Source organism: Lynx rufus, unplaced genomic scaffold (genome assembly GCF_022079265.1).
Source record: "Lynx rufus isolate CCGP_SWC_20201006 ecotype Redwood Valley unplaced genomic scaffold, mLynRuf1.p SCAF_7, whole genome shotgun sequence".
Taxonomy (NCBI): domain Eukaryota; kingdom Metazoa; phylum Chordata; class Mammalia; order Carnivora; family Felidae; genus Lynx; species Lynx rufus.
This window is the reverse complement of record NW_025814889.1, coordinates 58,600,411-58,744,589: the sequence shown is the minus strand read 5'-3', so window position 1 is coordinate 58,744,589 and position 144,179 is coordinate 58,600,411.

The window sequence follows — 144,179 nt, the reverse complement described above, 5'->3', positions numbered from 1 at the left end:
ATTAGACTATAAATCTAAGAACAGAAGTTCAAGCCCTCTTTTTACCAAGCTCTGCAGTGAAATATCATATTGAATTGCAAATTCAAAGAAGCAGCTTCAAACGCTGCCAGGGCTTCTCCCGCCTTTTTTTCCCCTAGACTGGCGGCTGGAGAAGTAGATTGAAGCTAGTTGATTAGGGTATTTAACTGTTACCTAAAATTTCGTGAGATGGAGGCCCACCAATCTAGTAAGGGCTTAGCTTAATTAAAGTGTTTGATTTGCAATCATTTGATGAAGATACATTCTTGCAGTACTTACGGTTGGGTGTGCAGGAGTTAAATAGATGTGATTTACTTAGGACTTTGAAGGCTCTTGGTCTGTTGTAACCTAAACTCCTAGTCCAAGATGAATAATATTGGTGTGAGTAGAAGTAATATGGTCAGGGCCGCCTGGGTGGCGCAGTTGGTTGAGCGTCCAACTTCAGCCAGGTCGCGATCTCGCGGTCCGTGAGTTCGAGCCCCGCGTCAGGCTCTGGGCTGATAGCTCGGAGCCTGGACCCTGTTTCCGATTCTGTGTTTCCCCTTCTCTCTGCCCCTCCCCGTTCATGCTCTGTCTCTCTCTGTCCCAAAATAAATAAAAAACGTTGAAAAAAAAAATTAAAAAAAAAAAAGAAGTAATATGGTTGAAGTTATGATGAAAGGGAGCAAGAGAATTTTTTTTTTGTATCTTCAAATTGTCATTTTATTTTTATGCTGTTTGTTGAAGAAAATATAGTTAGTACTGTGTCATATGTCAGTCATATATAAAAGCATAGGTTGAGGAGTGCTATAATGGCTAGTAGCATGGGTATATTGATTATTTAATTTTTTTGTTAGTTCTTGAATGATTATTCATTTTGGGGTAAATCCTGAGAGTGGTGGAAGGCCTCCTAGGGACAGTATTAATACTAGGATAAGTGAGGTGGTTAAGGGTGTTTTGTTTCATGTTTGTGACAGGAATAGTGTTGTTGTAGCCGAGCTGTGTATAAATAATATGAAGGTGGTGAGTGTTATGAAGATTATAAATTGTTAGGTTTAGGATTGTTATTGTAGGGTTATAGAGTATGATAGCTGTTACTCAACCTATGTTGGCGATTGAGGAGTATGCTAAGATTTTTCGCAGCTGTGTTTGGTTAAATCCTCCTCATCCTCCAATTAGGACTGATATGATAGCTATTGTTAGGAGTAAATTGGGGTTGATGGTAGATGAAATTTGGTAGAGGATAGACCGTAGTACGATTTTTTGTCATGTTAATAGGATTAGGCCTGAGAATAGGGAGATTTCCTTGTGTGACCTCAGGAACTCAAAAATGAAATGGAGCCAAGCCCAGTTTTATTGTCAGAGCAGTGGTTATTATGATAGATGCAGTGGGGTCAAGATTTTTTGATACTGTTCATTGTCCTAAATATAATAGGTTAATAGTGATTTCTATTATTAGGAGCATGGACGCAGTTGCTTGTGTTAGGAAATATTTTGTGGATGCTTCCATAACTCTTGGGTTAAATTTTTTCATGAGAATAGGAATAATAGCCAGTATGTTTATTTCGAAGCCAATTCAGATTATCAGGCAGTGAGAGCTTGCTGTCACGATTATGCTTCCCGAAATGACTGTTGATATAATATTAATGAGAATAGGGGATTTAATTAGTACAGGAAGGATATAAACCAACATTTTTGGGGTATGGGCCCGATAGCTTACTTAGCTGGCCTTACTGTAGAATATGGTGTAATATGGTAGCACAAAGATTTTTGAATTCTTAGTATTAGGTTCGAGTCCTATAATTCTAAAAATAAGAGGATTTACACCTCTGTTATTTACTCTATCAAAGTAACTCTTTTATCAGACATATTTCTTATGTTTGGGTTGGAATACTTGCTGTGATAATGGGTAAAGATACATGTCATGTGCATAGGGCTAGAGTGAGAAGACGTTTTTTCATAGGAGATGTATGAGTTGGTCATATTGGAATCACGGGTAGGATGCTCAAATTCATAGGAAGGTGACTGTTAGAAGTAAGGTTTTGATGGTGAAGTTAACAGTATATAGTTCTGGTATATATGGCTTATGGAATGCTCCAAAGAATAAGGTTGTTATGAGGATACTTATGATAATAATGTTGGCATATTCTGCTAGGAAGAATAGGGCAAAAAGGACCTGAAGCGTATTCAATGTTGAATCCAGAAACAAGTTCTGATTCTCCTTTTGTCAGATCAAATGGAGCTTGATCAGTTTCTGCTAATGTTGAAATGAATCATATTATGGCTAGGGGTCATGTGGGAAGAACTAATTATATGTGTTCTTGGGTGATAATTAATGCCATTAGTATGAAGGACCCATTCATTAGTAATACTGATAGGAGAATAATGGCTAGTGTGACTTCGTATAAGATTGTTTAGGCAACAGTTCATAGGGCTCCAATTAAAGAGTATTTTGAATTCGAGGCCCATCCTGATCATAGGATTGAGTAAACGGAGAGGCTTGATATAGCTAGTATAAATAGTACTTCTAAGTTTATGTAAGTGAGTATGGTATAGGTAGGGGGATTCATATGGTTAGGCCTAGTGAGAGGACTAGAATGGGTGCTATAATGAATATAGATATAGAGGATGTGAGGGGTCGAAGGGGTTCTTTACTGAAGAGTTTTATCGCGTCTGCAATGGGTTGAAACAGATCATATGGTCCTACAATGTTTGGTCCTTTACAAAGTTGTATATATCCTAGTACTTTACGTTCAACTAATGTTACGAAAGCTGCGGCAAGGAGGATTGAAATGATTAATGAAAGAATATTAATTGTAAACATGTTGTTAGGGAGAGGAGTTGAACCTCTGATAAGGATTTACATTTTATGCAATTACGGGTCTCTGCCACCCTAATGAACCCAAACTCTCGGGCAATGTAAATTGGTAAACTGTTTAGATTGAGATTATATCATCTATTGTGTTGAAAGCGCTTTACTAAAATAGGCCTCATTTTTCTTGCCCTTTTGTACTGGGAGAAATTATTTAATAGATAGTAACCAGCCTGGATTGTTCCAATCTGAACTCAGATCACGTAGGACTTGAATTGTTGAACAAACGAAACTTTGATAGCTGCTGCACCATCAGGATATCCTGATCAAACATGGAAGTTGTAAACCCTATTGTCAACATGGACTCTAAAATAGGATTGCGTTGTTATCCCTAGGGTAACTTGTTCCGTTGATCAAGTTTTTGGATCAATATGTGATGTCGTACTTTTGACTAGTAAGTCTAGATCTAAATCACTTGGAGCTTATTTTATTCTCTGAAGTCACCCCAACCTAAATTGTTGGCCCATGTGGAGATTTGTTTGCCCTGTTGGTTGTGTTGGTATAGTCTCTTAATTAAAGCTCCACAGGGTCTTCTCTTCTTATTGCCATATTCCCAACTCTTCACGGAAGGTCAGTTTCACGGATGGGAAGTAAGAGACAGTAAAACCCTCTTGTGGCTGTTCATACAGGTCCCTATTTAGGGAACAAGTGATTATGCTACCTTTGCACCTTCAGGGTACCGTGGCCATTTAACGTATGTCACTGGGCAGGCAGTGCCTCTAATACTAGAAATGCTAGAGGTGATGTTTTTGGTAAACAGGCAGGGTTTCTGTTTGTGGAGTTCCTTTTACTTCTTTTAATCTTTCCTTGATTGCATACCTGTGTTGGGTCAACAATTGGTTTGATATTTAGTTTATAGTTAGGTTGTTTATATCTTATTGTTAACCATCAGTGGTTATCCGCTCTGATATAAGCTTATGCAAGGAGAAATATTTCTTGTTACTCATGCTAGCATTATAGCTTCTACTATTAAATAGATTAACTCAGTATTAAGTATTAAGAGTTGGTTGCATATTTTTGGTATTAAGGTGTTTTAATTGTTGAGCTTGAATGCTTTCTTAATTGATAGCTACTTTTAGGCCAACTATGGTTATGTTTATGCTTACTCTCTAAAAAAGGTTGTAGCCTAGTTCTAAAGAGCTGTACCTTCTTATATTTTAAACTTACATTAGAATTTTTGGGTTTTTAGGTAGGTTTAAAGTTGAACTAAAATTCTATTCTGGGTAACCAGCTATCACCAGGCTCGTTAGGCTTTTCACCTCTACCTATAAATCTTCTCACTATTTTGCAACATAGGTGAGTTCATCCTGTAAAGATTGTTCATAGGTAGCTCATCTGGTTTCGGGGGCGTATCTTAAGTTCTGTTAGGTTATTCTAGCTAATTCACTATGCAAAAGATACAAGGGGTAATCTTTACTGTTAGGGCTTTTAATTTTTCTTTCATCTTTCCCTTATGGTACTTTCTCTATAGTGCCAAATTAAATTTCTATCTCCTATACTTTTAAGAATTAACTAAATGTTTTGATTTATTGTTTTATGTTAATTGAATTTATGTTGGTTTGGGCTAGTTTTGGCTCAATATGGTCAGTTTGATATGAAATCTTCTGGGTATAAGCCAGATGCTTTGTTTAAGCTACATCTTGTTTTATCCAAGCACATTTTCCAGTATGCCTACCTTGTTACAACTTGTCTCCTCTTGTGTTTTTTATAGTCTGAATAGGTTATCTTTGGATTTTTGTCACTTGAGGAGGGTGACAGGCAGTGTGTGTGTGCTTCATGGTCCAATTCAATTGCTCTCTATTCTCAATTTACTACTAAATCCTCCTTGGGTTCTTAATTTCATAAGGGCTTTCATGGAAATATGTTCTAATATAGAAAATGTAGCCCATTACTTTCCACCTCATAGGTTACACCTTGACCTAACTTTTTTATGTTAAGATACTTGTGCTTACTTTTCTTCCTTTTTGGGGTTTGCTGAAGATGGCAGTATATAGACTGGATTAGCAAGGGGTGGTGAGGTATATCAGGGTTTATTGATTATAGAACAGTCTCCTCTAGAGGATATAAAGCACCGCCAAGTCCTTTGAGTTTTAAGCTGTTGCTAGTAGATCTCTGGAGGATAGATTTGTTTAGCTAGCTAAGTTTAGGGCTGAGCATAGTGGGATAGCTAATCCCCGTTTGGGTCTTAGCTATCATGTGGTCAGAGGTGTTAAAGTTACTTTGGTGTTATATTTTTATGTTAACTGTAGCTTTTTACAGCCTAGTTAAAATTTAATTTTAGCATGAGGCTCCTCTTTAACATACTTTACACCATAGGTCTATTAGGTCGGGTTAATTGTATGACCGTTGTGGCTGGCACGAAATTTACCAACCCTAATTTAATATGGTTTAGTCGAACTGTTATTCATGGCTTAATTTTTATCACTGCTGTCCTGTGGGAGTGTGGATAAGCAAGGTGTCATGTGTTGTTGTGTGCTTGATATCAGCTCCTTTAATTCATTAATGACCTAGAGGGCATTTTCACCATGGTGCAGAGGCTTGCAGGTGTAATCCTATTAATAACTAATGGAAAGGCTAGGACCAAACCTTTGTGTTTATGGAGTCTGGTGACTCATGTAGGCATTTTCAGTGCCTTGCTTTCTTATTTAAACTACATTGACAGAGGTATGTTGAATTAGTTGATTGATTTATAGTATTAGTTGTGAGAGAATATTGCTCAATAGGGACGAATTAGAGCTCAGGACTGCATATCCATAAATAGCTGTGAATCGAGGTGTCACACTGATATTTATGGCTAATGTTTAATTGGGATTTTTTGGTGTATCTATAAGGATTTGTACTCAGGCCTTATGTTTAGATGTGAATTTAGTCTTGTTTTTGGAGTTTGGTATATAATAATAAATACATATATCTATCATGAGGTTACGGGGGTAAGAGGGGTTGGTTAAGCTGTTTATCTGTTGGATAAAGACATGTGTATATGTATATATGTACGTGTGCATGTATGTGTACCTGTGAATGTGCATGTATGTGTGTGATCCCTCTTGAAGCATTGAGTTAAAGTATATGTCCTGTAACCATTGGCTGAATTGCACCTTATCTGTGTGATGTGGAGACATAGCATAGTAAATAAGCCCAGTCACAAGTTATTTGACTGCGTCAAGACCTTTACGGTCATAGCTAAGTCATAGCAAGTTCCCCCCCTAAAATTTAAAAAATACCAAATGCATGACACCACAGTTATGTGTGATCATGGGCTGATTAGTCATTAGTCCATCAAGATGTCCTATCTGAGGTAGTTGTAGGATTGGAGTAAAGAATTGAAATGACCCCGAAGTAAGAACCAGTTGCCAGGTTTAGTTCCAGTATAGAAACCCCCATGTTGGAATGGCCCCGGGACGAGAAGAGGTACACGTTCAAGCAAGGGTTGCTGGTTTCTTGAGACCAAGTGATTAAACTCTTTCAGTCAGTTGAGGTCCATAGAAGACCATCCATGAAATCAATTAATGCACGATTATACACAATATGTCTTATGTAATATTCATAGATTTATTGTATATGTTTAATATCCATGGGGAATATCAGTTAATGCACGATTATGCATAGTATATCTTATATACTATAATAGATTTATTGTACATGCTTAAGTCCACATGGCCATAAGGTTTGTTTGCAGACCATGGCGAAATGAGGACATACTGGGCAAGCACAGTAAAAAAGTATGCAATATATGAATTATGAAAGTTCTGGTGTCAATTTCTGGTATTGCAAGGAATAACTTAAATAGAATTTTAGCTTTGGGTGCTGATGGTGGGGCTGCTGCTTCTTCCTTGAAGTCTTAGGGAGGGCAGATATTCTCCTTTTTTGGTTTACAAGACCAAGGTCTTTTATATACTACAAAGACTCTTCATTTTAAAAGATGGTTTTCAATAACACCAGAAACAGGTATGAAGATTAGGAGGTTAGAGAAGTATACGATGGAGGCTAATTGACCAATGGTGATGAAAGGATATTCTACTGTTTGACATCCAATTCATGTTAGGGTTAGTAGGTCTGCTACTAAAAATCAGAATAGGCATTTGCTAAGTGGTCAGAATATTGTTTCTTGTTGTTGTGAAGTGTGGAGTAGGGGGATGATTGCTAGGATTAGGATAGAGAGAATTAGGGTTAAGACCCCTCCCAGTTTATTGGGCATGGATGGGAGGATTGCATATATTAATAGGAAATACCATTCAGGCTTAATGGGTGGTGGTGTGTTTATGGGGTCGGCAGGGGTGTAGTTGTCTGGGTCTCCTAAAGGTCAGGTGAAAATAGGACAAGTAATATTAGTATTAGAATGAGGAATAAAAGGCCTAGGATGTCTTTGATTGTGTAGTATGGGTGGAATGGGATTTTATCTGAATCAGATATTATTCCTGAGGGGTTGTTGGATTCTGCTTCGTGTAAGAATAAAAGGTTGATTGCTGCTAAGGCTGAGATGATAAATGGGACAATAAAGTGGAAAGCAAAGAATTGTGTTAAGGTGGCTTTGTCTACTGAGAATCCCCCTCAGATTCATTCTACTAAGTTAGTTCCAATATAGGGGATTGCTGATAGGAGGTTCGTGATGACATTAGCCCCCCAGAAGGATATTTGGTCTCATGGTAAATGTAACCTATGAAGGCCATAGCCATGATTGTAAATAGTAGTACAATTCTGATGTTTCATGTTTCTGAGAAGGTATAAGAGTATATGCCTCGACCTATATGCATAAATAAGCAGATGAAAAATGTAGAAGTTCTGTTAGCATGTGTATATCAGATAATCCAGCCATAGTTGGCGTCATGGCAAATGTGAGTTACTGATGAGAAGGGGGTTGCTGTGTCTGTTGTATAGTGCATGGCTAGGAATAGGCCTGTTAGCATTTGTAGAATTAGGCAGACTCCTAGTAAGGAGCTGAAGTTTCACCATGCTGAAATGTTGGATGGAGCTGGAAGGCTGATGAATGATAAGTTGATGATTTTGATGAGTGGGTGAGATTTTCGGATGTTGGTCATTAAATGCTTACAGTTGAAATTCAACAGTGGTTTTTCATATTATTGGTCATGGATAGATTCCATGTGGGAATAATGATGATGTACACTGTATTTATTCTAAGTGCTATTTTTGTGATTAGCTTTGTTAGTTTTTCTTCAAAGCCTTCTCCAATTTTTATGGTGGGTTTGGATTGATTGTGGCTGGTGGTGTTGGTTGTGGAATTGTATTGAATTTTGGGGGTTCTTTCTTAGGTTTAATGGTCTTTTAATTTACTTGGGGGGAATGCTTCTGGTGTTTGGTTATACTATGGCTATGGCTACTGAATAGTATCCTGAAGTTTGAGCATCTAATAAGACTGTGTTAGGAATATTTGTTATGGAGGTGTTACAGAATTATTAACAGCTTGTTATATTCTGAAAGAGGATAAGATTGAGGTGGTGTTTAAGTTTAATGGTGCAGGTGATTGAGTTATTTATGATACAGATGATTCAGGATTTTTTAGTGAAGAAACCTAGGAATTGCAGCTTTATATAGCTATGGAACTTGATTAGTTACTGTCACTGGTTCGTCCTTCCTTACTGGTATTCTAGTAATTGTGGAGGTTACTTGTGGAAATTAAGTAAGAATAGGCCGAGAGTTAGGGTGTTCATGAGGGAGAGGAAATATAATTTAATTAATCCTTTGTGGTTAGACATAGTAGTTGATGTTTTTATCTGAAAATAGGAGATGGATTTTGGTAATATATTTTCTAATCAGATTATTTCTAGTAGCATTGAATCAGATTCTATTGGTAGGATGTGGTACATAATGATTGGGAAGTATCCTACAAATTAGAGAATTTGAAGAGGCTTGAAGTATGTTTAAATTTTAGGTTTTTAGTTGCTAAGTTCTAATGCCATAATGAAACCTATAATAGTCATAGCAAGGGCAGTTAATTTCAGATAATGAGGCATAGTTATCTGTGGAATTGTTGTCGGGGGATATTATAAGAAATTAGATACCCCACAAAAGTACTTCGGATTAAAAGATGTTTGATAGAGTTTATTGGAGGAGATTATTTTTGTTGATTAAAATTAAGGAGTTGAAACAAGACTGTCCTAGAAGTGCGAAGAATATGATTTGGGAACTGTAGGTGGCTGTTAGGGATGTGGCGATGAGAGTTATTATTAAGGCTCAGGCTTTGGCATTTGATGTGTTGGTGGCCTCAATGATTAAGTCTTTAGAGTAAAATCCTGTTAGGAAGGGTATTCCTGTAAGTGTGAGGCTTCTGACAATGAGGGATGTAGTGGTGAATGGTATTGTTTTATATAAGCCGCCTATTTTTTGAATGTCTTGTTCATCGTTTAGGCTGTGAATAATTGATCCAGAGCATATGGACAGCATAGCTTTGAAAAATGCATGTGTGCAAATGTGTAGGAATGCAAGGTAGGGTTGGTTAATGCCAATTGTTACTATCATGAGTCCAAGTTGACTTCCGGTGGAGAAGGCAACGATTTTTTTGATATCATTTTGTGTAAGGGCAATGATAGCTGTGATAGGGTTGTGATAGCTTCACAGTGGTGAAGTTCCCCTTTGGAGTCTTTGTGTTTGAGGTTAAAGTAGTGCAAAGACTTTGTCTAGGTATAAGTTAGTGGGCCTCAGCAGGAATGCTACTGTTAGGTGGGAGATAAACATGAAAATTCTGGCACCCTAGTGTTTCTGGCATATGTGGCTTCTGGAAGAAAGTGCATGGGAAAACCACGTTTTAGAGTTCGTACACAAAAGGCCTGAAATCAGACACATACAGAACCGCATGTGACTGTCACAGTCATTCCATTACTGATTTGAGACTTGGATATCCTGCTGTCTGTAGTCAACGTAAGGATCTGTTTTACTTTGCAAGAGCAGCTTTTATCACCTTGCTTTGGGGCAGAGGAGTGAGGACACATTTTGAGATGGAGAGGGGGAGTGGAATAGGAATAATAGGGATTACTGAGTGTCTTCTTAATATCCTTAACTGGTCCTGTGGCTCCCTGGCTCTTCTAGATGCTTCTTATTTAACCGCCCTTAAGTGATGCCTCCTTGTCTGTACAGTTGTGCTGTGACACTTCTGTTGATATTGTGAATATCCTTAAAACCTTCGGTTAACTACTTGATATCCAGTATGTTTCAATGACTGTAGCTGATTTTATGCCTTTAAATGATCACTCTCTTTGTTTTCATACACATCGGTTTCAATTTTTTCACCTTTGGGGCAAATTAAAAACTTGGCTCTTTTCTTTTTTTTTAAATTTTTTTTTCAACGTTTATTTATTTTTGGGACAGAGAGAGACAGAGCATGAACGGGGGAGGAGCAGAGAGAGAGGGAGACACAGAATCGGAAACAGGCTCCAGGCTCTGAGCCATCAGCCCAGAGCCTGACGCGGGGCTCAAACTCCCAGACCGCGAGATCGTGACCTGGCTGAAGTCGGACGCTTAACCGACTGCGCCACCCAGGCGCCCCATAAAACTTGGCTCTTTTCATTTGAAAATGCATACTGGCCTGCAGGCTGCACGGAGCAGCCAGTGCTGTCCAAGACACTTTAAGTTAATAGCATAAGGACAAGATGCATTTATAAATGAAATAATAATGGGCAAAAGTTCAATGTTAAGGTCCCATTTTAAAATTTGACTTTAATAGTATTAAATAGCATATACACATTTTCATGGTCATTTCTTTCTTCCAAGACTTCATTTCTAGATTTTCACAGATTCCCCCTTAGAGTCTATTTTTCACACTACCCTATGGGAGAAAGCATGCTCTTCACACTAAGATCTTGTACCTTTGGATGTGAACAAAGGTGCATATCCAGTGGGCATCCCTTCCCAAGTTCTCAGGGATGCTGTAACTTCTACACTCGGTGTCTTTATTGTAGTTTGAAAATAGTACTGGTCTTACTTCACTCTTCTGTGCTTCCTGAGTGGCACCCCATGTGTTCTGCGCCTGTCCTGCTCCTTGTGAGCACAAATGGACTAGTCCTTTATACACAGCTGGTACTGCACCTCATTCATGATCCTTTCTCTGCTCAGATTTTTACTTAGCTCTTGATAACATTTCAGGGCTGATAAATCTCTGTAAGCATGTTATACACATATACATACTCCTGTTACTAATACTAGGGGGTTTAGGCTGAGCCGCTGCCTTCTCTGGTAACGCTCTCTGTGAGTACTCTTGGAGATCCCTCAGGTTGAGGGTCACAGGCTGCTTCGCCTTGCATGTGTCGGAGCTGAAGGCCATCATGATTAAGAAATTTATAGGTGGGGGGCGCCTGGGTGGCTCAGTCAGTTGAGCATCCGACCTCGGCTCAGGTTACGATCTTGTGGTTTGTGGGTTTGAGCCCCGCAACAGGCTCTATACTGACAGCTCAGAACCTGAAGCCTGCTTCAGATTCTGTCTCCCTCTGTCTCTGCCCTCCCCCCACACTCTGTCTCTCTCTCCTCCAAAAATAAATAAACATTAAAAAAAATTTTTTTTAAGAAATTTATAGGTGGTGCCTGAAATGTTCCATTTATTCCTTGCTCTTTGATTGAAGTCGGTTGCCTAATTTGGAGAATAGTTACAATGTCACATGTTAAAACCATTTTAAAAGCCTCCAGAAGTGACTTTGGCTGTTTACATTTTTGCCTCAGGTTGATGGTTTATGTTAACCACTATTCTTGCAATGGGATCGGAGCACCTGATGAACGGCATAGGTTCACTACAGAACATAAGCACAATTTGAATTCTGTGATTTCTGATACACATCTCCAACACAGCCTCCTTTTGTAAATGCTGCAGACAGGAGTGTGGCCATTTTCATGCAGACAGTGCTGGCAAGTGGGAGTTATGACCTCCTCTGGCTGGTCAGGTCCAAGCCACCAAGTGTCCTGCTAGTCTGGGGACATGAGTCATTCATTCAGTGTTCAGGGAAGTGCCTCTCATTTCTGGGGAATTATTTACATCCACATTGTGTTTAAACCAATTAAAATAATCCAAGGTAAAAAAAAATAGTGTAGATAATGTAAGAAGAATTACTTCAGGCTTAGAATCAGCGGAAAACAAAAACATACAAAAACAAACTGCAAAAATATATCAGTATTAGCTACACTTATTTAGATTGAGACTATTTCTCAAATCTTTAATGGCTAGACTGGCCAGAGGTTCATAAGTGACTTGTAGAGCTGGGTGGGTACCCATGTCAACAAAGATCGGGGGACATAGTTGATCTTAAGGCAGCTACGGGCTAAAGGGAGGAAGGCTTGGAGAGGCTCTTAAGCTATTAGGTTAGTTTCCAGAGAGATGAAAGAATATTTACCTTTCATGATTTAGATATTGCCTAAGTCCTCCTTATGCTCACTTACTTGAGTAGTTAAAAATATAAAACTGTAGGTGATACCAGATTTCAAAGTAACAGAGAAGCAGTATTTATTATGTATTTACATGCAGGTACAGAGCTCCTTTTCAAATGGCCTGACTCTGTTGGGCATGTTTGTTATTTGCTGTTATGATTATTGTATGCTTGGTTTTGTACATAATAAAACAGAACACGTGTAAAAAATGTATATATATTTCATATATATATATTTCATATGAATTTCATATTTCACATGCTCAGTGGGACTCTTGACCAAAGAAGTTATTTAACAGGCAAATCTTCCTCTTCCTAATACAGATTGCTCACAGCATAATTTGGATATGTCGTCAGGTTAAAAGACTCCTTCCCCATCATGGGTGATGATGAAGGGAGGACAAGAGTACACAGAAAGAACACCCTGTCCTGCCACACTCCATGTCATCCTCTGCCAGAGTGTGGGAGAGCTGGCACTGAGAGCCAGAGCTGGAGAAGCTGGGTCTGCCTCCTTATCCCCTCTCCCCCAACCTCTTCTGGGAACCAGTGTCTGTAAACTCCCAGAGCTTGGAAAGGATTAGCAAGCATCCTAGTACGTGCCTTCTTTCTCCCTGCCCTTTCCTCCTCCTCTCAGACCCTGATCTCTTTATTCGGTGGAGTGAAACTGGAGGCACTGCCTCCACACATCCCTAATAGTGCTGAGAGGTGAGGAGAGCAGGTGCAGTGGGTGACAGGGATGGTGTTTTAGTCACTTTCTATTCACCCCACTGTCAAGGGAGAGATTCCCATCCTAGGGTTCTGAGGATGGTCAAATATCTGATACCCAGAATTGGGCAGATGAAATCAACAGCAGTTTCTGAGTCATGCACCCTCATAGCCAAGGGAAGGAGGACACAGAGCCCCACGCAGGGCCACATGGAGGGTGCATGCAGATGTAGCATGAACAACCAGGGAGGATGGGAAGTAGGTTTTGTAGTGTCAAGAGGGTAAGGTGCCCTCTGGTTCCCACAGTGGGATATGATTGGCTTGTTTGAATAATTCCACAGGCTGGCAAGAAACTAAAACCCATTAGTGAGAGACAAGCAGAGACTGTGTCTGGTCCCCTTGATAAGGAGGGTTGTTTGGCTGGGGGGCCTTATCCGTGAGAGCAGAGTGGGGAGGGGAACTTGCAGTCCAGCCATTCAAGACCTTCCCAATTGTACCAGCTGTCAGTTTTAGGCTGTATATCACAGAAGGTGAGTACAAAGGGAAGTCTGTGGAAAACAGCTTTTGGCATACACAAGTAGATGAAGAATGAGTTAAACACTTGAGAAACAAAGTCTATCACGCAAGCCAGATGTTGTTCTTCAAAGCCAGAAGTAGAGCATGATGTTCAAGAGGCTTCTATAAAGCAATGCTCTGCTCCCACGTCTCCAAATACTGAAATATTAGCTTGTTTTGTTTTTTTTCTTCTTTCATAAGAACCTTGAGAATTTTGTTTGCTTTTTATTAAACCTAGGTAACTATTTGGGAGAAAATATATTGCTAGGGTTATATAAGATATATATATGGAAAGCACATGAATCATAAAGTCTTGCATCAATGCAAGGTCACCCTTTCAGCACACTAAAAATAACAAGAACTCCACTTTAACTCAGAACTTATTGTGCACTTTACCCACATCACCTCTTGGTTCATTCTCCTGCCTGCCCTATAAGCCACATGTTATCCTCAGAAGGGAATAAGTCATAAGATCAGTAACTACTAAATGCCAGAGCAGGGATTTTGTTTCAAGTATGCATAGATCTAAATATAAATATTTGAAGCTTTACTAATATGTGTCTAGTCTGGCAAATGAAGAATCATACTGTATCTTTAACTCTATAGTAAAGTTAAGGAGACCAGTCATTCAGTCCTCTAGTCATTCAGCAGGTAATGTGTGCCAGGCATTGTCCCCAGAGAAGTTAAGGCCCATAGCTTCATAATTCAAAGGTAGTGTGGAAATATGGATGTCCACTTCTGACCCTGAAGAAGTAACAGGCTAGATCTAGCATCACACACACACCTTAAAAACTAAAAAGTGAAGGGGTACCTGGGTGGCTCAGTCGGTTAAGCGTCTGACTTTGGCTCGGGTCATGATATCGGTCTGTGAGTTTGAGCCCCGCATCGGGCTGTGTGCTGACAACTCAGAGTCTGGAGCCTGCTTCAGATTCTGTCTCCCTCTCTCATTGACCCTCCCCCGTTCATGCTCTATCTCTCTGTCTCAAAAATAAATAAACATTAAAAAAAATTTTAACTAAAAAGGGATGAACAAAATATGCAAAACAGTGGTCTTTAGACACTAGACAACAAGTGGTGGAGAGCAGCGATCCTGTAGAAAAGGAAAACAAACAAGGGAGCCCCATGATAGCCCTAACTCACTGCCTGGTTTCCAGGCCTCAGCACCCAAAGAGGGAACCCAAACAAAGCCCAGAAGTCTCCCTGAGTTGAGGAGAGAGAGTTGAGAATTTGGAGAGGCCATGGCAGCTACAAGTCACAGGGCACTAGAGCACTAGAGAGGAGAGAGCCGAGTGGAGAGGAGGGAGCCACAAAAAGAGAAATTTCTAGAGATTTCTTGAGGGTTCCTCTTGCATCTTAAATTAAATGCTGATCAGTGTGTGCTGTGGAGAAACTACTAAGGCCAGAAAAGGACCACCTCAAGGAGCAGACGGGGTGATTCGTGGGGCTCACAAATGACTGGGAGGAATTTGTGTTCCCACCAGGCAGAGTGGAAAAACCCTGTAATATGCAGAGCATCAGATAGGGAACACAGAAGAGCACTGCCTTGGCTGTGAGCCTACAGGCTGCTCTGGTCCCACCTAGCAAGGCTCAAAAGAAAGCCTCCAAGGATCAAACTATGTTCCAGTAACTTAACTGCAGAAAAAAGCACAAGAACATTTAAAGGAATATTACAATATCCAATAAGCAAAAAGGCAAAATTCATATCAGGCATCCAATAAAAAAATTACTAAGTATGCCAAAAGGGGGGTAAAACAACCCCTTATGAGAAGAACAAAATAATTATCCAAGGGCAACAGTCCCAGAAATGGCACAGATGATAGAATTAATAGACACAGACATTAAAACAATTATAAGAAATATATTCCATATGTTCAAGAAGGTAGAGAAAAGATTGAGCTTGTTAAGAGGAGACATGGATGATATGAAAATGATTCAAATTAAACTTTTAAGGCATGAAAAATACAGAGGATTGTTTTTTGGGTGTCCCGGGCCCACCCACATATTGGATCACTCACTAGAATGGCTCAGAAGGCTCATTACCACAGTGGGAGTGTAATCAGACCTATGCTTTGTTACAGCACAGCCATACTCAGCAGGACCCACAAAGGAAGAAGACATATAGGTGGAGTCTGCAGGAATTCAGGCATAGGCTTCCAAAGCTCTCCCTCTGGGGCCGGAGGGGGTAAAGAATGGAGGAATAGCCACACAGAACATGCTCCTTCCTCCCAACAAAATTCAGTATTTCTTCCCAGGGAAGCCTGCTTAAGATTCAAAGTCCAAGGTTTTCACTGGGGGATGGTCATGTTGGCACCCTCTACAACTACCGAAACTCCAGACTCCCAGTAGGAAAGCTGGTGTTCACTATAAATATGTCATCTGTACAATTAATCTATGTCTAGGCAAGCTGGTACAGCAGGGAGTTCGCCAGTGGGCAAAAGAGCCTTATCAATGTAGGGAATATTCCAAAGCCAGGTTCCAAGGTGGCACCCAAGGGCCAGCCCTCCTAAGTAGGTCCTTCTAAAAGGTATGCAAAGTTTCCTACACAGATGAGATTGACGTCAGAGTGGACACTGCTGAAGAAAAGATTAGTGTACAATAGAAGTTATGCAAAACTAAAGTGAGTGAATATGATGACCCCTGAGTTTCTGCCTTGGACCATTTAGAAAATGGTGGCACGGAGGCACAGGGTGGCTTAGGCTGTTAAGCGTCCAACTCTTCATTTTGATTCAGGTCATGATCCTGTGGTTCATGAGTTCAAGCCCCACCTCAGGCTCTGTCCTGACAGCGTGGGGCCTGCTTGGGATTCTCTCTGTTTCCCTCTCTCTGCCTCTCCCACCCCCTCTCAAAATAAATAAACTTACAAAAAAAAAAAAAAAAGAAATGGTTGCACTATGAACATAGGAGAGAGTTACTGGCTTTCTATAAGACTTCTTTTTTTTTTTTAATTTTTTTTTAACGTTTATTTATGTTTGAGACAGAGAGAGACAGAGCATGAACAGGGGAGGGTCAGAGACAGAGGGAGACACAGAATCTGAAACAGGCTCCAGGCTCTGAGCGGTCAGCACAGAGCCCGACGCGGGGCTCGAACTCACGGATCGTGAGATCATGACCTGAGCCGAAGTCGGAGGCTCAACTGACTGAGCCACCCAGGCGCCCCTCTATAATACTTTTTAAAATACAATTTGTGAACAAGCAAGCACTAAATTAACCCTCTGCACAGTTGTGTGTAGTCACCAAGCACTAGCCAGATCTTTATTTGAGTGTTGATTTCTGAACTAGCCATAATTAAAAGCGTGATAAGGATATTTCCATATAACCAAAAACCAAGCTATTAAATAGAGTAAATGGCCTCCATCAGAAGTAATCAAAGGAAAAAAAGAATATGAAAGGATACAATGTATGAGTTAATAAGAATGAGGGAAGAAACATTCATCTTCAGCATATAAGGCATTTCCAATACAATTATCTGATTTAATCTCCATGACAATTTAAAACATAAGAATTGTTTTCCAGATGAGAGAATTGGGGTTAGGGGAGGCTTAGTAAGTGCTACACAAGAAAAGAGTGGATTCAATGGAGCCAAAAATACAAGGCCATATCCCTGTCTCCAAGCCTTTGTTCCTTCCGTTGCCCTCTGTTTTTATTTCAACTGAGGACGAACAGAGTGAAAGAGGCAGAGTTTTCTAACAAATATGAAAATAGCAGTCTTGAAATGCATATGGAGTCATCGGCACTGAAGGAGGTAGCATGCCAGTTGACAGGAAGGGAGTAGAACAAAAGTGATTTCCAAGGCCTGTAATAGCCCTAACCTCTGCCCTGTCATGTCCCTCCTGCAGAAACAGTAAATTAGTTAACTCTATTCCTCCTACAGAATTTTTTTTTATCTCTAGAGCTTTATCCCTGTATCCCTAATTCTAGCATAACGAAAACCATAAGGCAAAGATGGGAAATATGCAACAGCTCCACCCTTTCACATAAGGGAGATATTGTTTGTACATCACGGTTCTTTTCTTTTCTAAACCCAGATGCGGCCTCCGAATCCTCAATACACCATTCCAGGCAGTCATTCCCAGCAATTGCAAGTAGAGCTCAGAATAAAACTTCCTTGCCATCTTTACCCTGGGGAACCTCTGTTACAACATAGTGGTTAGAGCTCAGTCTCTAGAACTTGGCAGCCCAGGCTCAGATGCTGGGTCCACCACTTACTAAGTCTGTGTGAATGTGAATAATGAACTTAACCACTCTCTGATTCCATCTCTGTAACTGGGGGATAGTAAGGGTATCCACCTACCTCAGAAGGTTCTGTAAGAATTAAATAAGTTGAAGTAAATGTAATATTTAGACTAGAACCTGGTACAGGGTAAGCCCTGTATGCCTTACTTGTTGTTGTTGTTGTTGTTACTGCTATCATTATTAAAACCAGAGATGAGGCTTCGATAATTTGGGCAACATGCAGAGAGAGAGAAGGGGGCTGAAGGCATTGGACACCTAAGCAAGAAGAGGAATAAAAGAAAAGCAAATGGAATAAATCCCTTGTACAGTTTTACTTATTCTCAGTCCTGCTTATAAGGATAATTAAAGGATTAAGGAGGTGTGAACTAGACCATCCCTCAAAGACTTTCCTATCCCTCTAAATTCTATAACATTTTTGAAACGGGAAAGGGAAACTTATACAAAAATTCTTATCTGAAACATCCTAGATGTCCAACAACAAAGTATTAGGTTCGGTAAAAACTCTGACCTATCCAGGCAATGAAAGACTGAATGTCTCCATAAAAAGGCATGTTTCATAATACTTGATAACTTAGGAAATATCTCATAATATATTAAGTTAAACAATAACACTCCAAATCATATATAAGATATGTTTGAGTTTTATAAAGTGTATACAAGTATTAATACAGTATATTTGAAAAACATTCTACATGTATACATAGTATATATATATGTATATATATATAACTATATTATGCACACAAATGTATAATATATAAATAAAACTATATGTGAAATATGTACATATCCTATCCATAGAAAACATGAGCAGACATACAACAAAATGTTATTTGTATGGTAGGATTATTGCCAATTCTTAATTTTCATTCATGACTATATTCATCACATTACCAGATAAGCATATATTACTTTTATTTAGATTTTTTAAATGTTTATTTATTTTGAGACACACACACACACACACACACACACAGAATCCCAAGCAGGCTTCGTACTGTCAGCGCAGAGCCCAGCACAGGGCTCGACTCACAAATCATGAGACCATGACCTGAGCAGAAATCAAGAGCTGGATGCTTAACCAACTGAGTCTCCCAGGCATCCTTAGATTTTTTTTTTTTTGCTTTAACTATATATTTACAGTTGGTCAAAATGCCAAACGTTTGTTAGATAAAGCTGGTATTTTTTACTTGGCCTTAACAAGTTGCTAATTCAAAAGATATATCCTATTAGTGAAGACAGACAAGAAAATAATGTCATTCACATAATTCTGCTCCACAAAAATCCCAAGTTAATTCTTTTCTATATAATCTAGAGAAAATTTATTTTTTCTGAATAATTATGTCTAGCCTACATTTTCTTGTATCAGACCAAAGACATTTTTTCCCCAAAGCCCACAGGTCCCATGCTCAAACTTGAAACAGCATTTCCCAACTTTTGGTCTAAATGACTATTTATAACATCAGGTGCCAGCATTTCTAAACCTGAATATCCCACCACAACTTGGCCCCAGTCCCCTGGAAAACAGAGTGTGATGTAAAGTTTAGATGCTACCACTCTTGCTCCCAGGGCAGCAGGAATGAGGGCAAAGGGGGAGGGAGACAGGGAAGGAGAGAAATTGAGCACAAGGCAGTGGTCATGGCTCCACAAGAAGACTTAATCCATTGCTTGACCATACAGATGTCTCTGGAAAGGCCATCTGGAACCACTGAGCCTCAGAAGAGTTGATCCGTGGGAGGATGAGAGAGGGATTTATGTTCTGGCTGTCTTCAGTTTTATGTTCAAATGTACTGCACAGAGCAGCTCCTCCCCCATTCTCCCAGGCTGCATTTTTCCAGCCCCTTGGGGCAGCTGCTGGGGAAGCCAAATCTCCTGTCCCATAACATGTACCTTCCTCTGAACCCAGAAGTGGCAGCAGGAGCCAGCACCTTTGTGAGAGACTTGGTCAGACAGGGATGCATGAGGAGCCCTCCTAGGAAAGGCTGAGATAGCAGGTAGTGACATGTGGCCAAGGACCCTCACTGAGCAAAGTTGCCAAGGCCTGAGGGGCAATGCGTGGAGTGAGTTGAGAGATGCATGAATGAGTATGGTGCAGCCACTAGGCCTGTTCCATCAGCCTCAGGTCACAATTTCCTCATTTCTTACAGTCTTAAGAATGGAACTGCCACGTCTAATATGAGGGCTTCACGAGGACTGCTTTGAATTAACTCAACTTTGCCTACCAGGTGTGCCTTGGCAAGTCACCTCCTTGAAATTTCTTACTAGAATCTTTATTGATCTTCAATATTTTTTTCTTTAAATTCCTCTTAAAATATTAAATAGTGACATGTTTCCAGTGAAATAACACAGTGAAATAATTCAAAAAAAGGGGGGAAATTAATAAGCTCACCTCCCTGCTTTAGTCTCCTTCTGTATCATAACATTTTCAGCCTGGCCTGCATGTATGTTTTGTGAAAGGAAGAGTTTCAGGCTGCGTGAGCCTTCTATTATTTTCTCCTTATTTACAAGGAATCACAGTACATAGTTTCTCTACAGTTTGGTTTCCTACTTACCTACACAGTAAATCAGAGACTCCCTCAGGGACAATAGGAATAGCTCTAACTCAAATAAATACAGCCTTCAACTTAATTCCGAGACATTCTCTTGGTGACTTCTATTTTTATTTTTTTTTTTACATTAAATTGTATTCTGTCCCTTTAAAATTATCTTTAGATTCTCTTCCTAGGGTAAAATACAGGCAATATAGCATAGTACTTACACATGTGGTCTGTGATGTCAGAATGCTTAAGTGTAATTCCTTACACCACCTTTAGTAGCTGTGTGACTTAGGACAAGTTACATAACCTCTCTGTGCTTTGGGCATCCTTATCTATAAAAGGGATTATAGTACTTACTTTCTGGATGGTGTTAGGAGATTAAATGAAATAATACAACAAAAACACTCAATACAGTGCCCAACAAGTTAGAAACAGTAAGTGTTAACTATTACTGTTATCATTGTTAGCATCTCATAGTGTCTATATGAACAGAAACATGCCCATTTAACAAAGAAACAAAAGTGAGTTGAACTCTGCCTGTGTCACAAGTGCTAAATACAAAAGAGCAACCAAGACAGGGTCTCTGCTCCAGAAGAATGGTGAAGAAGATAAATTTAGGAAAGGTAAATTACAATATGACATGACAGATTGTCTAATAACAGTAGAAACCAACAGCTGTGGGGCTTAGTGATGACAGTGAGTAACGGTGCCTCAGGAAAACGTCAGGTCTGAAACGGATCTTTAAAAATGAGTAATAAGCATTTGCGAGTCAGAGTGGTAGCGTTAGAGTGGGTGTCCCAAGTCAAGGGAGCAGTATGTGCAAAAATGAAAATAATACTCCACCCAGCTGACAAACATGTTCCATGGGGAGATAGTAGGATATCACAATTTTCTTCCCATTTTCCAAAATGTCATATCTGAGTAGTTCAAGCCAGAGCGTTTGGTCATCAGCCAAGCACTTTGCAAACTGTTTTGGTTCTAGTGACTCATCACCATCATAGACTAATCAACTACTATGACTCATTTCAACCCTCTTGGAACTTTATCTCTTAAAAGCATATCTCTCTGCACGAAACACAGCTTTCAAGTGAGAGACTAAATACTCTTGTTAAGTACTACACTGGACAGTCACTAAGGATTCCTGTCACACTACACTTTGCGCTCTGACATTGATTTCTGTACTGCCAGGGGATTTGTCAAGGAGCAAGAAATTGACATTGAGCCTAAACAAAAGTTAAGGATGAAAAAAGTCCAAATGAGGCAAGGAGTTTCATATTGCTACCCTTTGATGGGGACCCAACATGGTACTTTAAAGAAAATACTGCGATGGCACAGTTTAAAAGTCAAAAGACTCACAAATAATTAACACAGTTCTGTCTCTATGATTTCATGGAGTCAGAATGGATAGAGAATTTGAGGAAAGCCTGTTCCTCTAAACTATCTCTTTTGTTTGATCGTTTAAAATCAGACTTGGGGCACTTGGGTGGCTCAGTCAGTTAAGCATCCGACTCTTGGTTTTGGTTCAGGTCATGATCTCACGGTTCTTGAGTTCGATCCCTGCATCAGACTCTGCTGACAGAGCAAGGCCTGCTTGGAATTCTCTCTTTCCCTTTCTCTCTGTCCCTCCCCTGCTTGGTCTCTCTATCTCCCCCCCCCTCAAAATAAAAATAAACTTTAAAAAAATAAATAAAATAAAACCAGACTTCACTCAGTTTTTAGAATGTATGGACCATATCACTATTAAGTAGGTATCTTATAAGAGAATACCAAGGAGTAAGAAAATATTTTTTAAACATATATGTTGTCTTAGCTTCCCTAAAATCTAAGACTCAGAAAGCATTCAAAATAAGAACAGCTTCTTATATCTTTGTTTTAATAATAGCATAATAACTGGGAACAATCTTAAAAGGGCACATAGTAATACAATGTGGAATCATCAATTATCAGGAAAAACTATGAAGCAGTTGAAGCAATTGAACTAGACCTACATATGCTTACATGGATCAACCTTAGCAGTGTGATTTGAGGCAAATATGCAAGATGGAGAATATGTACATATGATGCTATTCTTTAAATGCATAAAATATTCCTACATATTTATATTTAAAATATCAATTGGAAGTATATAAAGAGGCCTGTGTGGTTGCTCTGACAAAGGGAGAAAGGAAGGGGAAATGATGTCAGTGGGAGAGGTGATGAAGATTAAAGCACACTTACCTTTATCTTCAAGGTTAAAAAAAGACAAAGCAAAATGTTGATAGTTATGACTTTTCTGTTCGTTTTTCATTTTTAAATAAAAACATGTAATTTTTTTTCCTGTTATATAACTTAGTCTGGATCTTCCCATTGTCTTTGCTATCAGAGACAGAAATTGGTCCTACCATTTGTACTTCAGACATAGACACTCTGATTACAACTATTTTTTAAGTTTTTATTTTAATTCTAGTTAGTTAACATATGGTGTTATGTTATATATATGTTGTATATATCATTATATATATGATGTAGTTCCATACATCACCCTGTGTTCATCACAAGTGCACTCCTTCATCCCCATCATCTATTTCACCCATCTCCCCGCTTAAGTCCTCTCTGGTAACCATCAGATTGTTCTCTATAGTTAAGAGTCTGTTTTTTGGTTTGCCTCCCTCTGTCTCTCTTTTGCCCTTTGATCTTTTGTTTCTTAAATTCCACATATGAGTGAAATCATATGGTATTAGTCTTTCTCTGACTGATATATTTCACTTAGCAGTATACTCTGTAGCTCCATCCATGTTGTTGCAAATGGCAAGATTTAATTCCTTTTGATGACTGAGTAATATTCCATTGTGTATATATACCACACCTTCTTTATCCATTCATCTATCAGTGGACACAGGCTATTTCTGTAGTTTGGCTGTTGTAGATAATGCTGCTATAAACATCGGGATATAAGTATCTCTTTGAATTTGTATTTTTGTATCCTTTGAGTAAATACCTACAAGTGCAATTGCTGGATCATAGGGTTACAACTTTATAAATCAGAGGTCAATCAGAAAAACAGAATCTATTCAATGTTTTTGAAGCAAAAAGGATTAGTACATAGAATTAGATGTTTCCAAAGCCACTGAAAGATCTAAGGTAAAAAATTATAGGGAGTGAGGGCCTTTAGTATTTAGCTGTAGTTTCAGTCCAGAGAATCAGGAAGCTTGTGCTGCTGCCCCATGGTCCAGAGACTGAAGGAAACCACTGCTAAAGTCAGATCTTCCCTGCAACCCTGAGGAGGGTAATTGGCAGGGATGTGCAATAACTGCAAAAACCCACGTCTACTGAAGAACCCACTGATGCCTGAAGAACTTTCCTTTACATCCTAAATCTCACATGAATGCATCTGGCTCTCATTACTTAAGTTGAGTCCCAGACTGTGCTGGAAAAATCAGTTCTTCAACTCCAGGTACCAGGCCTGGCATAGAAAGGGATGAGAATAATATGAAGTGCTGAGACAACATCTGGAACACTTGTATTTTATAAAGGCCAGACATGCAGTTCTTTTACTTCAGTCACCATTTTTTTCTTAGCCAGATTCAAAAGCCAGATGACTCTTCAAGCCAATTCAGATACTAAATAAGTCCTTTACTGGTGCACATGGGTGGCTCAGTCGATTAAGTGTCCAACTTCGGCTCGGGTCATGATCTCACAGTTTGTAGGTTTGAGCCCCGCATTAGGCTCTGCTGACAGCTCAGAGCCTCAGCCTGGAGCCTGCTTCAGATTCTCTCTCTCTCTCTCTCTCTCTCTCTTTCAAAAATAAACATTTAAAAAATTAAAAAAAATAAGTCCTTTACTGGCCCATTCATCACATAGGACTGAATCAGCCCAGGGACCCCCAGGGATAGAAACTTTCTTAGCAAGGGGCATGGGCCACCTCTTCTCTCTATGAAACAAAACTGGTTGTTAACAAAGTAAACTTCCCTCTCTCTTAAGTAAGTATATCCCACATCTTTCTAAATTGCCAAATAAATGTTATGGTTTCTGCTGACCTAATGCTGAAGGGCACAAAGAGCAGGGTGACATCAGGGTTTGGTGGAAAAGACTAAATCCACAGTCCACAAACCTATTTTCAGTCTCCAGCCTTACCACTTACTACCTAAGTGACATCAGAAAAACAACTTAGTCTTCTTAGAAAGAGGAAGTGTATCATTAATCAGTGCGTCCCAGCATTCAAATCCAGCTCCCAAGTTATAGCAATGCAGTAAGACTAAATGTCATGCTTAAGAGCCATCATTCTCATCTGATAACTAATGCAAGATTCTAGCGTCAGATTTTTCTTGTGGAGTAAGAGCAAATGTTAATTCCCTTTGGCATTTATAAACTGGGTATGTCAAATGTGCCTTCCTCCACTCAGAGCCTTCTACACATACTGAGATGGACGTATAAACAAAGTTTCCCATGTTCCTAAACTTCAGATCCTAACTGCTTTCTTTTTTTTGGTGGGGGAGGGGAGGCTCTAATTTTACTTATTTATTTATTTAATTTATTTTTTAAATTTACACCCAAATTAGCATATAGTGAAACAATGGTTTCAGGAGTAGATTCCTTAATGCCCCTTACCCATTTAGCGCACGCCCCTCCACAACCCCTCCAGTAACCCTCTGTTCTCCATATTTAAGAGTCTCCTATGTTTTGTTCCCCCCCCCGTTTTTATATTATTTTTTGCTTCTCCTCCCTTCTGTTCATCTGTTCTGTGTCTTAAAGGCCTCATATGAGTGAAGTCAAATGATATTTGTCTTTCTCTGATTGACTTCTTTCTCTCAGCCTAATACCCTCTAGTTCCATCCATGTAGTTGCAAATGCCAAGATTTCATTCTTTTTGATTTCCAAGTAATACTCCATTGTGTGTATGTGTATATATATATATATATACCACATCTTCTTTATCCATTCATCCATCGATGGACATTTGGGCTCTTTCCATACTTTGGCTATTGTTGATAGTGCTGCTTTAAACATGGGGGTGCATGTGCCCCTTCAAAACAGCATACCTGTATCCCTTGGATAAATACCTAGTAGTATAATTACATGGTCATAGGGTAGTTTTATTCTTAATTTTTTGAGGAAACTCCATACTGTTTTCCAGAGTGGCTGTACCAGTTTTCATTCCCACCAGCAGTACAAAAAGAAATTCTTTCTCTGCATCCTCACCAACATCTGTTGTTGACTGACTTGTTAATGTTAGTCATTCTGACAGGTGTGAGGTGGCATATCATTGTGGTTTTGATTTGTGTTTCCCGGATGATGAGTGATGTGGAGCATTTTTTCATGTGTTGGTTGGCCACCTGGATGTCTTCTTTGGGGAAGTGTCTATTCATGTCTTTTGCCCATTTCTTCACTGGATTATTTGTTGTTGGGTGTTGAGTTTGATAAGTTCTTTATAGATTTTGGATGCTAACCCTTTATCTGATATGTAATTTGCAAATGTCTTCACCCATTCCATCGGTTGCCTTTTAGTTTTGATGATTGTTTCCTTTGCTCTGCAGAAGTTTTTATTCTGATGAGGTCCCAATAGTTCATTTTTGCTTTTGTTTCCCTTGCCTCTGGAGACATCTTGAGTAAGGAGTTGCTGCGGCCAAGGTCAAAGAGGTTTTTGCCAGCTTTCTCCTTGAGGATTTTGATGGCTTCCTGTCTTACATTGAGGTCTTTCATCCATTTTGAGTTTATTTTTGTGAATGGTGTAAGAAAGTGGTCCAGGTGGTGTAAGAAAGTGGTCCAGGTTCATTCTTCTGCATGTCGCTGTCCAGTTTTCCTAGCACCACTTGATGAAGAGACTGTCTTTATTCCGTTGGATATTCTTCCCTGCTTTGTCAAAGATTAGTTGACCATACTTTTGTAAGTCCATTTGTGGGTTCTTTATTCTGTTACGTTGATCTGAGTGTTTGTTTTTGTGCCAGTACCATACTCTCTTGATGACTACAGCTTTGTAATACAGCTTGGAGTCCGGGATTGTGATGTTGCCTGCTTTCGTTTTCTTTTTCAAGATTGCTTTGGCTATTCGGGGTATTTTCTGGTTCCATAAAAATTTTAGGATTGTTTGTTCTAGCTCTGTGCAGAATTCTGGTGTTATTTTGATAGGGATTGCTTTGGGTAGTATTGACATTTTAACAATATTTTCTCTTCCTATCCAGGAGCATGGAATCTTTCTCCACTTTTGTGTGTGTCTTCTTCAATTTCTTTCAGAAGCTTTCTATAGTTTTCAGTGTATAGATTTTTCACTTCTTTGGTTAGATTTATTCCTAGGTATTTTATGGTTTTTAGTGCCAGTGTAAATGGGATCGATTCCTTGATTTCTGTTTCTGTTGCTTCATTGTTGATGTATACGAATGTAACCAATTTCTGTGCATTGATTTTGTACCCTACAACTTTGCTGAATTCATGGATCAGTTCTAGCAGTTTTTTAGTGGAATCTTTTAGGTTTTCCATATAGAGTATCATGTCATCTGCGAACAGTGAAAGTTTGACCTCCTCCTGGCTGATTTGGAAGCCTTTTATTTCTTTGTGTTGTCTGATTGCTGAGGCTAAGACTTCTAATACTATGTTGAATAACACTGGTGAGAGTGGACATCCCTGTCTTGTTCCTGAACTTAGGGAGAAAGCTCTCAGTTTTTCCCCATTGAGAATAATATTAGCGTTGGGTCTTTTATAAATGGCTTTTATGATCTCGAGGTATGCTCCTATCCCTACTTTCTTGAGGGTTTTTATCAATAAAGGATGCTATATTTTGTCAAATGCTTTCTCTGCATCTATTGAGAGTATCATGTGGTTGTGGCCTTTCTTTTATTGATGTGATAAATCATAATTGATTGTTTTGAGGATATTCAACCAGCCCTGCATCCTAGGTATAAATCCCACTTGGTCGTGGTGAATAATTTTTTAATGTATTGTTGGATCCAGTTGACTAATATCTCATTGAGGATTTTTGCATCCATGTTCATCAGGGAAATTGGTCTATAGTTCTCCTTTTTAGTGGGGTCTTTGGTTTTGGAATCAAGGTAATGTTGGGTTCATAGAATGAGCTTAAAAGTTTTCCTTCCATTTCTATTTTTTAGAACAGCTTCAAGAGAATAGGTGTTAACTCTTCCTTAAATGTTTGGTAGAATTCCCCTGGAAAGCCATCTGGCCCTGGACTCTAGTTTTTTGGGAGATTTTTGATTACTAATTCAATTTCTTTACTGGTTATGGGTCTCTTCAAATTTTCTATTTATTCCTGTTTCAGTTTTGGTAGTTTATATGTTTCTAGGAATTTGTCCATTTCTTCCGGATTGCCCATTTTATTGGCGTATAATTGCTCATAATATTCTCTTATTATTGTTTTTATTTCTGCTGTGTGGGTTGTGATCTCTAGTCTTTCATTCTTGATTTTATTTATTTGGGTCCTTTCCTTTTTTTTTTTTTTTTGATCAAACTGGCTAGTGGTTTATCAATTTTGTTAATTCTTTCAAAGAACCAGCTTTTGGTTTCATTTATCTATTCTACTGTTTTTTTGTTTTTTGTTTTTTGTTTTTTGGTTTGTTTGTTTGTTCCAATAGCATTGATTTCTGCTCTAATTTTTATTATTTCCTGTATTCTGCTGGCTTTGGGTTTTATTTGCTGTTCTTTTTCCAGTTCTTTAAGGTGTAAGGTTAGGTTGTGTATCTGAGATCTTTCTTCCTTCTTTAGGAAGGCCTGGATTGCTATATACTTTCCTCTTATGACTGCTTTTGCTGCATCCCAGAGGTTTTGGGCTGTGGTGTTACCATTTTCATTGGCTCCCATCTACTTTTTAATCTCCTTATTGACTTCTTGGTTAGTCTTTAATAGGATGTTCTTTAGTCTCCAAGTATTTGTTATCTTTCCAAATTTTTTCTTGTGGTTGATTTCAAATTTCCTACATTGTGGTCTGAAGATATGCACAGTATGATCTCGATCTTTTTGTACTTGTTGAGGGCTGATTTGTGTCCCAGAATGTGATCTATTCTGGACAATGTTCCATGTGCACTGGAGAAGAGTATATATTCTGCTGCTTTAGGATAAAATGTTCTGAATATATCTGTTAAGTCCATCTGGTCCAGTGTATCATTCAAAGCCATTGTTTCCTTGTTGATGTTCTGTTTAGATGATCTGGCCATTGCTGTAAGTGGGGTTTTGAATTCCCCTACTATTATGGTATTATTATCAATGAGTTTCTTTATGTTTGTGATTAATTTATTTATATATTTGTGTTCTCTCACATTTGGAGCATAAATGCTTACAATTGTTAGGTCTTCTTGGTGGATACACCCCTGTAATCTTATTACAGTCTTTATTTCAAAATCTAGATTGTCTGATATAAGTATGGTTACTCCAGCTTCCTTTTGTTGACCATTAGCATGGCAGATGGTTCTCCACCCCCTTACTTTCAATCTGAAGGTGCCTTTAGGTCTAAAGTGGGTCTCGTGTAAACAGCATATAGATGGATCTTGTTTTCATATCCATTCTGTTACCCTGTGTCTTTTGATCGGAGCATTGAATCCATTGACATTTAGAGTGAGTACTGAAAGATGGGAATTTATTGCCATTATGTTTCTTGTATACTTGAAGTCTCTGGTCCTTTCAAGTCTTTGTTGCTTTTGCTCTTTTTTTTTTTTTTTTTTTTTTTTGGTCTCTTCTACCCTCAGAGAGTCTCCCTTAAAATTTCTTGCAGGTCTGGTTCGGTAGTCATGAACTTGTTTAATTTTTGTTTGTCTCGGAAACTTTTAATCTCTCCTTCTATTTTCAATGACAGGTTTGCTGGATAAAGAATTCTTGGCTGCATATTTTTCCAATTCAGCACATTGAATATACCCTGCCACTCCTTTCTGGCCTGCTAAGTTTCTGTGAATAGGTCTGCTGTGAACCTGATCTGTCTTCCCTTGTAGGTTAAGGACTTTTTTTCCCTTTCTGCTTTCGTGATTCTTTCCTTGCCTGAGTGTTTTAGGAATTTGACTATGAAATATCTTGTTGATGGTCAGTTTTTGTTGAATCTAATGGGAGTCCTCTGTGCTTCCTGGATTTTGATGTCTGTGTCTTTCCCCAGGTTAGGAAAGTTTTCCTCTATGATTTGCTCATATAACTCTTCTACCCCTTTTTCTCTCTCTTCCTCTTCTGGGACCCTTATGATTCTGATGTTGTTCTTTTTTAATGAGTCACTGAATTCTCTAATTCTTGAATTGTGCTCTTTCGCCTTAGTCTCCCTCTTTTTTTCAGCTTCATTTTTCTCCATAAGTTTGTCCTCTATATAGCTGATGCTCTGTTCTGCCTCATCCATCCTTGCCACCGTGGCAGCCATCCGAGATTGCAGCTCAATTATAACATTTTTTTACTTCATCCTGACTAGCTTTTACTTCTTTTATCTCAGCCGAAAGGGCTTCTAATCTATTTTTAACCCCAGCTAGTATTCTTATCATCGTGATTCTAAATTCTGGTTCAGACATCTTGCTTGTATCTGTGTTAATTAAGTTCCTGGCCATTGTTTATTCCTGCTCTTTCTTTTGGGGTGAATTCCTTTATTTTGTCATCTTGAAGGAAGAAAAGGAATTAATAAGGTTAAAAAAATTAAAATTAAAAAATTAAAAACAACAATACACACACACACACACACAAATCGAATAAATGATGCTAGATCCTAGGTGTGTTTTGGTCAGGTTGTTGAAAGGAGCTTGAGAGATTAGAGAAAAAATGGAGGGGAAAGAGAAAAAAAAGGAAAATGTTTGAAAATTTGAAATGAATACACTGAACTACAATAAAATGAAATGATGGAAGCAAAATAGAATTTTAAAAATTTACAAAGAGGTAAAAAATATAGTAGAAAAAACTAAAGAAAAATATTTTTAGTAAAAAGTAAAAATAAAAATAAATTTTTTCTCTTTCTGTATTCAAGAAAAAGAAAAAAAAAGAAAATTGAATCAATGGACCAGCGAACAGACTAAAATATGATTGAAATTACACCATTTTCCCCAAAAATAAAACTATGAAGCACTTTATAGTCCATAAACAAAGCAGGCAGAGAGACTTGTGGTGTTCCTGAAGAGTGAGGTTGGCCCAGTTGGGAGAGGTTTAGTGCAATGACTCTGTTCTCCACAAGATGGCGTTGCCTAGCTTACTGGTGGATTGTTGTGGCACTTGTAGGTGTGTATACACATGTGCGGGAGGGGTAAAAATGGCATCACCCAGCTACCCAGTCTCTAGTATTGGAACTCTGTCTTCCCCAACCAGCAATGGCACACCCGTCCTTGGTTTCTGGCTTCCATCCATTCCCTGCTTTTACACTGGCCGTGACCAAGCCATCAGGTTGCCAGATGGCACCTCCCTCCTGAGTTTTATCTCAGATGTGGCTATGTTTCCCAACCCCTCACTTCTGAGGGACTGTGGCTTTTACCTACTCAGAACTTCTGCGGCCCAAGTAATGGGCCGGGTGCCAGCCGCACCCAGGAACATTCGCAGGACTGTGCTGCTGCCAATGCCAGAGACTGTGGCTTGGTGCCAGCCCGCCCCAGAAAAAGTTCATTCGATCGTGTAGCAGTAGCGTTTCAGGGATTATGGAAAATCACAACATACATCTGGCACCAGGCTTCACCCTTAATGATGTTGTTCCAGCACGAGCGAATGTGGCCATTCTCCGGAGTTTGCTGGGACCTTTGCCTATGGGGTGGCCTCACAGCCTCTACCAAATGTCTTCCCAGCAGGGGAATCACCTCTCCCCATGTGGCCCAAGGACCCTCTGGACCTCACTCTGCTTCTGAGGATTTGCCCTTCCCACCAGAGCACCACCAGGTATTGAGCTGTGCAGTTTCAGGCTCTACGCTCCCCCTGTTTATAGAGTCTTATGGAACTTAAACCCTCTCCTTTCTCCTTTCTCCTTTCTCCTTTTTTAGTTCAGTCCCTGAAGCTGTTTCCACTCTTCCACTTTCTCTCCAGCTGCTTTGTGGGGGTGGAAGGGTGCTTTTCCCATACTCTCCCCCGTCTCTGTCCTCTCTCTGCAAGCAAAAACAGCTCCTTGCCCTTTGCGTCTTCTCTCGCCCCCAGTTCACCTCTCCATGTGAGGAGTTCTGTGAGTTCTGTGGTTCAGGTTGCGCAGATTGTTGTGTTCATCCTCAAATCAGTTTTCTAGGTGTTCAGGATGATTTAGTGTTGATCTGGCTGTATTTCATGGATGCAAGACACAAAAAAACTTCCATGCTCTTTCACCATCTTGGCTCCTCCCTCTCTAACACTTTCTTTTAAGGTTCAAGGATTAGTGGGAAACAGATTTTGAATATCAATAGTCCTTCTATGAAAACATCTTGAGTCCTTTAAATTACAAAGGTTTTTATGGATTCTTTTTTTTTTTTCAACGTTTTTTATTTATTTTTGGGACAGAGAGACAGAGCATGAACGGGGGAGGGGCAGAGAGAGAGGGAGACACAGAATCGGAAACAGGCTCCAGGCTCCGAGCCATCAGCCCAGAGCCTGACGCGGGGCTCGAACTCACGGAGCGCGAGATCGTGACCTGGCTGAAGTCGGACGCTTAACCGACTGCGCCATCCAGGCGCCCCAGGATTCTTAATTTCCTGTATAATATTTCCTTCTGGTTAAAAAAAAACCTGCTAGATTGAGCCCTGCACTGGGCTCTACGCTGAATGTGAGGAGCATGCTTGGGATTCTCTCTCCCTCTCTCTGCCCCTCCCCACCATGTGCACACCCACTCCTCCCTGTCTCAAAATAAGTAAACATTAAAAAAAAGATAGAGTGATTGTTATCTTTACCTGAATCATTACCCATTTCCCTGACTTTGTGCTATAAAGACATTTGTCATAGAATCCACATTTTATTGTACTGATTTATTTAGATGAGTATTACCAGCCCCAGCCCCTTCTCAGAACAAACACCCTATTTTATTCATCTAAATACTCCTTGTGCCTACACCAGTGCCCACCACATAGGAAGAACTCAATGAAAGTTTATTGATGAATTAATAAATGAATGGATTATGATTCTTAGGCTTCAGTAGGTACTTTCTCTTCAATGATTACTGTTACCACCTTTCAATTCAATTCTGCTGTGGGCTCATGGCAGTTCTCCTTCTCAGAGTCAGACACAGATTACATATAACTGTGTATTCTCATAACAAATCAGGACCATGATTTTGTCAATCTGTCCATTTTTAATTTTTTGTTTTGTGCCGTCACTATTTTTTGTTTGTTTATTTTGAGAAAGAGAGAACACATGTGGGGGAGAGGTGCAGAGAGAGAGGGAGAGAGAGAATCCTAAGCAGGCTTTATGCTGTCAGCATGGAGCCCCATGCAGGGCTCAGTCCCACAACCCTGAGATCATGACCTAAGCTGAAACCAAGAGTCAGACCCTTAACTAATGGAGCCACCCAGGTGCTGCTGTGTTGTCACTTTACAGAGAAGGTGGGGGGAGATAAATATAACAGAGAGAAAAAAAATCATAAAGCACCTATGGTCAATTTAAGAACTGTTTTAAAATGGACACCCCTGTAATCACTACCCAAGTCAAGAAGAAAACATTGCCTGAAGCCAAAAACTCAAGTGCTTCCCCCAACTGCAACTCCCTCTCTTCTTCTAAAATTAGCTACCATCCTGACTCTTTGGTAATCACTTCTTTGCTTTTCTCTATAGTCTTCCCTCCTAAGCATTAATTTCTGAATACTATACACTACTGTTCCCTGTTCTTTGAACTTGGTGTAAATGAAATCACAAAGTATATTTTCTTTTGTGTCTGTCTCCTTTAAAATAATAAATTACAGGGGCGCCTGGGTGGCGCAGTCGGTTTAGCGTCCGACTTCAGCCAGGTCACGATCTCGCGCTCCGTGAGTTCGAGCCCCGCGTCGGGCTCTGGGCTGATGGCTCAGAGCCTGGAGCCTGTTTCCGATTCTGTGTCTCCCTCTCTCTCTGCCCCTCCCCCGTTCATGCTCTGTCTCTCTCTGTCCCAAAAATAAATAAACGTTGAAAAAAAAAAATTAAAAAAAAAATAATAATAATAAATTACATTATTTTCACTTGGAATCAAGGTCTTTAGCATAATAAATGCAATTATAAAATAAAGGAAGCTGAGTAAAAACCATGTGATGCTAAATTCAAATCAGAAACATCAATATGAACTCATGATGTATTTTTTCTTTGGAGAGTATACATCTCCTAGCTATGCCCATTGAAAAAGGCCTATAAATAATGATCAACCTAGAAGCAGTATATCATCCTTGAACCCATATCTCTAAGTACTATTTCCTGTTAAAAGGAACCAGGGATCATTGAAAAATGACTTATTCCAGATCTGAGGCAGGAAATGTACAAGATGAGCTTGATATCAAAGCAAAGAAACTGTCAACATCAGATTCAAGTAAAAAGGACACAGCCAATTTGAGAGTCTTCCATGGGTCAATAAAGAGGAAATTTGAGGATCAAAATTAATTTTGATAATTAATAACAATAGATTGAAACATAAAATTTTGTGAAAAATCATGAATCATGAATCTTGAAGGGTTGCTAGAGGGTCAGTTTATTATGCTGAAAACTAAAAAAATAAGAGAAAGAATCAGGCATTCCTGTATAAACTGTGTTTCCTGGAAACCAATGGTTGAATAAAGTTCTTTACAACTACCAAATGCATTAAAATGACACAATTAGAATATCACTATTTTCTGAGCCCTGTTGAAAAATGAATCTGAGCAATAAATATCAACTGTTGCTAAAAAGATTAGGTAAAAGGCTAATGGTGAACTTTATAATAGATAGTTAAGGTGACAATATCTTAACACATTGATCAGTCTTAGCATCACATAAAGAGAGATATGTAGATAGTATGTGGTTCTTGATGGAATGGCCTACATACTCAACACTGTGTGTGAAATATTAGCATCCTTCTTACATTAAATCTGCTCAGACTTCTGGATATAAATAAAAGACTACAAGAAATACAAATAACAGGAATATTGGATTATAGAAAATACAGAGAAAGGATGATATTAAATATTAGCAAAATCAAAATATGGAAAATTCTATAGAACAAATTTTTTTTTTCAAAAAATAAATGACAACATAAAAATGAGGGCACAAAACCTGTAGATCAAAAGAATCTTAAGAGGTACATCAGTCAGATCCAATGGGTGAGACCTGTTTATATCGTGACTCAAATAAAGCAGCAGTAAAATAAAACATTTATTGGATAATAAAAGACAATGTGAATTCTGCTTAAATATTTGATGGTATTTTGGAATTATTAATTTTAAGGGGGTGAGAATGGTTTTATGGGTTGCTTTATTTTATTATAGTTTTTGTCCTATTTTCGATTTTAGAAATTCTTTAGATGGGTGGAAGAATGAGGTGCTGACCTAAATAACTTTGTAAATGAGTGGAGTATGTAAAACTAAAAACAAAAGAAATTGCCCATGAGAACTATGTTTTAATTGATGAAGTTATTTCCCATGGAAGTTGGGTTAACAATTTGGAAACCACCATACGAATATACTGCAATTAAATCAGTAACGTAAAATGGGTGGCAGATGGTGGGAGACAGGATTCTCACTGTTGGAGGAGAGGCTACAAAGGGGAAAAGATAAGAATGATCTATGTGGTAATGAATTTGAGTTTGAGACATCAGTATGAATTCATTTTAGCTTAATATACAAATAGTTACTACAGAAATACAGATATACATTTTGTTGTTCTGTCAGCTGAGAGAACCCTGAAACAGTGATACTCTAGTAGTAATAAACACATCTAGAGCCTAGATCTAAATTTCTAGTACCATTCTCCAAAAATAAATAAATAAATAAATAAATCCAAAAGTGATGATTCTAAGACTGGGGCAGGAAATATATAAGAGAAGACTGAAGCATAGTAAGGAAGTGTTTAAACAAATGAACAAAAAGCCCCACTATGATGGCAATATGCCAAAGGGACACAGAAGTCAACTGAAAGAACTCTCAATGGCTGAAGCTGGAATAATTTGACCAACAAAATAAAAAAGTTAGTATTGGATTATAACTCAAGATATAAATATCTATACTTACATACTGATATAAATAAAATATTGAATAAATAAATATGAAAGAATAGACAAATCTCCTCAGAGGAGAATTTCAAATAACTTATGTAGATATTTCACTTCAAGAAGGTGGAGCATAATTCCCCACTCATTAAATGTGGGTTGCATACAACGTACTCTTTTCAAAGAGTATGAAAACTGGGGAAAGGAGTGACTTCACGGCAAAGAAACCCGACAACACTACCTCAGTCAGGTGATGAAGGTTAAGAGCAATGATATGTTGATAGTACATACCATTGATCCACTCATATGATAAGAATGGCACTTTACCTCTGTAGCCTCCCCCTCCAAATCCCATAGTCCCAGTCTAATTTTGAAAAAACACCAGAAATTAAGAAATCAATTAAGAAATTAAGAAATATTCTAGGGGCGCCTGGGTCACTCAGTCAGTTGAGCATCCAACTCTTGATTTTGACTCAGGTCATGATCTCAGGGTCTTGAGATTGAGCCCCACGTGGGGCTTTCAGAGCCTGCTTGGGATTCTCTCTCTCCCTCTGTCTCTTCCCCTCCCTCTTTCTCTTTCAAAATAAATAAGTAAACATTTTTTTAAGAAAAAGAAATATTCTCTCTCCCTCTGTCTCTGCCCCTCCCTCTCTCTTTTTCAAAATAAATAAATAAACATTTTTTTAAAAGAAATATTCTGCAGAACACCTGACCAATATTTCTCAAAACTGTCAAGCTTTTCAAAAACCAGAGAGTGTTTGAGAAACTGTCACAGTCACGAGGAGACTGTAAGGAGACATGGTAAGTAAGGAGACATGGTAGCTAAATTTAATGCTCTGTGTAGGATCCTAGAACAAAAAATATACATAAGGCAAAAACTAGGAAATCTGAATAAACCATGGACTCTAATTAATAAAAATGTATCAGTATTAAAATTCAAATTTCATATGAATATAAAATGTTACTAATAGAAAAAACTGAATATAGAGTATATGGAAACTCTCTGCACTAAATTTGCAAATTTTCTGTAAACCAAAATGCTTCCAAAATTAAATATTTATTAAGACAAAAAGAAACATGCAGGAAACAAATAAAAAATCCTTAGAGAATTATTCTGAAATGAAATATCTAGGATTTGCCTTAAAATAATCCAGTTGGGGGAGGAAGGACTGGGAGTGATAGGAAGTGGGAAGAGGTATAGATAAACAAGATTGGCCAAGAGTTGATAATTAAGCTGGGATTATGAGTATATGAGAGGTCACCATATTTTTCTAAGGTAAATGTTGTTTTTGTATTCCCATAAAGGGAACCACTATTCATCATTTATTTGAGCAATATTGGGAGATAAATGTATGATTTTTTGGTCAAGTAAGTAGTCACATGTTTCTCAGTAAACATGTGGTATTCAGAATCAGGAGCATACCCTCCTGTCCTGAGACATAGCGACTGCCTAGTATGTCTGAGTCTAACGCCCTGAATTTCCCACTCAGCAGATCATGGTCATGATGCTTTCAAACCACACAGAGCACTCCTGCCTAAAAAAAAAAAAATGGACATTCATTTACTCTTGAATTGGTAGATATTCCAGAAGATCCAATAGAGGCCATTTTGATTTTCAGTTTGTAAGAAATTTTGTATCATGAGTCTTAACCAGATTAACACACTCTAACACATTTCCTGCAACATGTATGTTTTATAGGTTTTACTTTAACCTTTACAGTTAAATCCATATAAAAATTTTATAAGACAAGAGAGTGATATCCCATAAATCTACCCTATGGAGAAAATACTTCTGTTTTTATGACTTCTGTCTAGACAGCTATATGTTTCTCAGTTGCTGAACTTCCTTGTTCTTTTAATATAAAATAATTCTTTTTTTAATATAATTTATTGTCAAATTGGCTTCCATACAATACCCAGTGCTCATCCCAACAAGTGCCCTCCTCAATGCCCATCACCCACTTTCCCCTCTCCCCCACCCCCTATCAACCCTCAGTTTGTTCTTTGTATTTAAGAGTCTCTTATGGTTTGCCTCCCTCACTCTCTATAACTATTTTTTCTCCCTTCCCTTCCCCTATGGTCTTCTGTTAAGTTTCTCAAGATCCACATATGAGTGAAAACATATGATATCTGTCTTTCTCTGACTGACTTATTTCATTTAGCATAATACCTTTCAGTTCCATCCATGTTGCTGCAAATGGCGGGATTTCATTCTTTCTCATTGCCAAGTACTATTCCATTGTATATATAAACCACATCTTCTTTGTCCATTCATCAGTTGATGGACATTTAGGCTCTTTCCATAATTTGGTTATTGTTGAAAGTGCTGCTATAAACATTGGGGTGCATGTGCCCCCATGCATCAGCACTCCTGTATCCCTTGGGTAAATTCCTAGCAGTACTATTGCTGGGTCATGGGGTAATTCTATTTTTAACTTTTTGAGGAATCTCCATACTGTTTTCCAGAGCGGTTGCACCAGTTTGCATTCCCGCCAACAGTGCAAGAGGGTTCCCATTTGTCCACATCCTCTCCAGCATCTATAGTCTCCTGATTTGTTCATTTTAGCCACTCTGACCAACGTGAGGTGGTATCTCAGTGTGGCTTTGATTTGTATTTCTGTGATGATGAGGGACGTTGGCCACTGTTTCATGTGTCTGTTGGCCATCTGGATGTCTTCTTTGGAAAACTGTTTATTCATGTTTTCTGCCCATTTCTCCACTGGATTATTTGTTTTTTGGGTGTGGAGTTTGGTGAGTTCTTTATAGATTTTGGATACTAGCTCTTTGTCCAATATGTCATTTGCAAATATCTTTTCCCATTCTGTAGGTTGCCTTTTAGTTTTGTTGATTGTTTCCTTTGCAGTGCAGAAGCTTTTTTATATTGGTGAGGTTTCAATAGTTCATTTTTGCTTTTAATTTCCTTGCCTTTGGAGATATGTCAAGTAAGAAATTGTTGAGGCTGAGGTTGTTGCCTGCTTTTTCCTCTAGGCTTTTGATCGTTTCCTGTCTCACATTCAGGTCCTTCATCCAATTTGAGTTTATTTTTGTGAATGGTGTAGGAAATTGGTCTAGTTTCATTCTTCTGCATTTTGCTGTCCAGTTCTCTCAGCACCATTTGTTAAAGAGACTGTCTTTTTTCCATCGGATATTCTTTACTGCTTTGTCAAAGATTAGGTGGCCATACATTTTTAGGTCCAATTCTGGGTTCTCTATTCTATCCCATTGGTCTATGTGTCTGTGTTTTTGTGCCAATACCATACTGTCTTGATGATTACCGCTTTGTAGTAGAGGCTAAAGTGTGAGATTGTGATGCCTCCCACTTTGGTTTTCTTCTTCAGTATTACTTTGGCTATTCAGGGTCTTTTGTCGTTCCATATAAGTTTTAGGAGTGTTTGTTCTAGCTTTGAGAAGAATCGCCGATGCAATTTTGATTGGGATTACACTGAATGTGTAGATTACTTCCGGCAGTATTGACATTTTAACAATATTTATTCTTCCAATCCATGAGCATGGGATGTTTTTCCATTGCTTTGTGTCTTCTTCAATTTCCTTCATAAGATTTCTATAGTTTTCAGCATACAAATCTTTTACATCTTTAGTTAGATTGATTACTAGGTATTTTATGGTCCTTGGTGAAATTGTAAATAAGATCAGTTTCTTTATTTCTCTTTCTGTTGCCTCATTATTTGTGTATAAACATGCAACCAATTTCTCTACATTCATTTTGTACCCTGCAATTTTGCTGAATTCATGTGTCAGTTCTAGCAGACTTTTGGTGGAGTCTTTTGGGTTTCCATGTAGAGTATCATGTCATCTGCAAAAAGTGAAAGTTTGACTTCTTTGCCAATTTTGATGCCTTTTTTTTTTCTTTGTTGTTTGATTGCTGATGCTAGGACTCTCAACACTATATTAAACAACAGCAGTGAGAGTGGACATCCCTGTTGTGTTCTTGATCTCAGGGGGAAAGCTCTCAGTTTTCCCCCATTAAGGATGATATTAGCTGTGGGCTTTTCATATATGGCTTTTATGATATTTAAGTATGTTCCTTCTATCCCAACTTTCTTGAGGGTTTTTATTAAGAAAGGATGCTGTATTTTGTCAAATGCTTTTTCTGCATCGATTGACAGAATCATATGATTCTTATCCTTCCTTTTATTAATGTGATGTACCATACTGATTGATTCTCAAATATTGAACCAGCCCTGCAGTCCACCTGATCATGGTGAATAATTCTTTTCATATGCTGTTGAATTCGACTTTCTAGTGTTTTGTTGAGAAATTTTACATTCATGTTCTTCAGGGATATTGGCCTGTAGTTCTCCTTTTTTGTTGGGTCTCTGTCTGGTTTGTGAATCAAAGTAATGCTGGCTTCATAGAATGAGTTTGGAAGGTTTCCTTCCATTTCTATCTTTTGGAACAGCTTGAGAAGGATAGGTATTAACTCTGCTTTAAATGTCTGTTAGAATTTCTCAGGGAAGCCATCTGGTCCTGGACTCTTATTTGTTGGGAGATTTTTGATAACTGATTCAATTTCTTCACTAGTTATGGTCTGCTCAAATTTTCTATTTCTTCCTGTTTGAGTTTTGGTAGTGTGTGGATGTTTAGGAATTTGCCCATTTTTCCAGGTTGTTCAGTTTGTTGGCATATCATTTTTCATAGTATTCCCTGATAATTGCTTGTATTTCTGAGGGATTGGTGGTAATAGTTCCATTTTAATTCATGATTTTATCTATTTGGGTCATCTCCCTTTTAATTTTGAGAAGCCTGGCTAGAGGTTTATCAATTTTGTTTATTTTTTCAAAAAACTAACTCTTGGTTTCATTGATCTGCTCTACTGTTTTTTTTAGATTCTATATTGTTTATTTCTGCTCTGATCTTTATTATTTCTCTTCTTCTGCTGGGTTTGGGCTGTCTTTGCTGTTCTGCTTCCAGTTCATTTAGGTGTGCTGTTCAATTTTGTATTTGGGATTTTTCTTGTTTCTTGAGATAGGCCTGGATTACAATGTATTTTCCTCTTAGGACTGCCTTTGCTGCATCCCAAAAGATTTGGATTGTTGTGTTTTCATATTCATTTGTTTTCATATATCTTGTAATTTGTTCTTTAATTGCCCGGTTGACCTATTTGTTCTTTAGTAGGATGTTCTTCAACCTCCATGCTTTTGGAGGTTTTCCAAACTTTTCCTGTGGTTGATTTCAAGTTTCATAGCATTGTGATCTGAAAGTGTGCATGGTAATATCTCAATTCTTTTATATTCATTGAGGGCTGTTTTGTGACCCAGTATGTGATCTACCTTGGAGAATGTTCCATGTGCACTCGAGAAGAAAGTATATTCTGCCTTAGGATGAAAAGTTCTAAATATATCTGTCAAGTCCATCCAGTCCAGTGTATCATTCAGAACCATTGTTTCTTTATTGATTTTCTGTCTAGATGATCTGTCCATTGTTGTAAGTGGAGTATTAAAGTCCCCTGCAGTTACCACATTCTTATCAATAAGATTGCTTATGTTCGTGACTGTTCTATATATTTGGGTGCTTCTGAATTTGGTGCATAGACATTTATAATTGTTAGCTCTTCCTAATGGATAGACACCATAATTATTATATAATGTCATTCTTCATCTCTTGTTACAACCTTTAGTTTAAAATCTAGTTTGTCTGATATAAGTATGGCTACTCCAGCTTTGTTTTGACTTCCAGTAGCATGATAGATGGTTTTCCATCACCTCACTTTTAATCTGAAGGTGTCCTCAGGTCTAAAATGGGTCTCTTGTAGACCGAAAGTAGATGGGTCTTGTTTTTTATCCATTCTTATACTCTATGTCTTTTGGTTGGAGCATTTAGTCCATTTACATTCAGTGTTATTATTGAAAGATATGGGTTTAGAGTCATTGGGTTATCTGTAGGTTTCATGCTTGTAGTGATGTCTCTGGTACTTTGTGGTCCTTGTAACATTCCACTCACAGAGTCCTCCTTAGGGTCTCTTGTAGGGCTGGCTTAGTGGTGATGAATTCCTTCAGTTTTTGTTTGTTTGGGAAAACCTTTATCTCTCCTTCTATTCTGAGTAACAGGCTTGCTGAATAAAAGATTCTTGGCTGCATATTTTTTCTGTTCATCACATTGATGATTTCCTGCCATTCCTTTCTGGCCTGCTAAGTTTCAGTAGATAGGTCTGCTACTACCCTTATGTGTCTACCTTTGTATGTTAAGGCCTGCTTATCCCCAGATGCTTTCAGAATTCTCTCTTTATCCTTGTATTTTGCCAGTTTCACTATGATATGTCATGCAGAAGATTGATTCATGTTACATCTGAAGGGAGCTCTCTGTGCCTCCTGGATTTCAATGTCTGTTTCCTTCCCCATATTGGGGAAGTTCTCAGCGATGATTTGTTCAAGTACACCTTCAGCCCCTTTCTCTCTCTCTTCTTCTTCTGAAATGCCTATGATACGGATATTGTTCCATTTCACTAATCACTTAATTCTCTAATTCTCCCCTCCTGATCCAGAATTTTTTATCTCTTTTTCTCAGCTTCCTCTTTTTCCAGAATTTTATCTTCTATTTCACCTATTCTCCCCTCTGCCTCTTCAATACACACTGTGACTGCCTCTATTTTATTTTGCACCTAATTTATAGCGTTTTTAAATTAATCATTACTATTTTTTAGTTCCTTGATCTCTGCAGCAACAGATTCTCTCCTGTCTCCGATGCTTTTTTCAAGCCCAGCCATTAATCTTATAACTATTATTCTAAATTCTTGTTCAGTTATATTGATTATATCTGTTTTGATCAATTCTTTAGCTGTCGTATCTTCCTGGAATTTCTTTTGAGGAGAATTCTTCCATTTCATCATTTTGGCTACTTTTCTGTCCCTTATGTGTTTTAAAAGCTTGTTATGTGCTCTGCACCTGCGAGCACTGCTATATTAAAGGGGGATCATACACTGTCCAGGGCTTAGTCCTTCAGGAGGTGTTTTTTGGAGTGTTACTTGCTCTCTGTTGTTGTGACTTTGGTTATTTTATTTCCCTACTCGTAGTGATGTTTTGGACCCTCCACCAAGTGTGCTTTGATTTGTTCCTTGAAGTAGCCCTGGAAAGGAAAACAAACAGACAAACAAACAGAAAACAAAAACATGAAAACACACAAAGAAAAAAAAAAGAAAGAAGGAAAGAAAAAGAAAAGAAAAAAAAGCAAAAACCCAGAAACATCATCTACAAGTAAAGAACAGGGTAGAGGCAGTGCTAATGGAAGAGCACATACAAAGAGAGAAATACAGGGGTGGGGAAAAATTAAAAATAAACATTGACCAGTCAGAGACTAAAGGGCTTAATCCAGAGAGAAAGTAAAGAAGGAAGTGTAGAAGACATATCAAGAGAATGGATTAAATATGTCTGCTTAAACCAACAACCAGAGTAACCAGACTTGAAGATGGAAGAGATAAGAAGGAGAAATAGAAGGAAGAATATCTATGTAATAAGAATTGCCTGAGAATTAAACCAGGCAATGCAGCAGCACTGGTCTGGAGGAGGGACCATCTGGTTCCTCAGCGACTATCCCACTCTAGTAGATAAGCAGTTACTAGGCACAGAGGGGAGTGGTTTGGTGTAGGCGGGTCCTGCCTCCACTGTGGGCCTCAGGGACCCATCCCTGAGGCCCCGCCTTGGTGGTGGTAGGGAGAAAAATGGCGACCCCCCAGTCTCTCCTCCACTGACCTGGTGTCCCAAACCACTCTGAGCCGTCCTCACTGTGCTGTGGGTGCAAACGAGGCAGTTTATCTGGCTCCACCAACTCCCATTCCCTGACACATGGCTGGTATTCAGACTCCTGCTTTGTGTGCCCCAGTACTGGGGAAGTACAGTTCCCTGATATGTGGTCCCCAGACAGGCTTTGTCCTGTCCCGCAGCACTCCAGGGAGGGGATGGCTTTCTCCTACTGTGTACTGTGCCCCTGACCTAGCCACTGAGCCCAGGCTGGCTCCCCTCCTCCCCAGGTGAGTGAACAGGGCAGCCAGCCCCAATCCGGAGAAAGCCCCTCAGTTAGAGGCTGGCTCTTTCTCCATCCCAGTCTGACGTTTTTCTCTTGTCCAGATACAGTCCTATGCTTCCTCAGCTGCTCTTTCTCCTCCCCCTCTCTCTTCCCTTTGTCTCTCTGCAGGAGGGAATCCCTCCCCTCTGTTCATTTTATCTCTCACAGTTTACAGTCATGTATCTATGGCCTGTCAGGTTGTCCCGGTGTATCCCTGGTAGGGACTCAGTCTCTTTTCCTCCCAGACTCTTGGGGTTCAAAGTCCTTTGACTTCAACATTTCTGTTTGAAAGAGTCAGGAAGTTCGTATCCCCCTACTTCTCCACCATGTTGGCCCCTTCTTTGATATAAAATACTTCTAAAGGAGCATTTTTATATGCTACAAAATGACTCATTACTGGTGTTGGAGCAACTTACTTCATAATTCAGCTAAGACTATATCCTAAATAAAACAATATATTTTATTATGCTGTTTTTTCTCTCATATTTACCATTTTTCTTTTTTAAAATGCATGACTTAAAGTAGATTTATTCTAAATATTCAGTTAAATGTGTGTTTCTTCTATAGGGACTAATAAAATTAATAAAATTTAACACTGTAGACTTTTGTCAAATGCTTTGGTGAATTATTATGAAATAATGCATAAATGACCTTTTAGGATGACATAATCAGCAGAATCTGGGAGTCAGAATAATGTATATTTTGTGCAGAATGTACTTCACATAACTCTAGTTCTGTGGAGTATTAACAAATATTATTTGCTGAGGTGGAGGGAAGTCCTGAGGTCAAATAAGTGTAGAAAACATTGTGTAAACCAGTTTTTTACTGTAGGACCTTTAACATACTGATGGAGATCATGACTCTTAAAGCAAGGGAGATGGCCTACTGCATTTCTTAGATTGATTTGACCATAGAACATTTTTTTTCCCAAGTCACCTTAAAGTACTGCCATAATAATGGAAACAGAAGAGGGACAGGTTGGGGAAGGGAGGTGGGCACATGTTCTTCTGGCATTGAAAGTTCAGACTGCACTGAAATTCTAATTCTGTTGCTTCTAAATAGGATAATGTTAGGCAATTGGTCCATTCTAAGCTTCATCTTAATCTTTAAATAAATATGAAAATATCTAATTTGCCTGGTTTTCATAAGGATTACAAATAATTTAGATGAGTTTTCTTTTAGGTTGTAATGTAAAAGGCTGTAGCCAAGCATAATTTTTGCTATACCAAGTACAGGAAATTGAAAAGCTAAAAATAAATAAATAAATAAATACATAAATGGATGCAAAGAGGTCTAAAGGAATTAAATTCCAGATAGGGAAGAATCATTTCCTCCCTGGTAGCATTTGCTGAGTTTGGGATAGATGGGTAGATGATTGAGCTCACCATAAGAAAAGGAATTATTTTGAGGGAAAGGTTATTCTAAGAGAATCTAAAATAGACACATGAGTTTGAGTGGTATCTTAGCATCTAGAGGATCCCCTCAAAAGAATAAGCAGTACTCCCCACCAATCGGTCTTTACCTCAAAGTTTTTTATAAATGATGGGCAGTTTGAGAAGCTAGGGCACTGGTGAAAAAGGTAAAGAAAGATCTCCATCGTCCCATAGTGATTAAATCCCAAAGTCAGAGACAGGGAACACATGTATTGAACACAGAACAGATCTCATTCTCAATACATTTGAAACCAGATGGGAACTAAAGCAACCTAAAACTAGAATATTCCCCTCCCAATTCAATTACTGATGGAAGTGAAGTGAATAGCCCCTCAACCTTGCTGCCTGATAGAGGAAAAAGTGTGCCCTACCTGGACAGAAATATCTTTCTGTCAATATCTAAGACCTTTTTATATAATGTCCAGCATAAAATTTTTAAAATTAAAAATTAAAAAAAGACATGCAAAGGAGCAAGAAAATGTGACTTGCAATCAAGAAAATAATAGAAGCAGAGGCACCTGGGTGGTCAGTCGGTTAAGCATCTGACTTCCACTCAAGTCATGATCTGCTAGTAAATGAGTTAGAGCCCCACGTAAGGCTCTGTGCTGACAGCTCAGAGCCTGGAGCCTACTTTGGATTCTGTTCCCCTCTTTCTCTGCCCCTTCCCCACTTGCACATGCATGCACATGCTCTCTCTAGCTCACTCTCTCTCAAAAATAAACATTTTTAAAAAATTTTTTAAAAAGAAAATAATAGAAGCAAATCTATAGATTTTCAGAAGTTGAAATTAACTGACATATCAAGATAACTATTATAAATATTGTAAATAAAATAGAGGAAAGGATGGACAAAATGGATAAAAATATGAAGAATTTAAGAAGAGAAATGAAATCTCTGAAAAGAGCCAAATGAACTTTCTAGAACTATGCCATATAGGAAATTATGATTCTATGGAATGATTCAGTGAATTCAAAGGCAGCTCAAAATAAATTATTCACACTGAATCACAAGTAGGAAAAGATTTTTTTAAAAAAAGAAAAGACACGGTCAAATGGTCTACCATATGTGTGATTAGAATTCTAGAAGAAGAGGAGAGAAGGAATGGGGAAAAGAAATATTTGAGGAGATAATGTCTATGAATTTTCCCAAGCTGATGAAGGACACCACCACAGATGCAAGAAGCTCAATGAATTCCAAATAAAATGAATACAAAGGAAAAATTCTAAGAACATTATACTTAACTGTTAAAAACTAAAAATAAAAGAAACTTTTTAAAGTAGCCAAAGTAAAAGGATACATCTTCAAGGAAAAAATTATATGAATGATGGAGGCCAAAAGACAATTAAATGACATCTTTAAAGCACTGGAAGAAAAGTAAAAGAAAACTGCCAACCTAGAATTCTTTACCCAGTAAAAATATGTTTCAGAAGTAAAGGTGAAATAAAGACATTTTCAAACAGACCAAAACTGAGGGAATTTTTCACCAGAATACCTATAATATAAAAAAAAATTCTAGGGGCACCTGGGTGGCTCAGTCAGTTAAACATCTGACTTCAGCTCAGGTCATGATCTCATGGTTTGTGAGTTTGAGCCCCGCATCGGGCTCTGTGCTGACAGTGCATAGCCTGCTTGGGATTTTTATCTCTCCCTCTCCCTCTGCCCCTCCCCTGTTTGTGTTCTCTCTCTCTCTCTCTCTTAAATAAATAAACTTATTTTTAAAAATTCTAAAATAAGTTCTTCAGCTTGAAAGTAAATTATTCCAAATAGAAGTGTGGAATTGTTTTAAAAAAGAATAAAGACTTCCAGATATGGATAAAGGTAAAAGGCTAATTCTTTTAAAACTTTTTAGAAGACTAGTGACTACTGAAAACAACAAAATGATAGGGGCTCCTGGATATCTCAGTCTGTTAAGCGTCTGGCTTCAGCTCGGGTCATTATCTCTCAGTTCATGAACTTGAGCCCCGCATTGGGCTCTGTGCTGACAGCTCAGAGTCTGGAGCCTGCTTGGGATTCTGTGTCTCCCTCTCTTTCTCTGCCCCCTCTCCCTAGCGTGCGCGCGCTCTCTCTCTCTCTCTCTCTCTCAAGAATAAATAAACATTAAAAAAAAATTTTAATGATAGAAACAATACATGAGGTGGAGTTTATAATACAGGTAGAAGTAAAATACAAGATAAAAATAGCCCCCAAAAAAGGCCATTATAAAATAAGGGAAATTTTAGAGATTTTTACATTGTTCATTAAGTGGTAAAATAGTCCTCAAAGACTCTAATAAATTAAGGATGCATATTATAATCTCTAGAGCAGTGATTTCCAGAGTATAGCCCCAGACCAGTTATATCCACATCACCTAGAAACTTGTTAGAAATGAAGTCTTGATTCCTATCCCAGATTTACAAATCAGAAACTCTTGAGGTTGATCCCAGCAGTGTTTTAAAAAGGCTTCCAGATGTTTCTAAAGCAAACTAAAGCTTAAGCATCTCTGTGCTAGACGTGGTAAGACAGCTGAGAGGGAAATCTTCCCAATGGTAGAGCTGTGAGCAGCTGGTCATTCACTTTGGGTGGAAGGAGAAGTGCCCCAAGGTGAGAATATATAGAGATGCCACAGCAGTGGCCAATAGCCTGATTATCTACTTAGGAAACTGGAAGGAAAAAACTGGAAGATCAGAGACAAGGAGGTCTGTGGGTAGACATACAAAGATAATAGCATAAAGTGTCAAGACTTGTGTATTACATGTGGGTACTGGTTAGAAAGTATCTACCATGGAAAAAGCCCTGAATAGCCAAGAAAACAAATGACTAGCCACTTGATCTTCTAGCCAGTCATGTCATCAGTCACCCAGAGTAGGTATGATGGACACATGAACAGAGTGGACATGGTGGCAGAAACAGAAGCTATGTGTGATCCCAAGAGCATGGACCCTGCTTACCAATGCCAAATAGCTACTGCTGACTTTGAATATTTAACTTGTCAGCAATAGAACAACAGTGAAGCCCCAGTATGGCATCATTCCTTGGAGAAATCAACCAGCCACTTAGTAACAAGTTAGCTACATGGATCTTCTCCATGTTGAAAAGACCAGCCATTCACCTTCACAGGAATAGATACATTATTTCAGGTATATGTTTCCCTTTCCTCCTGCAGAGTTTCAGCCAGGACCACTATCAGGGGTTTATGGAGCACCTCAACCCTAGGCCTGGAAACCCACACAACAAGGCATCCAACCGGAAGACCTACTTCACCATGAAAGTAATGTGGAAGGGAGCCCACAACCACGGGAACCGCTGATCACTTCACATATTACACCATTCAGAGGTAGTTGGCTTCATAGAATGCTGGGATGGCCTACTCTTAGGTAACAAAAGATCTTTCGTCATTTTTACTCATTCAAATGGCATATTTTGCCATGAGAATTCAAGAAGCAGAGAGTACCGAAATACAGAGAGAACAGAATGAGGTAACGACAGAGAAGCAGACACAAGACAATGAGTGTGTCCTGACAAGTCTATAGTTTCCAGATTTTATGTTAGCCACAGCCCATGAGCCATCTCTGTTTCTTGACAATAAATCCCCCTACCCCATCCACTTTTTTTACATAAGCATTCCTGACTTGGTTTCTATTACTTGCAAGTTAAGGATATTGTCCAATACAATAAACCCCAAAGAGGCAAACTTTTCTCTTCACATGAAGAACATCTAATAAATAATATAGCTGTCCCCAAAATGGAAAGAACTTCTCTTATCATTTTTAGATTTAGACCGCCCCTCAGTATATAAAAGAGATATTATCTATTATAATAAATGGGTCCCTTCCCACTCCAAGATCCTCTGACAAATATCAGAAAATGTTTGATTTGGAAAATAGAGTTGTTTCATGATTTAGGAAATAAAAAATAATGAGTCCCCAAGTGCTCGATAACATTCCACATGAGGATGTGCAAGAATGTATAACATTACATGGGGAAAGGTAGGTTCTAAATTTAGAGTTTGTGAGAAATCCAGAACAAAACTGTGCAAGGATTTATCTTTTATTAAATTAATGCACCCCCCAAAAAAAGTCTAGAAGTTAAGTATCTGGGGTGTGAAATATAATAGCAAAACAGCAAATAAAGCAGCCTTTGAATGCACATTATTATTTACTGGCTGAAATGAAAATTTAAAAAAAGATCTCAGAATACATTTAGGCAAAATTCTTTGTTTTGCTTTCCCTTGATATCACTGTCAACAATGCCCTCTAGTGGTAAATTAAGTAGGCACTGAAGAATGGAAAAAATGAAACCTAATTAAGCAGGCCTGTTAAACTCATTGGTAAGATTTTCATGAAAATATGAACTTTTACACTTCCAGTTGGTAACTGAATGTTATATTTGGCAAGAAAATGAATCTTTACAAAGTATCGCAGCGTATACCTTAAAGCACAAGCATCTCAGAGCCAATTTTCCCCTGTGGTTTTCCTGAACATGTGCCAAACAGCACATGAAAATAGCCATCTGTAATGTCTTATAGGGGCATTTCTGGGTCACGACTTCCACTGTGCACCTTAAAAGAAAGTAAAATGTACTTTTATTGAGGATGAAATCAATCTCCCAAATACTTCTGCTTCTAAACCCAATTACCTTCAAGAATTATAGCTTCAGACAAAAATAGTGGCTTGTTACCACTTTCAAGATTGTATCTGAATTTTGAACTCATCAACCAGACAAAGTTCCTTTGCTTGAAAAATCTTCAAACCACAGCTCTCAACCACTGGGGTAAGCCAGTTAAAACAACACTTACAGTTACAGGAATGAAATTTCTCCAACGTGGCTCAGCAAAGAGTTTCCCAAAGGAACTTCCACTGAAGAAAAAGAATGAAGACAATGTATACTGCTCGCTCCTCTCTAATTCAAACCAGCCAATTGCTGCTTCTAGTCTCTGGCTCAAGATTTCTTTTTCTCTGCGTATTGTTCTCTTTTCGCGCCTCTCCAAGCCTCCTTCCCTCATGCTTTCTAACCATCCTACATTTCCTTCAGTAACTGATTCTGTATGTGATTTTGAGAGACACTTAGACCCTTTTGTGATAACTATATTTGCATGAGAATATTTGCTCTGAATGACTTTGACTAAGGCATTAACCTACTACTCTGTTCTGGGATTTTGTCTATTTAAATAGAAAGAAACACCTCCTCAAATAGCTATGCTGTGGCTAGACAGGGGCCATTAATATTAATATTAATTCCCTAAAAAAGACTACGATGACCACATTCTGTGAATGCTAAACATTTCCTGTTTTTGCATTGCTAACATGGAATCCAAATACTATGTAACATGCCTTTGAGGAATTCTTGCCTTCATCAACCTTAGACAAAATTTTATGAGGCAATCTGAACTTCAATACCATTTTCTCCATTACTATTTCTGGTGTGCCAGAAATACTTCAGCTTTTCGAGTCAGATAAGGGCCTGGATATAAATCCCACCATTGCCGCTGACTTGGCTATGTTGTTCAGCAAGTCATTAACACAAACCAGTTAAGAAGTTGTGCGGGGACTCACAGAGTAATTATCTGACAATTTTACCTACTAAATTTAGCACTAGGCCAAATGAAAAACAATGTATAGATTTCTAGATGGCAGCATATAGTATTTGTGTTTCTCTAAGTATGCCCTCTAGAATGATCCCTAACTTATTTGATCATGGTACTCTTTTTTTTTTTCTCAGAGCATTTCAGAAAACCAAAGTATTAAAAAAAAAATCTCTTTAGAATATGGTAGTGTAGGGGTGCCTGAGTGGCTCAGTCAGTTAAGCTTCTGACTCTTGATTTCAGCCCAGGTCATGATCTCATGGGAGATCGAGCCCCGTGTGAGAGTCTGTGCTGACAGTGTGGAACCTACTTGGGACTCTTTCTCTCTCTTCCTCCCTCTGCCCCTCCCCTGCTCGCATGTGTATGCTCTCTCTCTCTCTCTCTCTCTCTCTTTCTCAAAAATAAACTTAAAAAAAAGAAAGAATATGGTAGGCTAGGGTGCTCTGTGGAATTTTTGAAATTCAAATTAATATACTTTAAATTTTCTTGGTTGTGCTAGCCACTTTTAGTGCTAGCCTCAAGAACTTTTGAATAGCATTGCCATGTGGCAATGGCTACCATATTGCACAGTGCAGAATTGACCATTCCATTATTGCAAAGCATTCTCTTTTTTTAATGTTTATTTATTTTCAGAGTGAGAGAGAGAGCATGCACATGTGTGAGCAGGGGAAGGACAGAGAGAGGGGGAGAGAGAATCTCAAGCAGTCTCCACACCTAGCATGGAGCCTGACATGGGGCTCGATCTCACCACTGGGAGATCATTACCTTAGCTGAAATAAAGAGTCTGTCACTCAACTAACTAAGCCACCCAAGAGCCCTATTGCAAAGCATTTTATTCAACAACACTGGAGTTTTCCTTATAATCTTATGATCATATTCAAACTCCAGCCTTTAAAAACCCTCACAAAAAATAGTAACTTTACAATAGAAAAAACTGTTAACCAACACCTTAACCAAGGGATCAAAGATAACAACCCTGTAATGGTGCAAATAGACATTATCTACCTCCGATGGTGTACATTAAAAAAACACAAAAACAAAAACACAGAATCTCACGTGTGGCATTGCTGCCAATAATAGTTAGCCTGAACCTAAACATTGGGAAACATCAAACACAAATTTAAGGATATCCTACAAAATAATTGCCCTGTGCTCTTTAAAATGCCATGGTCATAAAAGACAAAGAAAGGCAAAAGAACTGTACAAGATTAAAGGAGAAAAAGGAGTCAAGACAACTAAATTCAATGCATGATCTTTAAAGAGACCCTTGATCAAGGAAAACAATGACTATAAAGGAAATTATTGGGGCAACTGATAGAATTTAATATTGACTGTGGGTTAGAAAATGATTTTATAAGAATATTAAGTTTCTTGATTTTGATTACATTATAGTCCTATAAGAGAAAGTCCTTCATCTTAAGGAACCCTACATTAAAACACTTTAGAACAAAGAAGCACTCTCTGCTTTCCAAATAAGATGGAGAAAGCATACCTCACCCTGCCTCTCCTTCTGAATGCAACTAAAACCCTTGGAGAAGATATCTGGAGCAGCTACCTGAGGACTTTGAAAAAGAAATGGTAGCAAGTTCATTGGGCGAGACAAACAGATCTCTGAGAACCACTAAACTGGGGGTGAGTTTCTCTTTTCTTTAAATCTACTTTTTTTCCAGTGTAGACTCAAAGGCAACATGAAATCCAGAAATATAACAGGTGCATACAGAAAGTGTTCCAGGAGAAGCCCTGTCTTTCTTGTCTGATGAGTAGAAAATGGCCTATTATAGGTCAGAAAAAATTGGGGAAATCCTTTGGGTTTTTTTCCCTCTCTTGTCCCAAGCCCTGGCACAGAAGTAACAATAGCTCAGAAAATGCCTACAACTCAGAAGGAAGGAACGCTCCTCTCTGGCCAGAGGAACCATAGATCCAAGAGTGTGAGAGAAATCCCTGTCATTCTTTTCTCTGTGACCTCTCACTACTTGGTCCCAGTAGCAGACACAGTTGCAGAAAGTGCATAACCAGGAAAACTAAAGCTGTGGCTATCCATCAGAAGACCAAGAAGAGGGTGACTAGGAGCAGGAAAGATTCTCATGAAGAGAAGCAAGTTCAAGAAAGTGATCATAATACTATGTACGAACTCCTGTGTCCATCCCTGAGCTGCACATGAGTGGATCTGACCCTAAACCACATACGGAAGGCACTCAGAATTGATCTACAGGGTGGACTGCTGCCCAAGTCTCAGACTGCTCTCTGGGTGTTAACATGAATGGGACTGACCCAAGTAGTCCAGGAAAAGCTTTGAAAACAACTCATTTTGGAATCACCACCAACAAAGGCAGAGTAGGAAATTGCAACCAAACCTCAATTTGCCTGCTTGATTGCCTGCTAAAACAAGTAAACAAACAAACATCCTCCATAGGATTTAAACAAGACCTAGAGTCGTAAAACAAACATTCAAAACGTCCAGGATTAAATCCAAAATTATTCAACATATGAAGAACCAGGAGAATCTTGACATTTCTCAAGAGAAAAGAACAATCAATCAATAGCCATAAATACAGATGTTGAAATTAGACAGACTTTTATTTTTTTTTTTAATTTTTTTTTTCAACGTTTATTTATTTTTGGGACAGAGAGATACAGAGCATGAACGGGGGAGGGGCAGAGAGAGAGGGAGACACAGCATCGGAAACAGGCTCCAGGCTCTGAGCCATCAGCCCAGAGCCCGACGCGGGGCTCGAACTCACGGACCGTGAGATCGTGACCTGGCTGAAGTCGGACGCTTAACCGACTGCGCCACCCAGGCGCCCCTAGACAGACTTTTAAATAGCTGTTAAAATCATTTACTTATTAGAAAATGCAACTTGTATTATCCTCATACTGTTTATCCTATTTCTTCTTCAAATCACTACTCAAAGCTCTAATATCCAATGATATTTTTTATTAATTGATGTACAGATTCTTACTACTTTTAAAATATTTAATCACTTAACTATTTATCATTTCATTTCCCCTTACATTTCTTTTTCTACATACGTTATCCAAATATACATTATTTGATTTTGCCTAAACAATTGAAAAAGTCTCAGCTCTTTCTCTTGCTCATCTTTCTGCACTTCTGTTCATCCTACACACAGTGGTTTCCTGAAGCACAGGTTAGATCATATTTATTGACTACCTATGAACCAGAGTCTTTGCTGGCCGTGGCAGATGCCGTAAGAGTTCAGTGCCTACCCTTTATAAATGCAGGTCCAGAGGAAAAGACCAACATGTAAACATGATTATAATACACTGAAAAATTCCTACCACTGTTTTCTGATCTGTAAAATAGAAACAATAATTGTACACCCTTCCCAGAGTATGGAGAGGATTAAATGAGTGATACCTACAACGTGTTTAGCATGTGGTCTGGCACATAGTAATCATACAATAAACACCAGCCATTAATATAATTAACTCCCAAATGCCAAGTACAGTGTTACAAGCTATGATTATTCAAATTTTCAAGGACAGTGAGTTCAAGGGAATTAAATCAATTTCTCAAGCCACCCAATGAGTCAAGGAATCTTGAACAAAGCCAAAACTATAAAGTCTTTTTACCCAGATCTCTCATAAGGGATTATGATTTTCCAAATAAAATAAACTATGTCCTTTTAATTTTATCATCCGTTTCCAACATGCTTTTGAAGACGTTTCCAAGATGAATTTCAGCAGAAGATGATTCCCATTTTCTTCTCAATCGTGCAGTTTATACAGAGGAGCACAATGACATAATCCCCATGTTCTATTTTACTATACTATGCCTTATAATTCTTGCCAGCACTCACAGCTCAGACACTTCTCTCTCTTCCAATAGTCAGACATATTTATTGGCATAAAATGAAATCCCTTCTTCAACAAAATGAGTTATGAATATTATATATGAAAAATAATAGCTATAATGAAATGGCAGACAGGAAAATAAAACCCAAAACTTCTAACACCCTGAAGATTTGATAAATAAAATGACATTAGGCTTTTCTGAATCCCAAAGATAATCTCTGAAGTGTCCCAAAGAAAGCCTGGAGGATATGGATAAGAATCAAAAACTATCATCCATTTCCAAACATGCCCAGAAAAAGATGTTCTCTCCAAGCTGCCAAGATAAATGCAAAACAGAGGTTTTATTTTTTTTTTAATCTCACATTATGGCTTTTCAGATGTGTTCCAGAATAATTTTTAAAATAGACGGGCTGCCCTTATAAACAGGAATGTATAAGATCTTGCGGTACAAGAGGGGGTGAATGCAGGGACCTCTGTTCCGAAATGAGCACCCCACAAAACCAGCTGTGTGATTCTGCACAAGGTACTGAATCATTTTGGACATTGGTTTCCAAAGCTATTAAAGTTAGAGGTAATGACATCGATTCTTGCCTATCTCAGTACATTGTTATTAAGAACAATAGCTTGCAGGGGCTTCTGGGTGGCTCAATCGGTTAAGCGTCCAACTGTTGGTTTCAGCTCTGGTCATGATCTCACTGTTTCATGGGTTTAAGCCCCACATGGGGCTCTGTGCCCGATGGCAGGCACCAGGCCTGCTTGGGATTCTGTCTCCCTCTCTCTCTGCCCCTCCCCCACTCACACTGTCTCTGTCTCTCTCAAAAATAAATAAATAAACTTAAAAAAAAAAAGAATAACTAGCATCTGTGCCGCAATATAACAACTACCTTTTTCCTCACAAATATTATTTTATTTAGTTACTAAAACATTCCTGTGAACTGACCATTATTATTACTGTTATTATTATTACTACTATTACTACTGTCATTACAGTCTTTTGACATATGAGGAAGCTGAAGTTCAAAGAATTTTTAGTCAAGTCACCTAAGTTCAGAGTGGTAAAGCCTGAATCAACCCACATCTCCTAACTCTATATCTTTGCTTGATCCACTGGATTATAATTCTTGGAATTCAAGGACTTCTTATTATCATGTTCTCAGGGCTGAGCATCATCCCTGGTTCATAGTAGACACTAAGCAAATATATGATGAACTGAGGGGAACCAATATATCATTGTGGGAGGTTTAGTCCACCAAAAGTCAGTCAGATAGACATGTGAGTAGTGAGTAGGCATAACTCTATAAAAGGAATTAAATTTTGTTTTAAAATTTTTTTAACATTTATTTTTTTGAGAGACAGAGAGGGACAGAGTGAGAGCAGGGGAGGGGCAGAGAGAAAGGCAGACACAGAATCCGAAACAGGCTCCAGGCTCTGAGCTGTCCACACAGAGCCCAACACGGGGCTCAAACCCGTGAACCACGAGATCATGACCTGAGCCAAAGTCAGATGCTTAACCAACTGAGCCACCCAGGCGCCCCTAATTTCTTTATTGAAGTCGGAATCTGCACTGACAGCATGGAACCTGCTTAGGATTCTCCTCTCTCTCTCCCTCTCTCTCTCTCTCTCTCTCCCCCCATCCCCTTGCTCATTCTCTCTCTCTCTCAAAAGAAAAGAAAAGAAAAGAAAAGAAAAGAAAAAAGAAAAAACTACATGAGTATGAGAAGAAAAACAGAATATTATTTGACCTTGGGTTAAACAAATGTTTCTTGAATATGACACAAAAAAAGCATGAAAAAGAGAATTTTAAAATTGGTAAATTGGACTTTATCAAAATTAATAACCTTGCTATTTAAAACATGTTAAGAAAGTAACTATGCAAACCACAAACTGGGACAAGTGCTTGGAAAACATTTATTTCATAAAAGACATGTATTGGGATGTATAAAGAACCATTGTAAGTCAATAATAAGACAATCCAATTAAAAACATGGGCAATGGGGCACCTGGGTGGCTCAGTCGGTTAAGCATCCAACTTCAGCTCAGGTCATGATCTCATGGTTCAGTTTGTGAGTTCGAGCGCCACGTCAAGTGACAGCTCAGAGCCTGGAGCCTACTTCAAATTCTGTGTCTCCCTCTCTCTCTGCTCCTCTCCTGTTCATGCTCTGTCTCTCTCTCAAAAATAAACATTTACAGAAAATTTTAAAATATGGGCAATATCACTACCCATTAGTAAACCAGCTAAAAAAAATTCTTTTAAAGGTGATGATACCAAATGCTGGCAAGGATGCAGAGAAACTGTATTTTTTATAGATTGCTGGTGGGACTGTAAAATGGTACAGCCATTCAGGAAAAGTTTGGTAGTTTCTTGTGAAATTAACATGCACTTACCATAAACCCAAGAAATCACACTCTAGAGCATTTATCCAAAAGGAAAGCTATGTGTTTTTTTTTGTTTTATTTTGTTTTGTTTTTTAGTTTTTTTTGTAATGTTTATTATTTTTGAGAGAGAGAGACAGAGAGCAAGTGGGGAGGGGCAGAGAGAGAGGGAGACACAGAATCAGAAGCAGGCTCCAAGCTCTGAGCTGTTAGCACAGAGCCCAACTGGTGCTAGAACTCACAGACTGAAAGATAATGACCTGAACCGAAGTTGGCTGCCCAACCAACTGAGCCACCCAGGAGCCCCAAAAACATATGTTTACATGAAAACTTGTATATGAACGTTCACAGCAGCTTTATAAGAATCCAAACACTGGAACAAACAAATGTCTTTTCAATGAGTGAGTATTGAAACTGTGGTAAGTCCATCATACTAGGTAATACTACACAGCAATCAAAAAGAACCGCCTATTGGGGCGCCTGGGTGGCGCAGTCGGTTAAGCGTCCGACTTCAGCCAGGTCACGATCTCGCGGCCCGTGAGTTCGAGCCCCGCGTCGGGCTCTGGGCTGATGGCTCAGAGCCTGGAGCCTGTTTCCGATTCTGTGTCTCCCTCTCTCTCTGCCCCTCCCCCGTTCATGCTCTGTCTCTCTCTGTCCCAAAAATAAATAAACATTGAAAAAAAAATTAAAAAAAAAAAAAGAACCACCTATTGATAGACGCAACTTGAATGAATCTCAGGGGAATTATACTGAGTGAAAAAGCCAATGTCAAAAGGTTGCATACCGTATGATTCTACTTATATAATATTCTCAGAATGATAAAATTATGGAGATACAGAGCAGACTTATTGCTAGAAGACAGGGACAAAGGATGGAAGGGTGTGTAAATGCAAAGTACATGAGGAAGTTCTTTTGTAGTGATAGATTCTGCACCTTGATTGTAGTGGCGATTACATAAATCTATGCATGAGATTAAATTACATAGAACTTCACACTCGTGCACATACACACATACACATACAAAAAAAATGAATGCAGGTTTTATGAAAAGCAAAAACTGAATAAAGTATGTGAACAGTAATATCAATATAAATGTTCTGGTTTTGATACTATATAAACCACATGAGATGTCACTGCTAGAAAGCTAGGTGAGGGATACATGGGACTATTACTCCTTTTGCAACTTCCTGTGAGCCTATAATTATTTCAAAATAAAAAGATTTTTTTTAACAATGAGCAAAGCATCTGAACACTTCCCAAAGAAAACATATAAATAGTAAATAAGCACCTCACAAAATGCTCAACATCATTAGTTATCAGGAAAATGCAAATTTAAGCACAATGAGATAACCACTATAAATGCAATAGGGTAGCTAAAATTAGAAAGAATAACAATACCAAGTATTGACAAGAATGTGGAAGTAACTGGATCTCTCACACACTGGGGAAGTATAGCCATTTGGAAAACAGTTTGTCAATTTCCTATAAAGGCAGAAGAAAAAAGGTAAGAACCATATGACCCAGCAATCTAACTCCTAGGTATTTACTCAAGAAAAGTAAGAACACATATTCACACAAAGACCTATACGTGACAAGCTCACAACAGCTTTATTTCTAAAGCCAAAATCTAGAAACAATTCAAATATTTATTAACAGAGTACAAACAAATCATAGTATATCTGTAGAATGGAATAATTCAGCAATAAAATGGGTGAATCTCAAAAAACAGTGCACTAAATAAAAGAATCCAGACACAAAAGGGTACATACTATATAATTCCATCTATATGAAAGGCTAGGAAAGGCAAATTTAATCTGTAGTAATGAAAAGAAGATGGGTGTTTGCCTGGAACCAAGGTTTGGAGAGGCAGGAAATAGCTGGGGAATGAGCACAAAGGAAACTTTTGGGTGATGGAAATGTTCTGTGTCTTGATTGTGTTTATGGTTACATGAGTGTGAACATGTGTCACAACTTGTACCATACATGTAAAATGTATGCAATTTGGGAGAGCTAAAGTATGCTTCAATAAAATGATTTTTTAAAAATAGAGACCTTAAAATCTTCCTGGGTTTGCAAGAATAATAATGAAAGGTAAGTCAAAGGTAATAGTGTTAAGTCAAAGTGGTTAATAGAATAATACTGCCATTAACAAGCATGCATATTTCAGGAAGCCCAAACTCAACAAGACCAAAACTGAACTAAAGGCCTCCTTTCACCACTGTTCCCAAACTACTCTTCCTTAGATGTCTCTTATCTCAGCAAATGGCATCTTCAGATATGCAAGACAGAAAAATAGCAAATAATTTTTACATTTCTCTTTTCCCTTCACCCTCAAATTCTCAAATCTGATCAATTACTCAATACTGCCAATTGTGTCTCCTAAATAGATTTTAAATGTGTTGGCTTCTGTCCATCTGCATTATGACCACATTAGTCCAAGCCTTCATCATCTCTCATGTGTACCACTACCAAATCGATCTCCCTGCATTTACTCTTACCTCTGGAATTGGTCTGTACTCTTTGCAAATGACAGAAATCCTGTCCAAACTAGGTTATTAAAAAAAAAAAAAGGAAATATATTCACTGGATCATATAACAAAAGAGGAAGTGAACTAGACATGACTAGACCTATGGATTTGCCCACTTTGTTCAGGAATTCGTCTTTCTCCATCTCTTGTGCTTCCCTTTGTGTTGGTTTTTTTAATGTTTATTTTATTTTTAGGGAGATTGAGAGGCATGCGAGTGGGGTAGGAGCAGAGAGAGGAGACAGAGAATCTGAAGCAGGCTCTTCACTGTCAGTGCAGAGCCCGACATGGGGCTCAAACCCATGAACCGTGAGATCATGACCTGATCTGAAGTCAGACACTCAACTAACTGAGCCACCCAGGCACCCCACCCCATCTTTCTTCTCAGATGCCTCTCCTCAAATGACAGAAAGGTTGCTGATCTTTTCCTTGATGATCTGAGGTGGTCCTTATAGATAGTAACTCCAGAGAGACAGGGATTATCTCTTTCCTGAGAGTTTGAGCAGAAGTCCTACAGAGAGTATTGATTAGTCTAACGAGTTATGTGCCCACCCCTGAACCAAACACTGAGGCCAGGAGAACAAGGAACTCTGATTGGTTATAAATTAAATGGGTTCTGTTCCCATCCCTGTGATGGGGAATGAGGGATAGTCAATTCTACTCAAATCACATGGAAGGGGATCCCTACAAACAGAGGGGTTCTGTTACTGGAAGTGGAGGGAAAGGGATACTGTGCTAGATGAACAAAAATCCTAACTATCAGAGTTCACTTACTTTCTCCTCATAGCAGTCAATTCTTTTATTTTAAGTAATCCCTATACCCAACACGGAGCTTGAATTCATGACCCTGAAAGCAAGAGTCAGTTGCTCTACAAACTAAGCCAGCCAGGTGCTCCTATTTTATTCTTTTTAAGCAAATCTCATGTTATATCGTTCTCCGGCTTCAAATCTTTCTATGTCTTTTATTACTCTTAGAATAAAATTTAAAATCTTCCATAAGGCTCAAAGATATTCATGCTCTAAGTCTACCTAATTAGACTAAATTTTATACCACTCTCCCTTCATTCTCTATTCCAGAAACCCTAGTTTTTTTGCCTTTTTAAAAAAAGTTTCTTTAACACATCATGCTTCCTCACAATTCAGGTCCTTTCCACTGGTCATTGACTCCCCTGAATACATCCTTAGTATCTCCATCAAGGAGCATCTAGTCAGTTTTAGAGTTCAGCTCAGACATTGCTACCTTATTGACGTTTTCCTGACTCCCCAGATTAGGACAGATTCCCCTAGTTGAACTTGCCCATGCCACCTGTGCATCTCATTTATAGCATGTGCCTCAACTGTAATTACATAGCCATTAAGATAATTATTGCCTACTCTCTGATCTCTCCTGTCAGAATGTAAGCTCCATCAGAGCTGAGACTTATCAAGTCATTCACCAGTATAGTCCTAGGCTAGGTGCTAGGACAGTGCCCAGTGCTAGCCCAGTGCCTAGAAGAAAGAAAGCACTCCATTTTTTTCCCTCAGTAAATGAAGAAATTTGGTGAGGAACCAGAGGAAGCTGATAAATTTGGTTTTAGACAGATTGAATCTGAAATCATGACAAGACAAGAAGTTACAAAATTTGTAAAAGATAGTTGTAAATATAAAAATTCCATGGTAAATAGAGTCCTGTATTCCATGGGAATAATGTCTTTCCAAAAAAGAACAAATATCAAAATATCAAAAATACATGTTGCTTCACCAAATGAAGGTTTCTTGTGAACTAATGAACCTGGGACTATAAAAGCCCTGGTCTATTCTGGAAGTATTTACTGTCTATACAACTAGTGCTTTACTTACAAACTCATCCCAAACTGGAGTGCCAACCACAGGCAGAAAAGGAAGGAAAAATATTGCACACAGAAATGTGAGGTAATTTTAGTTTTATTTGCACAAGCCATTCACCTTAGAAACTGAAGTCAGACTTAGAGAATCAAACAACCCCTGTAATGAGTACATGTTCTACCATCCTTTCCCTTGGTAAACAGCTTTTGAAGACACTAAAAGCACAGAATTTCTTTCTTAGAAGAGCCCAATGTTCTGCATCTTTTTCAACATCCTCTTCTCCTCCAGACCCACTCTCTGCTAAACACAAAGGTTTTGCTTGTTTGGGGTTATTCTGAGCCTAAAGAGTACTTCTCAAGAGAGTAGTCTAAAGGGTGTTTCTGTATTTTCTTTCCTGAGGTGTGTGCAAGAAGAAGAAAAAAAAACCTGCCACAGCAACACTTCCATTCAAAACAGCCCAACAATCATTTTTCTTCATATTTTACAGTGAGTAGCTAGAGTTCTAGAACATTCAGGTATGCCAGTGCTTATAAGGAAAAATATGACTGATTTTTTCAAACACCAATTCTGGTTACAAAATATAGATATTCGGCTAATTTTTAAAAACATTAAATGTCCAAACTTAAAGGAAAAAATGATGGGGAGGAGAAAAAAAAGCACAAGAGAAAGGAAACAGCTGTGCTTCAGTTTTATGCCAAAGTTCAACCAAACCCTTACTAAATTTATAGTTTATGTTGTCAGCAGCAAATGAAAAAGCCTTAAAACAAGGAAACAAAAGCAGATGAGAGACCCTTAGAAGAGAGGGGTTGCAGTGGGAGGAAAGGAAACATGCAAGGCCTTCTTTGAAGGTGAGTTTGGACTTCAACATCTTTTCGTAGCTTATCCTCTAAGAATTTTCTCCATACGCAAGCCACATGTGTTGCCTACTACATTTCCAAAGAGCAACAGGGGAATAAAGAGTTAGCATGAGCTGAGAAATAGATGAGGTTCTCAGGCACTTGTCCACTCACCTTCTCCATATTGAACTATCCTCTTCCTCTTTTTTTGGCTTTTGCTGAACAGAGACAGTGAGGAGCTCACAGATACCTAAACATAGGACAATCACCATAAACACATTGTATTACATATGGCCTAAAGTTTCAGAAATGGAGGGAACATAGGAAATACCATGCTAATCAGGCCTGCACAGGACTAGAGGTTCTGAATATCTATTTTGTTTGAGTTTATTTATTTTGAGAGGGAGAGAGAAAGCATGCATGTGAACTGGGGAGGGTCAGAGAGAGAGGGAGAGAGAGGATCCCAAGCAGGCTCCATGCGGACAGATCAATCCCACAAACCATGAGTGTGGCTCTATCCCACACATCATGAGATCATGAGCTGAGCCAAAATCAAGAGTTGGATGTTTGGGGTGCCTGGCTAGCTCAGTTGGTTAAGCGTCAGACTTCAGCTCAGGTCATGATCACTTGGTCCATGGGTTTGAGCCCCACGTCAGGCTCTGTGCTGACAGCTTAGAGCCTGGAGCCTGCCTTAGATTCTGTGTCTCCCTCTTTCTCTGCTCTCCCCCACTTTCATTCTCCCTCTCTCTCTCTCTCTCTCTCTCTCTCTCTCTCTCTCAAAAATAAATATTTAAAAATTTTTAATAAAAGTTAAAAAAAAAAAAGAGTTGAACATTTAACCAACTGAGCCATCCTGGTGCCCCAACTGTATCTAATTTTTAAGTGTACTTGGGCTGATCCTCCATTTTCCAAACCCTCCTTTTTTCTGCTTATTAACATTTAAAATCCCAGACCTAAAAAGCAAATCTTGTGAAAGAAAAAGCACATTTGGTTAAATCATTAAAATAGTGTAAATCATTGATACTACAGTTCAAAAAACAAGTTTTGACATCTGTGTGAGGATAGGGAAGAAAGGAGTGAGGAGGGAGTACTTGTGAAGAACCAAGAATAAGGGTATAGCATATCCAGCTAGGAGAAGTTGTCCAAGGGCTGAGTACTGCAAAGGTGTGGCTATTCTCTAAGATGCCAATGTTACAGATAAACAATAACAGCCCATTCACACATAATTGAGATTAAAACATCCAGTGGTATAATAATTACTATAGAGGGAAATGGCTTCCTATGGAACCTGCAATTACAGGCCCAATCCCCAAAAAGATGACATTTCTTCTGACAATAATGTCAATGGGGTATTTTGGAAGCTTATCACATATTATATAGGTACTCTGCTATGGCTGAATTGTATGCCTCCAAAATACACATGTTGAAGCCCTAACCCCAGTGTGATGATGATATTTGGAGATAGAACTTTTGGAGGTAATTAGCGTTAGATGAGGTTGTGAAGGTAGGGCCTGAATCTACTAGGATTAGTGTTCTTCAAGAAGAGATACAAGAGAGTTTGCTGCACCTCTTTCTACCAGGACATAGCAAGAAGGCAGCCATATGCAAGCCAGGAAGAGGACCCTCTCCAAGAACTAAATTGGCTGCCACCTCAACCTTGGATTTCCCAGTTTCCAGGACTGTGAGAATTAGATTTCTATGGCTTAAGTCTCCCATTCTATGGTATTTTGTTATGGTAGCCCAAGGTGATGAATACAGATTTTGGTACCAAGAAGTGGGATGCTACTATGACACCTAAAAATTTGGAAGCAGCTTTGGAAGTGCATAATAAGTAGAGGCTGGAAGAGTTTTGGAGTAAGTACATTCTAAAAATATGGACATTAAAGGCAATTCCTTTTTTTCTTTTTTTTTTCTTTTTTTTTTTTTTTAAGAGAAAGAGAGAGAGAGCATGAGCAGGGGAGGGGTGGACGGAGAAGGAGAGAGAATCTCACAACCATGAGATCATGACCTGAGCCAAAATCAAGAATCAGACACTTAACTGACTGAGCCACCCAGGCACCCCTAAAGGGAATTCTGATGACAACTCAGAAAGAAAAGAGGAGAGTGGGAGAGAAAGCTTCTATCTCCTTAGAGAATACATAAATAACAATGAACAGAATGTTGATAGAAATGTGGATGTTAAAGGCCATTCTGGTAAGGTCTCAGATGGAATGACTAACAGCTTATTGGAAACTGTAGGAAAGGAGACCCTTGTTAAAATGGGGGAAAAATGTGGCTGAATCATGCTTTATGTTTTGTAGGAGAAAGAACTTATAAGCAATGAAACTGGATATTTAGCCAAGGAGGTTTCTAAACAAAGTGTTGAAGGAGCAGCTTGGTTTCCCTGACTCCTTATAGTATAATGCAAAAGGAAGGAGACAAATTAAAGAAGTAGTTATTGAGCAAACAGGAAGCTGGGCTTTAGAAAATTCAATTTATACATATTGCAAAAAAAAAAAAAAAAGAACAGTTGTTCTGAACAGAATGTAAAGGTGTGGCTGAACAACCATTAGATGAAAAGACCATAGGTGTGACTCACGGATTTAATCAGTCATCTCAGCAGAAGCCAGGAATAGAAATGAGATTTTATTGGCAGAAACATTGGCAGTAGGATCTAATGGGGACAGAAAAAAAAAAAAAAAAAAAAAAAAAAAAACAAGACACAATGAAGGAAGAATGTCAGAACTCCCAGATCCTATAGGACCAGACCATAGAGCTATTCAGCTAAGAATGTGCACTGGTCAGGGCACCTGGGTGGCTTAGTCAGTTGAGCATCTGACTCTTGATGTCAGCTCAGGTCATGATCTCCTGGTTCGTTGGATTGAGGCCCCTGTATTGGGCACTGTGCTGACAGCATGGTGCCTGCTTGGGATTCTCTCCCCTCTCTCTCCCTCTGTGCCCCTTTCCTCTGTACTCTCTCACTCTTGCTCTCTCTCTCAAAATAAACAAATAAATGTTAAGGAAAAAAACAAAAACAAAGAATGTCCACTTGTCTGGTCTTTAAGAAAAGGGAAGAATGACCCCAAAGGCAATTCAAAGATCAGAGCTGCCTCCTGTCTTCCAAAGGGCGAGTCCACCACTTTGGTTACAAGAGGCCAGATGGGTTCTGCCCGAGGTATTAGGAGTGGGGCTACCCTGCAGAGCCATGGGGTCAGGGCTCCCTGGAGTCTTAAGAACCAGCTTTGCACAGCAGAGTTTTGGGATGGGAACACCATGTCAATGGGTCCAAAAGGTAGGATCATGCCCCTGTGGGTCTGGGAGGTGGGAATTCAGCAAAAGAGATTAAGATTTTATGGAATTTGCCATACTAGGCCTTTGACTTGTTTGGCATGCCTCACCTCTTCTTTTCTATTTCTCTTTTGGAATGGGAATGTCTATCTTATGCCTCTCCCACCATTGTATTTTGGAAGTACATAATTTGTCTGATTTCACAGGTTTACAGCCAGAGAGGGATTTTAAATTATACTTAAATAACTTTGGACCTTAGACTTTAGAGTGGATGCTGGAATGAGTTAAGACTTGGGGTTAACTGGACACAATTACTGTATTTTGCATGAAATAAAGACATGAATTTTGGGAGACCAGAAGCAGAATGCTATGGATTAAATCGTATTCCTCCAAAATTCATATGTTGAAACCCTAACCCCCAGTGTGATAATATTTAGAGATGGAACTTTTGGGAGGTAATTAGGGTTAGATGAGGTTGTGAGTGTAGTGACCTAATTTCATAGAATTAATGTCCTTATAAGAAGAGACACCAGAGAGCTCCCTGCCTCTCTCTCTCGGCCATGATGACACAACAAGAAGGCAGCCCTCTGTAGACCTGTAGGACTCTCATCAGAAACTGAATCTGATGCACCTTGATTTTGGACTTCCCAGCCTCCAGAATTGTGAAAATTAGAATCATATTGTTTAAACTACCCAGTCTATGATATGTTTGTTTTGTCAGCCCAAGAAGAATAATACACATACTTATATGTATTATATACATATACTATGATTCATAAATTGCATCCATTCTACAGAAATAATAATAAGAATGTGTATAAGAATGTTCATTACAGAAGTTTCTAATAGAAAAAAAAAGGGGAACAACATTGTGTTAGTTTCATAGAGCTGCTATCACAAAGTACCACACACTAGATGGGTTGAAGAACAGAAATATATTGTCTCACAGTTCTGGAAGCTAGAAGTCTGATATCAAGGCTTAAGTAAGATCATGCTTTCCTCTAAAACCTGTAAGGGAATCCTTCTTTGACTCTTCCTAAATTCTGGTAGTTTGCTGCCAATCATTGGTATTCCTTAGCCAGAGTTCCAATTCTCCATCTTCACATGGCATTCTCCCTGTGTTTTCATACCATCTTCCCTCTGTACATGTCTGTCTCTGGATCCAAATTTCCTCTTTTTATAAGGACACTAGAGATGTTGGATTAGGACCCATCCCAATAACCCCATTTTAACTTGATTACCTGTGTAAAGACCTTATTTCCAAATAAGTCACATTCTGAGGTACTGGTGGTTAGGATTTCCACATATCTTTTGATTAGGGGTGGACACCATTCAACCCATAACAAACTTAAAAGTCCATCAACAGTGGAAATGGAATTCTGCATCCTTATAAATGGACCACTCTATGGTCATGAAGAAAGAGAGAGAGAGAGAGATCTAATGACCTAGAAATATATACTGTCTGGAATATATTACTAAATGGAAATGGTGAGCATTTCAGACCAATATGTATTACATGGTCTAAAAGGCCATAGAATACTTACCTGAAATCTGGATTTTGTCCTAACACACCATTTGGAACAAAGGTCACCAAAATGTTTAAGTGGTTAAATTGGGGAAAGAGATTGGAGCTCAAAGGAGTTGATTTCACTTTTTTATATGAGATATGTGCAGATTCACATGCATTTGCAACAAATAATACACAGATGTCATATACTCTTTACCTTGGTTTCCCCACTGGTAACATCTCACAAAAATACTGTACAATATACAACCACAATATTGACTCAGTGGAGATACAAATTATTTCCTTTACCTCAAGGATCCCTCAAGCTGTCCTTTTACAGCCACACCTATTTCTCTCACACTCCCATATCCCCCTTAACCACTGGTAAATACTAATCTTTTCTCCATTTCTGTAATTTGTTATTACAAAAATTCATATAAATAGAATCCAACAGTAAATAACCTTTGGGTTTGGCTTTGTTTCACTCATGTAATTCTCTGGATTTTCATCCAAGCTGTTGCATGTATTAATAGTTCATTGCTTTTCATTTCTGACTAGTATTCCATGGTATGGCAGTACCACAATTTTTTTAACCATTCACCTGTGGAAAAAACATCTTTAAATATTTTCCAATTTTGGACTGTTACAAATAAAGCTACTATAAACATTTGTCTACAGGTTTCTGTGTTAACATAACATCTTGCTTCTCTGGAATAAATGCCCACAACTACAATATGTGGGTCATATTGTCATTGCATGTTTAGTTTTTTATAACACTGCCATATTATTTTCCAGAGTAACTATACCATTTTAAATTTCCAACAACAATGTATGAGTGATCCAGTTACTTGGCATTTTCTTAAGTATTTGGCATTTTCTATGTTTTTATTTCAGTCTTTCTGATAGGTGTATAATTAAATACCGTTGTGACTTTAATTTGCATTTTCATAATGGCAAAAAAATGTTGACCATTTTTTACTGTGCTTATTTATCATCTGTGTATTCTCTGTATATATCTAGATATTTCTCTTCCTGTCTCTTTGGAGTGTTTGCTTTTTTACTGTAAAGCTTTTAGGGTTCTCTATATATTCTAATACTAATCCTTTTTTAAAATATGTGTTTTGCAAATATTGTCTCACACCCCACAACTTGTTTTTTCACTCTCTTAACAAAGTGTTTTGCAGAGCAAAAGTTTTTAATTTTAATGAGGTACACTTTATCAATTTTTATTTTTATAAATTTTCCTTTTGGTTTCAAGTCTAAGAACTCTTTGCTAAGAGTTAAGAGCTAAGAACTCTTTGATCACAAAGATGTTCTATTTTTTCCTGAAAAGTGTTATAGTTTTACATTTGCTTTGTGGTCCATTTTGAGTTAATTTATGGACAAGGTGTGGGATTTATCAAGGCTCATCTTTTGCCTACAGATGTCCAATTGTCCAGCACCATTTGTTGAGAGAGTTATTTTTCCTTAATTCAATTACATTTTCACCTTTATCAAAAATCAGTGAGGCAAAATTTCTAGCTTTATTTTTTTGTTTTCTTTTTCATCTGATCTATGTTTCTATTCCTTCACAGAGTCTTGACTACTGTAAGTATATAATAAGTTTTGAAGTCAGGTGGACTTATTTCTCCCACTTTGTTCTTTTTAAAAACTGTTTCAGGTACTATTATTGCTTTGCCTTTCCATATAAGCTTTAGAATAATTTTGTACAAATCTTCAAGAATTTATGTACAAATTTTTATATGAATTGTTTTAAGTCTACATATGAATTTAGGGACAATTGATATCTTCACTATGTTAAATCTTCCAATCCAGGATCACAGTATTTCTCTCCATTTGGATCTTTGATTTCTTTCATAAGTTTCATGTAGGATATAATATAAACTTTAAAAATCAATTGTATTTTTATATACTAGCAATTTTTGTATGTTTTCCTTATATCCTGTGACCCTGCTAAACTCACTTATTATTTCTAGGAGTTATTTTGTAGAGCCCTTGGGATTTATATGTAGGTAGTCATGTCATATACTTTTATTTCTTCTCATCCAATCTGTATACCTTTTCTTGCCTTATTTCACTGGTTATAACTTCTAGCACTATGTTGGGTAAGAGTGGTAACACTAGATATCTTTGTCTTTTTCCCCATCTTGGGGAGAGAAAGCAGCCAGTCTTCCACTATTAAATATAATGTTAGCTGTAGGCTTTGTGTAGATGTTTGTAATCAAATTGTGTATGTCATGAATGGGTTTTGAATTTTACAAAACACTTTTCAGCACTGATTGATATAATGATGTGATTTTCTTTTTTACCATGTTAAAATTATGAACTGTATTGATTGACTTTTCAGTATTGAACCAGCCTTACTTCCCTGGAATAAACCCTGGTTGTGGTATATAATTGCTTTTATATATTGCTGAATTCTATTGGCTAATATTTTAAGGATTTTACTTTTATATTCATGAGGGACACTTGTTTGTAGTTTTCATTTTGGTGTGTGTCACTTTGTCCAGTTTTGGTTTTAAGTTCATACTAGCTTTATAAAATGAATTGGGAGGTATTCTTTCCTGTTTTTCTGGATGAAGTATATAACTTGTGTTAATTTTTCCTTTTTAAACATTCGATAGAATTCTCCAGTCAAACTATATGAGCCTGGACATTTCTTTGTTGGGAGTTTTTCGATTATGATTGCAATTTTCTTAAAATTTTAGAGCTATTCAAGTTATTTCATTTTAGGTGAGTTGTATATTTGTGTATTTTGAAAAATTGGTCCATTTCTTTTAAGTTATCAAATTTATGTCTGTGGAGCTGTTTGTATTATTTCCTTATCCTTGTACTGTCTGCAGGGTCTGTAATTATATTCCCTATTTTATTCCTGATATTGGTAATTTGTATCTTTTCTCTTTTTTTCTTTCTCAGTCTTACTGGAAGTTTATCAATTCAAATGACCTTTGCATTGATTTTCTCTCTCTCTATCTCTCTCTCTGTTTGTTTCCAATTTCATGGATTTCCTCTCTTTATTATTTCTTTCCTTCTAATTACATTGGCTGTCTTTTGCTCTTCTTTTTATAGACTCTTGAGGTGAAGGCTCAAATTATTCATTTGATATTTTTTCTATTTTTCTAATGTATGCATTGGTCCTATCAGTTTCCCTCTCAGCTTTGCTTTAGCTGTTCCCTACAAATTTTGATAGGTTTTATTTTCAACAATGGCAGTCCCTCTGTTACTTCTGAGCATGGGTGAGAGTTCCAACCCCCCACGTGATCTCCAATAGCATCACAGTTTGTGGTCTTATTATTTCTGGGTGATGCTGAAAGTCCTGACTCTGTACTAGGTCTTCCTGACACCAAGTCAGGGGAAAGTGGTAGAGGAGCCCCTTTACTTCCAGGAGGGAGCTGAATTCCGGTATCCTTTGATACTGTAAGGGGTAGGGAAGGTAACTTATGACCAACAAGCAGGGATAAAAGTCATAGCATTGTGAGTTTAGAAAGCCTTTGCTGGCATGAGTAAGGTAGTGTTTGCCTACCTTAGAGTGGTTATTGTCTAAAAGTTTGTATTGCTAGGCTGTCCCTTTCCTGATGCTTTGGCTAGAGAAAACAGGCTTTTGTCAAAGCTATTTTGTTGTTTGAGTTTTTGTTGATAGTCAATGTTTCTGGGTTTTCCATTCCAAGTCTAACATATGTGAAGCAAACAAAAAACAAAACAAAAACAAAAACAAAAACCAAAGAACAACAACAACAACAAAAAAGAATACTTACCACTATGTTGTTCCTTGGGCTCTAAGGCCCCTAGTAAGTCAGCCTTCTTATCTCTACCTTTCAGATCCTTCTTATGTTTGTTTTATATATAATATCCAAGGATTTTAATTGTATATAGTGGGAAAATAGGGAAAAATATGTCAAAACCATCTTTCTAAAAATAGAAGTTGCCTTTCACTTTTTACCTTATATAATAATTATTCTTTTGCACAAGAACAAATGGTTTTTGACAAGATGCCAAACTACACAATGGGGAAAGGACAGTCTCTTTAACAAATGGTGCTGGGAAAACTGGATATCCATATGCAAAAGAATGAAGTTGGATGCTTGCCTTACATCATATTGAATAATGAACTCAAAATGGAATAAAGGCCTAAATGTAAGATTTAAAACAATAAAATTCTTAGAAAAGATAGAAGAAAATCTTCAGCGTATTAAAAGTGACAACAATTTTTTTTTTTTTTGGTATGATACCAAAAGCATAGACAACAAATGAAAAACTAGATAAATAGGACTATAGGACACTTAAAAACTTCTTTACTTGAAGCCACGGTAACCTGTTTACCCTCACCCTCAGCTTTCCTGAGGCCTAAGATGCCAGTAGCATGGGGGGCCATTCTGGTATCTGACCATCCCACCCTCTATAACAACATTACAAGGAATGCAGGAGCTATGGGGACTGTAAAACAGAGCTTCTGTTTTCGTGTCTGGTACTGAAGATTCTGGTCTGGGGGTGAATGGAAGGAGGAGGAGGGTATGGAGGCAGTTAAGGATAAAGGCGGGTTCCATTTGGCCTGGCTTGCCCTGTGGAGGTCAGGAGTCCTGAGTGGTGGTGGAATAGTCCCCTGGGATGGTGCCCCAGGCACAAGAATAAGGCAGGAGGCTTGATGTAGGAGGGGCACCCTCTGATCTTTAGCCATTTTGGGAAGTGTTACACAATTATCTGCCAATAAAAATATAATTTAGATAATGTGCCATTTTCCACCTTCACTCAAATTTAACATCTATTCAGAAGGTATTCACAATGATTTAATTGACAAATTCTTATCCTAGATAGCCTAAAAATTACTGTCATCATTATAGTTATTCATTTCATCATTACTTATATGTAGTAAATGATCTCTGATTGCATCCAAAAATCATGATACGACATTTTCAAAGGATCTTTCTCTACCATTTTTGCCTAAACCACAACACAATTATTAAAAAGCACTTAAATAATCTGAAGATTCAATTAAGCACTTGGTTTCTTAAATGAGTTTTGGAAATGGGCCATGGTTTTAAATTAACACTTCAGATTGAGCTATCATTTCCTTTTAAAAACTGTATAAATTCTAGCACATTGCAGGCACTTGAAAACCAGTGAAACAATTTATGTTCTGTCATTAGATAAATTTGAATTGTGGATTCTTGTCACAAATTGTGTGATTATATTTATAAGTTCTTCTAAAAATCTAATAGTTATTCAAAATGAGCAAACACAGGCTTAGTTCTGTAACCTTGGACAAGTCACTTAAACTAAAAAAGACATAGTTTCCTCCTTAAAATAGGAATAATAGGGGAGCCTGGCTGGCTCAGTCAGTAAAGCATACAAATCTTGATCTCAGGGTTATTGGGTTCAAGCCCCACATTGGGTGTAAAGCTTACTAAATAAATAAATAAATAAATAAGGAATAATAACCTCATATTACTCTGTCTCACACTCTGTGTGTCCAAAAGAGTGAAAGTACATACAATATTGTGGGCAGAAAGTTTCCTCCCTTCCCTCCTTCTGTTTTAAGGTATCACTGAAGAATCAAGAATCAGAGAATGATTTCCCCTCAGGATATTTATCTACAAAGGTAAAACTAGTAATATTTCCTAGAGAAATCCAGGAAATCCACCTTGGCCAAGTGATTAAGGGTAAGATTACCAGTTAGAAGACATATTGATATTATGTGTCCCCTGAAATGATACACAGAAAAGGATACAAGATCACTTCTGAAATATTTATGACAAAAATGCAGACCCTCAATCTAATCTTGAGAAAATGTGAAACAAACCCTATAAAATAAGAGATATTCTCCAAAATAACTGACTAGTGTTTATCAGCAGTGTCAAGGTCATTAAAGACAAGGAAAGAATGAAGAATTGTCACAGATTAGAGAGACAACTTAATTTGGTATGGGATCCTGGAATTTAAAAAAGCTTTTAGGGGAAGAGCTGGTACAGTTTGAATAAGTTTAATTAATAGTATGAGAGTAATGGTAGTTTCCTAGTTTTGATGATTATACAATGGTTATATGAACTATTAACATTAGGAGAAGCCAGGTCAAAGGTACATAGGAACTCCCTATCTTCTATTTGCAACTTTTTTTAAGTTTAAAATGATTTCCAATAAAAATTTTAAAAGGAAGTATCAGAAAACAAATTCTTAACTTTTTTTTTTAATAGAAAAGGAAGGAATGCGATCCCAATTGCTATGGATTAAACTGTATTCTCCCAAAATTCATATATTGAAGCCATAACCCCCCATAAGAGGATATTTGGAGATGGGGTTTTTGAGGAGTAATTAGAGATTGATGAGGTCATGAGGGTGAGACCCTAATCTGATAGGATTAGTACTTACAAGAAGAAGAAAACTCTCTCTCCCATTTTCCTCCACTCTTTCCTCACTGCCCCAACCAGAAGCATGCACAAAAAAGAAGTTATGTGAGCACACAACAAGATGGCAGCCTTCTACAAGCCAGGAGAAGAGCTTTCACCAGAGCCCGACCATCCTGGCACCCTGATCATGAACTTCTAGCCTCCAGAACTTTGAGAAAATAAATCCCTATTGTTTAAGCCACCCAGTCCAAGGTATGTTGTTATGGCAGGTCAACCTAATTGGTGATTAATATACCATTTTATTCAGATATATACCCAGAAGTGGAATTACTGGACCATATGATAGTTCTATTTTTATATAATATTTTTCATAAGACTAAGTTCTGGGGATGTATTGTATAACATGGTGACTTAGTTAAAAGCACTTGAAAGTTGCTAGGACAGTAGATCTTTAGTGTTCTCAGCACATACATACACAAATGACAACTATGTGAGGTAATAGATGTGTTAACACACCTTAATGTAGTAATCATTTCACAACACACACACACACACACACACACATCAAAACATCACATTGTACATCTTAAATATGTAAGATGTACACTTCCTTAATGGGTAAACATTCACTGAAGCTTGGATATGATATGAAAAGTCTTTAGAGCTCCTTGTTCTGCAAAGAGAAAGGGAGCAGCTATTCAGTTGTTTGGAGAAAATCCAACCCCAATTCCTGTTTGGGTAGGGAAATGGAGATGGCAGAGCAATCTAAAAAAACTTATTGGTTACTTTTTTTTTCTGAAATTATCTGGGCCCAGGAATGGAAGGGAAGTTGTTCAAGATATCCATTTTCATTTTTGATGTCCTGATCTTTATATATTTATGGTAAAGACATACTTTTTCTTTACCTTCATATTATTATAAAAGGAGTATGTACTCGTAATAAATTTTAAAATACTAAAGTGCATGAAGTAAAATACGATAGTTGCCCTCTCAACACACACCTTTAAATTCAGAAATCTCTCTTCTACTTCCATCTTTTATCCTTAGGAGTATATTGAAACACAAATGAAAATATGAACAAGGGGAATTGACATGCATTCCTTTAAATGTAAATTAACTTAAAAGGCTAAATTAAAAATGATTCAAAATAATGCTGTCGATATGAAGATCCAATATTTATTCATTCAACAAATACATGTTTCCATCACAGTCTTGGCCTAAATGAAATCTGGCTGCTCCTGGGAACGCATCTACTCCACTGTTCTCTCACTTTCTTTTACCTTTGACCTGAATTTATATAAATAGCCATTTTCAAGTCATTTCTCTTCCTTCGTCCCTCAAAAACTCTGGCTTTTATGAAGTTATTCCATCCAACTGAGCCAGTGCCTGCTCCTCTTGATGCTGTCATCTGCGATCTCTTAAGTTGCTTCATGGGAGATTCACTGTCTTCCTCTCCTCTCCTGCCACTGTCAACAACTGCAACGTCCATGTGCCGTCCCATCCAACATCAAGCCTGTTTACAAACCAGAACTCCTCTCCAATGACCCTTTATGTCTTCCATTTAATCCTCTCAGTTCTAAAGTTGTGACTTCACCTTGTTACCAGTCATTACACCACCTCCCAAAAAATGATCCCTCCCAGTGCCTTTACTTATACCTCATTTCAAAAATTCTTTGGCCTCACTGAAAACTTTGATCTATTGACCCTACAGCTTTTTCACTGTGAAGACCCACTTCATGGTTTCACTCCCCCCTCTCCACTTCCTGTGTATTTCTCTCCTACAAAATATAAGCTCCCTGAGGACCAAAATCTACTTTTTCACTCTTATCTCTAGCGTCCAGGACAGAACCATGCCTGGCACAAAGAAAGTACTCAATAAACATTTAATAAATACATGAAAGCCCACTACGGTCCAGGTATTTGGCAAGGACAAGGAAACAAAAATAGCCTCTCCCTTCAAGAAGTTTAAACTAATTTATTTTATGCATATGTATTAGCACATTCATTACAAATTTCAACTATTTTTACTTGAACCAACTACCTGTTCTTAGCTCATTTCAAAAATAATTTTATATGCCATTATTCCAATGTTCTTATAACACATTTACAAGTCTCTTACTAGCAAGAAAATCCTTTAGCTTTCCAAATATATCTTTTAGGTATAATAAGTAAGAGTGTAAGGCCTTTAAAACCCTAAAAATAATTAGCCCTTTTTTTAAATCTATCTGATACAAATAATCTATCAACTCACACTAGAAAGTGAGGATGTTGGCAATGCATAAAATGGACAGTATCCAGGTGTTAGTCTTTTCATACTATTCCCGCCTCTAGCCCCAGTGAGCGTCCAAATGGCACCATTGTGCAAAACAGAAAATCCCCCTACTCAAGACACATTTTTGCCATCTCCTGGAAAATTGTTGTAATAACTATATAAATCCACAATGACTACAATGTGAATAGCTCCCACTAATGTTGTACAGTTCTACGGTTAAAAAAAATATCCATTCAAATCATTACTTCCAAAACTTATTGGATCATGGATCTCTCTTTTATCTTTGTATGTGTGTACGTGTGTGTGCCTGTGTGTGTGTTTTAAAATTTTTATTATTTATTTTGAAGGGTGGCTCAGTTGGTTGAGCATCTGACTTCAGCTCAGGTCATGATCTCACAGCTCATGAGTTCAAGCCCCACATCGGGCTCTGTGTTGGCAGTTCAGAGCCTGGAACCTCCTTCAGATTCTGTGTCTCCCTCTCTCTCTGCCATTCCCCCACTCATACTCTCTTTCTCAAAACTAAATACACACTTAACTTTTTAAAAAAATTTTTTAATGTATTGTTTATTTTGAGAGAGAGAGAGAGCACATGAGCAGGGGAAGGACACAGAGAGAGAGGGAGAAAGAGAATCCCAAGCAGGCTCCGCTGACAGCACAGAACCTTATGTGGGGCTCGAACTCACAAATGCGAGATCATGACCTGAGCCAAAATCAAGGGTAAGACGCTTAACTGACAGAGCCACCCAGGTGCCCCTTTTTTCTTTATGTCATTCATACATATCATATGGAGCTAACATTTTTGGATACATAACTTGGAAGTACTACTCTATCATACTGTAAAAAGTGGTTAGTATTAGGCCTACGGCTTTTATTTTTAATTTTATATATTTGCAATATTCCCTAAGGGTTTGACCCAGAATAGATAGACTTCAGTTTGAAGCTCACCTCTGACATTAACTCTGAGCAAGTTATATAACCTCCCTAAATATCTGTTACCTCATTTATAAAATGGAAATAGCAACAGTACTACTCTTTTAAAATAAGGGTTATAAGAAACCTTGGTGTGGTCCTTGGTATATACTAAATTCTAATTAAATGGTAATTCTACTAATAATATTCTTCAGGCCATCTGATGTATGGAACACAATTATTTAAAGGAAGCTGCGTTTGAATGAGGAAGCATAGTTTTTGAAGGAGTAACTTTAAAAAATAAAAGTCAACTGGATTTTGTCACAAATTCATATTTATAGAACAAATAGTAATGCACATACCCCCATATTCATGTCGTATGGGTCATATAATCTCCCTGTCAGTAAGCAACAGCACTGGTGATACAATTTAGAGACCATCCCTCAGTCCATGGACCAGAGAAGCCAGCAATACACTCTACTGCAAATCAACTTATTAATCACCCCCAGAATCTCGGGGATGTGCTGACCTAACTGCAGTGAAGCTGAGTCAGTTCATAAATCTTTTGTCCAATATCCAATCTCTCCTTAAGCCTTGACATCTTTCCCAGCTACGTGTGCATGGCAGAAGTGTGAACTTTCATGGAGAGGACAATTTGTATTTACCACTAAATAAATGGGGAATATTTATTATATATAAATGGGGTACAAACATATTGCTAGGCATATTGTCATGATACCAACATCCAGCAATCAATTTTAACCTTTAGAACTGGCTTGAGGTGTGGTGACCATAGGGCCTTCCATATGAAAAAAATACACCTGCACCATTAACTAGGAAGAGGGACTCCAAGTCACAGAGCAGCCAAAACACTCGGCACTTCTGTAAGAGCCCTGGATTGTTTGCCTCGGGCTTACACAAGGACAGAGTCTCTCTCCAGCCCTGGAGAGTACTTGAGCCTTTTCTAAATACATTTTTCAGCATAATAATAAACTCTATTTTCCATTTTTGCCTCTGCAACTGAGAGAGAATTGAGAACCACAGAATAATCTGTGATCATTATCTGTATGTTTCTATAAAAGGTGGTAAAGTGCTTATTGTGAAGAACACAGCTGAAATGCCCATATTAGCATTTACAGCAGGAGACATACACCTCCCTTATCTCTTCATTTGTGGTTTACCAGTTATCCTCTTACCTCCTAGTGACTCAAAGCTGTACCAGCAGCTAACCCCTGAATGTAGTTCTTACCTCAAGATGAGCAGCTCTAAAAAATGAGAGCCAATAGAAGTGGCAGCCGAGATGTGCCATTTTCCACTTACACAGTTACTTGGGACATTTAAAATATCTTTTTCATTTGGGCACATTAATAAGGAAACCAATAAATGAATTAGCAAAAAAAAAAAAAGTAACTTAAAAACTTAAGGGAAAGGGAAAATACTGTATAAATGCAATAAAATACAGATATTACAATAAAATGACAGTCTTTATATTAAAGAGATGATTACCAAGAAGGCAGCGATTATAAATGCACTTATACCTGGCGTGGGAAATTAAAAACACTAATTAAGATGGATGGAAACAGGGGCATCTGGGTGGCTTAGTAGGTTGAGCACGGACTTGGGCTCAGGTCAGGTCATGATCTCCTGGTTCATGAGTTTGAGGCCGGAGTTGGGCTCTGTACTGACAGCTCAGAGCCTGGAGCCTGCTTCAGATTCTGCATCTCCCTCTCTCTCTGCCCCTCCCCCATTCACACTCTGTCTTTCTGTCTCTCTCAAAAATAAATAAACATTAAAAAAAAAAAAAGACGGATGGAAACAAGTTGAGAAGAGAAAGGCTGATGTTAACGATTGCAAGTAGACTATTCAAATCAACTTTGATGATTCATACCACACAGTACTAAAATTACTGGAAAAAGTATTTCTAAAATTAAGACACTTTTTTCTTACATTATTACCTGTGAATGCAGAGAATATTGATTGTAAAACAATTCCATATTTTGTTTTAATAAGGATTTTAAAGCATAAACTGACCTGCATTACTATGGGCATACCCCGTGTTTTACTTTTCAGGCGCGTTGCCCATAAACCATTTGGCAGCAGGGGGCGCTCTTCTGTTAAAATCCGAAAATCTTTTTAAAAAACTTTTAGGGGCGGCATGTTCGGTAGCATACAAAGAACAGTGGTTAAGTATTTTCAAATAACGTAAGACCGTTTGAGCTTTGAGTTTTATCTAGGGGAGAAGGATGTCAAAGTGGAACGTTTGTTAAATATAATTTAATGAGATCTTTGATTTTAGCGCATGCTTGATCTCTTCTGAATAAATGTATGTCTGATTCATTCCACTAATATTTACTGAGGACCAACTAGGTGGAAGACCCCAACGTATACTTCTAGCAGTCATCACCGGATATTGTTACAGGAGGGCTTGGAACTTTAAAATATGCTGTGTGTGCTTTAAGGATTGAACATTTTAAAGCAAAATCAAGAAATTAAAAGTCACCATATTTAGCCCATTCAAACGTAAAGAATTCACTGTATAATAGATTCTACCTAAAATGTTTGGGGAAAAAACGGCAGAAACAGTCTCTATTCTCAGGTTACATCCTGAAGAGGTAAACGATTTTGTAACATGCAACTATTAATATATAATAATATCTGCGTATTTCTCTCGCGTAATCTATGGCTTTTTCAGGACAGAATCCTCTGTGCCTCTCCACACTCCACAACATCGGATCGCTTCAAGGATTTCAAACCCTGGTCTATTCCTCCCTCTCTGACCTGGGTCGTCACCACCTCTCTCCCCGAAGCAAATCAACTCCGGGCAGGGTCAAGTTGCTGCACATTTTCAATTGCTACAAGAGATTCTCTTCGGCAAGTACGGCAGTGGGGAAAATTTCCGCATCCCCGCTTCGTATTAGCTAATTGGCGCATTTTTTTTTTTAACTTAAACTACAAGGAATCCAATATCTTGCATTTTCTGAAACCTCCTTGTTTCATTTTCAAGCTAATGAGGTCTTACTACTGATAATGCAAAAAGCCATTTTTGAATACCCCAAGTCGCAAGTCATTGGACAGGACTCTAGATGCGTGTCCAAGTCTCACGTGGTGCCTCTGTGAGCCACCCTGAGCGTTTGCTCGAGTTAAACCCTTAACACTTTCTGCCTCTTCCTTCTGTAGAAAGAAAATGAAAAAAAAAAAAAAATCCAGTCTAAAAGGGCCGGCCTTGGGCTTCCCAAAACTGATCCTTCTGGGAAGCAAACGCCAAGCCGCAGGACTGCCGCGTGACTCAAGATCTAAAAGGTTCCCTAGTTCCAGCCACTCTGGATTCCGCCGCCGATCCGGGCTGGTCGCGAGGCTGCGCGGCCACCACTCTGCAGTCCCCGCCCGCGCGGCCCCGGCCGCAAACTGAGGAGGAGGGGTGAGCTAGGCGGAGGTCGCCGCCCGGTTGAGCAATCCGACTATGCAAATAAGCAAGATTACGGCAGCCAATAGAAGGCCGACTCTGCCCTGACGCGCGCGCCCAGAGCCCGTAGTATTTATAGATCGTATTTAAAGAGCCCTTGGGAGTCTCCCCGGGCTCCGCTGGGCGGTGTCGGCGGTGGAGGTTGCGGAGGTGCATTTAGCCCGGCGCGCGTGAGGTGGCGGAGCGGTCGCTGCTGGTCCCATCCTAGTGGGGGGGGGGGGGGTTGATGCTGGACTTGGGGGAGCGTCCGAGCACGTTCCACGGTGGCTGTTCTTACCCACTTCCCAGCCTCGGTTTCCGGAGAGGGAGGAAATACTGCAGCTTCAGCAATAGTTTCACTTAAAACAAAGCCAGGGATGTTGAATCTCACAAAAGCTGGGGGGTAAGAAGTGAGCAGAACGTTTGAACCGACCCCGCCCCGGCCCCACATTTGAGCCGCAAACGGGCGCCGTTTCCTGGTGTGCAGGGCTGTGCTCTGTAAGAGGCGGCCTTCCTGGGGGGAGGGGAGAACAATACCGCCTGAAAAGCCAAAAGTCGTGGAATTTGGGGGCGGGGTTATTGGACTAGTTAAACTGTATTCGTGGAAAAAAAATTTGCAAGATAGTGGCAGTGATTATTTTGGCTTTTAGTCGATTGATCTAAAGACTTCCCAGCCAGCAAACTGCACACTGCAGTGCGAAAGCAGGAAACTGGCATTACGTCAGAAGGGAGAAGAGACCCAAATTGCAGCCCTTGCATCTGCAGGGCTGGCTTTCTTCCTCTCCCAAATTTCCCCCTTTTTTTCCTGGAGAGGTTTCGCGGGCTGGGGCACTGGCTGCGCTGCGCGGCGCTGCGGGGTTTCACGCCAAGGGCGGGGCGAACGGGGGCGCGCTCGGGGACTCCTAGCGTGGGTGCCCTGAGCTGCTACGCTTTGCCCTCCCCCGCGAGCTCCTTAAAAGCCACAACTAATTCCTTTCAAAGATAGCCCGGCGCTTACATGGATTTCCTAAATTCCAGGAGGGGGTGGGGGGCCTGCACGAAGTGCTCAGCTGTTACCCTTAGTTCCGTGCGAGCTCACCTCAACCCCGGGGAAGCAGGTGGTGTCTGGGGAGAAATCCCAACAATGTGTAGAACTGAAGGACTTCTCCACACCTTGTCAGGGATCTCATTTCTCAATATCGAGGGACGTGGTCACAGGAAACCTGTTCCCTGCCAGAGGCCCGTTCTCTGAAGCTTGTCGCTGCTTCTTAGAAATCTCTCGACAGATACGAAGCGGCAGAATGTTGTGAATTGGTACATTTTTGCCTCTTGGAAAATGTTGAGTCTGACGCTAGCTTCACCTGCCCTGCTGCTGCTCCTTCACTCTCCAGTTCAGGGCCATTACAAGGTAACCTTAGTAACCAGTTCCAGGCTCCTGCCCCACTCCACCCCTGGGCAAAGCTTAACACAAAAAAGGTGGTGACAATAGCTAATGATTATTGACTGTTCTGTGCTAAGCAGCTTGCTGAGCGCTTTGTGGAACTTTATCTTACAATAGCTGGATGAGGTGAGTACTGTTATCCCCTTTTTACAGATAAGGAAACCGATTCCAAGAATCAACCTGTCAGCTAGGAAGATGGGAGCGCCAAACCCGGGCGGTTAAATTCTCTGTGCGCTCCACGGGGGGGGGGGGGGGGGGGGGGGGGAGGGGAGGGAGGAGAGACGACTGTGTTCGGGGGGAACGTCCAGGCTCAACCCACATCACACCAAGAAGGCGAGGGCCTTTATTCATCCCTCATATCCTGTCAATGACAATAAACCTAGTCCTGGGTATGAGGCACCTGGCTGGCTCAGTCAGTAAAGGATGGGACTCTTGATCTTGGGGTCATGAGTTCTATCCCCACGTTGGGGTAGAGATTTACTAAAAAAAGACAAAACCTAGTCCTGGTGTCCATGGTGGGTGTCAAATGGAAGGTTTAGTCCTTTCATGTAAGAAAGACTTGGGAAAACCCAAGTTACCTAAACTAATTTTCTCATTGCCCTGTGTTTGCAACAGTATCTTATAAGCTGTTTAATGATTAACTTTATATAGCACTTCATTCTTAGCTCAGGCCATTGGATAATGTGAGCTCCAGCTCTTCCCATGAAGCATATAGGGAACCTACAGAACTGAGTGAGACTACCATGTAAGTTAGTATAGAGGCCATGTTCAGAATGACCCCACAGCCTAATTCAAGGTCAGAGGAGTCCTGCCTTTGTTTTCTCTGTCGGTTGCCTAATCTCTCATCACTAGAATCCAGGCAACAGAGAGAGCCAGGGGAAGGAAACTGCCTGTGCTTTTGGAGGATTGTGATTGGTGTCTGGGAAGGGAAATCCAAATGAGGAAAGGTTTAGAGAGACGAGGTTGTACCTGTTTACACAACCACACTGTGTACACAAGTATACCTGGGAGATATTGCAGAGTCAGTTCCAGACCGCTACAATAAAGCAAATGTCGTAATAAAGCGAGTCAAATCAATTTTTTTGCTTCCTAGTGTACTTACAAGTTATGTTTGCACTATACTGTAGTCCATTAAGTGTGCAGTAGCATTATGTCTAAAAGAAATGTGCATACCTTAATTTTAAAGTACTTTATTGCTAAAAATGCTAACCATTATCTGAGCTTTCGGCAGTTGTAAACAGTAATCGCAGCTAACCATAACAACTATAATAATTTAAAAGTTTGAGGTATTGCAAGAATTAATCAAAACATAACACAGAGACATGAAGTGAGTACATGCTGTTGGAAAAATGGTGCCAACAGACTTGCTCCATGCAGGGTTGACACAAACCTTCAATTTGTTAAAAAACAAAACAAAAACCACAGTATCTGCCCAGTGCAATAAAACAAGGTATGCCTGTGATAGAAACAAGTGATTTGAAAGCCAGACACCTGATGGAGGTTGAGGCTCCGTCTGCCCCATCCCAGCTGGAAGGCCTTAAGCTGCGAAATGTGAGACCCAGGTTCCTCATCTGTGAAATGGAAGGCAACTTGCTACCCATCTGCTAATAGATGGCTTTGCTCCTGACATTCTCCTCTGCTGCCTCCTCTTCCTCTAGTCCTTTAAATGCTGGTATTTAAAGATCAAAATCCCTACCTTGGCCCCATCTCTTCTTGCTCAACATATTCCCCCTAGATGAGTTTATCCAGGCCATGGGCCCTGTTATCATTTGAAGTCCTTCTCTCTTGCCCCGGTCTTTTTTCTGAATTCCAGATCTGACTGTATACACAAGTCCCCACTTGGACATGTCAAACTTAAATGTTCCAAACGGAACTGGTCATTATCTGCCTCCTAGCCACCCATGATAAATGGTCCCTTCTGCCCGCATGTATTCCGACACAGGTGTTCAAGTCAAAACCTAGCTAATTCCTCTTTCCCTTAACCAATACATCCAATTAATGGCCAACTCCTACCATGGGTCAGGCTGTTAGCTGCCTTCTGTCTACCAGCCCCTAAAAAAATCCTTCACCGGGAAGCCATATCCCCTTCGTCAATCCCATTCAGTCATCTCCACTGCCCTCAGAATGAAGCAGGGCACAAGTTACAAAGCCCCTCAAGACTAAATCCAGACCTAGGTCTTGAGCCGTCCCTCTTGCTTGCACTCCACCCTTCAGCCTTTCTTCAATTCTTTTAATTCCTCTAATGGCACCACATTCTTTTGTTGCTTTTCTTTTTTTAATGTTTATTTATTCTGAGAGAGAACAGTGTGAGCAGGGGAGGGGCCGAGAGGGAGAGAGAGAATCCCAAGCAGGCTCCACGCTGTCAGCATAGAGCCTGACTCAGGGCCAGAACTCATGAACCATGAGATCATGGCCTGAGCCGAAATCAAGAGTTGGACACAACCAACTGAGCCACCCAGGCGCCCCATTTTGTTCATTTTCTGGGCGTTAGCATAAGTTGTTCCTAGGATACTGCCATACCACATCATCCCATCTCCATCCCTTCTTCTAACAGCTCCTACTGCTCTTTCAGTTCTCGTTGTATGTTACTTCCTCCAGAAGGCTCTTTGACCTCCACTCAACTTCACTGTAGGTACTCCTCCAACTTGCTCAATGAACTACTTTCTCATCACAGCCCCTATGCACTGTATGCTAAGTGCCTTTACACTTTGCTGAATCTGTGTCCCTATTCATGTAGAATGGGGATACACCAGAATCATGCAGGGTGCTTTGTCGACCTGCTCCAAAACCCCACGCACCCCTCACCACTTCCAACCTGCCATGAGTGTGTTCTGAGCTGAAAATCACAACACGATGAGCCCCTGGCACTGATGAGGTTATGCTGTATTCCTCAAGTGTGTTAGGAAGGAAGAAAGGTTGATAATGGTTACATTAGACCAGCAGTTCCACAAGGAAAGGGATGGTATTTGTCCTGTCCACCTTTATTTCCTTCATGCCTAGCACAGTGTGAGGCACAGAGGAGGAGATACTCTGGGAGGAAGGAATTGCCAACTTCTGTCCCAACTGCTTTACAGTCATTATCTCTTCTCATAGCACAAATATTCTGCTCCCAAGAGGCTCATATTTAGAAAGATGACACAGGTACATCTTAAGCCTCATACAGAGCAATAATGAGAACACCAGAGTTGTCAAATGGGAATGAGGAAGCTGTTAATCTGCTAGCCTCTCAAAGGTGAGGGGAAGGTGAGGGAGACAAAGAAATAATGACGTTGATGCTTAGGCCTTGAAGAATAAAGTAGGATAAACAGACCCATAAGAAGGGGAAGGGCATGTCAAGTAGAGGGAACAGCAGTGGTGAAGGATGGAGCTAGGAAAGTTCCGCGAGGGGAAAGGTAAATGATGGGTGACATAGTAGACAGGGTGTCAGCAGTGGATAGACACCAGACTGAAAAGTGAAGCTAGGCTGATCCTGGAGGACTTGATATGCTCATGCTAAGGAACAAGGATTTCATTTTACAGGTAGTGGGGACTCAGTCTCCCAGAACATTTTTTATCTAGGAGGAAAGTAACATGGTTAGACTTGTCTCTTTTAGAGAGATAGCTGCATGGAGACCAGACTGGAAACAAGGAGGCAAGTTGGTAGTAATTACAGTAGTTCAAGCAAGTGATCATGAACGCCTACAACAGTGGTTTTCAAACTGTGGGTCGCAACCATAAGTGGGTCTTGAAATGATTTTAGTGGGTCACAACCTGCATTTAGAAAAAAAATAGATCTGAATGGAAAAAATATCAGAGTCTCGTTTAATAAGAGTCAATGCTTCATAAAACTTCTTTTCGATTTACTTGTTTGTTGTGCTTTACCTTCTGGGAAATTTGAATTTTAATAAATTCACTGCTACAATAGATTTAACTAATCTTCAAAATTAACAAAGTACATTTAGTTAAAATTTAGCATTATTTTGGATAGAAAGCATGACAGGACTGAGGCCATTCAGTGTAATGTAGGGTTTATGACCTGGAAAATAAAAGAAATAAGAAAAAAAAAAGTGAGTGGCTAATTATTAGGTTTAAGTCTTGAGTTAAGTTTCCTCTTGGTTGCAAATGGTATCTTATTAGTGATTTTATTAAAAATTTTGAAATACAGAATTCATATCCCTGGTCAGAATGCAAAATGTATTTCTTACCATGGGATCAGGTTCAAGAAAGCTTAATAACATTGACTTGGAAGATTGGAGCAGTGGCTATGGGGTGAGCGAGAAGGATCAAGATATCAGAATAATTTCTGAGGTACAATTAAGACCAGTTAACCAACTGGATGTAGGAGTAAAGGGGAAGGAAATTAAGAATGATTCATGGGTTCCTAATTTAGGCTGCTGGGGCACATGGGGGTATAGTTCAGTTCAGTTCACCAATATCTCTTGATAGGAAGTACAGAAACAGATGAATGAGGAAGGCATGGTAGGGCCCATGAGGCACTCCTTGTGGGTAAAAGAGGTGCATAAATGGGGTGTGTTAATAAAATATGGTAACTGCACTCATAAAAGTATTCACAAGTTGCTATTCAAGCTCAGAGGAAGCCCAGGTTGGATCATCACAGAAGCTTGCTGGAGGAGACATCTTTGAGCTGAGTTTTGAATGAGAGTTTAGCCAGAGAGGTAGGAAGGGAACAAAAGTGACAAAGACCAGAGAGGCGTGGAACAGCATGATGTTTGTATGTGAGGAGTTGTGTGCATGCACATGTGTGAATGAGTGTGTGAGTCAATGTTCTAAGCAATTTGGTGTTACTAGAACATTGAGAAGACACAGATGCAGTTGGACAGGGATTAAGAGGTTATGAAAAGCTTTGTCCATCATGCTAAGGAGCTCAGAGCTCTTGTATAAGATAAAGAGCCTCTGCAGGAATTACTAAGAACTGCAGGGATTTTGAAGGCTAGTAACAAGGTCTACTGTGAGATGACTTTAGAAAGCTTGCATCGGCAGCATGCGGAAAAGGTCTTTATGGGGAATTAGATTGAAGATTGAAGATCAAGGGACTGGAAATGGGGACATTAGTTTAGTCCAGGTGAGAGATGATGGCCTGAATTAGGGAGTGAGAAAGGAATGAAGAAAAACAGAGACAAAAATTGGCAAGGGCGGTCACTATTGGATATATAGAGGACTCCATCGGTCAGTGCCTAATCAGGAAAGCAAAACCAATGCCAGTGAGTTTCATAAAAGAAATTTAACATGGGGAACTATTTTCAAAGGTGTTAGAAAAATAAAAAGGGCTAATAGGAAACAGTTGGAAACCCCGAGATTAGGAAGAGCAGGGCTACTTACCTCTAAGACTGGAGGGAGCGAAGGAGCAGGTGGTGTCACCAGAGCCCAGGAGCTGTGGCTGCCATCAAAGAGATGCAGTCAGCTCAAGTGACAAGAGGGGACAATGCCTTCCCCTGGGCCTGTTATCACCACTGGCCATGCCTGACTAGGGGCTGGTTGGCAGGTCAGCCCGAGAAAGTTGGCTTGCCTTTTACAGGAAGAGCAAAGTAAAGTAAGAAACTAGATCTGAGCACAAACAGCAAATGAACAAGGCATAAGGAGAAAGGAGGAAAAGTAGATTGATTCCTTCTTGCTGTCTCGCTTGGATTGAGGTTGAGTGTAGTGTCAGAACCTGTGAGTAGGAAACCAGGAAACTGGTGGGGGTGAGGGGAATGAGGGAGCAGAGACAGAGAAAGACAAACCTGATGTAACTTTTTAAAACTCCCTCATTGTAATATTGTTATGTATACACAGCACTGGTAGGTACAATTTACTTTAAAAAGAACAGTTCTAATAAATGTTCGGAACAGCTTTATAACTACTATTAACATGGGGAAAGAAACCCCCATACCCTGATATGCACAAAATTCCCACCCCACCCCCACACCCCACCAGTGCTTGAACCTTCCCCTAGGTCCCATTTATAGTATTGGTATTCGCTGGCATTAGGAAAACAGGAGGAAGTTATTGACTCCTTACTGTATACCACTCAGTATATGGTTTACGTAGAGTTTGCACACAACAGATTGTACACACTACCTCATTTAATCTTTACGATAGTTTAATGAGGTTGGAATTACTCTTCTTCCTTTTTTTTTACAGATGAGAAAACTGATACATAGGGAGGTTTAGTCGCTCTTCCCCCCCTTCCCACCGAAGCCCTCAACCAGTTTAAGTGTGAGCTTCGGCTGGGACTTTGGGCTGCCTGACTCAAAGCCCATGCCCTTCATCTCTGCACTATAAAACCTTACCAAATGCGAAGTGTTTAAGTCCAAATAATTAAAACTGTGATAGTGTCATTGTGTCCACATACATCCAGTTGTCTATTGACTAGTTGAAGTGAAGTGACAGAAATGGAAATTCACGTAGGTTAAAGAGAAAAGAAGCTTATGGCTCAGTTAACATAACAACTCCAGGGGTGGGCTTGCCTTTACCATTGCTGGATTTGGCTCAAATGTTGCTGCCAGGATTGCTTTTTACTCTTGATTTCTTGGCTCCACCTCAGCTTTGGACTTATTCTCTTGCAGACTCTCTCCTGGTGCCAAGAAAGGTGGTTTTCTGCCAGCCCCGGTTTACGTGGCTTGCTAGGTTCTTGTGCCTCTATTCTCCAAAAGCCACACTAATCTCTAAAGCTCAGTTTAGACCCGTGGCCACCTTGGACTAACCACAGTGCCCGGGGAAGGGGTTTCTCTGACACTCAGGCAGGTGGTATGTCAGGCAGAGCTATGCAGTTGGCTGTCCTATCAAGATCCCATGGAGCTGGGGTGAGAAGTACTTGCCCAGAGTGAGGCCTATAGAGCAGCAAAATCCCCACTGATTTCCGCTACAGGGCACATATGAAACTCTCATATTGCCTGCTTATCCTAACAGCATCCTGGACCTAATTCAAAATCACTGGATAATTATGCATTCTGTTCTTCATTTGGACTAAGAAAACATTTCCTCACACTTTTTTTTTTTTTTTTTTTGCATTTTACTTGGAATTCTAAGCTTCTTTAAGAGAGAGAGAGTTAAAGCATCAAGGTTATATCTGATTCCAGAAAACATCCGGAAGCTCTCTAGCAACACCACTTTTCTACTCCTCACTATCTTCCCTCCAGACTCCTCCCGTATCTTCCCACAAGGACTCTGAATCACGATTCTGAACCACTCTGTCTCTGTATCTTGATATATATGGTCATCAACATGGTCCAAGATCTAAGGCACTGTTCTGGCACTGAGTCATGCTTTTTTTTTGGCAACTGAAGACCCTCATTTTATTATCCAAGTATTTTAGAACATTTCAAAAGAAGTAATTAGTGGTATTTGATAACAGCCTTCTGCTGTTTTGCCATCTTTAATCCTAGCCTGGTTTATATTAGAAACGAGCCTAATGACCAAGATTATTCTTTAAACACTGAGTTTATGACAATGCAGGTACCTCACAGAAAGTTGACAGGGACCCAAGAGCCAATAGTTTGTTTTTTCCCTGTTGGCAAGGAGCCTAGGTTTAAGAATAAGTGTTACTACTAGACATTCAAATCTGTCAGTACATGTTAAGTATGTCCTCTACAATTATTCATAAAACTTGCTATAACTTGCTATTACAACGAGCTTGATGACTATGTAAATGAGTTATTCTACTGAAAATATCTGCAACTGGGACAGCACACTGGCCTCCCCATTAATGATTTTCCCCATAATAAATAATAGTTGGAGTATTTCTTCTTATAATGAAATATTTACATATTAATCCAGCAATCCTTAGACACCACAGAAGCTCTATGATTCAGCCAGAGTCCCATTTTCCTGGTGTTTTTACATTGCGGTGATTCAGTTTATATCTGGCTAGCTATTTTGGAATCAAAAGGTAAAACCAGTTCTCATTTATATGATTGTTGTTGCAAACCTTATGTTCCTATTTATGTAATTCTATGCTGTTACTGTCTGGATGGTTAGGACTTTTACATGTAAGTTGTCTGTATTTTATTTTTATAGCCAAGAACACTAAGTTACACATTAAGACCATTTAGCCTTCTTATGGCTAAATAAGTCCAGTTTGCTTCCTTACCAATTTTATGCCCTATTTTCTAGCTCCTTAATCAGTCTTTGTACTATGCTCTGTTCCCTTTCTAGTTTCTCCACATTCTTTTTTAAAAAATGAAACCTTAGACTTGATGTGAGTTTCTAATATGGGTTTGACCAATCATATGTGTGTATATATATATATATATATATATGAAAAATTACTTCATAGTTTTTGTGTGTCATATTTCAGTTAGTATACTGGAGGATTATGTCAGCTCTTTTTAAATAGCAGTTCTACATTGCTGACACATTCACAATGATATAATGATATAACTTGAACACCTAGGTGGTACTGCAAGACTTCCTTTTAACTATTTTAAGTTAAAGCATCATGAAAATAGTTATGGTGGCTCTAACTACCACTCAAGAAAAATATCCTTCAAAATAGATCATCATCATCATAGTCTACATTTTAAGGCTATTTTTTTCTTCTAAAAGTTAAAAATTCTTTGCAATAAGTTGCCTAGCACCAATTAATTATATGGTTTCAGAGTAAAATTTCACACATATCCTGTGTGTAATTTTAGACCTCTGAGCAAAAGTTTTCATGAAGGGCTCCCCTTTTAATCCAGTACCCTCAAATATTTGGGGGCCCCCTCTTTTGGAGAGGGCTTTGACTTCTCACAGGCTTTAAGACTTTTCAGAATCAGGGGCGCCTGGGTGGCTCAGTCTGTTAAGCGTCCGACTTCGACTTCGGCTCAGGTCATGATCTTGCGCCCCGCGTTGGGCTCTGTGCTGAGTTCAGAGCCTGGAGCCTGTTTCCGATTCTGTGTCTCCTTCTCTCTCTGACCCTCCCCCATTCATGCTCTGTCTCTCTCTGTCTCAAAAATAAATAAACGTTAAAAAAAATTTAAAAAAAAGACTTTCAGAACCAAATAAAATCAGTAGATTTTCATAAAATTAACATATCTTAGAAAAGTTTCCATTCAAACAAATCTATTTTTATATCCCATGATTCACTCACTTATTTCCCTCCCTCCCACTTCTACTTAATCATGCCTAATATCAGTTTTAAGTAGTGTTACCAAAAGGAGAATACAAATCTACAGATCCTGATCAATACTTTCTTATTTCAGGCAATGTTCAGTTTGTATGCAAGATGTAGCCTTCTCTTTGGAGTTCATTAGATTACAAATAGACAAAGAATTTCCATCTAAACTTACACTGTAAATTCATTCCTTTTAGCTCGGCTCAGGAGTCATTTTGGTCACTGTATTGATTGACAGTATAGTGCTATCATCCATTTAATGTTTGTCCATAGATGACTACAATCCATTTCATTTCTGTATTGGTCAGGGTTCATTTGCAGAGAATAAAATCCACTCAAGCTTATTTAAGCAGGAAAGGATTTATTATGGGGTATTAAATGACTAAGAACCATCAAAATGGCTGAAGAAACAGACCTCGAGGTTTAGCTTTAACAACAATTCATAAAACCACTGCACAGAACTGACCACCAACAAAGCTGCTGTCTCTTCTCCAGCCAGGAAGTGGCAGGCTCCAGAACTGTGCTACTCATGCCACCATCAGAAAACCTGGGCTATGGCTACTGGCTTCGGACTGCTTCACTCATTACACACTCATTACTGGGGTCCAAACCAGTAAACCCCATGGCCCACACCCATGAAGCTAGTGACTAGACAGAGGGGGTACTGTACTCAAGCTGTCACAGCAAAGCACAACACCTCCACAACTGTGCTTGCCAGCAGAGACAACAGAAGTAGGGTTTGCTCTTCCAGAAGTGTATCTCATTGGCTGATCCTGAATAAATTCTGGGCCCCAGCTGCAAGGAATCTGGGAGCCTCTGCAGAACAGGCAGGCTTATTAGGAGGATGATGGAAAGTATGTCCAACACTAATCTACAAAAGCCATCACAACCACAGTCAAGTGGTATCTTAAATTCATTGCAATGGAACTAAGTTATGCCTCCAAGCCTTGCGTAATAAGTGGAAACACTTTTTTAAAAATAAAATGACCATGACTTTCAAGGATAAATTATAAATCAATTTTGTTACTGATGTAGGGAGAAGCCGTTCCTGTGACTCTTAATATAAGCACATCTCCCAAAAAGATTTTGATGTAAGATTAAATATTACAATAGCATACAACTCTCTGTGATGACTATTAGTGGATCAGTTTTGTCCCTTGTGCAACAATATATGAGCATGTGCAACGTCTATTACACTGAGGTGGGCATAATAGAGATCACAAATGAATAGACACATATCACATCGCCCTTCCTTCAAACAATTCACATGATGATGGTATAAAATAAAAATAAACATGATGAGATATGTTTTCCAAATGAAAAAAAAATCTAGGTTCAAATCTCTCCTATTTTATTTACTAAATATGTAACATTGCCACATATGTATACATATATCAAGAAAAATTATAATGTGGTTGGTCTGTTACCTCAACAAACAGTAAAAAATTGTCTACATCAAGGGAACTAAATCAAATGAATTCTTTTTAAAAATTGACATATATAGAGAGAGAGACAGAGGCAGGACAGAGACACATAGAGAGGCGAGAGAATGGCTGGCGTTTAGCAGGCCTTTAATGAACTATGGCTTATTAAGTTGTTGCAATAATGAAAGCAATAGAGAAATTATAGGGAGATACAATACATAATTAATAATAGAGTGAATGATGAAAGTTAGTACCCTGCAAAACATTTGATCATCTACGTTGTAGGAACTAATTTTAGCTTAAAGAGTTTTATCCAGACTGGTTTTTCAACCTTTTTCCCATCAAGTTTTCTACAATAAAGATAAAAAATTGGGGAAAATCATAAAACCTCCAGTAACTATAGCCTTAATTTTTGTCTGATGCCATAGTGTATTTTCAGCATTCTGTAGTTAAGTCTGACAACATACTCTGGTCAAAATATGTAGTTAAATTTAATATTTCTAATATATTTATGTCATATATTGAGTTATAATTTACTTATGTTAAAATTTATCCCTTTTCATTACAGTTCAGTGAGATTTGACAAATGCACAGTCACATAAACAAAATACAGAACGTTTCCATTATCTAGAAAGTTCTCTAGTGCTCCTTTGTAGTCTCCTCCCCTTCTCCAGCAACTCCTGGGAAGCATTGGTCTGTTTTCTGTCCTCAAGTTTTGCTTTTCCAGAACATGAAAAAATGGAATCATGCAGTAACAGTCTTTCCTTTCTGGCTTTTTGCATTATAAGAATTATATTTTATTTTAAATATGTTTTCATTATGCATTTTTATATTTTTTAATAAAACATACAATTTGGCCTGAGACATTTAGTAAGCTTTTAATTAGCTTATAAATGTATAGCGGCAATTATAGTTAGGGTACCTTTAATTATCTTTGGCCTTTTACTTAAGAGCTAAAGCTTTCCCCCTTAAAAAAGTTTTATATTTCGGGCAGTCAACAAAATCCAGTTAACAAGATTTTTTGGTTGTTGTTGCGGTGCCAGAAGTAAAAAAAAACAAAAAACAAAAAACAAAAAATAAAAGAACAAAAAAACCCTGAAACAAACAAAACAGACTTGCTTATTTTAGAGCTCACAACTGTTACATATATATGAGGTAACCCATAGGAAAACAGTTTCTTTGTAACCCTTTGAAAGAATTAAAATGCAAAATATCTGGCATGCTTTGTTGTGGTTACACTAATGTCTATGAAAAGCATGCCTTTTTCACTTGTAAGAGTTTCAGTTTTGCACTGTGCATTTGCCTTGATAGTAACTACAAACAACTGTAGCTATTACCCCTTCAGTTCTGAAAGCAAGTTCAAAGTCCATCAAATTTATTGTCAGAGCACAAGGTGAAGCATACCTCCAAGCTTAAACAAAGCCTTTTAAATGTGTTTCTTGTTAGAGAGGTTTGTAAATGTCCCATTGGGGCATCTTAAAATTTGATTTCAGCTTCAGTTATGTACATCTAACAGCTTAGAAGTAGGAGGAAAACAACATCTGAGTTAGAATCCTTCTTTTGGTAACTTTCTGCACACTGCTATTCCTTTAGCTGAATATTTTCAGTCATCAATGACAATTTTTAAGAACAGTCTGATTGAGATAGAATTTCTATTTCACAAAAGTCACCCATTTCTAGTACACAATCCAATGGTTTTTTGTTTGGTTTTGGTTTTGGTTTTTGTAAATTTACAGAACTGTACAACCATCATCATAATCTAATTTTGGAACATTTTTATCACCCTCAAAAAGAAACCTTGAACCCATTAGCCGTCACTCCCCATCCCTTGCACCCCCAGTCCTAGGCAACCACTAACCTACTTTCTGAATGACAATGATTTTTAACGTGGTAGGATTTTTTTTTAAATGTTGCAGCTAAAAAGGAACCTATTTTCATATTTACTCATGTTAAATTCTGTAATTTTAGACATGAACGTAAGACAATTGTTACCCTTGTTAGAATGCTTAGATCAATTTGAATTTTTCTAAAAATAGTTCTTTTTTAAAAAAATAGTTTTTTCTCATTCTTCCTTGTTTGCAATATTTAAAGCTCTTTCTTTGAATCTTTTGAACATGTAGCTGAGGGACAGTTGGTGTTCAGGAAAGCAAATATTAGCATGAGTGGTTCCAAAAACCCCTTCCTTTAGCAATTAACAAGGAGTTTATATAACTAAAAATATTTCAGTAGCGTGCATTTTCTCAACAAATTACTTAGTGAAAGTAAACAACAGATATTCTAAAGTTTAGGAACAGCAGCATTTTTGTTGAATGTGTTTTTTTAAGGTGCAGGTCTGTTTAGAATTTAAAGGAAAACGTGTTGGGTGGGGGGAGAGGATATTGCCTAACTGCTACTTTGTATTCTTTGACTAGTGACCTCAGCTCTTGCCTGATTTTTTACTACTGATGAAGAAAACAGGGTTTCTAGTTTTCTCTGCAACAAAGATCCCATTGGCTGAAGTCAAACATTTCATTATTACTGCCTTAGAGATATGCACTTCTCAGAAGACTAGATTCAACAGGAAGAAGGAACCAGAAAACATATTCCATTTGTGGTAATGTGGTCTCACTTGACATCTCAAAACTGACTTAGAAATTCAGAAGAAAAGGTTGCTGTTAAACTTACTGAGATGTAGTTTACTAGTTTACATGTTAGTTATTTATTGCTGTGTAACAAATAACTCCCCAAAATTCAGTGGCTTAAAACAACAAAAACCTCTCTTATTTCTCATAGTATTCATCCATGGATGGGCCAGAATTAGGGAATGGCTTGGCTGGGTGGTTTTGGCTCAGTCTTCTCAAGAGGTTTTCTGAGGTGTCTCCTGAGATTGACCTCATGTAAAGGCTTCAGTGGGGCTAAAGGTGGCCCACTCACATGGTTGGCAAATTGGTGTGGCTACGGGCAAGAGTCATTAATTTCTTTCCACATATACCTCTCCACAGAGCTGAGTGAATATCCATGACATGGCATCTGACTTCTCCCAAAGTGAATAATACAAGAGGACAAGGCACAGGTGCCGAGTCACCTAGCCTCAAAAACCATTACTTCTGTCTTACTTTATTGGTCACACAAAACAGCCTTGATTCACTGTGGGGGAAGATTATGCAAGGGCATGAACACCATGGTGGTGAGAATCCCTAGGGCCCTTCACAGAGACTGGCTGCCACAGCTTATATTATAAAGCCTTGCAGATAATCTTTAAACGTCATGGAACTGCAAACCTGCTAACGTCTCTTCAAATATAAATATATATTTATTACATTTTTTTAACGTTTATTTATTTTTGAGACAGAGAGAGACAGACCATGAATGGGGGAGGGGCAGAGAGAAAGGGAGACACAGAATTGGAAGCAGGCTCCAGGCTCCGAGCCATCAGCCCAGAGCCCAATGCGGGGCTCGAACTCACGGACCGTTAGATCGTGACCTGAGCTGAAGTTGGAAGCTTAACCGACTGAGCCACCCAGGTGCCCCTATAAATATATATTTATATATATTTACATGTAATATTATAGAAAACAGCACAGGCCTGATGAAAAGACATACCTATTTCAGATTCTAAGGCAATTAATCATCTCTTTATTAAGAATATGCTGTATGCCCACAACCATGCTAGGAGCATATCTTAAGGGATGTAGCAAAAGTGACAGAGTGGTCTCAGGATTTTTTATCACAAGGACATCTTCGTAATATCTTTTCAGAACGATGTCCTCTGCCAAAAGTTAGGCAGCGTAATGCCTGCACCTTTTGGGAAATTCTGCTTTTCTCTTGCTCCTAAAAGAAAGTAGGATGCCACCAGTTAGAAGTAGGGACTCTTTAGGGGTTTCTGGGTGGCTCAGTTGGTTAAGCATCCGACTTCAGCTCGGTCTTCACGATCTCACACTTCATGGGTTTGAGCCCTGCATTGGGCTCTGTGCTGACAGCTTGGAGCCTGGAGCCTGCTTCAGATTCTGTGTCTCCCTCTCTCTCTGCTCCTCCCCTACTCGTGCTCTGTCTGTCTGTCTCTCTCTCTCTCTAAAAACTAAATAAACATTAAAAATTTTTAAAAGAAAAAAGAAAGAGGGACAATTTTGTCCCTTTATATCAATACCAGATACAATATGGCATGTCTCCTTTTCACAGAGAAATCTACATTCTAGCTATGCTTTGTTTTAAACACTGGGATGCATCCAGCATAAGCAGATACACTGGAATTTTCCTATTTTCTACATTTTCTCACAAGAGAAAAAAGTCCGGAAGGTATGCACCAAACTGTTAACAGAGGACATGTGATCAGTAACTGGTTATCTGCTTTACACGTTTCTTTTCTTGCAGAAACAGCAACCTTCTTTATCTGATAAACCATTCCTCTTCTTGCTCATGTCACTTATCCCAAATGGAAGCTACCATCATCTTTTCAATTCTTTGTGGCTGCAGGGATTGACTGGTTGTGCTACCCGAGAACCTCTGGCCACCATGTTTTTCTAACTAGCTTCCTTTGGGAGGAGGAGAAAGGCCTTTTCTGTCTCCAGTTACAAAATGATTCTTGATCTGGTGGTGGTCAATTTCATTACAAGTGGAAAAGAATCGGTCTGAGAGAATGGAGTTAGCCTGCAGAGAAAAGCGGGAATGAGACAGCACTAGTCATGAGCCCCTGGTGTCCAGAGTCCACAGGGCTGGCTCTCACAACTTGCTCTTCCAAAGGCTGTTATATGAGCAAATGAATCACCTTATTTGTTTAAAATGGATCAAACCAGGTTTCTGCACTTATATCCATAAGCCCTGACTAGTACCTCTGGAGATGGGGTTGGGGGGGATTATTCCACTGTCAACTTTATACATTAATTGTACTAATCAGATTTTGGGGGAGGGGTGCTGCAAATGATAGAAACTCTATCTGAGCTAGCATACACAAAGAAGGAGTTTATTGGATTGTTCTCAAATGGAGGAAGGACCTATGTGCAGCTGGCCTGAGGAGTATGTAGAATCAAGGATCTAAATACCATAAACAATGTCTCCTATTTTTCTTTCTGCATCGCAGCTATATTCCCTTTAACTGTGGGCTTGCTTCTTTTACTAGTAGTGACTTGTCCATGGCTGACAGATTCTAGGCTCACATCTTAGAAAGTTCTTCCTTCCTCATCTTGAATTAGCAAAAATCTCAGGGAAGGATTCTGATTGGCCTGGCTTGGGTCACATGCACATTCCTGCACTGATTACTGGGGCCAATAATGTAGTTACTATCATTGCCCAAATTGTTTCACATGCCCTCTCTTTGACCCTGTAGCCAGAGATGTGCAGTCATGTAAGAACATGGCAGTTCCTATCTAGAAGCAATGTGTAGAGTGAGAAAAGGAATTGTTCTTCAAAAGAGCAGAGAAACTGGTTTGACAGGGTCACTGGGGAAGTTATTACCATAAGTATGGCAGTAGCTGCCTAATTTTTGTGTTTCCCACAATTCTATATTGTTCATATGTCTCATAACAAATAGGTAATACTTTGAAAGGATATTAAATCTATATTATATACTTATTTGATTTTAATATTAAATGCTTTCTTCCTAAAGTAATATCAAATTTATAAGAAACCTCAGAAATCATCTGGTTTGACTACTCCTAACACAAAATACTTTCTTATGTTGTCCTGGACATCTTCATATCTGCAGTGATGTGAAGAATAAGTGAAAATACTTTTCTCTTGGAAAACAAAAAATTGGAACATAAGAGTGAAAACATAAGTTGACTAAACTAGAAGCTATTAATTGATCTGCTGTCATTGTATTACCCTGGAAAGATGACTGTCTGTCTGATTGCCTTTTCTTATTCAAAAGTGAAAGTAACAATAGGATTACTATTAACGTTTTAAATAGCCATAGGGGTTGGCAGCAGTGGGGGGCTTCAATATCTTACAAACACAATGTACAAGTAGTAGTTTTAATCATTTTCTCTGGACTGGTATGAAAATAATATCCTTTCCAGTAAGGTATAAAGTTTTCCTGAAATGCTGAATGGTAATTTAAATTCAATCAGTATGCTATTTAGTATTTACTGAACACCAACTCGTTCCAGATCCCTTATAGGATACAAAATGTAGTCTGTGTTCTCTTGCACTTTTGAGTTCTTCAGTAAAAATTCTATTTGCTGTTTAGGGACATTATAGTCTTTTGTCAGTGACGTGCTTTCCGCCAAAGTAAACTAAAAATTTTAAAGTGTAAGTGGTATTTACAGTTGTGAATATTTGAAAGGATGCAGATTGGCTATCTCTTTCATGAGTGTTTAGAAGAATATGAGATTAAGTATAAAGGCACTAAGAAGGTAGAAATCAGTATGAAAGTAAAAATTAAAAAGAGCATTCCATGGAACATTATGTTTGTCCTGTTTGGATAAATAATAAATAAATAAAAAATAATAACTGCCCATCTCTATAGGTAAGTATGAAAAGCTGTTTCATCCCTGAAATTCCAGAGGAATACCTAAAACAAGCTTCTAGGAAAATGGCCCAAGTCCAAGGTAATGGGCACTAGTTGACTAGGCATTTGCCCAAGTGTGCTCTTGTAGTGTGGTACAGTGGGAAGAACATGGACAGGTGTGAATTTCAATCCCATTCCACCTATTGGCACTGTGAATTTTGTCCTGTGTTACTTAACCTTCATAGACCTCAGTTTCCACATCCACATGTAAATATATACACATATGTATTTAAGTATATATTTAAAAATATATACATATATATATATATATATATATATATTCTATAACAGCAGCAACTAACTAATTTGCAGACTTGTGTGGGTTACATGAGATGACTATATGAAGCAGAGTGCCTGGCATGTAGTAGGCATTCAAAAGCTACAAGCTGACTCATATTTGTATGCTTCTGTTATGAGATAGCCTCACCTCCCTGAAGGTAATATGATTTAAAGAGCAAACTGCAGGATTGTGAAGACAGTGAGATCAGGAAAATTAATGGCTGGCAGAGCACTTCTGGAGTAAAGGTTTCAGGCAGTCGTAATAGATCTTCCTTCCCGTGGGTGAAGAAAGGGGAGTTCAGACTCTCTTCGGTCTATTTGCCTTGCTCATTCAATGCTGCCTGACGGTCTTCTGAATGTGTCTCAAGTCCTTTGAACTGCAACCCACAAACCAGTGCTTATTCTGAATGGAGCCTGTCCTCAACTCCCTGCCTCTCACCCTGCCCCGTCAGGCTTCCTCCTCTCCTTGTCCTATCCATCCAGCTGTGAGAAGGAAATACTACATAGCACAGCATGTTGTTGATGTAATGCTTTAGTTTCTGCCGGTTTTTATTTTGAAATAACATTAAAAGCAAAAGGATGTGGAACTAAGGCTATAAAATTAATTATGGTTAATTAGCAGAATGATATATTTCCCAGTGATTATAGTTTGAGGGTTTCAAGAGAGAGCTGTCATTTAGGGAGAGTTTGTGGGGATGCAGCTCCTCTAATCTAGCAGTACCTGGGCATGGTCACTGCCTCCCAGAAAACTGCTCCCCAGGTTTGAAGAGTCAGCATGGCAACATAGGAACAAGGAATCTCATACTGCTAACTAAACCAGCAAGAGATTGCCGTGTTAAACAGAGCAACAAATTCTTCGTTTAAATGAGAAATGTAGCTGACAAATGGAACAGAAGCTCCGGTTCATTCGCTCAGTACATTCTCTCCTTTTGAGCAGCCAAATGCAGATGGCAGCTTAGTGAGGAAAAGAAATGCAGCCAGAGGAGAAGCCAGTCTTGAAGGGGACTTCATCCAGATCCAGGTGAGGCTGACGACCCACAGCTATCCCTCACAGAGAGCACAAGTCTCTCCTAATTAAGGTGCCACATTACTGCTCACAGGACTCCCCCCTTCGAGGCTCCTTCTGCTTTTGCAAATGAAGTCTTCATTCGTTGGATACATACAGTTGTTTATATTTTGTCTTTCTTAATTATAATCACATCCATTCACGCCCTCCTCAAATAATACTTTAAACACCTTGAAGAGGGATTGTTTTGTAAATTTCCCCAAAAAACTCTATTCGCTATTGCCAGCATTCTCTTGGGTTATCTTTTGTATCACCACTATCATCTTTCCTTTGTATTCGGAAAATAATCTTATTTTTCTAGTTTATAAAGTTCTTACGAGAAACACCTTACTTTCCTCTGTTAGTTATAAGCTATGTTAATACTTTATTTAATCTTCAGGGCTCAGGAAGAAGTAATTAGCTAATTTTAGGTCTATAAACTAATAGTGGAATCAAGTTTTGCCTTCCGGATTCTGAGTGCTAAATTGAATTATACTGCACTTGGACAGATTAGCCATTCAACAGCTGGATTGCTCATTTAGGCCACTAGAATCATTAATGTAAACAAACTTGCAGACAGTTTTTTAAAAATACATTTTAATGACTTGGTACAAGATTCTCTCCCCATCTGTAACTATGTATGGGAGAAAACTTGAAAATCGTACTTATCGATAACGATCACCATCACATAAGGTTAAATGGCTATCTTGAAACTGTAGTCTACTCAAAATAAAGAGGATTCCAAGGGGAGCTCCTGGGCACTCAGCTGAAATTACCCCTTTACTAAAATAGCTATTTTTTTAAAAAGAGCTCTATCAAAACTGGGAGTTTTTAAATCTTAGTGTAGTGACTAAAAAAGGAACAAACTCTTGCTCCCACAAACTGTATAAACATTAGGAATCAATGTGTGCTAGATACTGGAATAAGCCAAAGTCCTCACATACCAATTATTATATAACCATGCAACAAAGATGCATTCTGTGTCCTCTTGCTTATTATTACCCACCTTCCAAACTCGCTTTTTCCTTATTTCACATGAATACATAATTTTGGCCAATTACTTGCCATTTTTTCCCTCCATATCTTAAATTGTAAATCAGAGATCTAATAACATCTCATAGATCTCAACCCATGGTCTCAACCAGCTCAGGGTGTGTCAGGCTTTTCCCTGCATCACTCAGTCTGCCTGCCTCATAGCAGGATACCCGTTGATTGAGTTGATTCCGAGCACTTCTACCAGAGAATTTTTAAGGCATACAGGATACTGTGGGAACATCTCACTGTTTGGCAAGTGAGAAATTGAATGCCAATAGTAACTGGTTGTAATTAGTGACAACATTGTGGTTCCTGTGACAGGACCATGATAACAAACCGGGCGACTGAAACTGTGTCCTAGTTTGGATAAGATATTGAACCAAATCCTCTTTCTTAAAATACAGTCTATGTCAATCAATTATATCAAATAATAAACTCATGCTTCCTTGAAGCATTTTTTTCCTATGTTAACTTTAAACTTTTATTTTGAAATAATTAAATTTACCAAAAGGTCTCCAGAGTAATACAAATAACTCCCAATACAACCTATATACTTTCGTCAGTTTTTAAGAACTTGCTACATATTTTATCATTCTTTATTATGGTTTGAGCCATTCAAGAGCAGGTGGCACAATTCATGCCCCTTTATCCCTTGACTCTTCAGTGTATATTTCCTAAGAACAAGGATACTCTTTATATAATCACGGTGTGGTTATCAAACTGAGGAAATTTGTTCAATAGTTCATATGTTCAATAGTACTGGAATACCTTAATCTACAGTCCATGTTTGAGTTTCGTCAATTGAATAATGGACCGTACAGCATTTTCTCTCTTTGGGACAGGATTTGGTCTAGGATCATGCATTGTATTTAATTGCCATTTCTCTTCATTCTCCTTTAATCTGAAACAAGTTCTCAGCCTTCTTTTGTCTTTCAGGGCATTGATGTTTTTGTTTTATGAAATACTCCTCTGCTTGGGCTTGTTTGAGGTTTCTTCATGATTAGATTCAGGTTACGTATCATTACGTAAGTGCTGGTGTGTCCTTTGCAAGGCGTGCCATCCACGGTGGACACATGATGCCCGCCCCCTACTCTCTGGTGATTTGATTTTGGTCATCTGGTCAAGGCGTAGTCTTTTTCTCCCCTGCATAGTTACTGGCTTTCCTGCTCTGTGACTAATAGGCAATCTAGGGGGTCATGTCTACTTTTTAGACCAGGGTTTACACCAAATGTCAGGACCATCAAAGAATTAAAAAAATTTTTTCCTAAGTATGTAGTGATTCCTGCCATGTTTATGCAAAACAAAACAAAACAACCCCAAGCATATCCATGGATGACATTGATACATAACAGAGAGCCGGTAGGACATAGTGATTGAGACTATAGATTCTGGAGTGCAGTAGCTTAGGTTTGATTCTCCATTCCACAACCATCCTTCTGGACAACTTTGGTAAGTTGCCTTATCTGCCTGTGATTTAATTTTTGCATCTATAACATTTAGAAGGTAAAAAATACTGCCCTAGTTCATGGTGCCATTGCGGGATTGAGTTGATAATATACACTTGGCACATAGTAAGCACACAATAAATATTGGCTTTTATATGTAATATGCATTTATATTTTATATAAGATATGACCTTTTCAGAGCAGTCTTTAAAAAAATACCGGATAGTAACTACAAATCCAAATAATAAGGTAACATTTTTAGATTCAGGTATATTCTTCTTCCACTACCAGATCCAAAACATAAACTTAGCCAGATATAATTTCTTTTGAATCCCTCATGCAAGTGCTTTGACTTTCTTATTCATTTCTTGACCAAATTTGCAACCAGCCCCTACAATGTGCCAGGCACAGATGTATGACCAGGGGTACGGTGATGAACCAGACGGCTCTTGGAGAGATCGTATTCTGGTAGTGGATACAGATAACACACAAGTAGGTATAAATTAAGACAATTTCAGGTGGTACCAAGTGTTCTGAGGAAAACAAAACAGCAAGGCAATAGAGAGAAGCTGTGGTGACAACAGTGGAGAAGCTTTTGGGTGACATATTTAATGCCTCTTCATTGCTTATCTAACACAAATTTTTATAGACTTGATTTGAACCAAAACAAAATGGAACACATCTTTCCTAGTACATTAAGCTCTCTATAAATAAGATAGTATCACAGTTATATAATCTTTTTCAGTCTTGCAGAATATGTATCAGTTAAGCTGATCTTGATTAGTGCTCTTCTTAATTGAAAATAGGTCCCTTTATCATCATATGTTATTAATTAAGCTGCTGATGTTGTTGATTACATAGTTCTATTTAGAGACTAGTTGCATAAACACCTCTATCCTTCCGTCAATATATTTTGTATCCTAACTTTTATGGATGCAAGCTATTCTTTCAAATATATTTCATAGTGTCCCAAAGTAAACAAAATGTTGAAACTTACCTCATAACACATCATCATTTCTCAATTTCTCCTGTCTCTCCTTTGCCCCCTTCAGTGTTATGTTGGCTTCAGAGATTATAATATTCCCAGATTACGTTTGTGGCTTGTGAAACCTACTCAGGGTTTCTCATGTGACCTCCTTGGACCTGAGATTTTCTGGGCTTGAAAGTCAGATTTTTGTTTGAAACTGGGATTTACCACTCATCAGCTCTGCGGATTTGGGAGGGTTGCGGACCCTCTCTGAACCTCATTTCTACAATGTAGATAATTTGAAGTTGGATGAAATTAAATTAGATTATGGATATGAAAGCCTAATGTAGTATTTTGCCTGAAGTTCAAGTTGTTCATCCACTATAAAGTCCTCTTACTCTGCTCATACCTCTGGTAACCTGTTAAGAACTGAGAGTCTCTCCAAGGAGTCCCTGAAACTGGCCCAACTCCACTCAGGATAGAGTTTCTTATCCTGGAAGGACAGCAAATACCTGGATGATGAGGTAGTTACCAAAACTACCTCGACAGGCTAGTCCAGGATTTCTTAACCTGGGAACCATGGACCCTAAAGCACAGGAGTCCTGGGGTGTGCCTGGAAAAGCGGAGACTTGTAAAGGCTTGAAAAGCAAACTCCGCCCATTCTCACTTGTGTGAACGGTGTCCTGGTTGACAGGGCAGACATTCTTGCCCTGCTCTGTAAGGAGTTCTGCCCCTAGCTCTTCATGAAGCACTTATACAGCATTGCCGTTTAATTTCTAATAAATTGTAATTTAATGGTTCCATCGTAATCCTTAGTTCACAGTACTGATGCATCTATCAGTTGCATATCTTTCTTTTTCTTCTCATTATTGTTATTGTGCATTAAGAACCTGACTCAAATAATTCAGTCTGCTTGGAGGTTGGGGCAAGAGACTGAGCACCAACGGAGAATTCTTAATGCCCAGTTGCTTATTTTCTAGCGACTAAAATTCAGCAAGAAATCATGGGATATGTTGGGAATCTTGCAAAGTATTTATGATAGCCTAAGGCAGCAGCTGGAATCATTTTCTTTTTGTTAAAACTAGCTGTTTGGTTCTGATTACAAGAGTAATACAATCTCTAAACTGGAAAAGTTAGAAAACAAGCGAAGTGATTATGTTGTATTCCAGAACAGTAGTCCAGACAGTATTTCTCAAATATGTGACCTGCTTCAGAATCTCCTGGTTGCTTGTTAGCTATGCCACTTCATGGGCCCTCCAGAAGGGCGAAATCAGAATCCCAGAGGACGGGACCCAGAACCAACACTAAATGAGTTCACACCGGACCCTTCAGGCCAACTAAAATCCTGCAACGATGCTCTTACCATACATTTAATATTTCTCGCCCTTTAAGTACTAATTTTTTCCCCAAGTGTGTAAAAGCAAGTAAGATTCTAAAAATGTCTGTGTTGTAAAATGATTTGTAAGTTTCTATAAAACAATTTGCTAGTTTCTGGTGAATTAATGCTTTGCCAGATTAAAAAAACAAACAAACTTTCTATACCAGGGTGGGTACAAAGTGTAAGAAAAACTTTGATCAACTAGGAAATTAGGTGCCAATTTACCTAAATTTGCAAACAAACCCCACCCGATTTATATGCAGTGATCTCTTTTTTGGGGGGGGAGGGTGGAGGGAGGAAGCAGAGAGAGGGAGACAGAGAATCCCAAGCTCCACACTGAGGGCTCCAATTCACGAGCCCTGAGATCAAGACATGAGCCAAAATCAAGAGTTGGATGCTTAACCGACTGAGCCACCCAGACTCCCAGACAGCCCAATATATAGAGATATATACACAATATATATACACAATATATATACAAGACATGTATATCTTGAAAGCCTAACGCGGTGCTCAATGAGATTGCTTGCATTAGCTCTTTTGTTTGGGTTTTAGTTCCTCTATACAAGGTGTGAGGCTAATACTGTATTCACTCCTTATGTTTGGGCAACAGAGACAGAGTGAATACTCCACCCCAGCCTGAGACATCTACATTTTACCACCCCAACCCCAGTGTTTGTTTTGGTCTGTGGCTTTGAAAGAGGTCTAGCAACCCGGATGAAGACTCTGCAAGTGCACAGTGGGCAGGCTTATACCTGGGTATGGCTTTGTCTCTGTGAATTTAGGACACCATGTACAAGCATGCTGTTTTGAGCATCAGGACTCACCACAGAAATGGTTGACTAATTCTGAATTTGTATTTTTTTTTCCCCAAGCAGAGTTGCATAAAGGAAAGTACTTAGAAAATGAGCTTGGGGGTCAGATAGACCTGACTTCAAATTCTGACCCCACCGTTCCAAACTATGTGACCTTGGGTCTCAGTTTTCTCATATGCAAAACATGCAGTTTCCAGCAGTAGATTAAGAGTGTATGACACATCCTGGTGTTGATAAATGATGCGATAATTATTATCCTTTCTCTTAAACTTTGTTCAAAGTTTGAGTTCACACCTGAGAAGGGGCAAAGGATGGAATTCAGGAACCCCACACTGAGGGGGTGCTTTTTCTTTTGGAGTGGGAGGGGAGCCAGTCTGAAAGTGCTAGTCTCTTGATTAGGATTGGGCAGTGATACTTAGGTCCAATCTCTAGGCCTGTCATCAGTTGGTGACTTTACAGCATGTCCCAGACATTAGCAAAGGACACAGAAGAGATGGAAGGAGAGGAAATCTGAGGGTCTAGAGCAAAGCCCTAAGCAATTGTGGCAAACAGAAAATTTTGCTTTCTACTTTACAATGCATACATGTTTATTTTTATATAAAAATGGTGGTTTTTCCCTCCCCAAATCTTCACATTAAATTGGTACTTTAAATTGGTACTGTACTATGTTTATCCTAAAGCCTCAGATGCCACTGGGTGAGTACATACCCAGCAGTTTGAGAAGCAGCCATTTAAAGTCTAGAGAACAAAGCCCATGTTCCTTCTTGAGGCCTTCAGAATCCAAATGCTATTTACTCTTCTACCATCTGAGCCTTCCAAAGGCCTCCCCACTTGTCAAACATATGAGGTCCTCCAATGCCTCATGCCTTTCTTCCTGTGATTCCATGCTGTCCGAGGTGAAGGACCTTCCTTCCACCTCGCTCCTTCCCTGAGTCCCCCCACACCAACCCCCCTCCCTGCTCCAGTGAAAAGACACTTCTGGGAAACCTTCCTCAGTGTCCCCAGACAGGTAACCTCCACACCCCACCCCGCTGCATCCACCTCTCCACCCCTGTGTGCTTGCCCTACTTACTATTGTAACTCTAAGGAGATGGACCTCGTTTTATTCATCTTTGTATCCCCCAGTGCAGGGGATACTTAGTAAGCATTCAATAAATAGTAATGGACTTAACTGATTAATGGAAGGAAGATAACTGGTAAAGAAGCTGTTTTAAAAGACTCTCCTCTTCCTCACACCCAGGATTGTCCTTTGTGCAAAGAGGATAGAATGAGCCCAACATGATAAAGGGAGACATTCTGAATGACATTACCTCACATGCGTTAATTAATGGGGACCCTGGAAACATGGTACAAACTCTGGCTTTGCATTGATTATATGACTTTATTATACTTCCTTTTCATATTATGTATATTTAGGGAAAGGCAGCTTCTAAGTTAAAAGTTTGTAATTTTGCAAATGGATCCAGTGTTTATAAAGTGAGGTAAGAGATGATTTACTGAAACTAGTCCATCTTTGGTTTCGTATTTTTAGTTTGTCAGCGCATACTAGACTCAACTCTCTTGTGATTTTTCTCAAAAGTACCCTCCCTTTTTTTAAGTTTATTTATTTATTTTGAGAGAGAGAGAGAGAAAGCACGAGTGGGGGAGGGGCAGTGGAGAGGGGAGAATCCCAAGCAGGCTCTGTGCTGTCAGTACAGTGCCCAATACAGGGCTCGAACTCATGAATTGTGAGATTGCGACCTAAGCTGAAATCAAGAGTTGGACGCTTAACCTACTGAGCCAACCAGGCACCCTGAAGTTTTCCCCTTTAAATAGGTAGATAATGATGTGAAAAAGCACACACACAAACACACACACACACACACACGGGCACACAAAACGGACACACAGCTATTGAGAAAGGAAAGATGTGAAACTGTTACAAGAATCCACTGCTCTGGGAATCTTGCTATATTTGGCTTTAGACAATAAGCACTGAAAATTGTTGCATGTGGCAGTTCACTTCATTTAATTGCAGATACTAGAAATAACAGCAACCAAGAAAAAACAGGGGAAAAAAAATCTACTTTCAGATTGGTTTGCTTACAAATGTGTTGCTCTGGAGTTTTGCATTCTCTTCTATCTACTAGTACCTTAGCAATTCTATGTACAGGGCTAGGACATAAAATATCTTAAAGAAATATATGACCAGAGTTAAAAGTTTATTTTTAATTTTTATTCCAATTCTTATTTATCCATAGTCTAATTAACTTCAGTGCCCATTTGAGAATCCAGTTCAAGAATTATTTATTGAGATTCCATTATGTGTCAGGTCCATGCATATTTAATGATTTCAGTCCGTGATCTTTAGCAACTGACAGTCTAATCTGAGACAGATATAAAGAAATTCATACAATACAACTCATTTGTTAAGTCCAAGGACCTAGAGCCCTCACTAACTGACCTAATTAGTATGTGCTTTATCTTTCTTAACAAAACTGTAAACATATGTCCTTGTCAACAAATCTCAAATTCACTTGAAATTGCATATCTGTATAAGCACCCATACACTGAGGTCTGCAAAGAGGCAACAAGAAGGATGGGAATTTGAATTTGAATGTGATTTTTTAGTTGGAAAATACATAAGATAAATTATTATTATTTAATGCTTATTTTTATTTTTGAGTGAGAGAGAAAGAGAGAGTGGGAGACACAGAATCTGAAGCAGGATCCAGGCTCTGAGCTGATAGCACAGAGCCCCATGTGGGGCTCAAATCCACAAACTGTGAAATCATGACCTGGGCCGAAGTTGGACACTTAACTGACTGAGCCACCCAGGCACCCCTAAGATAAATTATTACTCACAATACAAGCCTAGGTTTGAAAGAGACATTACTTTTTTTTCTAAGTTTTTAAAAAATGTTTATTTATTTATTTTTGACAGAGAGAGCACAAACGGGGGAGGGGTAGAGAGAGGGAGAGAGAAACACAGAATCAGAAGCAGGCTCCAGGCTCTGAGCTGTCAGCACAGAGCCCAGTATGAAGCTCCAACCCATGAACTGTGAGATCATGACCTGAGCCAGTCAGACGTTTAACCAACTAGGCCACCCAGGCATCTGAAGAGACATTTCTTTCTTTTAGGGAAAAACTATAATAATTCTTTCCAACTAAAATGGAAAATATACTTCTACTTTTTAAAAAAAGGATAAATTTTAAAACCATGAGTAATTTCCACAATATTTTGCCCCTAATTCAACCTTTTTGAATCACTTAATATTTTCAAAAAAAAAAAAGAAAAGAAAAGAAATTGTCTGACATCACTTGTTAGTGGATAAGCAAGGAATTTTGAATAGAATTGTTTCTTCCTAAGTGTGGGTCATTTCTAGGTACTCCAGGTATTGCTGAATTTTAATTATGGTTTTCTTTTGTCTTGGTGAGCATCAAATGGTAAACCTCCATGAACAAGTATCAGAGAGACCTCTGCGGTTGAAAGTTGATCAAAGGGAATTCACAGGTTGCCTGGGTGGCTCAGTCAGTTGAGTGTCCAACTCTTGGTTACAGCTCAGGTCATGATCCCAGGGTGGTAGGATCAAGGCCCGTGTGGGGGCCCTGCACTGAGCATGGAGCCTGCTTAAGTTTCTCTCTCTCTCTCTCTCTCTCTCTCTCTCTCTCTCTCTCTTTCTCTCTTTCTCTCTCTCTGCCCCTCTCCCCCACTCACATTCTCTCTCTCTCTTTCTCAAAAAAACAAAACAAAACAAAACAAAAAACACAATGTCCAGAAAGAAAGGTGTGAGGCTGTGTGAGGTGAATATTCTGAAATTCATCACCCCTGGAACCCAGACACATAAACACTCAATAAGTGTTGAAGGAAGCTAGTAATCTACCTTGACACTCCAGAGAAAAAGCCACTGTGAAATGGCTTAAGAGGTTATCACACAAAAGAACTATGTCCAGTTGGAGATTTTGTTTCCAGGAACCACTGAATGTAAATATGCCAGGAAGAAAATGAAAATGATTTTACAAGATCTGATTTCCCTGCAGGAAAATAGCATTGGTGTTATTTAGCCTGACATTTACACTCTTGCATCTTTACAAAAGGATCTACAGAGAGATAACTTACTCACTGAAACTGTGATTCAGGCTTGACTTACAAAATGACTGTAATACCTATTCTTATTGTGGCTGGCCACGCTTGGGTTAGAATCAGGCATTCATAGTCACACTTCTCGTTGTAGAAAGGCAAAAGAAAACTTTAATGATACTAATTCCATTTCAAAACTATATTTGAAATCATCTGCTACTCATAAGATGGCATTGTGACATCTGACACTAGACCTCCAATAAATGAAATCTCCAATGAGTTATGAAAGATTCTGGGGAAAATCCTGGTGCCCTTGTCTTCCCATAGGGCATTGAACTTACTCCTATTGTAAAATTTCCCATTCTCACCTTTACTCTTCAATACCACCGTCCATTAATCTTTTTGACAGCACAAATGCTGTCTTATTCACCAGTGGATTTCTGGTGGTTACTACACTACCCAGTACATGTTAAGTCCTTAAAAAAAATAGTTACTGAAGAAATACATGGACATCCTTTAAATTAATCTATTGACCAACGGATAAGCAGTGCCATTTCATATGTATGACGAAGCACCATGTTAGAAATCTAGAAGGCTAGATTTTTAGTATCAGTATGCAAAATTGGCATAAATAGCAAATAGTATTGTTGATACAATTTAAGCTACATATAAAAGCGGTTCCAATGATGCAAAGCTTTACAATAGTTCCTTAAACATTACAAAGGGGAAAAGATTGTGCATTTAATCTTTTCATACAATTCCAAAATAATCTTGGAATACCCTTGCACATTCATTTTTTATAATTGCAGATGCCATTGGGTGGTTTCCTGGAACATATCTTTACACACTGGTCCAACGGATTTTTTAAAAAATATCTTCAAGATCATACCTTGAAAAAGAAATAAGAAATACATGCTCTCATTATCTCTTTACTTCATCAAAATAATCTTATGAGGTAGCTATTATATTCCTATTTTATGAGTAAGCAAATTGGTATCATTATTTGTAACTTTTGAGGAATGATAAAAATCTGTATTGGATGATATCTATGGCACAACTATGCTTGATTCTGAAAGATATTAGTACTGGAAGGTATTGGAACAGGTAAAACAGATCAAAACACTGCTCCCCAAGGAATAAACACATGTCACAATACCCACTGTGATAAATGCATGCAGCATTGTTAAGTGTATTCCACACCGTCTTTTAAATTAATTGAGTTGGACTAGGAAATTTTAAGTCTTGTGGGTGAAGTTGCAAATGGAGAATAGGTAAGTCAGTCATCTTTGAGGACAAGCTTCCCTAGTTGGTTCACAGACAAATGCTGGAGTACCACACCCCTCTCCAACTCAATCCTTAGCATTCTTCATCCCAAATTTATAACTAATTTGGCTATCTATATCTATCTATCTATCTCTCTATCTCTATCCATCTACCTATGTTCAATAGCTCCAATTTGGACCTCTCTCTTGAATCTAGACACAAGGATAAACTGACTTCTTGACATTTCCCAACATGCCCTTGTTGGTTTTTTTATATTTCTTCCTCAAACCCACTTTTCCTGCAGTCTCCTTCATCAATAGCAAATCAGCTTATGAAGCCATTCATAACTGGCAACCCAATACCTCTTTGAACTGCTCTCTCCTTTGCTCACTCTGTTACATGTCCTTCCTTGCTGTTCTTTAAGCACACCTGGCAAACTCCTACCTCAGGACCTTTGTACTTGCAGCTCTCTGGTTGGGATGCTTTTCCCCTAGATGATCCCATGGCTCACCAGCCCTCAAGTCCCTTACCATCCACAAGTCTGTACAGGAATGTCACCTGAATGAGATCTTCTTCCCATCTAAAATTGCAATTTCTCCCCTGCCTCCCAACATCACCAGCACTTTCTAGCTTTCTGCTTTTGCTTTACTTTTCTTTTTTGTACTTAGCACTATCTAACTATGTACGTATTTTTTTTATTAACTGTATTCGTCAAATCTAAGATGCCTTTGATTATAAGATACAATATTATATGTTGTATCACTAAGAAAAACAGCTGCCAATTATAAATGTAAGATGGTGTTGAATAAGCTTCATGACCATTTCAGCAATGTTAAAATGTGAGAAATTGTGCATCTTTGACTTCATGGAATAGGGTATTTTCTTTATTGTATCTCTCTCCCACTCCATATGGATGTGGATTTTTATCAGTTTGGTTCACTGCTATATCATCTGGCACATAGTAGATGATACATATTTATTGAATGAATGTGAAAGAGCTAACGAATAAATGGATAATTAGACCCTTACATGAACAGAGCATATCTATTCTAATTGCCTAGAAGATTGAAATCTAAGATGAAAAAGATCATGGGGGGTGTCCAATTTTGGCCTGAATTTCCTACAGTTTTCTGGAACTTCTAGAGACAATGAGAGCCCATTATTTCCAGGGTTACTAGTATTCTTTGGTTGAATTTATGCAGACCATCCAACCTCATTGGGAGATTTTCCTGGAAAACTCTCTGTCTCCAAATATTTACCTGGCAAGCTCCATATTACTCAGATTCTCAGCTCAGAGAGTATCCCAAGACTGTCCAATCCAGAAAAAGGAGCACATCCCTCCATTCCTGCCCCCACCTCCTATCTCATCCAGCCTTGCCCAGTCACTCTGTCTCTGTTTCATCACGATTTTGTGTTTTCATCATCACACTTATCACTATATGAAGTTATAGTTGTCTTCCCTAAAACACCCAGAACACAATCCTGTGAGAAAGGCACATTGTATATCTTGTTCCTCTCCAGTGTCATCATGTCCAGAACAGTGTTTGGAACACAGGAAGTACTTAATAATTATTTATTGAATGAATGAATATACATGGAGTATTTAGATGCCCACACCCCCCAAATCTGCTTTTCCCACCTAGACCTAACAAAATTTCAGAGAGTTTTATTATTGAAGTAATTACTTTGATTAAAGTTTTAAATCCTCAGGAGAATCTGATTATAGAGCAAATGCACTATTTGGGCAAAGATAACTTTAACCAAGGGGTACCCATTAGCAATTTCATAAGTACTACCTTGTCAGATGAGCAGATTTCACGAGTCAAAAGGGTGATTGGAGGGCTGGAGACAGGCTGGTTAGAGAAAGACAAGCGTGGTTCAGAGCAGGGAATATGACAGTCAGGCTCCAGAAGAACTAGACTCCAGAGGTCTGAAGTTGGAATAACTGCGGGACCTCATTTGACATCTTTAAAATTATGTGTAGGACTTGACTATGCCCAAGGACTACTTTTCCTTCTTTCCTTTCCTTTCACTTCTGCTCTGTGAGGTTTCCTCAGTACCTTTCTCTGGACACATCTGGTCACCAAAGAATGGTGTTGGTTAAATTAACTCCTAAGTATTTTATTGTTTTTGAGATATTGTAAATGGGATTAATTCCTTTATTTCTTTTTCTGAAAATTTATTGCTAGTATATAGAAATGCTACTGAGTTTTGTAAGCTAAATTTGTATCCTGTGTCTTTACTGAATTTGTTGATTTGGTCGAACAATTTTGGTTGAGTTTTAGAATTTTGTTAATACTTAGCATATGAAATATGTTAGACACTACCATAAGCCATTTATAGATATAAACTTAGTACTTCAGGGTTTAAACTGTATAACAGAAATGTTCATGGAATATGATAATTTGACATGTTTACAATCATATTAGTTGACATTATTTTATTTTTTTTTTTTAAAGTAAGCTCTGCACCCAATGTGGGGCTTGAACTCACAATCACAAGACCAAGAGTCGCTTGCTCTACCAACTGAGACTACCAGACGACCCCATATTAGTTGACATTAAACCATTATAGAAATCATGGAGCGCCTGGGTGGCTCAGGGGTTAAGCATCTGACTCTTGATATTGGCTCAGATTGTGATCTCGTGGCTGTGAGATTGAGCCCCATGTGAGGTTCCATGCTTAGCATGGAGCCTGCTTGGGATTCTCTCCCTCCCTCTCTGCCCCATTTCTGCTTGTGTGCATGCATGGTGGCGTGTGAACGTGTTTGTGTGTGTGCACTTTCTCTCTCTCTCTCAAAATAAATAAGCACTTAAATCATAGAAATCAATTGTTTTGGTACATAACAAACAAGTGAACAAAAACAATGTTGATTAATTTATTATAAAGCTTGGTTAATTAAGCATAGAGGCATATGGATAGCATTTTTTTTTACCAATAAAGAAAGGAAACATATTTTCCAATACCAGAAAATTATTTAAAATGAGAAAGCTTTAGGTAAAAGGAAAAAACATACTACTATTTTTATGAAAGGATATTTTCTATGCTATCTGAAATAACACTAAGAACTATTGATAAAGTGTAACCAACAATTAATATCTAGGTGCATTCACATTTAATTTAAGACTCTTTTTTTTTTTTTACATTTATTTATTTTTAAGAGACAGAGAAAGACAGAACAAAAGTGGGGGAGGGGCAGAGAGAGAATGAGACACAGAATCCAAAGCAGGTTCCAGGCTCTGAGCTGTCAGCACAGAGCCTGACACGGGGCTCAAACTCACTAACCATGAGATCATGACCTGAGCCGAAGTCAGACGCTTAACCGACTGAGCCACCCAGGTGCCCCTAATTTAAGACTCTTTTAAATAACTTGTAAATTGAGTGGAGAATCCATACTGAGATAACTTTTTTGGTATCAGAGATATACTAAGGAGGAAACAGGCTTTTGAAACCATAGGTCATAGCCTAATGGTATTGAAAAACAGTAATACTGATCATATACAGGTAGTATTTAGTGTGGTGGAGTATTAACATTTCATAAATATGTACAAAACAAAATAAATTTTTAGTTGTTAAAAAATAATCACATTCTTTAAAACAAACAAACAAAACCTAAAAATGGTTTCTATTTATTTTAGTTCTTTGTCCAGAATAAAAGTTCTTTGTCCAGGAAAAAAGATACCAATCTATTATTGGTACAATGCCATCTTGAAATCTTTTTACTAATGTCAACCTATAATCTTCTTTCTGTAGTTAAAGCTAATTCTGGTTTTGTACTATCTCTAATGGAAGGAAATGTCTGTTTAGCATATAATTCATAGAATATCTCTTCCTATGTTAAGAGACCCTCAGATTCTGTATTTAATACACCACCTGATGAATAAAAAAAAAATCTCAGCTTCATTTGCTTTCATGTGGGGAGGCGAAGGGAGGAGTTTATTGGAAGGACTCCAACCAGTATTTTCAAGTCACATTTAAACCCACTTTGTTTAGACATTTCACTTCAGTATTCTCCAGTTTACATATTCCAGATCTTTAAACTTTTTCCTGTGGGGCTTATTTCACAAACCTTTAATTAGTTTTATGGTTCTTTCATAAAGTCCTCTCAATTCTTTTTTTTTCCTACCTACTAATATAAAAACTTTACAACTAGTAGATTTCTTTTGAATTTCTGAATTCTAAACAGGCACTTATGTCCCTTAGAACTTCATTATGCCAATCAGCTTATAAATCAGAATGTGTTCCCTAGACCAAGATTGTTCAGAATTCAGTAGAATAAGAATAAAATAAGAGACCAAAAAGAAAGATTAAAAAATGATTTGTAGGGATAATGCTATGCATATTGTGAGGATAACTCAATCAGAGATAAAAAATTGAAACTTCAAACATGGACAACCCAAGAGTTACCAAAAGCCTAGACTTGTGCATTTGTATTAATTCTGTGTTAAAATTCAAAATTGTTAAATTTTAAAATTACCTTTGAAGAAGGATTTTGTGTGTAGGAAAGATTATTCCGAACTTTTTAATTAAAGTTAAAAATTCTAAACAGTAGTTTTTTAAATTAAGATGTTAAGTTTACAAATAATATTCTAAGGATACTAGGTCCAGTAAATACTCCACTCATATTTAAGGACCATCAGTTAATGTTTGATCTCATTTACAGTTAAATGAATGTTTGTTTTTGTTTTTGTTTTTTACTTTTATTTATTTTGAAAGAACAAATGCAAGTGGGAGAAGGACAAAGAGAGGAAAGAGAGAGAATCCCAAACAGGCTCTACACTGTCAGCATAGAGCCCAACTGTCAGGCTCAGTCTCACAAACTGTGAGATCATGACCTGAGCTGAAATCAAGAGTCAGCCACTTACCCAACTGAGCCACCTGGACGCCCCTAAGTGAATGCTTTTGAACATCTCTATTTACAATTTGCAAGCACTCATTTTCTTTTAATACTATAATTGTCCAATTTAGCAAACAAAATCTTTGTGGTGCCAAATGAACCATAAATCTAATAAAATAAACTCACAAATGCAATGAAATTTAACTTTTCTCATATGTATACCAACTCTCTAAGATTTTAGCGTTAATCACAAGCCTAAATCCATTAGGTATTGCATGTTCTAAACTGTAACTAAAAAACCAATCTGTTAACTCTTCTAGCCAAATTCAAACATTGAAAGTACCAGAAATACTAAGTATGTACAGATTTCCTAACACAAAATACATTAATACCAAGAAAAATTTTCTAAATCTTCTTTGAGTTGAAAGATGCTTAGCCATCAATGAAGTAATTATGTCATCCTTCACAGTTTGGGTGATTACCTCCCCGTGTAACTTTTACTTTGTTGAAACTTGTTGAAACTTCATAAGGACCAGATGGTACAGGCTGAGACAATACCGGATCCTTTATTGTGACACTGATGGGGCATACTGGCATACTGAGCTCTATTTATAATCTCTAACAGAGAATTCATCATTTAAAACAAAAGGTGGTCACTTAGCAAAAGACCTTAGATTGGAGCCATTTTATAACCTAATTTTCAAGACATATTAGAATTTGTGACACCCACTCTTGAAAATGCCTCACTGGGGGCACACAGCTGGCTCAATCAGAAGGGCATGTGACTCTTGATCTTGAGGTTGTGTGTTCAAGCCCCATGTTGGATATGGGGATTACTTAAATAAATAAAACACTTTAAAAAACATTTTTTTAATTAACAAAATCCTTTAAAAAATAGAGAATACCTCATTGGATTGGATTGGATTTTTGTATTTCTTCGAATTTTGAAATATTTAACTGTCTTTTTAGTCAAATGCTTGCATTCTTTTCATATGTTTTTATAGTTTTAGAGACACCCAACTCCTATAGATATCAAAATAATAATCCATTAAATTCTATGTATGTTTCATGGATTTGTCTGGTTGTTTTATCATAAGTTCTAAGATCACCAAATGACACCTTACAAATCCTCTTCTAAAAATGTAACCCAAGGAAATATTTATAGATGTGCAAAAGAATTTAACCACAGGGATTTCATCACAGTATTATTTTTAGTAGAAAATGACCTAAATGTCAAACAAAGTCTTTTTGTTATTTTAAAAAATTCCATAAAGGCAGGAACCAAAGTTTATTTATTTTTTCTCTCTATGTTCCTCTAGAATCTACCTTATGGCAATGCACATAGAAGCTGTTCAATAAATGCTTGTTAGCTAAAGAAACAACTAGATAGTCCTTTGAACATTTCTCTGCAGCAATTCTGGCAGTATGAGTGTGGCTTGGGGGGCTTTCTATTCCAGAACATCTCCATAAGCCCTTCTTTAAAATGAATGATGGAGGTGTTTCAGGTCTTACGTCAAAGTATTATGCAAACTCACAGCCTTAACCCTCCCTGTATAATAATATGACATGGCCCCTAAACCCCTCTGTGTAAAATTCTAATCAGATGCAACTATGAAAAGAGAAAAAGAAAAAGGAACTTCTTGATGCCCTTTGTCACATTTGTCTTTTAATGAGAGCAGAGGATGTGGAAGGAGAATGGCCCCCAAACCAGTTAAGAGATTTTTACTTTGTTGTCAGTTAATCATATGAAAATGCTTACATCTGACAGAGTTTATACAATAAACATGGATTCCTTTTGTAATAAAACGAAATAGACTTTAAACTCATGCTTAAATTATTCTCTGCTCTGCTCTAAACTTTTTTCACCAATTGCCTAAAAGCTCTTGTTGGTCAATGGTAGGGACATAGACACTACTGTAGTTGCACACAACAGGCTTTAAGGCTGGACTCTTCTAGACACTGTGCTGATAGTCATTGTCTTTGAAAACTCTACCTACACCACACTCAGAGTGAACCTGGTATGTCTGAGAGCAAAAGGAGGAGTCTAGAAAATATCCCAAAGCTTCAAGACAGGTCCCTGGCTCCTGGGATCTGGGCTGCCCTCCTTGAAATGGAAACACTCACAGGTTTGCAAATTCAAGATCTTTCCCAATCTTCAAATAAACAGTCAGGAAGTCCTGCTCTGCAAGATGAGGCAGATTGATAAACAGATAAGAGTATGCAGACTATAAAAGGGGTGTAGACGATGTTATTGTCAATGTTGAATAAGGGGGTAAGATTTACCCTGAATAAACAGAAAGGTCAGCAGGTCTGAGGAGGAAGAGTGACAAGTGGGAAGGAGTCACAGGAGTTGACGAGTGACTACCCTGGGTGGAGTTGCTGGCAGTCATTGCATCCTTGGTGGTAGTCCTGGGAGACTTGCTGGAAGAAGTGGGGTTTCATCAGCTGCTTATCTCAAACAGAGTTATTCTAGAAATCCATATGATAACAAATCATGCCCCCCCAAAATGGTGAGATGCTGTAAGTAAATGAGGAAACAAGAAATATATTTGTGGGGTCTCTCACTGGGAACCTCAAACTTGGCAAATTAATAGCACCTTGGACAATTACCCTAGAATATGGTTGGTGATGGTCTCCTCCCTACCCAGTCCCCATTTCAGTACCATGGTTTACATGCCACACCCCTATCTCCACCCCAAGAGCTCCCGATCTCCCTCTACACTGATTCCTCTCTGTGTCCCTCCCTCAATTACTATTTTGAAATTTAAGAACAGCACTAGAAAATCATCGTGATATGAAATAGTGATGTGATGTGCAACATGGTGTAGTTAAAGGTAAGTAACACCCAGGATCTAATGCCAGTTCTGCTAGGCTCTCTGAGCCTATTTTGTCGTGGTTAAAGTGAGAATAATGATACACACTTCTCAACATTGCTGTCGGGTGAAATGAGATCATGTCTGTGAAGGCACCAAGCCAACATTCAACTTAATAAGTGATTGGAAGAGAAACCACTATGTTTTTCAAAATATGAAAATAGAGCCAATAACAGATGAGTTTTTTCGTAGTCTGCTTAATTTTCTTCTTAAATCTTGTGACAGGTCTCTCCTTGGCTCTTTCTCATTTCTGGTCAAAGAAAATTTCAGTCATAATAACCATATCCAATGTAAACATAGTGTTAAAAACAATGTGCTATACTATTGACTGTGGAAAGGCAACGATTTTGGATTTACAATCCTTCCATGTGGCTTTAGCATGTAGCCCTAGGTGAGATCAAAGAAAGCCTTCTTTCTAAACCAAGTTTCTTGAACTTGGTAAAAACAACAGGTTTTACCTCTGCGAGGACCAGGCCTTTCTTAGCTGCTCTGGAGTACCTCCCCCTTCCCTTACTGAGTACTACCATTAGCACTCCCTAGCTGTGAAACTCCAACAGAGACCTGGCTATAAAAATATTTTCATCATATAGTCCCTGGTTTTTGAGCACTTTGTTATTTGTCTATTTCTCACAACAACACCGCAACCCTGCAAAGCAATCCCAATTTGACAAATGTGGAGTTCTCATTACACCAGCCTGTCTTCCAAATATGCTTCTTATTCATTCATTTGGGTTTTTTAATTTGTGGACTAATTAATTGTGTCCGCATCCATAAACTATTAATGGCAATACCTCTCAACACAGGGCTGAAGTTGCCATGATGCTTCATCTGTTTCGTCCACAGTTGTAAGTTATAGACACCTGTTAAAGCCAGTGCCCTTGCCCTCCAGTTCTTAGGTGCTGCCATCGTGTACTTTCAGGACAAAGCTAGGAATGCTAAATACTCTCTACACATACTTATTAAACTAACTGAATTAATAAATAAAAAGGGAGATCATAATGAGAACCTCAAATCATTGCTAGCCCTCAAAATTTGAACCCAGGAACCTGAGTCAATATGTGTTAATATTGACTCAAAGAGTCCAGCTCAGTGTCACTAATTTTCCAAATGAAGGATTTGTGTTGTTTGTTTTTCAGGATGAGGTGACCCAATGTAGGTCTAACTCAAATCCTTGCTTCTCAAATGTTTTTTAAAAAATAAATTTGGAAGTTGATATTTAGTTATATAGCTAAACACATTCAAAAGCCGGCAATGTTTTCTTGTCACCCAGTTTTTAAAAATAGCTTACCTATGTGTTGGTTGTTTAGACATTCAGATATTACTAAATATACCTCTTACTAAAATGCTAACTGCCAAGATTCAGCCCACAGGCATATTTTTACAGGCAAGTTACATATCCCTGAAAATTTATCGTAGAAATACATAATAATGCCTACGTCCCCGGGGCCAAAATCCACAAGCGGCTTCTACAGACCTGTGTGCCACACGAGGCAGCAGTTTTTCCCAGCTGAAAAGAACTCATAAAAATCTCAAAGGAAATGAAAACATCTTTTTCAAAACATGAAACATCAAACCATCCAGTTTCATAAGAAGGGAAAACATGGGGCTAAAAATACATCCTGTGTTCTTTCCAATCCTGTTTATTGTACTCATAAATAAAAGGGGCCTTATATTTCATTTCTGCATATACCATAGCTATTTATTTACATTTACCCAACAGCAATAGAACTAGAGGTTCCTGACAGTACCATGGCTTTGACATTTGTGCTTCTGTGATTCAGTCCCTATGGACTTAGTTATTATCAACAAAAATTACCTCTGTGAATCATACCTGGAGCTTAGAGAAATTACATCATCGGCCAAATATCAAACATTTAGCGAGTGTTTACGACACACAAGACACTGTGCTAGGCACTGTGGTCATAATGAGAATAAAAGACATAGTTCTTCTCTTTAAAATGAGAGTTAAGGGGCACCTGGCTGGCTCAGTCAGTTAAGTATCTGACTCTATCTCGGCTGCGATCATGAGCTCAAGGTTCGTGGGATCAAGCCCCATGATGGGGTCTGCTGACAGCACAGAGCCTGCTTGGGATTCTCCCTTCCCCCCTCTCTCTCTGCCCCTCCCCCACTCACACTCCCTTTCTCTCTCTCTGTCTCAAAACAAGTAAGTAAACTTTTTTTAAAAAATTAATTAATTAATTAAATGAGAGTTAAGTTGAATCCAGATATTATTACTATGTGCTTAATATGTGCTTAGTATAGTATAAACGGCTGATTTCCATAGACCTTAGAAGACCGAACTGTGGAAAAAAAAAAAAATCTTTAGAAAGCCTGAGTTGAAAACAATTGGTTAGTCACTATTCTGAGATGATCAGTCTTTGTAATTATGGGTTCCTCTCTAACTGTGTTGATTCCAGTACATTGTGTATCGTTGTTTAGAGTGGCATTTGCCAAAATGCGTTCTAGTTTGAACTGAGTGAAACAAAGTTAATGAGATTTCCCAGAGCCTTTAATATGGTAATAAGTTCCCCAAACATACTCAACAGCAGAAGGTTTTTTTTTTTTACAGCACATTTATTAACATCTAATGGTACTTATGTTTATGTCTTTGTTTTCTGAGGAGTCTGGAAATTCAAGATTTTTGTGTGTGTGTTTTCTTTCTGTTATCCAAAACAATTAAATTGTATCTTTCGGATCATAAGGGCAACTACCTTCTATCTGAGTAGTGTCGTGTGATTTCAGGGTCCCCATTTACGTTTCTGTTTCCGATTGGGTTAATAGCAAGCCCAATGACATCATGCTATGTTGCACAAGCAAAGATTTCCCAGTAATTTGAATAGGAGAAAGTGGTTGGAAAATTGAATCATTACCCCGAGCATGGTGTATGGACTTGCTGAACCCAGAGAAACTGTGCTCTAGTAGGCAACTCATTATTCCAGAGCAGGAATCTACAGCGTTTATGTCTGCGTGCATTCCAACTTATGACAATTTATTAACATTAGCATAATTAAAATCATAAAACTTTACAAAATTGTCCTCATGATTGTGTTCTGCAGGACATTATTAAAATTATTAGCAGAACAAAATAATACATGATAGCCAAACATTAAGAAGAAAAGCTAACTGCAGTGCTCATGGCAGTGCATCGGAGGATTGATCATGTGGGAAAGCACAAGAATCATGTAGACAAGTAGAATAAAATCCACAAAACATCTTTCCATTATTTAACTTGGCAATTTAGTTTTAACAAAGTAACATAAAATATTAAATTAATGCTATAGATTGATATTATATTGGTTTAGTTTGGCTTTGATTTGTAAATTTGGTTTGGTTTTATTGTCATATGAGAGTCATAAAAATTAGGAGTTTTATACTAGTCTTACATTTATATATATCCTAAAATAGTATTATTTTAAAAATAATTTATCAACACTTCAAAAACATTGATGGAATGAAGAGAACCTTAAATTTGAAGTAAAACAGAATTGGGTTCAAACCCAGTATTTAAATCTCTCTGAGCCTCAATTTTCTCACCTGTGAGATTTTCTCACTAAAACCACCTTTCTCATAGAGCCATTGGTTGAAGGCATCTTGCTCAAAGAGTGGCATTACTAGGAGTCCAATAAATAGTGGTTGATTTTTCATCAGTAACAATGTCAAAATTGTCACTATAGTGTTTTTTATAGTCCCAGTTTGAAGTTATATTTTCTACAAAACTAGTTAAGATAGTTGAATTGGGCAGCAAAGGTAATCAACCCAATAAGCAACGAATGACTTAGTATGTACATTATGATTCTGTTTATAAGATAATAATAAAAATACATTTCTGCAAGTAGATATATACACATTTATATCACCAAATATACACAAGTGGCCAAGTGTTAAAATCAATATTTGGTGAAGCTGAAGCTTAATATTATCATTATAGAATCAACTTCTGGGATACAAAAATAATTGTGAAGTGTTATATTTTTAAACTTTATTATGATTAAAATATTATTTTATTTATTTTATTTTATTTTATTTTATTTTATTTTATTTTATTTTATTTTATTTTAATAAACTGTTTGCCCAATGTGGGGCTTAAACTCACGACCCTGTGATCAAGAGTCGCATGCTTGGGGTGCCTAGCTGGCTCAGTCGGTGCAGCTTGCAACTCTTGATTTCGAGATTTTAAGCTTGAGGCCCACACTGCATATAGAAATTACTTAAAAATAAAATCTTAAAAAAAAAAGAGTCACATGCTCTACCAACTGAGTCAGCCAGGCACCCCTACAGTTTTATTATTAAAAATTAAATAAGTTTTCAAAGTTTGATATCACAGTCAGGAACAATAATTTCTTAGTATAGTCAGCTGTTAGATTGTTCTAGAGCCTACATTTGTGTCAATGGAGATATGCTCCATTTTGAGTAACATCACTCACTTTTTTTGTGCAATGCTGAAAATGTTTTTCGGTAACATGTTTTCTGGAAGAAAATTTGTATCTAGGACTCACAGTGGGATAAGTCTGAAAATCCTTTGTCTCTACATAGTTGGCAAGCTATAACAATCATTAAAACAAGCTTTTTGTTTAAATTTTTTGAATTCATGGACTCAAAACCAAAGGAACGTATCTTACTAAAAACATTGCTATAAAGTCTATTGTTTTGAAATTTGAGTAGTGAGTGCAGGGTATGTTTTGAGTACCTTATCTTTTTCTAAGATTATCTTCTTTCCCTCATACATTTTATCTTCATCATGAGTGTTATTGTACATACTTTGAGAGCTTTTTACCCTTGTGGAATTTAAAGATGGTAATGTTGAATTATTTTAATTCATCTTCACAAGGTATAAAGAAATCCCAAATAGAGACCTTGAAAAATGGCCTAAATAGAAAACTGAATAGCTAAAAATTAAATACTATTCTAAAAGATGATAGCTGTTTAATGTTATGAATCTCAGTTCACAAAATGACTCTATCAAGATTAGCATTATGGTATGATGTTGATAATACCTATCTCTGTTTTTCTGTCTTACATTATTACTTTTATGTTTCTGAACATTTGTTTGTAAAACATTTGTCACTCTTCCTAAAGTTATCCAGCTAATGTCTCCCCTAAATAGTTCTATAATCCTTTATACGCAATTTAAAAATCCAAAATCTCTGAAAATAGAAAATATTTTACAACTCACTTGGCCACAAAATCTGTCTGATCTGATGTGAAACTTAGTAGAAATAGTCATACACCTTACTATATAATAATATATTTCATTATTTTGTGTCCCAGTCTCCCATCCACATCCCCCAGAGGAGTAGATAAATATGGGCATGTAATATATTGCCTTCCTAAAATCTGAATATGTCTGAATTCCATAAGATATATGGGACAAAATAATTATAGATTTATATTTATAGTAGCTGTCAATTTTTAACTATTTGAAAGTTCTGAGTAGTTGAGGGGCATTTTGGGGTACATAAAATGAGTACGTTTACAATCATGATCAGTTATTGCAACATTTTATTCTCAGAATAGTCAAAATGCACTTATGCTTCAACTGACAAAATCTAAACAAAACACAGATAAAAATTTACCCTAAGTACTTTCTAGAATGCTTATAAGTATTATAATATTTCCATAAATAAATATATTATAAATTTCATTATAATATTTCCTTTCTAAAAAGCTTATATTATAAATATATAATATATAAACATTGTAATCACTTATATTTGAAAGTGAATATTCAGATATTAATATTAATCTGAATAATGCACCTTGTTTGTGTTACTGATACTACATTATGGCATAGGCCTTCAGCTATTCTAACTTTCAGAAGCCAAGTTTAAGTCTGAAACTGAAATCAAATAGTAAATTTTGGCTGAGTACTGAAGTTGAAATCAGACTTCAGTGGACCCCCAATTATATATGTATATGTATTATCAAAGTATTCTCAAAATACATTATTACACATATATTTTGAAGTAGTTTGGATCCAAAATATTTAATACAAAATCAGTTTTCTAATACAGTAAAACCTTGATTTATGAGTAACTTGTTCTGCGAGTGTTCAACAAGATGAGCAAACATTTCTAATAAATTTTAACTTGATAAACAAGCAATGTCTTGCAATATGAGTAGTTCATGATGCCAAATGTTGCATGATCACAACTGAACCAATGGCTCTTGAAATTCACTTTGATGTACAAGTGCTTTGGATTACAAGCATGTTTCCAGAGTGAATTATGCTCACAAACCATGGTTTTACTGTACTGGTAATTACTTTTCAGGAATAAAAATATGGAGCTCCCTTCTTCAGTATTTTTAAGCACAAATTTACTGAAAACCAATTTTTTTTTTTAACCAAGGGAAAGGATAAGTGTATGTCTGAGGGTAGGAAGATAGTATACATGTGGGTGAGGGTAGGGGGTCCAGGATAAGTGGCTTCCTAAGGTGTAAAGACCATGGGCTTTGTATACAAACAGTCTATATCCAAATTTCAGTTCCACTTTTTTTCTAGCTGAATGATCTTGGGAAAGTTACTTATTTTCCAGATAGTTGGTGTCTTATAGAATTGAGGCAATAAAAACTACCTTTCAGAGGTGTTGATAATATTAGACATGTTAATTTATGTGAATGGATAACAGCCTCTCACCTAGAAACAGTCAAAAAATGCGTGACCCCTTCCTTAGAAGAAAATGTTTCGAAAGGTCATACGTAAGGTGTGATTAAACCTCTGCCTTTACTAAGTGAACTAACTGGATAACCAGGGTGCCTCCTCTGCCTAGTTACTCCTCTGCCATAGTTACCATGCCCATCCATATAAGGGAATTCTCTTAGGCCAAAGATGTCCAAGCTTCTTAGATGAAAAGTGTTGTAACAGAGAAGAGTGGTATTCTGATCAGTTCTTTCAGCCACGTTACAGATGTGCCACACAGGATCTTTTCATTTCATCATCCCCTTTTCACGTTTTCTCCCAGATTCAGCTCTTTTGTATGTTCCTCAGAGAGCTGGAGAATTGTACGTGCCAACCCTTTCTCTATAACCAGGAAATCCCGGAGACTGCTTGTATCTCTAGAAAAATGGAGGAGTGGGGGAGTGCTTTGCAGGAGATGGGCTGGAATTCATCCCAATCTGCATAAATTTCAGTGTTCACCGTTTAAAGTTCAGTCCCTGACCTACAGTTTGGAAGAACTGGCAATGTTTCCATTGTTATCATCAACAGTGATGTTATTGTTACTTACACGATACAAAAATGTTTCTTCTTGTCTTGAAATAGGGCAAATGAAGTATGAGTAACACATTAAAAGTAAAAATATGTTTCCCATTTTCCTAGGATAAGGCTTAGAAAAATGTAGAAAATGTAATTGGTCATCTAAGACAAAGCTTGAGCGATTTAGCTACCATTTTCGGGAATTCACCGAAAATCTTATTTTGGGTTCTTTATTTGGGTATTTTTATGACAAGAGTTGTCAATATATCTTATCTATCTATCTATCTATCTATCTATCTACATATCTATTTATTTATTGTTTTGCTAAAATGTTTCCTCTTCTGAAATTTTCATTCTTTTTCATAGAATGTTAAATATATTTCATAAGTGCCAGGAAAAACTGAGAGCCATTTAAAAGAGCTGGAAATCTACTATATCTCATGTATGATGCCAACCCCTTCCCCCCCCCCCCAAAAAAAACAAGTCAATAAAAGGAAGATGAGAAGTAATATCTATAGTGGGCCATTCAACATATGTCAGGAGAAGGCCAAAGAGAAGGGTCTGAATTATTTGCTCTTCTCATGCACCTTAGATGTCCCTCTAGCCCTTCAACTTCAGCAGATCATTATTTGCATCAACTCTATTGAGGAATCAGAGATCTGGCAACATGGGCCAGATATTCTTCACTATATTGCCCTTTGCCATGAATTTCCTTGGATCTCTGAAGAGAAGGTGACTTACTTCCTGGAGGGAGGACTCCTCACCTACATGTGATCACAACCTTCCCAGTCTTCAGTATGGCCTTGTTCTCCACAGTCATCCTTCCATGAAGTTTCAGTCATCCTTGCTAGCTTGACATCTCGTCAATCTGTAAACATGTTCTATTTTCCTCATCCCCACCCTAATGTCCTATCTGCTTTCCTTCTTTTATTACCAAACCTTTACTTTTATTTATTTTATTTTACTTTTTTTAAGTTTATTTATTTATTTTGAGAGAGAAAGAGAGAGCATGCGCAAGAGTGGCAGAAAGAGAGAATCCCAAGCAGGCTCTATGCTGTCAGTGCAGAGCCCGATGCGGGGCTTGAACTCACAAACTGTGAGATCATGCCTGAGACAAAACCAAGAGTCGGATGTTTAACCGACTGAGCAACCCTGGCACACCCCTCTCCCCCAGCCAAACCTTCACTTTTAAATCCAGGTCTGCTCCTTCCACTCTCCTTAAATGGTTCTCCCATAGGTCCCAGTGACCTTGCTATGCACAAATCCTCTGGCTTTTTCTCTGTTTCTTATCCTCTCTGACCTCAGCAGCATCTGACACTATTGATGGTCAATGCCCTGCTGAAATTCTTTTCTTTGAAGTCTAATACTCCCCTCCCTGACTTTTGATCTCACATACACTTCACAGACATTTTTTTTTTCTTTTCTATCCATTAAATGAGATTTTACTAGGGCACCTGCGTGGCTGGGTCAGTTAAGCGTCTGACTTGGGTTCAGCTCATAATCTCACAGCTCATGAGTTCGAACCCCATGTCGGGCTCTGTGGTGACAGCTCAGAGCCTGGAGCCTGCTTCGGATTCTGTGCTCCCTCTCTCTCTGCAGCCCCCTCCACTCATGCTCTCCCTCTCTGAAAAATAAACATTAAAACAAATTTTTTTTCAATGAGGTTTTACTAAGGGCCTTCCTGATCTTCATCATCCTTTGTGCTGTCTTTGGAGAGCTTTTCAATTTCTTGCAAGTGATTCCAAAAGCTATGTTTCCAATCCTGACTTCTCTCCTAATTCAGTGCCTGAATTTCTAATTGCCTGCTCCACGCTTCCATATCCTAAAACAATTTAAAATTTAAAATCAGAGCAAAAGGAGTCATCTCATCTCTGAAACATTCTTGCCCAGATGAATGCATTTCCAGTCACTAAGAGCATTTGGGAGCACATTCAGCTCCTTCTTTTCATTTCCTCCGTGAACTTAGTAAAAAAAAAAAAAAAAAAGACCAGACTTTGGAACTGAATTGACTTGGGTTGAATCCCTCTTCGACTGCTTTCTATAACTGTGACCTCAGGCTAATTGCTTAATCTCTCTGAATTTCTTAATCTGAATTAATCAAGTAGCCATATTTACCCAAGCTAGATGTTGCACCAATTAAATGTTTTACAAAGCAACTTGTACATGCCTGACATATAAGAGACATGCAAATAATTTTTCTACACTTTGCTTTTTTTGATTTGGTCCCAAATAGTGTCTACTCTTTTAGCATTCTCTCTCTCGGTGTTGCTGACATTGTCAACACTTTAGTTTCATGTTGCATTATCACTTACCTATATCACTGGAACTTTTTAAAAAATATTTTCTTGCCTGCATCACCCGCCAGCCTCCAGACTACGACCGGGATTCTTTCTAGAGCGTTGACATAGTCTTGGGATGACACATGGCCTACAGAAGAGATTACAAGTGCCCCATCTTGGCATTCAAGCTACTCCAAAACCTGATCCTTTCAATTTTTTAAAATCACTACTACATGTGCAGGTCCCTGAGCCCAGTGCTTTAGTCAGACTGGACTCTTAATCAGACATTCTTTACTTTCCCGCCTCCTTCCCTTTGCTCACTCAGTGCTCTTTGCCAGCTGGTGGTGTCCTAGGACCCCCTTAGGCCATGTAGTCCATAAGGCCTATTGTTCGCCATTTAGTCAAACAGCACTAAGAGGACACTGCAAGGAGGGAACTTTCATTTAATACAGAAATTATGTGCCAGGAACCTTTCCAAGTGCTTTGGAAGTATTAACTCAGTCCTTGTAACAATGCTCTGACTTAGACACTATTATAATCCTCATTCAAAAGATTAGGAAACTGAAACACCAACAAAAACTTATGTCATGTGCCCAAGATAATACTAAAGAGCTAACAAACAGCAGAGCCAAGCTTTAAATACAGATGGTTAAAGATAGTTAAGAGTCTGTGCTCTTTGACTAATCACCATGCCAACCCTCCTAAACATTTGCTTCGGCAGAGCCAAAGTGAGCAGCTCTAACTTAGGTTACCAGTTCAAGTGAAGCTCCACACCGACAGGTGGGACCGAGATGTAACACCAAATGGACCAGGAATTGCACATTGATGTGCGAGGAGGTTCAAGGTGGACAGTTTTAAGATGAGCAGATGGGAATTATGTAAACAATGTTCAAGGGCTCATGACCGCTTTTCATGCAGTGCCTGTGACTTCTTTGTGCTCATGTTGGGAGTGGTTCAAGGACCCGGCACAGGCAAATCTATCTTAACGGTCATTTGTGTGTCCCTGTCCTACATGAGAGATGAGCTTCCAGAGAGGAGGAATCATGTATTCCTCACCTCTGTAACCTCTACAGTATCTGGCATAGCACCTTTATTTAGTCAATAAATGTTTCTCAAGTGCCTTTATGTGTTAGGGACACTGTAGGGTTTAGGAGCATTTCATGTTCCCTCCCTTGGAGTTGCTTCAGTGCTTTTTCTCTGATTTGATTCATAAATTACATTTGTACAACACATCTGATTACCAAGAATTTTCTCCACAGTCTTTGCAGAAGATACACAGATCACCTTAAAACGGTGGGCTATCTGGAAATGAATTAGGGCTGGGGCTTAAAGAAACCACTCTGGGGAGTTTTAATTAGAACTGCAAATGCATCATAGATTCCTTGCTACTTGGTGAATCCAGCCTGATCCCAATAAAGTCGCTACACAGCTCAATTACAAGTGTTGTGCCTTAGCCTTCTCTGTATTCCCCCTGGAGTCGTGCAGAGACTCTAAATATAATAGGTTTGCTGTATCTGCTAGGTGATAAGCAATGATAGTGAAAATTTTGTATCTGAACACTTTCTCTTTTTCTCTTTTGAAGTTTAAAGGTGTTTTCCTTGGGGGAACGTTGGCTGTTACAACACAGAAAAGTCTGAGTTATTTGTCACAAGCCTCCAACTCTAGGATTTAACAATAGCAGAAAAGAGTTTGAGGTAAATGTCTCTATATTAAAAACTTACAAAATAAGCTGTTTATTATCTTCTGTTTATTACTGACCATCAACCTAGACACTCAGTGTTTTGATTCCACTTGGGATAAAAAAGAAGTTTTTATTGCCATTTCCCCTAAATCATGTAATTATAGGGATTTGGAAATTACCAGAACTACTCTCTGACCTTGAGACAGAACTACATTTTAAAACTTCACTGAGCAGCTGGGAATCTGTCCTGTTTTTAGATACTTTTAGAGCAGATTGCACAACTATCACCAGGAACCTGTTGTGTTTAATGGCTCGAGTCTTATTTCTAATCTAATCTTCTCTGTGACATTTCTTTCTCTTCCTCTCTTCAGTGGAGCTTGAGAACTGGGTAACTTTGGGTAATTACTTTGCGAAGTCATTTCTCTTTCTCAAGAAGAGACATGAGAAAATTTAGGAAATCGAATTAATGGAATGATAAACCCCTGCATGTGGGGCCTTCCTGGATAGTGAAGATACCTATATGAATATAGAGAAAAGTTACTTGGATGTATGGTATAACTGATCTTAGAGTACGAATATTTGAGATTGAGTGCTGGCTCTAACTCGTCCTAGCTATGTTGCTTTAAAGGAATATAATATAATCTTTATGAGGTTCAATTTCTTTATGTATAAGATGAGATCATAATAACCCAACAGAGATGTGTTTCAAACACTGAAATATTGGGCATATATGAAGCATGACTGTTGTGTTCCATGTATAAACCCCAAATCCTTTTCTATTTTTTGACTTCACCTTTATAGAAGGTGAAGTCACCTTTTTATCTTCACCTTTTTATCTTCTATTAAAAAGATCTAGGGGTGCCTGGGTGGCTCAGTCAGTTAAGCAGCCCACTCTTAGTTGCCGCTTAGGTCATGATCTCACAGTTCATGAGTTCAAGCCCCACATTGGGCTCTGCACTGACAGTGCAGAGCCTGCTTGGGATTCTCCCTCTCCTTCTCTCTCTGCCCTTCCCCTGCTTTCTCTCTCTCTCTCAATAAATAAATAAACTTAAAAAAAGATCTAAACCATATTTTGGGGGGGATGGGAGCATAGTCATTTAGCCACAATTCATTATTACTCAATTATCACAGAAGAATAGGAAATTATACTTGCTTGCTTACCTTCTTCATGAGGTTGTAAGTTTTTTTAGGGCAGGGATTCTGAATTCTGCCTTATTAATCTATATAGCCCCCATTGTATGCACAACACACAGAGTATGTATTTAGCAAATATTTTTGGTGTCAAAAATTGCATGATTGAATTACTTATAATGCTATATATATTAGCTAGTCACCTAAAGGGAGAGTTGATGTACCGTTAAGTACTAGTAACTTCCCATCTTCAAGTGTATGGAAAGATGTTCTCCTTCCTATCATCCACATATACTAGAATAGAGATCCTTAATATTGAGTCATATAGCATATCCCAAATCCTGGAAATTATTCTTTGCCTTGAAACCATATGTTCATCCTAAAAGAGAAAAATTTGGTGATTTCACAAATTGGTAAATGAATTATTAGACAAAGAAGTAAGATACCAAAGAGGAGGCATGATTGAAAGACACAATGAACATTTAAAAGGCAAATATTTTACTCCAGGGACTTGGCTAAATCATTTGAAAATCTTGGGGCCAATTATGTGAACTCTGGAGACTGTTGGGAGGGTAGTTACAGCTATGTGGGTGCTGGAAAAGAATATGTCTTTTCTTTACACAAGCTTCCAGAACTAGTTCTCATGAATGCCTAAAATACTTGGTGTGGTGTTTTATAAAGTCGTGTCAGGAGGTTTTTTTTCCCCTTTGCTTTTGAGAGAAACCATTGTTCTCTTGAGCTTCTTTTCAAACACAATTTGCTTCATGTTAGTGTTTGTTGTTGAATATCTGTAGCAACTTCACAAGTTCTTTTAAGCTTTTCAGTTTAGCTCTATGATTTTAACTTGTTCCATTTAAAATGCAAATTTGCCAAAAGGGGTATAAATAAGAAAATTTTAGATTCTCCCCTGCCTTTTTTTTTTTAAGTTGACCTTGTTAAACTAAAGAACTACTTGAATTCATCTTCCATGGACCAGGGGAGGGAATGAATAAATACCTTCTTCCAAAAGATCCTTGGAATTGTGCATCCTGCACATTTGGCCTAGATGGGCTGCTGGTTGAAGAACCCAGGGTGATCCCAGAGCCCACCAACTAGGCAATGCTTTTAAGGGGGCACAGCCTGTTCATGGCATTTGGGCTACACAAGACCACCCAGACCCAACTGTAGAAATTTATGATCAATTATAGAGACTGATTGCTATTCATCATGAATGGAACCTTGTCATATCTCACAGTACAGTATTCTAGGACCTTGATAGGAAATCCTCTTGCCATCCCAGGTACAGAGAATACTGACAGAGTCTATGTATGTAATTTGAATGACAGATATTGTGTAAAGGAAAAATGCATCCTAAGGGTTACTCCTCACAACAGAGGAGACCCTATGATTAGAGCTGTCCTCCAGAACTTTCAAAGGAATTTGAAAGTTCTAGATGCCATTCCTATTCTTAGTGTGAACCAGGGAAATAAGCCAGAGTGAAACCATGTGATGGGAATTAATTTGGAATCTATTTCTCACTTCTGAAAGGATATGATGTTAAGTGTAATGCCCATCCTAGTAGGAGAAATGATATATTTGTTGTCTTCTGTCAGTATTTGTTGTAGCCATTTTCTGATTTACTCTGGGAATTACCCTCTCAGCATGAATAAATTGAACTGAAATTAAGTCAGTAATTAAAATAATTGATCATGGTAGTAGTTGTAAGAAAACAACTTCCAGTTTCTTCATTTACATATGCAAATATTGGGTCACTGTGCTCTTTGAGAAATGGTAACCAGGAAAGGCTAACGAGGGCAGAGCCATAGTTCTTTGGGTCTGAAGGCAGTCTCTCCCCTTAAGGGTAGGTAATGTCTTTCCTGATGCATCGTTGAGAAGAGAAAACTCCTGAAGCTGAAAAACTGTAGGGGTGACTTCTAGGTAGATAAAGAGCTCTGTCTTCATTCTGGCCAGATAATAAGGAATCTAGGTGTCTGGAGAAGTGGGCCCTACCAGTTGGGATTAACGGAAGACTTTTCCAGGTGGATGCAGGGAAGCAGCTAGGAAGGATGGACCAGCTCTGGAGAGTAGAGTGCAAGATGAGAGCCTCTAAACCACCTTGTTAGCTGTATTTTCTAAATTTGTTACTCTCTGTGTTAGCTTCCTCTGTAATTGCACAACTTTTCAGTAAAAACTTATTTGCCAGTTACAGATTTGTTAGGCCTTAAAGATTACAAAAAGAAGAAATGGGTAAGAGTTTTGGAGATGATATCAGAAAGCTTTAACACCAGAGTGGTCACAAAAAATAATACTGAGCAAGAGACTCCCAAGAAGGAGAAGGGGATCTGCATGACTCATGTTCTAACACTCTTTGTACCGACCCTTAGAAGGTGCTGAGTTTTACCAGATGAAGAAAAGTGACTTTACCTTGCAGGTAGGATTGGAGCACCTACCCTATCTACAAATGAGATGTTTCCATAAGCCAGTGAGGTTGTATAGACACAAAGAAGATTTAGGGGCCAGCTTAGGGCATACATGATACCTTGCATTTGAGTAAGTTTTACTTTAAGACTAAATGCAGACATTTAGGAATAAAGGGTAGAAAAAAAAGTCTATCATAACACCAGAATGCTTATTGCCAACAAGCAAGTATTTATTGGTAAGGAAAAAGCCATGTAATCGGGAGAGGAGAGATATCTCAGGGAAAACAAAAGGGTTGATGGACAGACCGGCACAAAGATCATGAAGGCTGGCCTTTATGACAAAGTTTCTAAGAATGCTATCAGTAGAGACAGGTAGCTGGCATATGGGAGACAGCCTCTACATGGCCCCCAGTGAATCCCACTTTCTGGTATTCACAGCTTTGTGTAGTCCCCTCTTGCATCGTACCAAGGTTGGGCTGTGTGACATATAGCATACAACAGAAAGTGATGATATGTTGCTTTTGAAATTAGCCTATGAAAAGATTTTGGCTTCTATCTTAGGAGACTTTTCTTTTCTTTTCGTTTCGTTTTTCTTTTCTTTCTTTCTTTCTTTCTTTCTTTCTTTCTTTCTTTCTTTCATCTCTATCTCACTCTCATAGGTCAGTTTCTCTGAGGGAAGTCATGCCGTGAGCAGCCCAGTGGAGAGGCCCATGTGGTAAAGAACTGAAGTTAATTGTCAGGGGCAGCAGGAATGAGCTTGAAAGCAAATCTTTTAGCCTCAGTCAAGTCTTCAGAAACTGCAGCCCTGACTGATACTGTGACTGCAGCTTCATGCAAGATCCCACACCAGAATCATACAGCTAAATCTGTCCAGATTCCTGACCCCCAGAAACTATGTGAGATAATACTGTTTGCTGTTTTAAGCTGCTAAATTTTGGGATGATTCATTACACAATGGTAGATAAGGAAGACATGGCAGTATAGAGCCAAGAAGTCTAGAAGGAATGTTAAATAGGGGAGACAGATCCAGATCTTACCAACATCCCAGCTCATTCTCAGCACATCTTCTGATACCATGGACTTTGGGTTGATTACTAGTTAAGCATTAAGATGGTAGTTTAGCTTGTCCTCATTAAATCTTCCAACAAAGTGGGGAGGAAAATGCCTTCTCTGGACAATGGAAACTCAACTGGAGAGGACCACGTGGAGTCAGTGTCCAGGCAGAGAGAAGCTTGTGGGAATCTATTCAAGAGTGGGAAGAAGTACTTACTGACATGGAGGAGGAAGAGGCTAGTGGAGAAACTTACTTACCACAAATCTTCTGCATCAAAGGGGAGAGGATAATGACCATTCAAAACAAGAAGAGTCTCACCTTGTTTTTCACCAGCAGAGTCAGATATCATTTGGGAAAGTGGGGTCTGAGAGCCAGGCATTCACAGTGATCCTTTCTAAGGGATCTATCTGCCTTCTGGAAAAGGGAGAGCACAGAAGCCTGTCAACAATCTCCTATCAGAGGGAAGCATACCCAGGGAAGGGGACATTAAAATCCCAACTCCGAGAAGTCATTCTCTTATTCTTATTTACCAAATTTCTATGTTAAATTTCCATATGGGTGAGGTGAACAAAACCCCAAATTAGTGTACATGTCTTGCTCTACAGAATCTACCCAGCTAAACAGAAGACTCCATGGAAATGATGGGGGGAAAAGTAACGTTAGAAAAAATTGCCTGACAAAATCAACCCCAACATAAGTATGTGGCATGATCTTGGAAAAGTAACACCCCTGTGATAAACTAGGAACTGGTGGAGAGCAGGGAAGTTAGCAACTGGGTCCTGAGTGGTCCAATGGATCCCAGGTAACTAGTTGTCGTCATGGTAGTAGACTGGCTCTAAGATCTCAGTTAAAAGACACTAGGTAAGGAAAGTCTCCCACACTGTGAGGAGAGGAGCAAAATCTTTCTGAAGGCTTCCCTCTTGGAGAGGCTGATAAAATAGTGAGAGGGGAACTAGGAGGAAGAGAGGAAGACATTGAAGATTGATTCTGCCAGTTTCATCTCCAGTGAAAGCTTCTTCCAGCAAGAGATAAGGGAAATTGAAAAATGAGACACTACATAACAATCTGTAGGCTCTTCCAAGAGGGTAAGCAAATAATGGGAAAGAGTTGGGGATAAGTGTCCTTCTGGCACCAAAATGTGAATTCTAGATTTATTTTTATTAGACAAAGTGTCATATATTACAGGATTCCTCATCTATTTTTCACATTTGTTATCCAATAATTTACTTGGACTGCAGACAAAGTAGTTGATTCTATTATAGAACAATGTGAATGACACGTTAAGTGGGAAATAAAATGTAGGTTACAAACAGCATATGCAATATAACTCTACTTTGGTTTTTTTTTTTTTTTTCAACGTTTATTTATTTTTGGGACAGAGAGAGACAGAGCATGAACGGGGGAGGGGCAGAGAGAGAGGGAGACACAGAATCGGAAACAGGCTCCAGGCTCCGAGCCATCAGCCCAGAGCCTGACGCAGGGCTCGAACTCACGGACCGTGAGACCGTGACCTGGCTGAAGTCGGACGCTTAACCGACTGCGCCACCCAGGCGCCCCTACTTTGGTTTTTTAAAAGCATATATGTTGTAGAAAAAGATGCTCAATATCATTAGTAATTAAGTTAATGCTAATTAAAACACAAATAAGAGGGGTGCCTGGGTGATTCTGTCGTTTAAGACTTTGACTCCTGATTTCAGCTCAGGTCACAATCTCCTGGTTCCTGAATTCTAGCCCCACCTTGGGTTCCATGCTATCAGTGCAGAAGCTTCTTGGGATTCTCTCTCTTCTCCTCTCTCTCTTCCCCTCCCCCGCTCATGCACGCTCTCTCTTTCTCTCTCAAATATAAATAAATAAACTTTAAAAAATAAAATAAAGCATAAATGAGATATCACTATAACTATACATCTATTAGAATACCTGAAGGTTTACTGTTGTTGTTGTTTTTTTAATGCTACAATACAAAGTGCTGGCAAGGACTAGAGCCCCTAGAACTCTCACTCATTGCTGGTGGGAATGCAGCCAAAAATCAGTTTGGCAGTTTTACTTTATAAAGGTGTTTTTTTGTTCGTTTGTTTCTGTTTGTTTTGTTGTTTTTTGTAAACTGTATAAAGTTAAGGGCATTTTTACACTTCATTTTGTAAAACTTATAAAGTATGAAGTTTTACTTTATGAAGTGAAACCCATCATTAAATCTAGTAGTCTTGCTCCTAGGTATTTAACCAAGAGAAATGAAAAATGTATGTTCACACAAGAACTTGTCATATATGTTTGGAGTGGCTTTATTCATAATTGCCAAATCTCAAATGTTCTTCAACTGATGAATGGATAAACTTAATATATCCAATGGAATGTCATGCAACAATAAAAAAAATACAAACTACCAATACATGAGATAACATGAAGACAGCTCAATGAGTAATGTTAAGAGAAAGCAGGCTGTATGTTATATGATTCCACTTATAAGGCATTCTGGAAAGGCAAAGTTATAGGGGCATAAAATATATCAGTGGCCAACAGGGTCTGGGTAGGGGGAGAGACTGACATTAAGGGGGCAGAGATGATTTGTGTGGGTGCTGGAAAAGTACTATATCTTGATTGCTTGGTGGAGACTGTACTAATGGCCTGACTTTAATTTTTAGAACATATTTTTTCTTATTACAATGATTACATATTTTATAAATACAAAGAAGTAGAAAGAAAAAATTAAATCACCCTTTCTCTGTACATTCTGTAAGTTTTGATAAATACATGTAGTTGTGTAAATGCTATCCAGATCTAGCTTCCTAAATGCCATTCTCCACTACATAGAACTAGAGATCCTTAAAAAAAAATTATTCCAAAGCTCAGGCAGGGAAAATACCAATTGCACCAGAAAGTTAGGATTTACTCTAAGAATGAAACAATGATGGGCCTATATCAAAAGGACACAGGAGACAGATGTAAAGGATTCCCCACTGACCAAATCTTGGACAATTTAGTCATCAAAATAAATAATGATAGTAATGGATTAGCCCATTGAGTAAAATAAAAATCCACGAGCCCATACTGACATACATACGTAAAGGGAATCTCTTCCTTCCAATAGAAGACCAACTCATTAAATATAGAAGAAATAAAAGAGTTAAAAAATTTTCAATGAATGCTAAAGCAAATCCGTCAGACTTTTCTGAGGAACTAGATATTTACATAGTTTCACAGTGGAGAAACTTAAGAACACCACCCTAATCAAGTGATCAAGGTTAATATTATCAATAGTATGTGCCTCGATATGACTGATACAAAATGAAGGACATACATCACCTCCGTGAGTTTCCCGACCAAAACACATAGCTAAGTATGCAGAAACAATGGACAAACACAAACTGAGGGTCAACCTACAAGGGAACAACTGTGTTCTTTACAAATAACAAGGTTAGGGGCGCCTGGGTGGCTCAGTCGGTTAAGCGACCAACTTCAGCTCAGGCCATGATCTCGCCGTTTCCGAGTTCGAGCCCCGTGTCGGGCCCTGTGCTGACAGTTCAGAGCCTGGAGCCTGTTTCAGATTCTGTGCCTCCCTCTCTCTCTCTCTCTGACCCTTCCCCACTCATGCTCTTTCTCTCTCAAAAATAAATAAACATTAAAAAATTTAAAAAAAACAAATAACAAGGTTAAGGAAAACATAGAAAGACTGAGGTACTATTTCAGATTAGAGGAGACAGAGAGACTGACTACTACATACAATGTCTGCCTTTGGATTGGATCCTTAATTGGGGAAAAATAGAAATAAAATCTTACGGGACCATTGGTAAAGTTTGAATATGAACTATGGATTAGATGATAGTATTAAATCTATGTTGAATGTCCTGATTTTGATAATGGGAAGTGTAATGAAGTATTTAGGAGAAAAGTTGACACGACGTCTCCAATTCATTCTTACATGCTTCAGAAAAAATATATATTCAGTGTAGATAGATAGAATGATAAGGCAAAGAGGGCAATATGTAAAAATATTAGTGAAGCTGCATAAAGGGAGATCCATGTATTATTGCAACTTTTGCGAGTTTAAAATCAGGTCAAACTAATTTTAGGTCAAATAATGTTAGGGTTGTGCTGGAATTGATCTGTACTGGTCATTTGCTCCCAGTGAGCAAGCAGAGATGCAGCCAGAGTTTTTAGAACTGTTTTGGGGAAGTTGCCAGAGTGTTTATAGGAACTCTGGAAGCTTCTTAAATCTGGTGGAATCTTTATTCAGCACAGGTAGTATCATATGTAGTTGTACATCCCTATGGAAACTTACGGAGGCCCACATTCAACTGGGAATATGCTGGGTTACTGCTTTGTTTACATATCCTTCCCCCAAATTTTCCATATACTTTGCTATTCAAAAGAAAATGTTTTTACGGGGCGTCTGGGTGGCTCAGTCAGTTAGGTGTCCGACTTCGACTCAGGTCATGATCTCACAGTTTGTGAATTCAAGCCCCGCGTCAGGCTCTGTGCTGACAGCTCAGAGCCTGGAGCCTGCTTCAGATTCTGTGTCTCCCTCTCTCTCTGCCCCTCCCCTGCGTGCTCTCTCTCTCTCTCTCTTTCTCTCTTTCAAAAATAAATAAAAATTAAAGAATTTTTTTAATGTTTTTAGGTGATTTATTGGCTTAGCATATATACTCTCTACAAACCTAAATCCCCTGTTGCACTGTATTGTGCCTGGCCTTGAATCTGTAGAACAAAAGTGAAGCCAGAAGATGTGTGTGTGGGAATATTAACCAGCTGAAAAAAGGTTGTAAGGGCATTAAAGCTGGAGTACTTCTAGAACTGGCTGAGGGCATGAAGGGACATGTGGGAGCTTTATGGACTTTTCTTATCCCTAAGTACCATCACCTGCTTCTCCAGATTCTTAAAGCTTTGTACTTCCTCAAGCAATGAGGAAAGATCAGGGACTAAAATAAATAAAAATAATTTTGCATTAAAACTTGAAATTAGCGTGGTGTAATAGAGATAAAGCAGAATTTGATATCAAAATAACTGGGGATTCAAGTTTGCCAAACCACCCCATCTCTCTATGTCTCCATTTTTTTGTCTGTAAAAGGACACACCTTCATGTTTTTGGAGGTGGAGAGATTTTATACAACAAAGAAAGCAAACAAAAAGCGATAACCATAAAGGAAAAGATTGATAAGCTGGACCGCATTAAAATTAAGAATTGTTCATCAGAAGACACTATGCAGAAAGTGAAAAGGCAAGCCATAAGCCAGAAAAAATATATCTTTAATATAAACGACAAAGCGCTTATATTTAAGATATATTAAGAACTCCTACTAATCAATAAGAAAAAGGCAGGTAACCCAATGGAAAAAAATGGGCAAGGGATTTCAACAAATACCTCAGAACACATGAAAAAAGAGTTCCATCCCATTGGTAATAATCAAAGAAATGTTGGGGCGCCTGGGTGGCGCAGTCGGTTAAGCGTCCGACTTCAGCCAGGTCACGATCTCGCGGTCTGTGAGTTCGAGCCCCGCGTCAGGCTCTGGGCTGATGGCTCGGAGCCTGGAGCCTGTTTCCGATGCTGTGTCTCCCTCTCTCTCTGCCCCTCGCCCGTTCATGCTGTTTCTCTCTGTCCCAAAAAAATAAATAAATAAATAAATAATCAAAGAAATGTAAATTAAAGTGACAGAATACTATATACCCACCAGAAAGTATGAAATTAAAGACCAAAGAGCAATATGCTAATGAATGGCCAGAACAAGAATAATCATTTGCTGTTGAATAATCAATTAGTATAATCAAATGAAAACAATTTGACATTATCTAATAAGTGCATAGTTTGTGACCCAACAATTCTGCTACCAGATATATTTACCCTAATGTGTGCATATGTACACTCCATAACACAAATAGAAGAAAGTTCATAAAAGCATTATTTGCATTAGCCAAAACCTGACAACAATCCAGTATCCATCAATAGTAAAGGGATACATAAGTTGTGGGATATCCTTTCAAGGAAAATACTTCATTTCAATGAAAATGAGTGAACTACAGGTGGAAACAATGTCAATAAATTTCAAAAACATTATCTTGAGCGAAACAAGCCAAACTGGAAAGAATACACAGAATACAATTCTATTTAAATCAAGTTAAGCAAACAAACAAACATTACAGTGTTTAGGGATGCATAAATGGGTGGCAAAATTGTAAAGAAAAGCCAGGAAGCGATGGCCATAAAAGTGTGGTTCCCTGTGGGGTACAGGTTGGTGTGAGAGTTGAGGAGGGCAGAAGGGATTTGGGGGCTCTGACAATGGTTTGTGACCTAGAGGTGGTTCCACAGTTGATTATCTTAATTCTTTCAGTTTTGTGTACTTAACTTTATGTTCACTATATTTCATAATTAAAGGAGTTAACTTATTTTAAAGGACTCAATTCTATCAGCCCTGTCTCTATCAAATATCTGTTAGGAGTCAAGTAAGAGATGTAAAGGCATTTTAAAACTATGTATACCTCTATGGTGTTGTTATTTTTAGTGATAACAATAGGTAATTACTTATGAAGGACCAAAGAGCCATTCTTAACAATGGAAGTACTACAATAGCGTATCTTTAATTGAAAAATCACATTTCTAAGGACATAATGGCTACTAGCCGAAAGCTCTGTTAAAATAAATTCATCCTGTCTAGACCCACTCAGCAGCAAAAGTGAAAACAGATGACTTAGCTATTTCCTTTTCTTTTAAAATATGTCTAGTAATGCTCACTGATAGGACATTGGGGCTAAATATGTGAAGATTTAGTCAGAAATCTCAGGGTAAAAATTGAAGACCAAAGAAGAAAATTTTAATTGAAGATGTAGACACATTACTGAAAATATTATGTTTCTTCTGGCTTCTTGTGTACGGTTGAGGTTTATTTTAAATAGTTGCTATTTATTATTATTGTTGTTAACATCTCTAAGAGTAATAAGAAGAAATACTATATATGCTGAATTTCAGAGAATGTGTTATTTAATATCATTCACTTTGTGAACTTAGGATCTTTTCTTAGGCTCTACCATGGCTTCCATCTGTTACCTATTATTATTAATAAATTATTAATACATTACTTTCATAGTGCTCTTCTCTCTCCAGTGATTTAGTGACATACATAAACACAGGAGCTTTTATGGAAAAATTTATTTGTATATCTTCTTAGAGTTTTATACTATAACCCTTGGAATAATCCTCAGCTTCCCCTTTTCTCCCTCCACAACTAATCAGCCACCTGGTCCTCCTGATTGTACTTTTGTCTTGTTTCTTAAAAATCTCTGGATACTGTATTTTCTTTCTTCTCGCTAGAAACGGGTTTAATTCTCTCCTAGGAGCTGTTAAAATGACCTCCTAACTGGCTTTTCTGCTTCCAATCCTTCTGTCCACGAATTCATTCTTCACATGAAACATGTTCTAAAACAGAAGATTCTGTCATGTCAGTCCCTCTCTTTGAAATCTTGATGGCTTACTCAGCTTCTGATTTCATCTCTTGCCACCAATCCCTTCCCCACATCCCCAGGAACTCCAAAGTATATTACCCTGAACCTTGGGCATTGTCCCAACCCAGACTTCCTGTGCCTGGGTAAGCTGCCCATTTCTCTCCACTGGCACACAGTAGGGACTCAGTAAGAGTTCACTGACCCTGAGGCTGTTAGACCTGTGTGGAGATACACCTGCCTCCCCCAGGCATTTAATTGCTTTCTGCTTTGGGCTCCCAAAGCAACTTGTTCTTTTGTGATTATTGTTTTGTAACTCTTTATTCTCTAAAAACAGCAGACTATTTTATTGACCTTTGTAACAGGATAGTACCTAGCATATAGTCAGTGCTCAGTAACATGTAACTCTCTTCTTTTTTCCGAATCTTTGCAGACCATAAAAACAACGGTAGCAAACGAATAAGGAAACTCCTTTGAGAGAGCAGGCAATGGCTGCTGCTAGGGGATAACTGATTCTTTCATTTCAGCCTTTATATTGTATGGATATTCAGTAAATAACAACGAGATTCCCTCGGTACCAGTTACTGTGCCAGGTACTGGGACACAATGAATCATAATCCTGTTTTCATGGCACTCTACACCTGGTGGAATAATGGAGCTATCATGATTCGGTCTGAGAACAGTAATTTCCCGTTTGCCTTCACTCATAGGAGATGCCCGAAATACCCCATTGAGAAAGGATCAGCTTTTCTTTTTTTATCTTAGCTTTTAAAATAGCTCCTTTCATCATAAATGCTCATAAAAGCGTTTCTCAGCTTCTCTGTCACTTGACCTGAGGTTTTCAAAGTATTCCCTGAAGAATCTGATTTGAAAAGGAAATCTTCAGTTGTGATGATGTGAAATTGATCCTCAGTCACATGTTCTCCTTACTCAGACAGCATTATTAACCACCAACCTATTAAGTGGCGCCAATTATGTTTGAGAGCCCATCATGTGTCCGTGGAGCGAGCTAGCCCCATTTGAATGAAATCCTTCAGATTTACAGGCCTCGTGGAGGGTAAATAATCACAGACCGTCAAGTAAGCTTTACTCTTTGCAATCAGTTCTAAGGATGCACCGCACAAGTTATGATGTGAAAGTATTCTTTTTGGTTAAGAAAATAATTGTCTTCTTTTCTAATGTAATTCATGTCATATCTTCTTAAGCCCTAACAAAAAGACTTTAAGGAAAGATTATATATTAATTATTAAACATACACATTAAATTCTCATATTGCAGACCAGGTTGAGAATAAAACATTCTGGTTAATTACATTCCTATGCACATCATTCATAGATGATCAACTTTCCAAAATTTAGAGTTGATAAAATCTGTATAACATTATAAATATGTTGATATAATTTAGCCTGCCTTCAAGGAAAAACGAGTTAACAGCCAACTTCAGATATTTCCTCACATTGCCTGAAATTCTCTTCATTTTTCACTTTTCCTAAACTTAAGCCAATCCAAGTTTTATTTCAGTAAACAAGTTCTGCATTGAGAATATGGATGCTCCAAGGGGTCCAGTTATTTTCAGCTTAGTATGGTACAGCATCAGATTAGTTGTCTCCTGGAAAAATTTTAGTGAAAATTAGCATCAGATAGATTTTCCCCTAGAATCTAGCTGAAAATAGAGGCAGTCAGATAATTGCAGTTTTAATGAATAACGAGCTAAAAGAAATGGTAATATAGAGGGAGGAATACTGTAAAGAGTAGATTGGGGGTGCTTGGGTGGCTCAGTCAGCTGAGCATCTGACTCTTGATTTCGGCTCAGGTCATGATCCCAGGGTCGTGGGATCAGGCCCCACTTTGGGCTCCACACTGAGCATCGAGCCTGATGGAGATTCACTCTCTCTCTCTCTCTCTCTCTCTCTCTCTCTCTCTCTCAAAAAAAAAAAAAAATCTTAAAAAAACAAGGAGTGGGGCGCCTGGGTGGCGCAGTCGGTTAAGCGTCCGACTTCAGCCAGGTCACGATCTCGCGGTCCGTGAGTTCGAGCCCCGCGTCAGGCTCTGGGCTGAGGGCTCAGAGCCTGGAGCCTGTTTCTGATTCTGTGTCTCCCTCTCTCTCTGCCCCTCCCCCGTTCATGCTCTGTCTCTCTCTGTCCCCAAAATAAATAAACGCTGAAAAAAAAAATTAAAAAAAAAAAACAAGGAGTAAATTGGATGGTTTCTAATAAGGGTACTTGGGTACCAAAGGAAAGCATGAGAATATCCAGTACTCAGGGGAAAGGTGATTAGTGAAGCTGCTTGTAGCAGAAAACTTCAGATAAAATCAGCTTACACAGAAGTCAGGTAGACTACATAGAATTCAGCCACATTTCTCTGTAATCTCTTGCCTTTGTCCTTCTCTGCCAGTTGGCTTCATCTCCAGCCTACTAGCAGGAAGGCCATAACAAGTCCAGCTGCCAGCTCCAGACACAGCTCAACAATGTCCAGAGGAAGATGGCACTGTCTACTCCTGTGTGTCATGAGATGGCTAAACGTCTCCCCAAAGCTCCCAGGTAATCTTCCCGATTATGTTGCACTAGTTGAAATGATGTCATCAACAAGTGCCCATATTAGTCTCTGACAAGGGAATTAGAATGTCACGATTGCCTTAGATCCAGCAGAATTTAGCCCCTAAATAAAAGCAGGGTTCTATTAGGACAGAAAAAAAAACCACCAAGAAAATTGGTTATTGATTATGCAACTAGTATCTATTACAAGGAATGAATGGTACATACTCCTATGAAGTGGAAGAGAGAGGGGAAGACCCAAGAGGGAAGGCTCAAAATACACAATTCATAAGCTTCAAACTTTTCCCTATAGCTCAACTCTGGTTTTAAACTTATCTTTAATTAATATCCATTGTCGTTGTACACCAGTCACAGAAACACCTGTCAATAGATATTTTCTATTTACTAAGGAACTGTTAATAGAACCAGCCTATTAATGGAATTATTGGGTTCACTACCTAGGGCATTATGCTTCCTTTTCCCAACCAAAGCTAGTATACGACAACTATTTTTTGTAATAATGATTTCACAGATAAAATACATCATGACTCCTGTAATTTAATGAAATTTACTTTGATACATGTGTGGATATCTAATGCTTTATGATTTAATGCTGAGAGGGGATTGTATGTTGTTTAATTTACTATTTAATGCATAGTCATAAATGCATTTTCTAGTATTCT